The 144,179-nt window shown below is 36.1% G+C and overlaps 3 protein-coding genes across 7 annotated transcripts; 1 reads left to right on the plus strand and 2 right to left on the minus strand.

The window, feature by feature from the left end:
* Nucleotides 1–7,800: 7,800 nt before the first annotated feature.
* LOC142539167 (chitinase 2-like) lies at nucleotides 7,801–9,164 on the minus strand. The gene is made up of 2 exons (XM_075644445.1): nucleotides 8,661–9,164; nucleotides 7,801–8,395 (listed from the first exon to the last, which is right to left on the minus strand). The coding sequence occupies exons 1-2, from the start codon at nucleotides 9,088–9,090 to the stop codon at nucleotides 7,923–7,925; spliced, it is 903 nt and encodes a 300-aa protein (XP_075500560.1). The 5' UTR covers nucleotides 9,091–9,164; the 3' UTR covers nucleotides 7,801–7,922.
* A 15,610-nt stretch (nucleotides 9,165–24,774) lies between these two features.
* Nucleotides 24,775–87,418, minus strand: LOC142541161 (uncharacterized). 5 transcript variants are annotated; one of them, XM_075647793.1, is made up of 2 exons: nucleotides 86,861–87,415; nucleotides 24,775–24,971 (listed from the first exon to the last, which is right to left on the minus strand). In XM_075647793.1, the coding sequence occupies exons 1-2, from the start codon at nucleotides 87,389–87,391 to the stop codon at nucleotides 24,945–24,947; spliced, it is 558 nt and encodes a 185-aa protein (XP_075503908.1). In that variant the 5' UTR covers nucleotides 87,392–87,415; the 3' UTR covers nucleotides 24,775–24,944. The 5 variants fall into 5 exon arrangements, with proteins under 5 accessions (XP_075503908.1, XP_075503905.1, XP_075503909.1 ...); XM_075647790.1 differs by lacking the exon at nucleotides 24,775–24,971 and adding an exon at nucleotides 25,612–25,906 and having other exon boundaries at nucleotides 86,861–87,418; XM_075647794.1 differs by lacking the exon at nucleotides 24,775–24,971 and adding an exon at nucleotides 39,764–40,025.
* Nucleotides 87,419–137,690: 50,272 nt separating this feature from the next.
* Nucleotides 137,691–140,256, plus strand: LOC142541162 (putative late blight resistance protein homolog R1A-3). The gene is made up of 2 exons (XM_075647796.1): nucleotides 137,691–139,480; nucleotides 139,684–140,256. The coding sequence occupies exon 1, from the start codon at nucleotides 137,754–137,756 to the stop codon at nucleotides 138,867–138,869; it is 1,116 nt and encodes a 371-aa protein (XP_075503911.1). The 5' UTR covers nucleotides 137,691–137,753; the 3' UTR covers nucleotides 138,870–139,480; nucleotides 139,684–140,256.
* The last annotated feature ends 3,923 nt before the right edge of the window (nucleotides 140,257–144,179 follow it).

The raw sequence follows: 144,179 nt of genomic DNA on the forward strand, positions 1-144,179 counted from the left end.
CATGCTCTGCTGCTTCCACTCCAATGAGCTCATCTATCAAACTTGATAAAGATGAAAGTGGAATTCCAGTAGAGGTAACTCAGTATCGTGGTCTTATTGGCTCATTGTTATATCTTACTGCCAGTAGAACAGATATTATGTTTGCTGTTTGTGTTAGTGCGAGATTTCAATCAAACCCTAAACAATCTCATTATATTGCCGCTAAACGTATTTTGAAGTACTTGAAAGGAACTCAAAATATCGGTTTATGGTATCCTAATGATTCATCGTTCAATCTTATTGGATATTCAGATGCTGATTATGCAGGTTGCAAATTAGACAGGAAAAGCACAAGTGGTTTCTGTCAATTCCTTGGTGATAGGCTGATATCCTGGTTTAGTAAAAAGCAGACTTCTATAGCCACATCTACTGCAGAAGCAGAATATCTGGCTGCTGGAAGCTACTATTCTCAAATACTATGGATGCAACAACAATTAAAAGATTACGGAATTCAGGCCTCCGAATCACCTATCTTCGGTGACAATACCAGTGCTATTGCAATTACACAAAATCCAGTACTTCATTCCAGAATGAAGCACATAGATATCAGACATCATTTCATCAGAGATCACGTGCAGAAGAAGGACATTCGTCTGTAATATTTCCCTACTAATCAACAAACAGCAGATATCTTTACGAAACCTTTGCCTGAGAATAAGTTTTCTTATTTTCGAAATACACTTGGATTGATAGACTTAAATTAATTGTCTGTTATCTTCATTCCATTGATATATTGTGACTTAATCTTCTCTTGTAATTGTTCAGTTTTAGTTTGTAGAAAATAAAAGCTGAGCGAAAGAGACAATCAATAAACAAAATATAAAAACTTCATTAATAATAGAAGCGGGGGCGTACATTCTTTATTTCATTTTTAACGTACTCTCTCCAGATTGCCAACCAGGTGGTCAGCTCTCCGGTGGAGGTACGCAGAAACTCCTCTGAAAAAGCAATCTATTTCAGAATCCTCTGCTCCTTTAAGAGCATGAGGAGGTAGACGCCATCTTCAGAGAAGACGTCTGCGCTGTCAGCACTATGGAGACGTCGATAATACTTCTCCATTGCTATCAGCTCCCTGGTAGAAGATACCAGCCCACCTTCAAAGGAGGACTGAAGCTCCTGGACCTTAGTCCAAGTAGCAAGTGCCTTCTCCAGCACCTTGCCCTCTATTGCCTCCTTCCTTGCAGCTATCACTTCCTTCATGAACTCCTCGGCCAAATCAGAACTATTCTTTCCTGCCATATTCTTTTTGTTTAAAAGTGACTATATGGCTAACCTCTATGCCTGTATTTATAGATGACAAACCAGGTACCAAAGATCGAGGTAATTATGACTGCATTAAAGAATGTGAAGCGTTCTGTGTCAAGCTATCGACGGCTCAATTACCAAGAATTATTATTTAATTATTGCATTAATCTAGGGGGAACTTTACTCTGACTATACTTGATTTCATGTCAGATACAGAAGGCAATTTGTCTTTTTGATAAAACAAGGCACTCTTTATCTTCCAGTAGAAGCTATCACAAGACGACAAACTCCCTTCTGGATTTCTTTTTATCATTTATCAGTTATTCAGTTGACATTGAGTTATTTGCAGAAAAATAAAGAGACACCATGTACTTCAACTGAAATTTTATTAAGAACCATTTTAGTACATTAAACGATGAAGAAGTGAAAAGTCTCAAGTCAACCGAAACGTCTTCTGATTTACCAGACTAAGATTTTCTTACTCAAACTATTTTATTATTCAATGAAAGAAGTAGATAAGCAATGTCAAAATTTTCTTTAACTAGAAGCTTTACATCGAGTTTATCTACTACATTTGTTGATATCAGCAGCTTGAAGTACTTTTCTTGTTGCAAAGTACTTCAGCAAGAAAAGGATGGTTTTCTTCGAAAAGATTCCAGCAAGCTTGGGTCTTGTAAGACTCTGGCAAGCTTGGGTCTTGTCAGCACTAATGTATTGGAAAAATATGTCTTCAAACATCTACTTACTAGAGACTGAAAATTGTCTTTGGAATTCCTCTGCTGATTCTGACTCTGGAGAAGACTCCGAGATATCATTTGCACCTATCATGTGTATTGGTTTGATAAAAGAACTCTTGAATGAATTAGTCTCTAAACTTGCAGGCACTTATATAGAGTCTTAGGAAGCTGAAAAGACGGCAATTTGGTTACACGAATACCAAGATTCATCCCTCTTGTCCTCAGATATCACATCTCAGCATTTATTGGTTGCATTTATCGAGGGGGAACAGTCTTTTAGTCAGACTAAGATTTTCATATCTTTTTCCGAAAACAGATAGAATATCTGTCCTTTTGATAAAACAACAAGTCTACTGGTTTTATCAAAGTGCTCAATTATTTCAGTACTTTAAAACTTCCAGTAGACGTTATCATAAAACGACAACTTCTCTTCTGATTATTTCAAAAGTAACCGCTTGGACAGCCCGCTCTTATCACTAAATTTCAAAATTTGAAATCATTAGTCTATCTGACACGCTCTAAATTTTATTTTTTTAAAAAAAATTTAATAACTCAACCATAAACATATTGACACGTGTCCTTGTGTTTACAATGACGGCTGTAAATTTTCTTTTAATATTAACTGCCTTTTTCTCTTCTATTCATTTTTACGTTTCCAGAACCTTATTCTCTAACTACTGCTTTCTTTTGAGATCGTGATTACTCACTCTTTGAAGTTACTTTCTTTAAAGAAAACAAATGGCCGGAGCTTACACCCTGAATGCTTACCAGGTTAACTTCTCCTCTGTCCTTACCATCAAGGATGAGAATCTTCTACAGATGTTTCGAGCCCTAGAAAAATCAGGACTCCGAAAATTCTTGGAAGCACCTGCTACGATATACAAAACTGCTCTTCTGGATTTCTATGCTAGGGCAACTATTCAAGAAGGAAAGATCATTCACTCTCAAGGAGACGCATCCATCTCCATTGATGCAGCACTATTGGGATCAACCTTCTTCCTCCCATGCTCAGGTACTTCTGAACTCTCCGATATTTCTAAGCAAAAGATGTCTACTGCTCTCAGCACCTTCTCAGCTTCTGGAGAAGAATTGTCTCCATCTTGCTTCAAGAAAGCTTCTCAAAATAGAGTATCAAGTGCTTGTTGACATTGTGGCAAAGGCCTTATTGGTCAAAGCTGGCACATTTAATAAGCTGACTAAGGAGAAAGTCCAAGTGATGGTTGCCATCACTTCAGAAATTAAAATGGATTGGAGTCATTTCTTGTTTCGAATGATGAAAGACATGATTTCAAGGAAAAGCACTGGATTTGCTGTTCAGATCAGCACAATGCTAAAAGATGCTGGTTTTGCCCTCACTTCTGAATCGGACGCATCATATGTCACTATGATAGACGCTACCAACGTGCTTGCTCTTCGACCTAAGCCAACTGTGGCTGAGTTTATTTCTATGAAAAAGGAAGAAGGCGATGATCAAACTAAGGCTGTGGCACTTCAGAAGAAAGATAAAAGAAAGAGAGTGGTCATCTCTACTGATTCTGACAAAACAGTATCAGAGGAGTCTGCTGCTCCTACCAAACCCTCTCTTCCATTCCACTCCCCTCAAAAAGAAGGCTCGAACTGTTCTTCGGATCAAGAAGACAGCAGCAATCTCTGAATTGGAAACTGTTCCTTTGAGGCAAGTGTTCCCAAAAGCTGTTTCCTCTACTCGACCAACTGTCTCTGCCTCTACACCAAACACTACTGTTGTTATTCCAACAACATCTACTGGGTCAACTTTGAGACCCGTGTCTGGAATTGTCTTTCGAGAATCTACTGCAGGATCTTCTGCGTTTCGACCGGTGCCGACTGTATCTGTTTCAGAAAAAAGGAAAAGAGAAACTTGTGGAACAAAAAAATTTTCAGACTACCCAATCATCTGTCTTGACTGGTGTTGATCTTCATCTCGAAGAAATCGAAAATTTTGCAAATGAGGAAATGGAGTTCTTTGATGAATGGCACAAGGTCAGGGTATTTCATCCCCTCACCTTTTTCAAAACTAAGGGTTCATTTGGACGACTAGTAAGGCATGAGTTAAAAGTCTTTGATCTTGCAAAGACAGAGAATGTGATTGAAGCGATGCGCCTGTCGGAGCTTCATTGTTGAGCAGATTAAACGAAACAAACTGGACTCAATCTTAAAGACTCTTCAGTCCAATTTTGATGCATTAATCCCAACTGCTGCTCACGATCAAGAAGTGATCCTTGTACTGACAGAACGTCTGAGAATGATGGATGAGCAACTCAGTGCTCTAGAACAAAAGTTTAGAGAGACTGAACCGTATTCAATAAGCCTTATTCCGGATCTTGCTCAGATTCAATCAGTTGAGGAACAATCTATAGCTATTCAAGAAGCTATAGTTTCCAGTACTCCTGCATTTTCCAAGGTGCCTATTCCGTCCTCTTCACTTGTATCTGTTCGTGAATTGGCTTTCAGTAGAGGAAGTCATTCAATCTATCACTCGGGACTCCCCTGCGGTATCGGATACCAGTTCCAGCTGATGATTCCGGCAACCCAACTGTCCAACCAGCAGAACCAACTCAGGAAGAATCGCATACTGACCAGTCTTCTTCCTTGCCGAAATTGGCGATTTTCTCTACTGAACATCAAGAGGAGATGGTCCTGATTTTGAATGATTCAATTCAACCTGATCAACAATCGAACGCCATGGCAGTAGCTCAACCAGCAGAAAGCACACTTCCTACACCTTCTACTATTTTTGAACCTGCTGCTGTTGAACTCGTGGCTGCTGAACAATCTGCTGGTCAGGAAGGCCTCACTACTGCATTATCTACTGCTCTCGTTCCTACTTCTTCTGCTCAAGCAGAAGCTCAACCCTCTACTGCATTGGCATTATCCACAATTGCCCGAACTGCTCGTGATGATCAAATTGAAGAAATGAAGCGTCGTATGCGTGAAAGAACTCCGTCACCAGAACCATTCGATATCGAACATGAGATAAATATTTTACTGAATAATCTCAACAATCTCTCTGATATAGTTCGGAAGCTATCTCATGAACATGCTGCAGAAGTCATTGGTTCTAAGTTCTTTCAAGACCGCATTACAAGGGAAATATTCAACACGGCAGAATCTGTGAACAGGATGCATGCTGAATCCATTGCCTTCAGACAAACAATTTCCAAAGGATACGGTACCTTAGTGCTTGGTCAGAATGATATTTTGTAACATCTCACTGATCATGATGCACTTATCCGCTCATTCTCTAACACCATGGAATCTTTGGATGCCAAGATTGACTCCCAATCTCAATCTCTCACTATTCCTCATGACCGAGTTTTTACTCAGGCCCCTTATCTGGAAATGGTTACGAATGGGATTCAAAACTTGTCCGGACGCATGGATGACTTAATTGCTCGGGTAATTGCCAATGATGCCAAAAAGGGGGAAGAAGAAGAATAAAGAGAAAGAGTTCTAACAGAAGAAGAACAAAGGAGAAACAGAGATAACGCAGAATCCTCAGTCAGACAAAGAGACCAAGATGACCAGAATGAAGAAATCATTTACAGGGATATTGAAACCAATAATTAAAATTCGTGCTAAAACTCTTACTGCTTTCTTATATTTATGTTTTGCATTTATCTTATCTTTATTATCGTTCTAACATTATCTAGGTTTTGGCATCACCACAAAGGGGGAAATTGTTAGATCTAAATTGATTGTGGCGATGAAAATCAAAACCAGTAGATCATTCGTTAAAACAACAGATAACTAAAAAGCAGAATCCGTAGCGGAGAAAAGCAGAAGAAGTACCTAAACGGATATAGAATCAGAAGCAGAAGAAAGGACTTTATTAGACTCGACATCTTAACGTTATCAGCTTTAAATGTTACCGTTACCTTTTTCTAGTACAAGTATTAACTGCAGCATTAATCACCGTACGAAGACATTTAATTCACTTTGCCGATTTTAGTATAAGACATGACTGATTGTTTTATAGCTTTTCTGCAGGAACCTATTTCGGTAATAAAGCTGATTATATCAGAAGTCAGAAGACAGTTTCTGATTAAAGACATTGAACTCAGTCACCTATATATATGGAACAAACCCATATAGAAGATAGTGCGAAATATCTCTAAAAATCAATCTGTATTTCACGAAACGAGAATCCTTGATATCTTCGAGTTCAACATAAAGAAAAGTAGCACACGCTTCATAGCAGATATCTGATCTATTGAGATCATTCTGTGCTACTGTTTCTTACACTCTTCACAATTATTCACTGGCACTCATATTTTATCAAGAAGAGTTTGTAATCTGAAAAGAGTCTTTTCAGAACTTTGTTGTATCGTATTTATACTGCGTTGAGTAACTAAGAGTTTCAGTAGGCAAAGGGTAAGCCCTGCTGAAGTGGGTGTATACAAGAGTTGTACTGTAAAATCCAAAGTCTTTTAGTGATACCTTCTGGAAACAGAAGAAGAGGAGACGTAGAAGACTTTACCTTCGAACTTCCATAAACAACTACTATCTACTGATATTACTATTTTCATTCACTTCATCAGATTGTTTCCGCACTTAATATTGTAATCTGTTGGAAGTATTCACGACAAGATAAGCTACTATCTCTAACAGGATTTTAGCACCTTCTTTATCTAAGAAAGAAAAGAAGAAATTGGAGAAGAGTTCATTCACCTCCCTCTCTAAACTCTTCCTCGATCCCCAACAGGGAATAAAAAAACATATTAGATTAGTTATCCTGACATTTTTAATTGATGTCATTTTTTATATGGAGGGAAACAATTATTTTCCATCCCCTAATATTTATCCAACCCAAATATTCCCCATTTATTTATAGTGACAAATATTATTTTTTAATAATTTTTTACGATGTGGGAAAAAAATTGTTTCAGTCCATATAAAAAATGATATCAATTAAAAATATCAGGATAACTAATCTAATATGTTTTTTTATTTTACACATTATTAATTTTTTACAAGTGTCATTATTAAGTATTTGTAACAACATTTAATTAAAAATGTCTACAAAAAAGTGTCACAATAGCCATTTATTGTTGTAGTGAGGAGTGTAGATCCCAAGAACATAGAGGCAATCTCAAACTGTTCAAGACCAAGGACAGTAAATGAAATTCAAACTATCCAAGACCAAGGATAGTAAAAAAAATTCGTCAAAGATTTTTCCTTACAAAAATTAGATGAAAGATCTCTAACTTCAACTGGAGCAAAGAATTTGAGAAGATATTTGGAACCTTGAAGAAGAAACAGGCAACTATACAATGTTATTGATACCTGATGAAGACCAAGATTTTTCCATATATAACGATGTGTCAAAGCAAGGTCTAGGATGTTTGATCATGAAATAAGGAAGAAGAATTTATTATGGAGCAATACAATTGAAATCGTATGAGCAAAATTACCCAACCCATGACCTCGAGTTAGCCGCAATATTTTTTGCATTAAAAATTTGGAGGTATTATCTTTATGGTGTCAAGTGTGAAATATTCACAGATCGTCAAAATCTCAAGTATCTATTCACACAAAAAGAGCTAAAAATGAGGTATAGGCGATGGATTTAACTCTTGAACATCGTGTATTTTATCTAAAAAAGTTTGGCTTGTTCTTATGTTTATTTGATTGAAATATTGTTCATTATTATTTGATAGATGTGCTGCATATCTTAACGAAATTTACTTGTTTCGTCACTGTTTGTAACATATTTAATTGTTCATTCATCCCATATGATTTAAAGTTTACCGATAAGGAAAAAATCACCATAAAAAATTAATTAGATACACACGATACATATCACAGGACAATCATTTAAAACGTACAAACAATCACACACACATTTAAAACATAACAAAACGCAAACTATTGTCTAGCTGGCTAGTGAGAAATTTGAATAAGTGCTTGTGATTGCTTTTCATATTTAAACCCCAAAGCCTTGGAATCATCTGCGCACCAAACAAAAATCCCGTGAAGTTTTCCTTCACTCTTGAGCCTAGTGCAAGCCGTGAAGAACCCATTTTGAGGGGACAACCCCCCACTCTCATCACTAATAAAACTTGCTAGAACCTTCCCACCTTCATAATTTGAGCTCTGAGTATCAAAATATTCCAAGAATTGCGAAACCGTTGTCCCCCGATCATAAGCGTAAAACTGAAAATTTACGTAGTCGATCACGTGTCCGTATCTTCTCCACAGTTCCATGTAATGGCTCTGAACTTGATCATCATCGAATGGGGCTATTGACGCCAAGGAAATCACCCCGTTTCGTTTTAAGGTAGTAATAAGCTCTCCAACGCAATGTGCAAACGTTTGAGGATCGGTTTTGAAATGCTCGTAATCTATGTCTATACCTGTTAATTATTACATATATTAAAAACAAATAAATATTTGTGATCCATAAATTTCCACTCGTATATTTCACCGAATCTTAACACCTCTTGGAACGATATTTGACTGCTTTAATATCTCATGATGGCTAAAACGCACATTAATATTATATATCTTACTTTAAACTTTTCGGAAATATTTGTAAGATGTAAAATCCAACTCTAGCTTCTCCAAGTAGAACTGTACCAGATCTGTAATACTGAGTTTACTAATAATTTGAATTCGTACCGTCTAAATTGTATTGTTGTAGAATGTTTGTGAGAGAGGATACAGCGTTTGAAATCCAAGAACTGGGAGAAGAAGGGTTGAAATAAGCGTAGCCATCTCCTACGCTGTCTCCTCCTAAACTGACAGCAACTTTGACATTGGAATGCTTGCTTTTTATGGCTGAAACCTGTGAAGGGCTGAGGTTTTCTGTGTCCCAGAATATGTTGAACTCGCCATTGGTGGGAGATGATGAGGTTGTGTAGTCAATGGCAAATGAGAGAATGAAGTGGAATTCGACGCCCGAGTTTATGGGAAGATCGGAGAATCTGACGTTCTTGAATTCTGCTCCGATGTACTCCCGGAAAAGATTCGAGGCCGACTGCGATGGTCGGGAAAGGAGGAGGATCTGAAGGAGGATGAGAAGTGTCAGAGGAAGTTTAGAGAACTCCATTTTGTGCTATGGAAGGGATTAGGGGGGGATGCTCTTTTATATAGGAGCTTTACTAGAAAAGTTAATTTTTGGTTAAAGAAAATAGTATTTGTACATCTTTTTAAAATCATAATAATAAGCCAAATTAGATATCATATATCAATATATTTAAATATGGCATCTCAAGTTTTGTTTTTGTTTTTTTTTAAACTCTTACTTCACTCGTAGTAATTAGGTCTCTTGTGAAACGGTCTCACGAATTTTTATCTGTGAAACAGGTCAACCCTACTGATATTCACAATAAAAAGTAATACTTTTAGTATAAAAAATAATATTTTTTTATGGATGACCCAAATAAGAAATTCGTCTCACAAAATACGATCCGTGAGACCGTCTCACACAAATTTTTGTCTAATTTTATATGTTCGAAAAAATCAATCGCAATTAGATTATATCTTGAGTTCGACCATAGGTATCAATCATTTTTGAAAAAAAAATATTATTTTTAGTTTGTTTGATATTCCATATGGAGGGACCAAAAATATGCCCCTTATTTGAGTGAAGGGAGGGGCTCGAGACAATGAACAAATAAAGAATATTTTATAATTTTAAAACAAGAACAACAAAATTGAAAAATAAAAAATGAATGTTTAGTATTTAAAAAGAAAACGAAAAACTAATATCACATGAGTTACTCACTAGTTTGACGTGCCTTTGAAGGTACGACGTGATTAGCCTAATGTAAATTCATTCATCTCCAATTTGGAATTTATGTGTGTCAGTGTGTGTATTTTGGACTCAGTCCAAAAAAAATATGAATTTCACTGGTCGAGTTATACAAGAGTATCAATGTCAAATAAGAATTATGTATTGGCTTTCGATGAAAAAATACATAAACAAAAAAATCCAAATTAATAGATAAAAACCAAACTTTAACAAAAAGTGGGACTAAAATTTAAAATAAGCTAATATAAAAGACTAAAATTTTAACTTTCTCAATTTGTTCAAACTTTCTCAATTTGTTCATGAGAATAATCAGTGTCAGCAATAATGTCCTAGCTCCCAGTTTTTAGTTCAAAGTGCATGTTAACTTAATATTTAATTGTCACACGTCCATTCAATAAGTTGTTTTATAATTTAATATATTTACAGATAATATCGGACTGGTAAGTTGGAAAAATGTTACAGAGTATTGTGCCACAGTTTTGTCCATTTATTTCCACGAATGACTTTGCATTTAAATCATTTGAGATAATATATAATTAGAAGAAGCTAAAATTTTTTGTCTTACATTAGTCATTAATAGAAATATATTTTTTAGAATGTCCATAATTAAAGGTAGCAGTGGACTAGAACAACTGTTTCATCACAAAAAAATTAACGTAAAACGATCACATAAATAAATTTTATGAAATAAATAGTTTATTTGGTTATTCTTGAAAAAATATTATTTTTATATAATAAGTATTATTTTTTATTTTAAATATAGACAAGGTTGTTCAGTCTCACGAATAAAGATCTGTGAAACTGTTTCACAAAAACTTACTTTATTATTTCATATTAGGCTATCTTCAATTGTATATGTCTCTGATTTACATCTACATATACATCTATATATATATATGTGCACATGATTTTTTTTTAGTTTGAGAAATTTATAGAGCTATCAAAATATTTTAGATTTGTTCTGTCCTATTTAATTGTGGATTGTGACGGATAATAGGCCAGCTTGCTCTCGATCTGCTTAATATAATTAAAAACTAACGAGTTGTTGTTCGAACCATTCTTAACAACTTTAAAAACTTACTATAATTAGGGTTTCAAACTTAATGTATCGATATCAATGGGTACAAACCATCCAACTTCAAAAAGTACACATAGGGGTGGTGTGCGTGCGCATGCCCTTCGTTTTTTTTTTTTTGGGTGTAAAAAATTAATACTAGTATGATAAAGATAATTTCAAAATAATATTTTTCTGAAGATGGACGACTATGGTATATGCCCTACGGTTGCATTTTATGTGAAAGAGACACGTCTGGTATAAGGTAGTATCGTTTTTAAACAAATTATTTTTTAATATATATATATATATATATGTGTGTATACACATTTATGAGTAGGTCTCTCGTGAGACGGTCTCATGAATCTTTATCTGTGAGATGGGTCAACCCTATCGATATTCACAATAAAAAGTAATACTTTTTCATGGATGACCTAAATAAGATATCTGTTGGGGATCGATGTAGAATTTAGGAGGGGGTTAATAAACTCTTCTCCTTCGATGATAGTTTATGCAAAGGGTGCTAAAATCCTGTTAGAGATTGTAGCTGTTCTTGTTCAATAGTACGTCCAGCAGATCACAATTAAAAGTGCGGAAACAATCCAATGGAGTAGGGTGAAAAACAGTAATAGCAGTAGATAGTAACAAAGTAGTTGTTTCTGGAAGTTCGAAGATAAAATCTTCTACGTCTCCCCTTCTTCTGTTTTCAGAAGGTATCACTAAAAGACTTTGGTTTTACAGTACACACTTGTACACACCCACTTCAGCAGAGTTTATCTATTGCCTACTGAAACTCTTAGCAACTCAATACAATAGTTCAATATAGCAATGTTCTGGAAAAGACTCTTTCCAGTTTACAAACTCTTCTACACGATATTATAAAATTTTGCTTGAAGAGATGAAGAAACAGCAGTACAAAATGATCTCCAAAAATCAGATGTATAATATGATGCGTGTACTGCTTTTCTGCAAGTTTGAGCTTTTGAAGATAATGGAAATTTCGCGGTTGCTCAATGTATCGTTGGATAGATAAGAATGATCAGCGTTGTTATCTAAATGGTTTTGATTCATATATATAGATAACTGAATCCAACGTCTATAGTCAAAAACGGCTCTTTTGACTCTTGATAGAAGCAGCTTTATTTCCTAAAGAGGATCCTGCAAAAAGTTTTCAATCAATCAGTTTTGTTACTTACTAAAATTAGCAGGATGAATTAAATGTTTTCGTACAGCAATTAATGTCGCAATAAATGTTTGGTACTAAATAAAGTAGCGGTAACAATTAAGATCAGAAACAATCCGTTAAGTGGTGATCCAGTAGGACTAAGTTCTGCTTCTGTTATACTAAGCCGCTGAGTACTGACTAAAGTAATGATCTGATAGAGCAACTCAAAAGCTACTGTTTTGCATAATCTTCTGGTTGGTATTATTACTACTGGTTTTGATACTCATCACCACAATAAAATTAAGTCTAACAATATCCCCCTTTGCGGTGATGCCAAAACCTGGAAGTTAGTAATCATGAATAATGAAACAGATATCAACTAAAACCAGATGATTAGAAAGTAAATAAATAGTTCAAACAGAGTTTTGAGAAAAATCAAGAAATTTAGTTATCTGTTCCAATATATCGGAACAGAGTATCTTCATCCTGAGAATCTTGATTTCTGTTGGATGGTTCAACTTGAGCTTCCATCATGCCTTCTGTTTCCCCTTTTTTGGCATTAGCAGCGTGAACTCGAGCAAGTAATTGATCCATTCGGCCACTGAGTGAAATAATCCCATCATGCAGAATATCCAGTGTTGGTGTGTGACGGGATACTTGATCATTCAAGGTTTGGATTGTTTGAGATTGAGACGCAATCTCAGCATTGATAGTATCAAGTCGGGAGTCTAGATTGTCAACCTTTGTGGAAACAGTTTGGAGATCCGTAGCATGAGCAGAAAGAGTTCGGCGAGCGTCGAGTTGTCCAAGAACAAGATCAACATGGCTTTTGAGAACATTTTGTCGGAATAGATCAGCTTCGTTCTCAATTTTGGCCAATGATTCTGCGGTCTTGTGGACATATGTCATGACATTTTTTCTAAAATTTGTGGAAGCAAAGACTTCACCAGAATAATCATAGGATAAGTTCTTTACGGTCTGAGAAAGAGTGTCAACAGTCCTCTTAAGATCATCAATCTCAGATTCAAGATTGAATGGAGCTTCGTCTGGGGATTGGCTGTCGTTACGCATTCGTTCTCGGATTTCAGCAATACATGCAACGCGATCAATTTGAGTTGGTGAGTCAGTAGGAACAACAACTATCGCAGTAGAAGAAACAGGAGCAGAAGAAATAGTAACGAGAGCAGTAGACGGTGTAGTAGGGAGGCCTTCCTTAACAAAAAATTGCTCAGTGGCAATGGGTTCAACAGCAGTATGTTCAAAAACAGCAGAAGGTGCAGCAAGTGTGCTTTCTTCTAATTGACCGACTTCCGTGGCTTCCAACTATTCAATGGGTTGAATCGGATCATTCAAGATCACGACCATCTCCTGTTGATGTTCAGTAGAGAAAATCTCCAAATTTGGCAAGGAGGGAGACGGGGCAGCATCCGATTCTTTCTGAGCTTGTTCTGCTGGTTGGACTGTTGGGTGAACGGATTCATCAGCTGTAACGATGTCTGATACCTCATAGGTGTCCCGAGTGATGGATTGAATGACTTCATCTACTGAAGCCAATTCTCGAACAGATACAAGAGAAGAAAAATGAGTAGACATCGTGTGAAATGCAGGAGTACTGGAAACCATAGCGTTTGTAGGTGCTATAGATTGTTCCTCAACTGGCTGAATCTGATCAAGATCTGGAATAAGGCCTACTGAATATAGTTCAGTCTTTCCAAAATTCTGTTCTTGAGCACTAAGTTGCTCATCCATTATTTTCAGACGTTCCGTTAATACAAGAATCACTTCTTGATCGTGAGCAGCAGTGGGAATCAGTGCATCAAAATTAGACTTAAGAGTCTTTAAAATTGATTCCAGCTTCTGACGTTTAATCTGCTCGAAAATGAAGCTGCGACGGCGCATCGCTTCAATCACATTTTCTGTCTTTGCAAATTCAAAGACCTTTCTCTCATATTTTACCAGCCTTCCAAAAGAACCTTGTGTTCTGAAGAACGTGAGGGGGTAGAAAACCCGAACCTTGTGCCATTCATTAAAGAAATCCATTTCTTTATTTGCAAAGTTCTCAATTTCTTCTAGATGGAGATCAATACCAGTAGAGACAGATGATTTGGAAGCTTGAAAATTTGGTTCTTCAATAAGTTTTCCCTTTCTTTTCCTGATGAAGAGACAGTCTTCACCGAATGAAAAGCAGAAGACCCGACAGTTGATTAACTAATAACAATTCCAGACACGGGTCTGAAAGTTGAAGCAATAGATGTTGTTGGAACAGAAGCAGTAGTTGGTAGTGAGACAGAGACAGTTGGTTGTGCAGAAGGAACGGCTTCTGGAAATACTTACCTTATCGGAACAGTTTCCAGCTCAGAAAGGGCTGCTGTCTTCTTGATCCGAAGAACTGTGCGAGCTTTCTTTTTGTGGATAGTGGATGGCAGAAATGGTTGAGCAACACACTCCTCGGATATTTTTTTTTCAGAATCAGTAGAGATTACCACTCTCTTTCTTTTGATTTTCTTCTAAGGTGCTAGGTCCTCAACTTGAGCATCTCCCACTTCCCTTTTCAGAGCAATAAATTCAGCCACAGTTGGCTTTGGTCTTAACACAAGAACATTATCAGCATCCGCCATGGTGACGTACGATGCGTCCGAATCAGAAGTAAGAGCAAAACCAGCATCCTTAAGCATTTGGCTGATCTGCACAGCAAAACCAGAACTCCTTCTAACCACCATTTCCTTCATTATCTTGAACAGAAAACGACTCTAATCCACCTGGTATCCAGAAGTGATGGCGACCATCACTTGAACCTTTTCTTTCGTTAGACGATCAAAAGTACCGGCTTTCACAGGAAGTGCCTTAGCCACAATATCAGCAAGTACTTGGTATTCCATTTTCAGAAGCTTCTTGAAACAGGATGGAGACAATTCTTCTCCAGAAGCTGAGAAGTTCAGTAAGGCAGTGGACATTTCCTCTTTGGAAATTCCAGAAAGTTCATTGAGTCCTGAACAAGGGAGAAAATATGTCGATCCGAGCACAGCAGCATCGATAGAGATAGATGCGTCACCCTGGGAATACACAATTTTCCCTTCTTCCACAGTTGCCTTATTATAAAATTCCAGAATGACAATTTTATATATTATAGTAGGTGCTTCTAAGAATTTTTGGAGTCCCGATTTTTCAATGGTTTGAAACATCTTTAGGAGATTTTCATCCTTGATAGTAAGGACAGATGTGAAGTTAACCTGGTAAGAATTCAGGATGTAAGCTCCGGCCATTTTCGTTTCCTGTAAAGAAAGTAGTTTCGAAGTAGATTGTGTGAGCACGATTTCAAAAGGAAGCAGTAGTTAGAGAGTAAGATTCTGGAAACGTAAAAAAGTGAAAAGAGATGAAAAAGGCGGTTAAGAAAATGTACAGCCGTCAATGTAAACACAATGACACATGTCAATATGTTTACGGTTGAGTATTTGAAAAGCTATGCAGAGTGTGTCAGAGAGACACTAATTATTTCAAAATTTGAAAAGTAATAAAAAGAGCGGGCTGTCCAATCGGTTATTAAGAAACACCAGAAGGAGGTTTGTCGTTTTATGATAACTTCTGCTGGAAGTTTCAAAGTACTGAACTATGTGAGCACTTTGATAAACCAGTAGACTCGTTGTTTTATCGAAAAGACAAACCATCCTTTCTTGTTCTGACAGGGTAAAAATGTCAGTATGAAAAACGATACTGTTCCCCCTCGATCAATGCAACTAATAAATGCAAAGATATGATATCTGAGGATAGAAGGGATGAATCTTGGTATTCGAGTAACCAGATCGCCGTCTCTTCAGCTTCCCGAGACTCTATATAAGTGCCTGCATGTTCACAAACTAAGTCATTCAATCTTTTCATCAAATCAATACTAATGATAGGTGCAAGTGATCTCTCGGAGTCTTCTCCAGAGTCAGAATCAGCAGAGGAATTCCAAAGACTACTTCCAGCCTCTCGTAAGCAGATGTTTGAAGACATCCTTTTCCAATACAATAGTGCTGACAAGACCCAAGCTTGCTAGATTTTTTTCGAAGAAGATCATCCTATTACTACTGAAATACTTTGCAACAAGAAAAGTACTTCAAGCTGCTGATATTCAACAAATGTAGTAGATAAACTCAATGTAATGCTTGTGGTTTTATGAATGAAAAAGAATCTTATTTTGGCATTTTTTTATCTACTGCTTTCATTGAATGAATGATGAAATAGTTTGAGTAAGAAAAACTCAGTCAGGTGAATTAGTAGACGCTTCGGCTGACTTGAGATTCTTCAATTTCTTCACCATAAATGTAACCTGTGTATAAATAAGACAACAACAAACGACAAGCTAACATGATTTCAAAATGTCAGATTCAAGTAATTCCGATGCTTGCAGTAGGACGCATGTCTTTTTATCCTTCTGCAAAGAGAACAGAGTTAACACAATTGATAAAATAAACCAGATGATATCATAAAATCAAGTTAAGTCAATTAAACCCAATATATTTCGAAAGTAAGAAAACTTATTCTCAGGCAGAGGTTTAGTAAAGATATCTACTGCTTGTAAATCAGTAGAAATATATTTCAGACGAATGTCCTTCTTCTGCACATCTCTTATAAAATGATGTCTGATGTCTATGTGCTTCGTTCTGGAATGAAGTACTGGATTTTGCGTGATTGCAATGGAACTGGTATTGTCACAGAAAATAGGTGATTCAGAGGCCTGAATTCCATAGTCTTTAAGTTGTTGTTGCATCCATAGTATTTGAGAGCAGCAACATCTAGCAGCAAGGTATTCTGCTTCTGCAGTAGACGTAGCTATGGAAGTCTGTTTTTTACTAAACAAGGAGATCAGCCTATCACCAAGGAAATGACAAAAACCACTTGTGCTTTTTCTATCTAGTTTGCAACCTGCATAATCAGCATCGAATATCCAATAAGATTGAAAGATGAATCAATGGGATACCATAAGCCGACATTTTGAGTTCCCTTTAAGTACTTCAGAATGCGTTTAGCAGCAATATAATGAGATTGCTTAGGGTTAGATTGAAATCTTGCCCAAATGAAAACAGCAAATAATATATCAGGTCTACTAGCAGTAAGATATAACAGTGAGCCAATAAGACCACGATGTTGAGTTACCTCTACTGGAATTCCACTTTCATCTTTATCAAGCTTGGTAGATGAGCTCATTGGAGTAGAAGCAGCAGAGCATGCTTCCATACCAAACTTTTTCAGAAGCTCCTTAGTATACTTAACTTGATTTATGAAAATTTCAGTATCAAGTTGTTTAATTTGTAATCCTAGGAAGAATGTTAATTCTCCCATCATGCTCATTTCGAATTGATCCTGCATCAATTTAGCAAACTTTGCACATAATTTGGGGTTAGTTGACCCAAAAATAATATCATCAACGTAGATCTGTACCAATAGAATATGTTTATTCTTGACTAAAGTAAACAAAGTTTTGTCTACTGTCCCAATTGTAAAATCATGATTGACAAGAAATTGTGAAAGAGTGGCATACCACGCTTTAGGTGCCTGTTTTAGACCATACAAGGCTTTGTGTAATTTGAATACATGATGAGGTGAAAAATGATCAATGAAACCTGGAGGTTGTTCGACGTAGACTTCTTATTGAAGTAGACCATTTAGGAAAGCACTCTTCACATCCATTTGATAAACTTTGAAATTCTTGAAAGCAGCAAAAGCTAAGAATATTCTGATAGCTTCGAGCCTTGCTACTGGTGCGTAGGTTTCATCACAGTCGATTCCTTCTTCTTGTCTAAAACCTTGAGCCACCAGTCTTGCTTTATTTCTGATCACTGTGTCTTCTTCATTTAGTTTGTTTCTGAATACCCACCGGGTTCCAATGACAGCTTGGTGAGATGGTCTAGGTACTAGAAACCAAACTTCATTTCTTTTGAATTGATTCAGCTCTTCTTTCATAGCTTCAATCCAACTAGGATGCATAAGGGCTTCTTCAATTTTCTTTGGTTCATCCTGAGAAATGAAGGCAGCATGCATATATTCATTAATCATTTGCCTTCTGGTTCTCAAAGCCGCTGCTGGATTTCCAATGACCAAAGAAAGAGGATGATATTTTCTCCAAATAAAAGGGTTTGAAGGGATTTCTTCCTGATTTGATATATTTGGATTGATCTCATCTGAACCAGTAGCAGGTTCTTGAGTATCTTCTGCTGGTACTGGTAAGTCTAATGTTTGTACTTCTGGTTCCACTATTGGAATGTCTGGTTCTGGATTTTGAACATCTTTAATGCTTGGTTCTGTATCTTCTTCACTATCTGGTTCCAGATGAATCCTGTCTATCCTGTTACTCAAATTTGACAAATTAGATATTTCAGGAGTACTGTTATCTTCATCAAAGATAACATGAACCGATTCTTCAACATTGAGAATTCTATTGTTGAAGATTCTGAAAGCTTTGCTCACAGCAGAGTAACCAAGAAATATTCCAGTATCTGATCTTGAATCAAATGCAGTTAAATAGTTTTTGCCATTGTTGAGCACAAAGCACTTGCAACCAAACACATGAAAATAGGATACATTAGGCTTACTCCCTTTCCATATCTCATAAGGAGTCTGATTATGCCTTTTGTTGACCATTGTTCTATTTTACGTATAACATGCAGTGTTGATTTCTTCTGCCCAGAAGCGCTGAGAGATGTCTGCATCTGCTAACATTGTTCTAGCAGCTTCTTTAAGAGTTCTGTTTCTCCTCTCAGCTACTCCGTTTTGTTGAGGCGTTCTGGCAGCTGAAATATTCATGATGAATTCCCTTCTCATCTAAATACAACTCAAGTAATTTGTTAGTGAACTCAGTACCCCGATCACTTCTGATTTTAACAATAGAAGAAGATTTTTCATTTTAAATCTTTTTGAGAAGCTTGATCAGGAGGTTATTGGTTTGATCCTTTCCAGAAAGAAATATTACCCAAGTAAATCTAGAGAAATCATCAATAACAACAAGGGTGTATTTCATTCCCCCTAAGCTCATGATAGGGATTGGACCAAATAAGTCCATATTCAGTAATTCCAAACACCTTGAAGTTGATTTACTACCTTTGTTCTTGAACCTGGATCTTATCTGTTTTCCAAGCTGACATGCAGAACAAACATGATTCTTAACAAAATTAATATCAGGCAAACCATCAACTATGTTCTGCTTCTTGAGATTGTTGATTGATTTGAAATTCAAATGATTCAATCTTTTGTGCCAGAGCCAATGCTTATCACTAAGAGAGGCAACTAAACATGTAGGAGCATTAACATGATCTAAGTTCCAAGAAACTCTGTAGGTGTTCTTTTCTCTTTCAAGTTAATACGGTGGACTCAGCAGAATCTTTAACTGTACATATGTGCTTCTGAAAAGCTACAGAATAACCATTATCACACAGTTGACTTATGCTAATTAGATTGTAACAAAGATTCTCAACAAGTAGTACGTCATTGATAGTTATGTTACCATGAATAATCTTACCTTTACCCACGGTTTTACCTATTGAGTTGTCCCCAAACGTTATCTTTGGTCCAGTACAACTCATTACTTCTGATAGTAGATTTTTCTGTCCAGTCATGTGTCTGGAACATCCGCTGTCCAGATACCATGTGGAGCTGCTTACTTTAGCTTTCTTTACCTGTTCCTGCAAACACAAATTTTAGTATCTGGTACCCAATCTACTTGGGTCCAAGCCTTATTAGTTCCTTAGGAACCCACATTTGTACAATTTTTGGTGATTTTGTACTTCGGGTATCCATAGAGGTGTGTGCAGCAGAGGGTCTGTTATTTCTAACAGTATGCATCTCAGAATGTTGTTCTTCCCTTCTGTTCATGTTGTCTGGCCTGTATCTCTCCTGAACAGGTCTAGAATTATAGTATTGGTAGTTTTTAACCTTCATAGGGTTGTCTTCCTGAGTTGAATCTTCTACTGGATCCATAACTCTGGTCAACTCTTCCCTTAGGTTCAACATAACCCAGACCATAATGCTTCCTTCTGTGATTTACATTTCTTTCAACTTGAACAGTCGGTACTTCCGGTTCATATGCCACACTGGATTTGACGAAGTGAATGAATTTCCCTTTGCCTTTCTCCAGTTCTGGTTCAGTACTGGTTTCAGAAGTGCTTTCATTATTGCTGAATCCGAGACCACTTCTGTCACCGGATTGCTTCTGCAATTCTTGCATCTTTTCTATGAAACAGAAGACTTATTCCACGCATTTACCAGAACAGACAACTTCTGATTCTCAGTTCTTATTGTCTGGTAATCTGCATTTACTCTTTCATTCTCAGTTCTCAATTTACTTATCTCAACTTTTAAATCATTACAGCTATTCTCTTGTAAACAAGTGAACTTAATGACTTGATCTCTTAAGTTTTGATTTTCAGTATTAACTTCCTCAAATGATTGAGAAAGTTTCGAGTACTCTTTCACCATGTCATGCAGTGCTTTAATTAAATCAGTTCGAGTAAATTCATCAGAGTCAAAGTCGAATACCTCTTCAGATGTCGAGTTTGGTTCAACATCTGCCATAAGACATTTGATCTCTTCTGCATCACTTTCACTGGAATGACTTTCCGAGTCAGATGACTCAGTACTGGAGTCCGCTCATTTTGATTTGCTTTCATCAGCAATCATCGCTTTGCATTCTCTTCTGAACTTCTTGTCATTCCTTCTGTACTCTTTCTTCTAGTGATCATCCTTCTTGGGCTTTGGGCAGTCAGCAATAAAGTGACCAATCTTTCCACAGTTGAAACACGTCATATCATCAGATGGTGAATTTTTTTTGAAGTTTCGATTAGGATTTTGGTAAGCTCGGTGATTCTTCTTCATGAACCTGGAGAACTTTTTCACAAATAGAGACATAGCATCATTGCTGATCTTTTCAGCAGTCTTCTCAGAAGTACTCTCAATAGATGCTGCTTGAGGGATAGTTGCAGAAGCAATAGGAGTAGTATCAGCAATAGAAGTAGTAGCAGTAGTAACTGTAGCAGCAAGAGCCTTGGTTGGCAGATTTGTTGAAGGTTCTTCTCCGCTTCTCACTTTTAGTACAAACTCATAGGCCTTTAAATCAGCAAACAAGTCGTGTAACTCCAACTTGTTCAAGTCTTTAGAGACTCTCATGGCCATAGTCTTTACATCCCATTCTCTGGGTAAAGCTCTCATCACTTTGAGTGCTATTTCTCTGTTGCCATGCTCTTTACCCAGAGCCGTTAGCTCATTGACCAAGCTGCTGAAACGTTCATCAAACTCATTTAGAGTTTCTCCAGCTTTCATTTTAAGATTTTCAAACTTCTGAATTGCTACAGACAGTTTATTTTCCTTTGTCTGCTCATTTTCTTCACATATCTGAATGAGCTTTTCCCAGATTTCTTTTGCAGTGTAACACATCTTGATTTTACTAAAGGTGTTTTTATCAAGAGTCTTATAAAGAATATCCTTCGCAACATTGTCAAGATTAGCTTTCTTTTTATCTTCGCCAGTCCATTTGTTTCTTGGTTTTTCAACCATTTGTGGCGCACCATCAGTAACAGCAACAACTGTGTTAGGCTTTAATATCTTCATAGGACCATCTGTGATGACATACCACATGTCATCATCCTGCGCTGCAAGGTGAGCTTGCATTCTAATCTTCCAGTCGTCAAATTCTTCTTTAGAAAACATAGGAACCTTGCAGAAATGTGCCATTTTTTGTAAATTTTCACGAACAAGACTATCCTGCTCTGATACCACTTGTTGGGGATCGATGTCGATGATAGTTTATGCAAAGGGTGCTAAAATCCTGTTAGAGATTGTAGCTGTTCTTGTTCAATAGTACGTCCAGCAGATCACAATTAAAAGTGCGGAAACAATCCAATGGAGTAGGGTGAAAAATAGTAATAGCAGTAGCTAGTAACACAGTAGTTGTTTCTGGAAGTTCGAAGATAAAATCTTCTACGTCTCCCATTCTTCTGTTTTCAGAAGGTATCACTAAAAGACTTTGATTTTACAGTACACACTTGTACACACCCACTTCAGCATGGCTTATCTATTTCCTACTGAAACTCTTAGCAACTCAATACAATAGTTCAATATAGCAATGTTCTGGAAAAGACTCTTTCCAGTTTACAAACTCTTCTACACGATATTATAAAGTTTTGCTTGAAGAGATGAAGAAACAGCAGTATAAAATGATCTCCAAAGATCAGATGTATAATATGATGTGTGTACTGCTTTTCTGCAAGTTTGAGCTTTTGAAGATAATGGAAATTCCGCGGTTGCTCAATGTATCGTTGGATAGATAAGAATGATCAGCGTTGTTATCTAAATGGTTTTGATTCATATATATAGATAACTGAATCCAACGTCTATAATAAAAAATGGCTCTTTTGACTCTTGATAGAAGCAGCTTTATTTCCTAAAGAGGATCCTGCAAGAAGCTTTCAATCAATCAGTTTTGTTTCTTACTAAAATTAGCAGGATGAATTAAATGTTTTCGTACAACAATTAATGTCGCAATAAATGCTTGGTACTAAATAAAGTAACGGTAACAATTAAGATCAGAAACAATCCGTTAAGTGCTGATCCAGTAGGACTAAGTTCTGCTTCTGTTATACTAAGCCGCTGAGTACTGACTAAAGTACTGATCTGATAGAGAAACTCAAAAGCTACTGTTTTGCATAATCTTCTGGTTGGTATTATTACTACTGGTTTTGATACTCATCACCACAATAAAATTAAGTCTAACAATATCCGTCTCACAAAATACGACCCATGAAACCGTCTCACACAAGTTTTTGTTCACGTATATAATATCAAATGAGAGACAATATGTAAAGAATTTGAGATTTATTTTAAACATAATCCAATTTCGTAATAAAAATATGCACAATTGAAAAAGAATTGGAAAGTTGTTCCGATTAAACAAGGTTGTTAACTAATATTCGAATAATAAAATATTTTGGATTTGAAATAAATTCAATTCATTACGGGTAAACGATGGATACTAGGCGTTGTACGTATCGACTTACGCAATGTTGTAGCTAACACATTAATTCAAAAAATAACTAGTTAAAAATTTTTTGTGATGAAACAATTGCCTGATTTATGGACATACCTATCTTACTGCTACGAATACCTACTTAATAGCCGATTATTTTTTGCTAATAAAATTTTTATCATTAATCCACGTAACATGAGAGAAGAAACCGCTCACCTTAGGATGAGACCCCAAAAGAATGGAGAAAAAAATACTATATATTGAACTTATTCATGTAATTATAAAAAATAAATGTCAGAAAAATATTTGCAATTATTAAAATTGTGGGATGAGACCCCAAAAGAAAGGCGAAAAAAATACTATTGAACTTACTCATGTAATTATAAAAATTAACTGTCAGAAAAATATTTGCAATAACTAAAATTGTGACTTTAAACTAAAATCCTCTCAACCATAAATTTAATTCAAAACCTGGCCAAATTTTAATTTCCAAAAATTGTATCTAACAATTCTAAGGTATTGCAACTACCAAACTTGAATTAACTGACACTAAAATTCAAAAATCCCTAAATATTATTGGCTGAAATTAGGGATGTCAATGGGTCCGGTTTTTACCCAAACCTGCAATGGATCCGCGCCCAAATGGGGCGGGTTTGGGCATATTAAATCGGTCATAGGGCGGGTCTCGAGTCCAATTTTTAAGACCCGTCCAGGTATAGGACGGGTCATGGGTCCTATAATACCTCCTCATACCCGCCCTATATATGTGGATATAAATTATTGGATGCAATAATTGTCCATGCTTGATAGAGCGATCGAACCGTGGTGCTTGAGCTGCTGTGCGGTTTAATAGATTTTAGTTGCACCATTACCACTAGCTATAGGTTTTGGTAAAGCGATAAGCACTCTGTCCTACAATTGGTATCAGAGCCAAGGTCACGAGTTCGATTCTCATTGATTGCAAGGAGTGAAATTATTGGGAGGGAGATTGTTGGGTGCAATAATTTTCCCTGCTTGGTAGAGCGATCGAACCGTAGTGCTTGAGCTGATGTGCGATTTAAAATATTTGAGTCGCACCATTACCACTAGCTATAGCTTTTGATAAAGTGGTAAGCACTCGGTCCTATATAAATGCTCTAAAGTTTTAGTTTTATTAATTTTAATTTTTTTAATAGTCCAGCTCAACCATAACGACCTTAGCTATTCTTATGTCAACTGTTACATTTGAATCTACTTTAAATAATAGTGGAAGAATAGTTGGTTCTCATCTTAGTATGCTTAATTTAACAACTTTGGAGGTATTGATGTGGTTGTGGGGTGAGGTGAAAAGTAAACAAATCACAGTTTTATTTTGTTATTGTACTTTCATTTTAATTTTGTTACTGTACTTTCTCTCTTTAAATTACATTTTTTTACAGTTTTAAATTACATTTTTATTTTTTCAATGTATTTCTCTATTTTATTTTTTAATTAATTCTTCAAGTAGTTTACCAACTTGTCCTACCATTCTTGGTGAAGATGAAGATGATCTCGAAGAATGTGTCTGAAATATTGCCTACTCGCTGATTTTATATTGATATGTTTAAGTTATGTTATGACTTATTTTTGGGGATGTCTTTTTCTTGGAGAGCTAGTAACTCTTTTTTTTATGTAATTCATTATGTCGTGAAAATATTTTGTTTGTTATTATTAAATGTGTTCGAAGATATGAATTAGTTTTCTATTGTGTTGTATTTTGAGGTTTGTCTGTTTCATAATTCAGTAATGTGAGAAGAAATATTTTTATTTTTATTTTAAAAAATTCGGGTCTCACGGGTCTACCCGACCCCGTTTCGTATTCGAGGTGGGGCGGGTCCGAAGAATATTTGACCTGGGTGGGGCAGGTAATGGTCAAAGTTTTCTTCATGGAATGAGTCTTGGGTTTAGCCATACCCGCCTTATACCCGTCTCCTTGACATCTCTAGCTAAAATTTCAAAAATAACCAATATTTCTTAAATTTCAATTGATATTTCCAATCGTATTCAAAATTTGTACTTACAACCATTAATGCAACAAACATCAATTAATTGAACCAAAATCACATAAATCAAACCAAAATATAGCTTGAGACAAGGGATTTTAAATATGTGGTCGATTACAAATTTTGACTGATCAAAGTGACGACAAAGGTTTGGACAAATAGCTGGGAAAAAATCATGGAGAGAGAGGAATGATGAGGAGAGAGATTGTTGAAATTTGACCCGATATATTTTATACCAACATAATCTTTATTTTTATAACTATAAAGATTAACTTATAATTAAAAATAATTGTCATGATATACTTATCAATGTTCCCCTTCAAGCTAGAGTAACAAATTGTACAGTCCTAGCTTGTCTTCAAACATTTCCAACAATGTTCATAATAGGCCATTTGTTAATATCTCAGTTTTTTGCTCTGATGCATGGACATAGGCTATGCTGATTATTCGTTCGTCAATATTTTCTTTTATAAAATGTCGATCTACTTTGTCAGTGTGAAAATGCTTTATGTTTTAATGATAACAAACAACATCAACTTGTTTCAGTGTCCGACTGCTATTTATTTACATATTTCTAGATGGATACTATAAGTCAAGACAAACAACTTTCTCTTCAAGATTCAAGTTGAACATACTAGTCTGAATATCCTAAAGTCAAGCTACACTTTTCTCTATTTCAGTTCAAGCTGCTTTCAAGATTCTAACCAGACCACATCAGAAGCTAAAGCTGCATATTGATTTATAGCTGGTAATGCTCATGCAATCAAGTCTATTCGTCTTCATATAACCTCAACTTTATAAAGTACTGTTGACAAATCAATGCACATTACTCGATATCTCCAGTTGGCAAGAATGTCTCCTAAAAAGACAAGGATATGCTGCAGAGTATTTCTTTCATGAATTAACTTATAAGAAGCCGTTAATTACAGTATTTAGATACATGCAAGATGCATTAAATACGACGTACTATAAAGATAAAGGAGACAAAAAATATCTTTCTTTCATTTTAGACGCCATTACATATGATTGTTGATGATCTTTTTAGCATTGAAAGATTTTATATATATATTCAAGATTGAAGAAAAGAAACCCAATTTCACTGATTCTATCAAAGAAACTACTATCTGCAAGATTTCGAGCACTCTACATCTCTCAATCTCATGCCGCTCACTTTAGTATGCTCTGATTCTCAATATCATATCATCAAAGATCAATCAGTGCCACCTCTCTAGCTCTAGACACTCAAGCTACTTGTTAAAAGTTTTGAAGTTTTATTTTTCTGAACCGAAAGTTCCATAGACAGCTAGATATTTGTACTTTTATTGTGGTGATACTAATAGGTTCAATTTAGGTAGTGATAAGTCATAACCAAAGTGGGTTTGTACAAAGAATTGTTTAAATCGAAATCTTTTAGTGAAATCTTTCTTAAATGGAAGAAAGGGAAACGTAGAAGGATGTTACATTTGAACTTCCATACAAATTTCGTTTTATTTATTTTAAGCTTTATCTTTTTTGTTTGTCTTAATTTTTTTATTTTTTTATTTAGTCGTTGTGTTGAAAGATTGCTCAACATTGAATATGTATCATTATTAATCGATTCGGACCATTTTTGCACTTGAAAAACAATATTCAGTGGTCTGCCTATCTATAGCCATTCAAGAAACAAGAATTAACAGCAAGCAGATGTTAAGACCAGCTCAAGTATGAAAATAAATTTTAAAGGGTTTGTTCCCCATTCTCTAAACACATTTTCGATTCTAACAAGTGGTATAAGAGAGGGTTTTCTTGAACTCTGATATCTACATATATTCAAATGTCAACATTTAACTAGATTCCAATATTTTCTAAAGAGGAATATGATGACTAGAAAATCCATATATAGCCACATCTAGCTGCAAATGATTATGATATGTGATATGTAATCACTTATGGTCCAATGAAGATTTACAAAGCCAACTTTGATATAGCTATATTTGAGTGTGTATCTCAATTGGAGGAATAACACTAGTCTGTGTGGACCACTGACGACAAGAAAAAGACTTGATATTCTTCTTTAATTCGGGAGTAAATTAAAATTTCATCCATGAACACTATTAAAAATTGATCTAAGAAAGTTTTAAAAATGTTATTCTTTAATCCATAAATGCAGCTGGTGCATTGGTAATCCCAATCGAAGTTACCAAGAATTCATAAATGACATATCGGTGCAAAAAGGCATTTTCATAACATCTTGCTCCCTAATTTTGAATAGGTTGTAGTTCGGTAAATCAATCTTGGAAAATATTGATGCTACTTGCAGTATATCAAATAAGTCATATATTCTAGTGATGGGGTATTTTTTTATATATAGTCACCTAGTTCAATTCTCTTTAATCAATACAGAAACAACGAGTACCATCTTTTTATTCACGAACAAAAACGATGCACCACGTGGAGAAACATTGGGTCGTACAAACCCCTTTTCAAGTAATTCTTTTAACTACTCCTTCAATTCTTTCATTTCTGTGGGTTCCATTTTATAAAGAGCTTTAGAGATAAGGTTGGTTTACGGCAAGACATCAATTACAAACTATATATCTCTATCATGGGTAAACTTATTATATCATCGAGAAACACTTCTGAGTATTCACAAACAATATCAGTGTCCCCTAACGTCATTACTAGAAGATCTCTCACCACAATCGCATCCAAATACCCCTTACACCCTTTCTGAATCAACTTACGTTCTTTCATGACATATATAATAGGAAGAGGTGAAGAAATACCTACACTTGCAATTGTAAATGTGTTGGAAACTAAATTCCGGCGTTTTACAAAATATGAATCAACTGAAAAAACGAACCAACTGATCGAGTAAACTGAACTCAGCAACTGGACTTAATAACTGAAATCAACTGACTGATCAGTTGGAAACCGATCAGTTGATATATTCAGCCGTATGCTAAGCACCCTTCAACTGAACATGTTTCGGGAAAGAACAATCAACCGTCAAGAGACATAGAAGATTGCAACGCCGCACTTCAATCAATACAGCTTAAAAAAACGCATTTCGGCGAAAGCAATTAAGACGCCGCATCACAATAAATGAAGCAAACAATGTCCAAGGAATAATCAAGTAGAAATCAACGGATACAAAGATTCAAATTCATCTCAAGTTACCGTTGGAGAAAAGAAGCTTATAAATATGATAGAAGAACAGCTGAAGGAAGAGGAGAGTTGATTCTATTAAAAAGCTTGCTGTCACTCTGTCAAAATCTCAGCTCACTCTTACTTGATATATTCGTAGCAGTTAAGGCTACAATTTGAGCTCACTAGCAAGTTGTAATAATCGTTGAAATTCGATAGTGCTAAGATCAGTTACGCACTGAGAACATTCTGTAATACTAAGAGTTTCAGTTTTTGGCAGTGTTAAGTCCAAACTGAAGTGGGTCAGTACAATTCTTGTATTTGATCAAAGTCTTTTAGTGGATATCCTATCCTTGAGATAGAAGGGGTGACGTAGGAGTAATTAAATTCTCCGAACATCCAGAAACAACCCTTGCCTATTTTATTTCAGTTTCGTATTATATCTTTCGGTCAGTTATTTTCCGCAACTACTTTAGTTTAACTGATTGTCATTGACCAACAAGATTCCGAGAATCAGTTTGTCACCAAACTGAACTCAAAATTCGAAAAGATCAGTTTTAATTGTTAGTGTTTATTCAACCCCCTCTTCTAAACACTCTTGATACGTTAATCGATCCTATCAAGTGGTATCAGAGCGGTTGAATCTTGTTCTTGAATACTTTTGATCTAAAAACTTGCCAGCATGACTTCATTCAACAAAATTCCCATGTTCTCCAGAGAAGAATTTGATGATTGGAAAATCAAAATGCAGGCTCATTTGGCTGCACAAGATGATGACATGTGGTATGTCATAACTGATGGACCCATGAAGATTCTAAAAGCAAATATAGCAGTTGCCATAACAGAAGGGGCAACACAAAGAATAGAAAGACCCAGAGATGAATGGACAACTGAAGACAAAAGAAAAGCCAATCTTGACAATGTGGCTAAAGACATTCTGTACAAAACGTTGGACAAAGTAACTTTCAGCAAAATAAAGATGTGTAAAACAGCCAAAGAAATTTGGGAAAAGCTGATCCAGCTGTGTGAAGGAAATGATCAAACCAAAGAAAATAAACTTTCTGTTGCTGTTCAAAAGTTTGATAACATCAAAATGAAAGCAGGAGAATCAATGCACGAGTATGATGAAAGAGTGAGCAGTATCATCAATGAGTTAAATGCACTTGAAAAAGTGTATACCAATAAATAAATTGCACTAAAAGTAATGAGAGGTCTTTCCAAGGAATGGGATGTCAAGACCATGGCAATGAGGGAGTCCAAAGATCTGAACCAAATCGAACTTCGTGATCTGTTTGCTGATTTAAAGGCCTATGAATTTGAGCTGCAGACCAGAGAAGGAGAACCATCTACCTCTGCAGCCACAACTGCTCTAGCTGCTGTCAGAACTGAACTAATCAGTTCAGTCGATAAATCTGCTAATCAGTTGAGTAATGATGCTATGCCATTGTTCATCAAAAAATTTGGAAGATTCATGAGAAAGAATCAAGGGAACTTCCAGAAGCCATACCAAAGGAACAATTCCAAAGATGAACCAAATGCCTGCTATAACTGTGGCAAATCAGGTCACTTTATTGCTGATTGTCCTAAACCCAAGAAGGACAGTCAAGGCTCAACTGATAGAAGAAAGAAATCATATGAACACAAAAGAAGACCCAAGGAAGATAAGAAGGTCTTCAGAAAGAAACATGAGGTACTCTTAGCTGAAGAAAACAAATTTAAATGGGCAGAAACTGACAGTGAAGAGTCGGAACCAGAAAGCTCATTCAGTTCTAGTGATGATGAGGAAGTAAAGTGCTTGATGGCTAATGATGCAGCAGAAGAATCATCTAGCCAACAGGTATTTGATTTCAGCTCAACTGATTTCACACGAGAAGAACTCATTCTAACATTACATGACATGGTAAATGAGTATCAAAAGCTTGCATCATCATTTGAAAAATTCAAAGCAAAGCGAAATGATCCCACAGACAATAAAACCAAAACTGATGAATCAGTCGATGGGTTGAGTCTAAAAAGGGAAATTTCTAAGTTAAAAGCAGAAAGAAACAAAAATCAGTCATTAATACAGAAGTTGATGCTTGAAAACTCAAAACAGACTGAGCTTATTCAGTCTTGGAACAAATCATCTACTGCACTAAATGAGATGCAGATTTCACAAAAATCAGTTTTTGATAAAACTGATTTAGGGTTCAACACTCAAGGAGAAATGTATCCAAATGATACTCAACCAAAGCTAACAATAGACAAAGGGAAATACATTCACTTTGTCAAATCAGCAGTGGTACAAGAACAAATTGAGCCCAGTAAACTGATTGAGCAACCTACTGAGAATATGAACAAGGCTAGAAGATATGGAATTGGTTATAGTCAAAAATTCTCAACTGATTCACAAAGTCAGTCATCAAAGAGATTTTACAAAAACTATTCGAATGGCTATTCCTATTACTATAACTGCAAGCCAGTTCAGAAGAGATATAGACTGAACAATCAGTTGAATAAAGTTAAAACACATATTGTATCATCCGTACGCTACACAAGCACACAAAAGCCGAGAAAAATCATTTGGAATACAGCTACTGGAAAGTCTGTTAGACTAATCCAAGTATGGGTTCCTAAGGGACTAATCAGTTCAGGACCCAAATAGATATGGGTACCAAATTATATTATGTGTGTGACAGCAGGTAACAGGTGCAAACAAGAACTCAATATGGTATTTGGACAGTGGGTGTTCGCGACACATGACAGGAGATGCAAGTGTGCTATCTCAGCTGATCAAATACAGTGGCCCAAATATCAGTTTTGGGGACAATTTCAAAGGTAGAACTGTGGGTAAGGGTAAGCTTATCCATGGTAACTTTACTTTTAAAGATGTTCTATTAGTAGAAAACCTGAAGTATAACTTGATTAGCATCAGTCAGTTATGCGACAGTGGATTCTCAGGACATTTTGACAAAAACTCATGTTCAGTCAAAACTTCAACTGATGAAATCATACTAACTGGAAAACGTTGTGGAAACACATATAAAGTCAGTTGGAATGATCAAACTTATGCACCAGTTTTATTGCTTTCAAATCATCTAAAAACTGGTTGTGGTATAAGAGACTAAACCATTTAAACTTTAAAACTATTGCCTATCTGAGTAAACATGAACTTGTAACTGGTTTGCCCAAAATAGATTTTCAAAAGAAAAACTTTGCTCAGCATGTCAGTATGGTAAACAAGTACGATCTTCCTTTAAAAACAAGGGTTGTAAATCTTCATCCCGATGCTTAGAACTGTTGAACATGGATCTCTTTGGTCCTATACCAGTCATGAGCTTAGGGGGAATGAAATACACCTTGGTAGTCGTAGATGATTTTTCAAGATTTACTTGGGTTATTTTTCTCAAATCTAAAGACCATACTGCTTCACAACTGATAAAGCTCTTCAAAAGACTTTTAAATGAAAAATCAGTTGGAATTGATCGAATCAGATCAGATCGAGGAACTGAATTCATCAATCAAACTCTTTCAAATTTTCTAGAGAATGCTGGAATTAAGCATGAGCTCTCAGCAGCCAGAACTCCTCAGCAAAATGGTGTAGCTGAGAGAAGAAATCGGACCCTTAAAGAAGCTGCTAGAACAATGCTTGCTGATTCTGGTATTTCTCAAAGGTTTTGGGCAGAGGTAGTAAACACTGCATGTTATACTCAGAACAGATCAATGATTAATAAGAATCATATTAAAACACCAAATGAGATCTGGCATTGAAGAAAAAGTATAATTACTTATTTCAAAATATTCGGCTGCAGATGTTTTATCCTTGATAATGGTAAAAATTATCTAAAAGCGTTTGATGCTAAATCTGCAAAGGGAATATTTCTTGGATACTCATCAGTTAGTATAGCTTATAGAGTCTTCAACAAGAAAACCCTAAATGTTGAAGAATCAGCTCATGTTGATTTCGATGAAACTGAACTAACTAATAAGCCAACTGATCAAGTTGAGCTAGTTGATCGATTTACAGATATCAGTTTGGAAGATGATGACAAAAATGAATATCATAATAATCAAAACATATTTCAAACACCTGAACCAGAAGTACTGGATAAATCAGATGCACAGGAAGTCGTTAGTGATGATCAGTTGATAGAGCATAATGATAACACTCAAATACCAGTTGACGAAGCACCAACTGAGACTGAAAATTGTGTTCAGTTACCAACTGAAGGAATTGCTGATACAACAAATACTGAGTACAGATGGAAAAAATCACATCCATCTGAACTGGTAATAGGAAATCCATCAGATCCAGTAAGAACTCAAAATCAAATGCTAAACTTATTTATCCATTCAGCTTTTGTTTCACAACTAGAACCAAAGAAAACTGATGAAGCTCTTGCTGATCCTAACTGGGTAAATGCAATGCAAGAAGAGCTAAATCAGTTTACTCATAACAATGTCTGGAACTTAGTTCCAAGACCGATTTCAAAAACTGTCATAGGTACAAAATGGGTTTTCAGGAACAAACTGAACGAAGATGGTTCAGTTGGACGCAACAAAGCAAGATTAGTAGCACAAGGATACAGACAAGAAAAAGGAATTGACTATGATGAGACATATGCTCCAGTTGCAAGACTGGAAGCAATCAGAATGTTTCTTGCTTGTGCATCATACAAGAATTTCAAGATCTTTCAGATGATGTAAAGAGTGCATTCCTGAACGGTCAACTACAAGAGGAAGTATATGTTGAACAACCCCCAGGTTTTGTAAATCACAACTTTCCTGATCATGTATATCATTTGAACAAAGCCTTATATGGTCTTAAACAAGCCCCAGAGCTTGGTACGAAACTCTTTCAAAATTCCTAACTGATCATGATTTTTATGTTGGATCAGTTGATAAGACCTTGTTCAAATTTACTATTAGTTCAAATTTATGTTGATGATATCATATTTGGGTCAACTAACCCCAAATTATGCTAGAAATTTGCTAAGCTAATGCAGGATAAGTTCGAAATGAGCATGATGGGTGAACTGACATTCTTTCTTGGACTACAAGTGAAGCAACTGGAGACTGGTACATTCATCAGTCAGACTAAATATACAAAGGAGCTGCTGAAGATATTTGGCATGGAATCATGTTTAGCTGCAAATACTCCCATGAGCTCATCGGTAAAATTGGACACTGATCAAGGGGGAATATCAGTTGAGGCGACATTATATCGAGGTTTAATAGGGTCATTGTTGTACCTAACTGCCAGTCGCCCTGATATTGTATTTGCTGTCTGTATGTGTGCTAGATTTCAAGCAAATCCTAAGCAATCACATTTCTCAACTGCTAAAAGAATTTTGAAATATCTTAAGGGTACACAAAATGTTGGGTTATGGTATTCTAAAGACTCTACTTTCAATTTAGTTGGATATTCAGATGCAGATTATGCAGGATGTAAGCTTGATCGTAAAAGTACAAGTGGATCTTGTCAGTTTCTAGGAGACAGGTTGATCTCTTGATTCAGCAAGAAGCAGACATCTATAGCTACCTCAACAACTGAAGCAGAATACCTTGCTGCTGGTAGTTGCTGTGCACAACTGATCTGGATCCAGCAACAACTGAGAGATTATGGAGTAATTACAAATAATTCGCCAATATTTTGTGACAATACGAGTACAATTGTCATCACCTATAATCCAGTTCTTCACTCAAGGACAAAGCATATAGATGTCAGACACCACTTCATTAGAGATCATGCTTTGAAGAAGGACATTAGACTGGAGTATATATCAACTGAGCAACAAGCAGCTGACATCTTCACCAAACCATTACCCGAGACTAAGTTTTCTTACTTTCGCAATATTCTTGGTTTAATTGATCTGTCTTAAAATTATTACTAATGTTGCTTTACTAATAGAATTATCTGCAGAAAATAAGAACACAACAAATTGAAAATAATACTTTATTAAGAATACCATCGATCCCAGTTTACAGAAGATATCATAGAACCAATTGAATCCTGCCATTCTCTAATCCAATTATTCAACTCATAAATTTGGATTCTAGAAAATGACTTAGTTGTAGAAAACTTCTCAACCACATGCCATTCCTTCCATAACATTGCTTCTAACAGACATTTGTCATCAATCAGATCTGTAACATGCCTAACTTCAAAACGATCAATGTATTTTCTTGCTGTTGCTGCTTGAGCACGAGTAGGAACAGCACCACTACTACTTACCCTCTGCAAATCATGAATCTTGAACCATGTTGACATCACTTCATCAAGACATATTCTTCCATTGTCTTCTTCAATTCTTCTAAATAAGGACTTAATTGCTCATTAACTTGAATATGCGAACTACTGCATGCATCAGAGTTACTTGAATCCGACATATTGAACTGTTATTATCTCACAATCTATCATCTTATTTATAGATAGATGAAATTTAAATGTTGAAGAATCTGAAGAGACTCAAATCAACCGAAGCGTTTTTCTCATTTACCAAGGCTTCTTAACTATCAGTTGTTCATTATCAACTGATATCAGTTTGACATTTATTACTTAACGCTTAACCAGTCATCAGTTCATCTGTTTATGATCATAATTCATATATAATAACTAATGAAACTTATTATTTGCAGGAAAAAGAAAAACAAAGTTAAGCCAAAATAAATGTTTCATTCAACCATAAATATTTGCTTGGATTACATCATTATATTTCTCTTCTACAACAATTATCCACATCTTCAACCAAGCAGATAAAGGTCCAGTAGATGTCTTGAGAAAGCTGTGGGAAGAAGCTATGCGATTAAGGATCTCCAGCTCCTTTCGAAGCATCAGCTGATAGATATGACCATCCTTGAAAATGTCCACCCACACAGCTATATTCAAGTGCTCCCGCACTTCTCTCAACTCTGCCAACAGTTCGGGAGTGGTAGCCTCTCCAGAATTATACAGGAACGCAAGCTCCTGTAACTTTTCCCAGTAGGGAAGACTCTTGTAGAAGACTTCGTCTTCTATAACAGCCTTCCCAGCTTCCAAAGAAAATGGCGAAGCACTCGAGCTACTCGCATCAGCCATTCTTTCGTCTTGAATATTTTCACCAATATGACTGAAACTAACCGTGTTACTTCTATTTATAGCAGAATATCAAGGAAGCTGAAGGGTTGTCAACGTTTCAGCAAACGATAATCTTTCTGACCTTTAAATTTATTCGCTTTAATTATTTTATGCACTAATTAAGGGGGAATAATGGTTTTAAGAGGTTAACTGAGAAGACAAATGTTAGTAAACTCTCAACTGAAAGGACACAGTCTTACAACTGATCGTTCAGTTGGGTATTTCACTAATCTTCTCATATAAGTTAACTAATTAAAACATATTATATTCCAAATCAATTGACGTGACTGTCTATTATCTAATGATGAATCTCATTTTGAAAACGTGGAAGCATTTGAACCGTTTAAATTGTACACACGCTTATAGCACACGTACACACGTTTTTATTCAAAATTTTGATGGACTGACACGTGTCCAGAATTTAAACAGTCACATACATATAAATAATTTTCCGCTTCAGTTCAGCTTTCTTTCTTACGCGTACATCATCTCTCAGAGCAAACTCATACACTCAGAGCTTGTATTTCGCAAAATTTCAGGTTTCTTTACTCTCAGCAATGGCGAATCAAATCCCAGCTCACATGTTGAACGCTATGGCCATTGATTTTGACTCAGTTTTATCAGTTCACGAAGCTGAAATTAAGAACGTCTTTCTGAAGATTGAATCTGCTGGTCTCAGAATGTTTTTGGGACAATACTCGCAGGAGATTTACCCAAAAGAACTCCAAGACCTCTACTCAAATGGATATATCAACTCTGATGGAAACATCATTGCCACTATTAATGGTCAGTCGGTGACCATTTTTGAAGATTCTTTCGGAGAATTCTTTTCATTACCCTCTGATGGATTAGTACACCTTGCTGATGTTAAAGCATCAGATATTGAAGAAATGCAAACTGCACTCTCTGCTGATGGACGGAAAATTAAAGTTTCCGATCCTAAGAAGGAACTGAAGCATGAGGTTCAGTTGCTGGCTGATATCGTAGCCAAAGGTCTATTGGCAAAGGCAGGATCGTATGCTGCCCTGACTTTGGAGAAGTTTCAAGCTATTACGGTTATTATGGCTGGAAGAAAATTCAACTGGAAGCAACTTATTTTTAGTATCTTGAAGAATATGTTTTCCTCCACCAAGCAATCCAAAGGACTTGCAATGCCGCTAAGCTATTTGATGAAAGTCAAAGGGTTGGTGGCTAATGATTCGGAGCGATCATCTAAATTCAAAATTTTCAATGGGAAGAATGTTCTGCCACCCAAGACTAAATTAGATATCTCTCCTGATCAGTTCGTGAAGATCAAGAAGGAGATTGGGACACAACTGGCTGCTCCCAAATCAGTTAAACAAGGGAAGACATTGGCTCAACTGAAGACAGTTAAAAGAAAACTGATTATTAGCGAATCTGATTCTGAGAAGACGCCCTCTCCAAAAATTGCCAAGAAACCAAGAACACAAAGGACAAAATTACCAACCACAGTAGAATCAATTCCTACTAAAAGACTGATATCTTCAGATGTCTAACAGCCTATCAAAGCAGTTCCTCTGAAGATTATTCCACCAGAAATCTCAGCTGGTGCAACAAAAAAATAGTTAGAATCAAAGCTCCTCTAATCCACATCAATCGTCCTACCGTTCTAGCACCTGCCAGACCCAAAGGTATAAAGATTATAGAACTGGTGGATACTACTCGTACTGGATTGGAAATTCCACACATCCTCAGTACTGAAAAAGGCAAAGGCAAATTGATTGAAAAGCCCAGACCATCCAATTCAATTCAAACTCATATTGACCTTGTTTGGGAACAGGTTAATAATTTTGCAGCATCAAAACTTAAAATCTATGATGACTGGACCGCCTACAGAACTCAAATTTTTGCTAAGCAGCTGAAAAAGAAATCCCAGCTGAACAAATTTATCAAACTGGAAGCAATTGTCCTCAAGATGGTCAAAGCTGCTACAATTGTTCAGGCTTTGGAGAGAAAAACATATTTTTTTGATCAAATTCGAGCTAAGAAGCTATCTCAACTGCTTGAGAAATTAAAAGGCAAACTACATTCCCACCAATCCAACTGCCTATAATGATCGAGCTGTGATCACTCAGCTAGATACAGATCTTACTAGCTTGCAAGCTCAGATAAAAATGTGGGAAATGGATCAGGAGTTAGTTCTTCCTGAGGAAGCCTCTGAAGAAGAAGAAGAAGACCCCTCCTCTCAGCAGAAAGAGCCATCCTCAGAACAAACTATTGTTACAACTGAAGAACCAGTTCAGGATGTGCCACAATCATCTGCTGTGGAACATCAGCTGTACTCTGAAGCCGAGTTGAATTTTGCCAACATTGATGAAATAATTCAAGCAGTAATGACAGAATCTATGAATAATGAACCCATTTCTGAAGAAGTTGATCACTCAACTGATCAAATCACTCAAGAGGTTTCTATCTCAACAGAAGCACCAGTTCAGCCTGCTGTTTCTGAACTAAAGGAGCAAACAGTGGTGCCTACTCAATCACCAAATCAACATATTGCTGAAAATATGGAGGCAGTTCATGACCCTTTCACTGAAAATCTTATTCAGCAGGAAAGCCCAATTGTTGATCAACATCAATCTTCATCTCCTCCAGTCCAAGTAGCAGTAACTGAAACAGATGTTCCAGCACAGACTGTCTCTGAAACGATATTATCTGATAGGACCATGGTGGTCTTTGATCAAATCTCACATGAAGAAAGAACATCTAATCAGTCACCTCCTCTTCAATCCACAGAAATGGATCTTGTTCTTGAAGAAATCCAGAATATGCAGCAGATGATTACTGAAATCAAGAAAATTCAATCCACACAATTATCTCATACTGTCGAACTGGATTCTTCAATTGAATCTAATTCAGCAAAACTGAAAGACATTCAAGCAAACATGGATTCTCTTACCCGAACTGTACTTGAGATGAAGAATAACAGAGGTCTAGCTCAAAGTCTCTATACAACTCAGGATATAATCAGTCAACGAGTTGAGCGATTGGAAACTTCCGTTTCTAATAAAATGGAATTGCTGCAGACTTGTTTACAAACTGCTGTCTCAAGTATCTACGCAGATGTCAAAATTCTTTCCACTGACGTTCGAAAATTATTTGAGAAGATGGATTTGTTTGACAAAAAAGGGGAAGAAATCAAAGATCAAAGAGCATCTTGAAAAACAGCAGAAGCAGTTAATCAGATTATTAGATTCAGCTGTTATTAAATCAAGATCTATTTCAGTTCAAGAAATTCAATCTCTTATTTTATCTACAATGAGCTCAGATCTTCAGTTATTATTTACTTAGTTTTGTCAAACACCATAAAGGGGGAAATTGTTGGAAACTAAATTCCGGCGTTTGACAAAATATCAATCAACTGAAAATACGAACCAACTGATCGAGTAAACTGAACTCAGCAACTGGACTTAATAACTGAAATCAACTGACTGATCAGTTGGAACCGATCAATTGATATATTCAGCCGTATGCTAAGCACCCTTCAACTGAACATGTCTCGGGAAAGAACAATCAACCGTCAAGAGACATAGAAGATTACAACGCCGCACTTCAATCAATACAGCTTAGAAAAACGCATTTCGGCGAAAGCAATTAAGACGCCGCATCACAATAAATGAAGCAAACAATGTCCAAAGAATAATCAAGTAGAAATCAACGGATACAAAGATTCAAATTCATCTCAAGTTACCGTTGGAGAAAAGAAGCTTATAAATATGATAGAAGAACAGCCGAAAGAAGAGGAGAGTTGATTCTATTAAAAAGCTTGATGTCAATCTGTCAAAATCTCAGCTCACTCTTACTTGATATATTCGTAGCAGTTAAGGCTACAATTTGAGCTCACTAGCAAGTTGTAATAATCGTTGAAATTCGATAGTGCTAAGATCAGTTACGCACTGAGAACATTCTGTAATACTAAGAGTTTCAGTTTTTGGCAGTGTTAAGTCCAAACTGAAGTGGGTCAGTACAATTCTTGTATTTAATCAAAGTCTTTTAGTGGATATCCTATCCTTGAGATAGAAGGAGTGACGTAGGAGTAATTAAATTCTCCGAACATCCAGAAACAACCCTTGCCTATTTTATTTCAGTTTCATATTCTATCTTTCAGTCAGTTATTTTCCGCAACTACTTTAGTTTAACAGATTGTTGTCATTGACCAACAAGATTCCGAGAATCAGTTTGTCACCAAACTGAACTCAAAATTCGAAAAGATCAGTTTTAATTGTGAGTGTTTATTCAACCCCCCCTTCTAAACACTCTTGATACGTTAATCGATCCTATCAAAATGGATGGTTCCCATTCTACAATCTATGGTAGCTAGATACTTGGAGGGCCAACCCATCCCCAAAATAACATTGAAGTCCGACATTCCCATAACTATCAAATAAGTTTACATTTCTTGGCCTTGAACATGAATTGAAAATTATCGAAAAATCTTGTCACTGTGATCTCCAGCCCATAAGGTAATTCTATTTGAATTTTGTTTCTGTTATGCTAGAGGTAATGCCAAGTTTTCGTACAAATTACTCGGAAGTAAAAGAATGTATAGCTCTCGAGTCAACTAATACAGTTGCTTTCATGCCAAAACTAAAAAACATACATGTGATAATATAGGTACCGGGTCCGCCTCCTCAGTGGTCATCGAGTACAATCTACCTTGAACCCTGTTAGTGCGAGGATCTGAGTTTCCTAGGATGTTCTTGGCCATATGTCATGTTATCTTGCAGTGATAACACTTTTTTGTTCTATGGAAACTGTAAGGTCCAAAATGCGATAATGTAACCTAACTGCATTTGAATATAGGTAAAATGGAAAATTACTAATTAAATGGTTTTAATTGCATGAATTAAATATAGGGTGCATGCTTACATATTTAAAATGCACTTTTCTACATGAATACATGAAACTGCGTTTTAAAGCTTATTCGAGACGCGATAGAGATACGAAGATCGGGGACCATATGAGGGAAAATATTTTTATTAAATAATTATTTTTAATTGTCTAATATATGGTATATGTTGTGTGGTATTTTTGAAAATGGGGTGTTTTGAGGTGATTTTATACGCCGAGACGTATTTTTAAACGATATTCGATTTTCGACGAAAATATGAACTTTTTGATAACTTGTTTTCACAATCTTTTCTAAATAAAATATTTTAATATTAACTAATGGGCCTAATGTGCCTAGTATACCATGTTAATGAGCCTAAGATTGCACACATGATTTAATTAACAAATAAAAAGACCTGAAACCTACCCCAAAACCCTTAAACTCACGCACACCACACACAACACACACAAGAACTCCTCTTAGCAGCAAACACACACACACACACACACACATAAGAATTGCAGAAGGGAGGGCCACAGTTTTGAGGAGAATTAAGTCTAGGGTTTTCTACGCCGTCGTTCTTCGCATCTCAACTTGTTTCTTAACTTTTTGCAAACATCTTTCACACCATATTATGTATATTTGATTATTTTTGCACGAGGAATATGATGCACAAGTTTTATTTTCGCTTCTGTGGGGATACATGCATATAACTCATGTCTTGATAATATAAAACTCATGTTAATGATGCACAAAGGGGCTGTCATGGTGGGATACCTTGGAGGGACATTTTTCCAACAAGTTAAGGGTCCATAGATGCCAAGACAAAAGCTGCACATGTATGGAAGAAGGCTTGAACGAAAATTGCATGTTTTGTGCACTAGGTTTTGGCGAGGAGGAAGCAAGGCGTGCGGCTTGACCAGGGACCAGGGCTCGGGCTAGACATGGTTAGGTGTGAGGATGGTGCATCTGCTAGGGAAGAGTCAATGCGAGATAGGACTCTTCCCATGCAACCCGAGGGCAGCTGCTGTGCGGAAGAAGTCACGGCTTGTCCAGCGGGTCCAGGCTAAGTCTGAGGATGGTCCAGCAAGGTTCATGAGGGTTCGGGCTCGGGTGGTGGCTCGGGTGAAGAGTCCTCGTCGAGTTGGGGTCCTAGTTGCAAGTCTAGGTAGCGGCTCACGCTAGAACTTGTGGCGTGGGCTAGGGGATGGTTAAATGGGTCAGGGCTGGTCAGTATGGTCCGTAGGTGGTCTGGTCAGGGGATGGTTCGAGGTGGCTCGGGTGTGGTTCGAGTAAAACGAGAATGGCTCGAAGGAAACTAGCTTAGGTTCGAACTAGGGCTAGGGAAAAGAAATGTCAAACCATGGTCCACGGGGGTCGATTCATGGTTCAGGAGGGTGGTTTAGGTATAAAAAGTCTATATTTAAAATTTTGGGAAGAAAATATTAAAGTTTGAATTAATTCGGGAATTAAACGCTTTACGAATTAGTAAATAGGAAATTAAATCTAAAGCCTCGAATTTAAGCTAAATAAAAATATTAAAATTAAATTTAAGCTTAAATAATTATTTGTGCTGCTCTAGAGCCAATGAAAGTAAGAAAAAATCAAAATAAAGATATTCTAAGTCAAAGGGTAAAACGATCATTTTACACCTGAAAAATGTATGACGTCCTGGCAGTGCCCTGAATGCTGTAAATAATGTTACTATGTTTATTTTAAATATATGTTGAAACGTTAATGCTAAAAGACATGTTGCATGCTTGGTTTAAAAGAAAAATTATTTATATATGCATGAATTTTTATAAATGATGAAAATATGAAAAGTTGAAGGAGGTTGTGATTGAAACGATGATATGATGATTATGATGATACGATGATATGTAAGGGCAATGTTCATCTGACGGGTGATAGTGTCGCTGATGTCCCCGCCGCCCAATACTGTGGTTACATGTAGATAGATCTATCGACTCTCAGCTGATACGAAAGTCACAATTAACGATCTAAATTCAATAAAAGGAAAACGTATACGTATATGATATGATATGATGAAAGGAAAAAAATTTTACGTTTATGCATATTCATGAAATGCTATTTGAAGTAAAAATATTTTCACTGTTGCATGTGGATGTATATGTATTACTTGTTATCATGGTTATGGTTTGCTAAGTCAATAGACTCACTAGGTGTGATCTATGTAGGTGAGCATGATGTTGATGTAATTGGAGGTCTTGATGGTTGAACTAGCTGGGCTGAAGGTGCACAAAACCCGAGGACTGTCGCTAGTTTTTCGCAAATAAAACTATATTTATGATTACTTAAAGATTTATTTGAGAGGTTTTTGAGAGGATATTAGAGTTAAGTTATTTTTGAAACAATGCCAGGTTAGATTGGTCGACATTTTACGATTTTATGCTTTGAATTACTTTCTTTTGGATTTTCAAATAACGGTTGGTTGGTTTATTTTTAAATTTCCAATCTAGTTATATTTTAAAAGCTTATTGTTTCGGCCAAATGAATTAGAAAGTAGTATAGAGTGGGAAAAAAATTTCTAGTATATTTTAAAGAAAAAGGAGTAGTGGACGTTTCAGTTAAAATCAGAGCAATATTCCTGCAAAGGGTTGTGTCACCGTCGATCCAGAAACTCAGTCGTCAAGCCTCAAATTTGTAAATTTAAATGTTTTATATGATTTTATTGTTAGCACATACATGATCGCATGATTCATATGTTTAAATTGCATGCTTATTGAAACTTAATGATATTTATGTTTAAGTTGAACAATAAATGAAATTTACATGTTGCATGATTAGAAACCTTAGATTTATATGCATGTTGGTTACATCTAAAATTTGGAAAACGTTCAGATATAATGTCTCCTAGACGCGCACCTAGTACTGATAGGCAAGTTGAGAATACTGAGGATCGTCAAGGGAATGTAACTCTACCTCCTAATGGGGATGCTGCTATTCGTGCACTGGAAGACATGACATGCTTCTTTGAACAGCAGTTTCAGCAGGCTCCGAGGCCACATCTTGACGTTTAAGATCAGTTCCGGAGGCTAGGTCTGAAAGAATTTTTTGGCACCACCAACCCATTTGCTGCTGAGGGTTGGATTCGAACACTTGAGGTGCACTTCCATTATCTGAATATGGGAGACGCGGACCGAGTTAGGTTTGCTACTTATATGCTTAGAGATGATGCTTCTCTTTTGTGGGAAGGGCGGAACATGGGATTGATTTGGCTACACTTACCTGGGTACGATTCAAGAAAATATTCTATGAGAAATACTTCACTGCCGACGTCCAAAGGCGCCTGAAGAGGGAGTTCATGAGTCTCCGTCAGGGGGACAAGACTGTGGCTGAGTTTGTGAGGAAGTTTGATAGAGGTTTTCACTTTGTGCCCCTCATTGCTAGAGGCACTACTGAAAAATTGAGGCATTTTATGGATGGTCTTCGACCTACTATAAGCCATGATGTGATGATGATGCGACTAGCGGACTATGCAGCTGCTACTGCTTGCGCTTTCCATGCAGAGCAAGCCATGAAGGACATTGATTTTGTGATGCAGCACAAGAAACAGCAGAATCACGGACGATGCTCCACGTAGTCATTGTCCGTGCTTCGTAAGCACGAATTGAAATATTTTTGAAATTTTTTAAAATTATTTTTGAATTATTTTTTTATAAATTAAATTAATTATAAAAAAACCCGCTTTGTTGTTCAACATAACGGTAAACACTACTTTATGATATTTAATAAAGTCTAGGGGTCAAAAATAAAAAAGTATATAAAATAAAAATGTCATAGAAGTACAAAGATTATAAATATCCACGTATCTCCAATATAAATATATTCGTTTTCCTAATACTTTTATCATATATAAATTAAACTTTATAACACCTGTTTTTTTTAAAAAAACTTATATTTTTTGTCGGTTTTTTCCATGAAAAACACTATGAAGGATCATTTGCTGGGCACCTTGAGGTGCTTCAAGCACAATATTCTCCAAGAGCTGCAATAGCTCGTGTTCAAAAAAATTTTACACCGATGAATCAAATCGAGTTTAATATTAAATCAAGCGAAAAACACTTGAAGTAATCATTCGTTAAGAAACACTTATATATTTTATATCTTGTGTAACTGAATAACTAAAAATAAAAGAAATCAGTTGTGACATGTATCAGTTCAATTATGATGAAAACTGAACTAACGGATGCACTAACTGATCAAATCAGTTTGAAAACAGTAGTTAAACAATTAAATATACAAGATATTTTTATGGATGTTTGGAGACTTCAACTGCTCCTACGTCACCCCTTCTATCATCTCGGTAGGATCCACTAGAAAACTTTGATTTATACAATTGATTTGTACAAACCCACTCAGCTTAGGACTTACCCAACTACCTAACTGAACTCCTAGACTAGACTGAAGGCATCACCTTCCAGTCAACACTTGTTTAACATCTGTGTGTCAAAGATTACATACACAAGTTTACTGTCTTTGTGCAAGACTATATTTCAGTGGTGGTGTGTGTGTGTGTGAGAACTGATCTATGATTACAACATGAAAGTGTTCTCACATACTGAGGAAATTGTGCTTCTAATCTAAGCTGATAACACGATGAAGTGTTCCATCAGGGATGATTACTTCTTGTAAGCTTATATAAAATATTCGTGCCCCTTTTTCTCTGTATCTTCACACACTTGTTGTATATTTGTCTTCATTGATCTTCTATTTATAGGCGAAAACTTATCGTACAGTGAAACTCAATATTGTATCTGTTACAGCTTGAATGCGTTCCTTGAGATTCGTGTCTCGACTTTTCCGACATCTATGCTGGAAATTTTGTCTTTAAGTCTGCAACGTCCATTATTGTATCTTGATCGTGCAATAGCTTTTGTATCGTTGTGCGTAGCTGGAATCCACTTAGGTAAGCTTGTCTTAATCTGCAACTGATTGAATCCTAACTGATGTACCTAACTGGTCATCTGAACTGATATTCAATTGGACTGATTTCACTCTTTCAGTTGAACTGGTCAGCTGGACTCTTCATCAGTTGAGCACTTCATCAGCTGGCCGGGCTTTTGAAGGTCTTCTGCTGAACTGCCTACCAGCTGGACAATCAGTTGAACTATTCTTTGATACATCAGTTGAGCTGATTCACTTTGGGCAATCAGCTGGCACTTTCAGTTCGCATATGTTATCTCCAGTTTAAGCTCGTTTAACTGATCAGTTCGAAGCCTGATCAGTTCCAGCTTCCTGTGCACTTAGGTAAATCATTAGAAACAAAACAACAAGTTTTGTTATCATCAAAATCAAGATTGCGAACATGAAATGTTCCAACACACTACAATATATTTTCAAGACAAAAAATTATTTAACTTTTTGAAAACGCACATTTATTTATAATTTTTCCAAATTTGTGAATTTTCAACAGATGTATACAAAACAACAAACGTAAAAATGCTAAAATTTATATTTCTGTATTATATTAATCTTTTTTTTCCCCAGAACATTGAATTTTTAACTAAAATATTATTATGATTGAAATGAACCGGATAAAGCTGGTAGAGCTTAATGGGTGAATATACTGGGTCAGGTGGATTTCTTCTCGGGTACACCGGAGATCAGGTGGAGAGTACACGGAATGTAGAGTTTGCACATTTAAAGAGTAAAGAACGTTGGTGGGGCATCAGAAGTTTTCTGATGTGACCACTCCGACGCTCAAGTCAATCAAGTGTTTGTTCGTAAAGGAAGATATAATACAGAAAATTTATATTGATCATTTATGGGAAAATAGTAAGTGGATTGAATGCTTTGCAATTAATAAAATCTGGGTATTTATAGAGATATCAGTAATGATGAGCTTGTTTTAAGTATTATTTATGGCGAGATGGTTGTCCGTGCTCTGCCTTATGACATTGTCATATCCGACAATCCACACTACCTCTAGATTATTCACATAATCTCAACGTGTGCTGAATGACAGGCCAATTATTCCTAATTATGGTACCCCATATATGTGGACCGGGAAGCGATACCTGTACTGAGGTGTCTGGAAAGATGATCATGGTGCGATAATGAGGACATGACCCTCAATCTCCTAAATCCTGTTACATTGCCCGGCTAGACTGAGAGCCCGGTCTCACTGCAACGTATACTGGTATGTTTATCTACCCTGGTTTTGGCAGTTCAGATAATAGTACCCGAACTAGGTCTTATCCCAGCTTTTAGTTATGGGATGACCTGGGTTTTGACCCCTCCCCAGCCCGAGTTATAGGATGACTCGGGCACTTCCCAAGGTATCACCACTCCCTCCTTAAATATTCGGGCTAGAGTTTTACTCGTTGTTACGAGTGGTGGAATTCGATCTGTGCGGGAAATTACTTTGCGTAATGAGTTCTGAGCATGCTAAGGTTGATGATTACATGGCGCAAGACCTAGCAGCCAAAAAGAAAGGTGTAAAATAAGCATCACTTCGTACTCCAAACCCGTCTTTTCGACTACTCGGCACAACTTCCGAGTCGTATCTCATCCGTCCATTTACTCTTGAGATCAACGGTTGAGATTATATTCTTTTCATACAAATATCGAGTGCTTCACCCTATTTCAAACTTTTGTGTTTTTGCATTTTGTTATTCTATTCCACACTTCCGATGTCCCATGCTTCTCTTTCTGCGAATTCACACCTTTTCCCCGATCAGTCTCATCGCCGCTTCACCAGTAAGTTATCTTTCTTTCATTCATCACGTCAAACAAAACTTCTTCTACCTCCGGAGCAAATGCATGTGGCTCATCTGAGTATGAGTCTGTAGCGTTGCATTCTGATTTTGTCCCGCCTTCCCCTCCTATTCACTCCTCTGCATATCCCAAGAAACCTTCTCTTGCCCCCACCAAATCTAAAAAACCCACAGCTACCCGCCAGTCTGTTGTTACTTCCCGAGCCCAAGAGAAGGGTAAGGGAAAAGCCCGAGCCTCAAAAAAATCTGGTAAGGTGGAAGGCCCGAGTGCTCCTTGGTTCTCTACCATGGTGAGCACTCTTCGCCCGGGGGCCGACGAAGACCTTAGAATCCTCGGGTCTATCCCCTCCTCCCACTCCATTCTTATCCATGGTCCCTCGGACCGGGATGACCGTCCTCCTGAGGGCTTTACACTTTTTTCAGGACCAGGTTTTTTAGTAGGCTATGCTTCACCATCCCTCCTTCCTATACCGAGGTGGCCCAATTTCTCGGGGTACCTATAAACAAGCTACACCCCAACTCCTTTTGCATCATGACCTCGGCCTACGTGTTCTTCAAATTAAACAATCTCCTTATCAACCCTCTTATCCTCAAGTACTATTTTCTTTGTCAGTTTAATGAGAGTGCCTTCTCTCTCACTGCCCGGATTGATAAAAGTTTCCTTGATAATATTCCTTCTTCCCTGAAAGGATGACATGATGGTTCTTTTTATCAATCTCTCTTCCCCTCCCAAATGTCCAATAGGAATTCTGTCTAGTTTCCTGCTCAACCTGAGCTCCCCAGGGCATACAAGTATGAAAAATCCTACATCCGGAGCCAACGACTTGTGGAGAAGCAGAAATTTTCTTTGTGGGAAGAAATGCAACAACAATTTCTCAAAAAGTTTTTCTCTTCCCATAGAACAAACACTTTTAAATGACAAATTACAAATTTTTCTCAAAAACAAGGAGAAACATTTTATCAATGTTGAGATAGATATAAAGAATTACTTAATACATGTCCACATCATGGTTTTGAAAAATGGAGAATAGTTTCTCACTTTTATGAAGGTCTAATATCTAAAGATAGGCAAACGATAGAATTCATATGTAATGGAACTTTTGAAGATAAAAACACAAATGAAGCTATGGAGTATTTGGATTTATTAGTAGAAAATGCTCAAAATTGGGATAATATAGGCACAATAGAACCACCAACAACTAAAATCAATAATTCAACAAATGGGGTGTTATCTATAATCTTAAAGATGATATAATTATTCAAGTTAAACTTGCATCTTTAGCAAGAAAAATTGAGTCATTATAAATGAAAAAGAGTAGTCAATTAAAAAGTATTCAAGAAATTATTTGTCATACATGTGATACACATGACCATTCTAAAAAAAATTGTCCAACATTACCTTCATTAAAGAATGTCTCCATGAACAAGAAAATTATGTTAACAATTATATAAAACCAATATTAAATCATTTTTTCACAATCATATAATCCTGGATGGAAAAATTATCCCAATTTTAGATTGAGAAATGATAATAATGCACAACCTTCACAACAAAATTTTCAAAATAACCAAAATCATCAAGGTTATATTCCCTATGTTACACCTCCAAGAAAAAACTTTGAAGACATAATTAATGCATTTATCCAAAAACAAGAGTCTATCAATATTCAAAACAGTCAATATATGAGTGATTTGAAAGAAACTCTTGTAAAATTTGCATCTGCACTTAATATTCACGAAAAAGGAAAATTTTCATCTCAACCTCAACCTAATCCTAAAAATCAAAATCAAGAGTTAAATAATAATAAAATTGATCAAATCAAATATGTTATTACCCTTAGAAATGGTAAAATAGTTAATGATACATATAGCAATAAAAACAAGGATCATTTAAATTCAAACAGTAAGAATGATTGATCTTGATACTTTCGAGAATGATGATTGATAAACACGAATTATATAGCATTTTAGGAAATTTATTTTGTCGTATTCGTGCTTATCTGACATTTTTATTCCGAGTTTTGCTCTTAATTCATCTATTTGCAGGTTTGACCAAAAGATGATAAAAGCCAACGAAAAAGAAAGAAAGTCACGTGTCTTAGAAGCCCGAAGAAGACAAATACAATGCCTACACGGACCCCATGCCGGGCCTATACCCAGGGTCCGTGTCATTTATCCTCCGAGAATGAGAAATCCAGTGTCTACACGGACCCCGAGACGGACCTCTACACGGGGTCCGTGTCCAGTGTTTCCCAGAATGAATTTTGGACAGAATATACACGGAACCCTTCCCTGATGCATGCACGGGGTCCGTGCCCTTGAGATCAGACTCAGATCTGGCGAAGATTTTTTAGAGATTTGGGAAAGATATAAAAAGAGAAAACCTAGACCATGATCGGGACTCTTAAATGTTTTGATACTGGAGAAAATTGGAGAGAAGACGACGACGGCTTGGGAGAAAAGAGAGAGAACCGCACTTCACACGCAAGATTCGCGCACCATCGCTGAGATTTTCTCCTATCTTGTTTTCTTATTTTTATTCATGAATTCGAATATTAGATTTTTTTCTAGTTTTGAATTTATGGAGTAGTTTTTCTTGTTATCGGGACCACAATAGGGACAAACTTTTGATCTTGTTCCTTCATTGGATTAGTTGATTTATGAATTACTTTTATATTATTGATTAATGTTTGCGTAATTTCGGTGCTTTTAATTTGGAAAATTATTTGCATGTCTGTTGTTCGATCTTGACTCGAAAGAGAATAGGAATTTATCTTCAAAAATATTAATCCACACATGGTTAAACCGATTAGAAATAGTATTTGGTTTCAAGGTGCGATTTTAGGCGACAGCTGTGATTCCATCGTTGAATAATGCGTTTTTGTTTAATTAAAATCAATTAAAAATAATTGGACTGTTAAATGAAAATAGGATTATAAACTCTAGAAATAGATTTATAGTTAAATTAGAGAATTTCATCGTGATATCAATAATATGTGGTTAAATAATTCCAATGCGTGACAATAATCAAAGTTTGGACCATTGTGTGTTCCCGGTCATTTTGTTGAATTTGAAATTTCCCAAGTTCCAACCTGCAAATTCGATCTTAGTTATTAATTTAGCATAATTTCATTTAATTTAACTAGTTTAAATTATCATCAAATCACTTGTTATTGTTTGCCTAGATTAAATTGAATAATTTAAATCTTAGTACTTAAATAATAGTCTCTGTGGGATCGATACTTGGACTTGTCGTCTATTTACTATAACTTGACCTAGTCCGCTTGCTAGATTTACTCCCAACCGAAATCGTCGGTCAAGTTTTTGGCGCCGTTGCCGGGGACTATTTGTTCAGTATTAGGATAAATTATTTATTTGAGACAAGGCATTTATTCTTAGTTCTTATTTTATTTTATTTTAAAATTTTTAGCATTTTAATTAATTTTGTTTTAAATTTTTACACTCTTTAAGAGCTTGAATTGTGCACTTGAATTTCATTTGCAGGAATCTAGCTCGTGTTATATGAGCCGTGCTCAAGGCTTCAAAAATCTAGTGCCACTTGATCTAGAGATTGAAAGCACTCTCCGCCGCATCCGTAGAGCTCGAAGGAACAATAACTTGGCTCTTGAATTCGAATCTGAAGAGGAATCTAAAATAGAACTTAAACTATAATTTAAAGACATGGCCGGAGAAGAGGATGAGCGTACTTTAATGGAGCTTCATAGACCAGCGTTTGGAGGTTATGGTTCTAGTATTGTCCGCCCTACAATTCAAGCGAATACATTCGAACTGAAGTTGGCCATCATCCAGATGATTCAAATCCAAGTCAAATTTGGAGGATCACCTTCTGAAGATCCCAATGCACATCTGGAGAATTTTCTATCGATGTGTGATACAATCAAGTACAATGGGGTGAGTACTGATGCCATTCGTCTCAGACTATTCCCATTCTCCCTACAAGGAGAGGCTATGGAGTCGCTTCGAGACCTTCCAGCTGGTTCTATTACTACATGGGATGGATTAGTGGAGGTCCTCATGCACATGTATTTTCACCCAACTAAGATTACACAATTGCGGAATGAAATCACATCGTTCCGACAGAGAGATGGGGAATCATTGAATTCAGCATGGGCAAGGTTTAAGAAGATGTTGAGAATGTGCCCGAGACATGGTTTTTCGTTAGGCTAGCAGGTTGAGACGTTCTACTACGGGGTGGATCCTTCTGTGAGATCTATGCTTGATGCAGCAGCAAACGGTAGCCTATACAGGAAAACACCAAACGCAACGCTTGAAATCATATCTAATATGGCAGAAAGCAATGTAGGCTGGCAGGACAACCGAAGGGAGAAGAAAGTCGGATTCCTTGAGATGGATGCTTTGACAGCGATCACAGCAAAGCTTGATGGATTGACACATCAGATGGCACAGTTACAAGTAAATAGATCAATACCAGTCAAGCCAGTAAATCAAATTCAAGGGAACACTGAGATAGTTGGTGGATCATCTAGTGACATGCAATTCATGACAGATAGTTCTTGTGAGGGACTACAGTGCTTTGGAGGGGACTCAGTGAGCTATGTGGGAAGCCAAGGTCGACAACAATATAATCCATACAGTTTCTCATATAACCCAGGGTGGAGGAATCATCCGAATTTTGGGTGGAGGCAATCAGAAAATTCTGTTGAGCAACCATATTTCAATCCTCCACAACATCCTACAAAACAAAAGCCTCCTCAGCAACCACCTAAATCTCCGCAAGGTACTGGACCTTCTATGCCACCCGATTTCAAGCCACAAGATAGCAAGTCGAATCTTGAGGATATGTTAGCCAAGTACATAGCCGGGAATGAGACGAGATAGCAAAATCATGATGACATGATGCAAAAGGTAGAGACTTGACTAGGGCAGTTGGCGATACAAATGGCTACACGAGCTCCGGGTTCACTACCTAGTGACACGGAAAAGAATCCGAAGGGTGTCAATGCAGTCACCGTGACATCTCTCATAAAGCAAGAAGTAGTTGATGTGGAAGGAGATGTGAAAGAAAAGGAGTCATCTAAACAAAGGTTTGAGGACGCAAAGGATAAAGGTAACTCTCTAAACTCAAATCCCACTATTGATATTAATTCACTCCCATTTCGCCAAAGAGCAAAGCAACTGCCGCTGGATACTCAATTTTCAAAATTCCTTGGGATTTTCAAAAAGCTGCACATAAATATCCCGTTTGCAGAGGCTTTAGCTCAAATGCCCTCCTACACAAAATTTCTTGAAGAGATTTTATCAAACAATAGGAAATTAGTAGACTTTGAGACGGTTAAACTTTCGGAGGAATGTTATCCAATCTTACAAAATAAATTACCTCTGAAGTTTAAGGATCCAGGTAGCTTCTCTATTCTTTGTACCATTGGAAGTTCATTTTTTGGTAAAGCCTTATGTGACTTAGGTGCAAGCATTAACTTGATGCCGTACTCATGCTTTGAGAAGCTGAAAATAGGTGAAATGAGGCCAACTACAATTTCCCTACAATTAGCTGATAGATCTATTAAATACCCTAGGGGAGTTGTAGAGGATGTGTTAGTAAAAGTTGACAAATTCATTTTTTCGGTTGATTTTGTTGTGTTAGACATGGAAGAGGATCGAGAGATTCCACTTATTTTAGGGAGACCATTCTTAGCCACCGGAAGGGTTTTGATAGTTGTGCATAAGGGTGAGCTAGTTTTAAGACTGAATGATGAGAGTGTGATATTCAATGTTTTTCAGTCCATCCATCAAATACCCCAATGATACATCTGATTGTTTTAGAATTGATGTTGCTGACGAGTTTGTTGAGTATGGTTTGCAGGGATTAATTTGTGAGGATCATTGGCGGTTTGTTTGACTCATTCATGCCCGCACGAATTGGGAAGTCAAGAGCTTGACGAATGTATTCATTACTTGAAAGCAGGCAGACCGATTTCAAAAACGATAAACTCTAGGATTGTGGAGCTTGGGCATGTCCCAAGACCCTTAAAATCATCCATTGAAGAAGCCCCAATCCTAGAGATGAAACCTCTTCTTCCTTCTCACTTGAAATATCTATTTTTGCTTAATAACGATAACTGCCAATGATAGTTTCCTCTACTTTGTCAGGGACGGAAGAAGAAAAGCTGTTGCGAGTTCAGAGGAAACATATCAAAGCCATAGGTTGGAGCATTGCAGACTATCAAGGGGATCGGTTCCTCCATGTGCATGCACAAAATTCTGATGGAGGCTGACCACAAGACATCTACCCAACCTCAAAGACGTCTAAACCCGGCTATGCAAGAGTTGGTCAAGAAAGAGGTGATAAAGCTACTGGACTCAGGTATTATTTACCCGATTTCTGATAGTAGGTGGGTAAGTCCTGTGCAAGTTGTTCCGAAAAAGTGTGGGATCACTGTCGTAAAGAATGAGAACAATGAATTAATTCCTACCAGAACTGTTACAGGGTGGTGTGTTTGCATTGATTATAGAAAACTTAATGACGCCACACATAAAGACCATTTCCCCCTCCCTTTTATTGATCAAATGTTGGAAAGGTTAGCTGGACATTCTTTCTACTGCTCCTTGGATGGTTATTCGGGTTATATGCAAATTCCCATTGACCCTGAAGATCAGGAGAAAACCACATTTACCTGTCCATACGACACATTTGCATATAAATGAATGTAATTCGGTCTATGTAATGCACCAACAACTTTCCAACGATGCATGATGGCAATATTTCATGACATGATTGAGGACTTTATTGAAATATTCATGGACTGATTTTTCTGTCTTTGGCTCTTCATTTGATACGTGTTTGATTAACCTGTCTAAAGTCTTGGAGAGATGTGAGGAGTCAAATTTGGTTTTAAACTAGGAAAAATGTCATTTCATGGCGAGAGAGGGAATTGTGTTGGGGCACAAAATTTCATAAACTGGGATTGAAGTTGATAAGGAAAAAATTGAAGTAATTGAAAAACTCCCAGCCCCAACAAAAATCAGAGGAGTGCGTAGTTTTCTAGGCCATGCAGGGTTTTATAGACGCGTTATAAAAGATTTTTCTTGCATTGCTAAGCCACTAACCAATTTACTGATAAAAGATATGCGCTTTGATTTTTCTGATAAGTGTGTGCAGGCATTTCAGGTTTTGAAGGAGAAATTGATCATTGCACCTGTGATGATAGCACCTGATTGGGGGTCACCATTTGAGGTGATGTGTGATGTAGGCGACACAACTCTAGGGGCAGTGTTGTGACTAAAGAAGGAGAAATGTATCCATGTCATCTACTATGCTAGTATGACACTGTCAGCTGCCCAACTGAACTATGCCACCACAGAGAAGGAGCTTCTTGTTGTGGTTTTGCTCTGGATAAATTTATATCATATCTGATAGGGAGCAATGTTGTAGTGCACACCGACCATTCCGCCTTGAAATAACTGATGGCCAAAAGAGATGCAAAACCAAGGATAATTCGCTGGATTCTTCTGTTGCAGGAATTTGACTTGGAGATAATCGATAGAAAGGGGACATAGAACCAAGTTGCAGACCATCTCTCGCGTTTGGAGAATCCAAGTCAAGGTAATGAAATTATTCGCGATGATTTCCTAGATAAACAACTTTTTGAGGTCAACAGTTTACCATGGTACGCCGATTTTGTTAATTATATATCCAGTAAGTTCATTCCTCCCCATTTCACTTATCAGCAAAAGAAGAAATTTTTCTCAGTTTTCAAATATTATTTGTGGGAGGATCCTTATTTGTTTAGAATATGTGCAGACGGTATAGTCCGGAGATGTATTCCCCAGGAAGAGGTAAGTGAGATTTTGTTTCATTGTCATGCTGGTCCAGCTGGAAGCCATTTTGGGTCAACTAGAACTGCGTTAAAATTCCGACAGTCTTGTTTTTATTGGCTTACTCTGTTTAAGGATGCGCATGAATATGTTACAAAATGTCCAAACTGTTAGCAAACGGGTAATATTTCTAGGAGACATGGATTACCTCTCAATAGTATTTTAGTATGTGAAATATTTGATGTATGGGGTATAGATTTCATGGGTTCGTTCCCGGTTTCTTTTAGGAACAAGTATATTTTGGTGGCTGTAGATTACGTGTCTAAGTGGGTGGAGGCACTTGCATGCAAAACTAATGATTCCCGGTTTCTTTTGTCGTTCAATTTCTCATGAAAAATATTTTCTCACGTTTTGGCACACCTAGAGCCATTATTAACAATGGGGGTACTCATTTTTTTAATCGTCAATTTGACAGTCTGTTGGCTAAGCATGGGGTCCGACATAAGTTGGCCACACCTTATCATCCTCAAACTAGTGGCCAAGTCGAGGTATCGAACAGAGAACTTAAACGAATTCTTGAGAAGACTGTCGGGGCTTCAAGGAAAGAATGGTCTAGAAAACTCGACGATGCACTTTGGGCTTACCGCAGCGCTTTTAAAACTCCCATTGGCATGTCTTCTTTTAAATTATTGTATGGGAAGTCGTGTCACCTACCCGTAGAACTTGAACATAAGGCTTATTGGGCTACTAAATTTTTGAATTTTGATGCTAAAGCCACAGGTGACGAGAGAGTGCTGCAACTGAATGAATTGGATGAGTTTAGGTTGAATGCTTATGAGAACGCCAAGCTTTACAAGGAGAAAACCAAACGTTGACATGATCAGAACATCGTCCATCGAGAATTTGTGGTGGGACAACTGGTACTGTTATACAATTCTCGACTGAAGTTGATGCCAGGTAAGTTGCATTCACGGTGGTCAGGACAATACACCATCACACAAGTTTTCTCTTATAGGACAGTGGAGATCACTAGTGAATTAACTGGCAGCATTCAAGGTGAATGGGCATAGGCTGAAGGTTTATCATGGTGGTACCATGCCCGATGAGCCGACCACTATGGATCTACAGGATCCAAATTGAATAAAGGGAGTACAGTCAGGCTATCGACTATAAATTTAGTGCTTTCTGGGAGGCAACCCAGTGTTTAGTTTTATTTTTCTTCCATCTTTTATTTTAGTTTTCTTTCTTTTTGTTTTATGCATACCTCGTGAGATAATCTCAGTTAATGGTGGTGCAGGTAGTTTATTCACTAGCGGTGGGATTTCTAAAGTATGGGGGATTCTATTAGGACCAGCGGACTGAGAACGTCAAATAGGCCAGGGAAGTTTCTGTATAATTCTTGCATCTTGTGTGCTTGATCGAGTTTAAATTTTGATGTGTAGATTTATAGAATTGTACATTCCTGGCTTCGTATTTGTGTTTGGTTCGTAGTATGTGTCGAAAAAAAAATTAATTAAAATTATTTCGATTCCAGAGTCGACACAGACCCATTCTCGGACCCATACACAGGGTCCGTGTCTCATTTTTACCAAAGTGCCGATTTACAGAGTCTACACGGACCCCTACCCGGACCTTTAGATGGGGTCCGTGTATACACTTTCAGATTTTGCCCCTTTCGCGATCTTACACGGACATGTACATGGACCCCTACACGGGGTCCGTGCCTTCTATTTTTGACGGTTCTCAGAATCAAACATCAGACTTCCGCCCCCAAGTCCCTAAATACCCAAATCGCTAAATCCCTAAAATCGACTCCTCAGCCTCCTCCGCTGCCTTGCGCCGCCTCACGCCGTCCCATGTCGTCACAGCACCACCACCGTACATCCCGCTTTCCACCGCACACCTCCACTGCACACTGTGTCCCCACTACACAACTCACAGTCCCTCCTCCACCATCAAACCGACTCTAGTCGCCTCCCACCGGACCACCCTCCACCACGGTGCAATCACCTCCCTTTTTCTTTCCGGTAAGCACGGCTGTACCTTTACTCCCATAGGATTGTTGCCTATAAGTTAGTTTATTGATTGGTTGTTATTTTCGGTTGTTGGGTGTTGGAATTTGATTCTTCTCGGGTCTTTGATTGCTATTTTTGGGATAAATTGTGGTTGCTAACAATTGTCCGGCGATTGATTCACATTGGCCTTTAATTTCTTATCGTTGCGTTGGGATAGGCTCGTAATTTGGTTCCGTCTGATTGTGCTTATTTGTTGGGTTGTTGTGCTTGAGTTGTTGGGGGTGTTGGATATAATTGCTTGAATCGAAATGCCTCCTCGCAAACAGAATAGTAAGCGCTCACGGGGCGGTGCCTCCTCTTCTTCGAGTTCCGCTAGGTTGGAAATTAATGCTTTTAAGTTCACCAGTCGCGAAAATTTTGAGTGGTAATCGACGCTTCATGAAAACTCCGTGATTGTTGAACGTTGCATTCATCCCCGGATCGATCACGAAGTGCCACTCAGGGCAGAGTTCGATAAATTTGGTTGGGGACCTCTCCTGGACATCGCCGGCCCCTATTACCCCGAGTTGGTCTGGCAATTCTATGCAAATTTTGAGAAAAAAAGACAAGACCGGGATGCAGCATATACGTATTTATGTCAAAGGGGTTACTATTGACTTAACTAGTGCATCTCTGGCCGCTATTCTGAATGTCCCCAATGAAGGGCCTCAGGTAGTCTTCAATAAGTTGGATCTTTTCATGTCCGACATCACTTTCCGGATCCCTCAAGCGCGAAGCCGTCTCAACTATTTCACATCCCAAACCGGCTCCCGCACCAGCGTCCTTCCGACGTCCCTCCCGTTGCTTGATCGCCTTATATGTTACTTCACGGGAGCGAACATAATTCCCGGGAACAATGAGGTCCGCCATATGGATCTATATATCATATACAAGATGTTGAATGGATTGGGGGCCATTTCTGCTATTTCGGTGGCGTCGATCAGGATTTTTCATATGCGTTTAGTCGCCCATATTGATCCCACAAAGAATAGGACGCCATATGCCCCCTTTCTTATCGTCATCTCCCGGATTTTGGCGGCCCATGGTGTCGATCTCACTGGTGAGACTTCCTTCCTGCCTACCTCTACACAGATGCTCACAACCCAGGCCATGCAGGGCATGTACTTCATTTTCCGACTGGGTGCTTGGTACCATAACCCCGGGAGTCGACATATCAGTCCCCATCCCCGTGACCCACCGGTGCCTCCCCCTACAGCCGATGAGTGAGCCTGGGAAGATCGAGTGGAGGAAGAGGCAGCATTGGATGCCTGAGCAGGACGTCAAGTTGGTTTGCCCCCACGACAGCGCGTCCCGAGAGGTACTCGTCAGGTATTCTCGGCCATATTTGACTGCATGGACGACTTGCGCACCCAATTGGCTCGACTCGAGCACCATGACATAATGCAGTCATTTTCTGATGATATCTATGCGCCACCTTTCGACAGATTGATACTCGATGGCCTAGAGGATTTGTACGTAGGATCCGACGACGAGTAGTTATTATTTTTGGACTTGTGGAGGATATTATCAGTTTTCTCATTTTGTGCATTTCGTTCAGATGTTGATGTTCATTTTATGGCACTTATTATTTATGATTATCATCTTTTGGGTTTATTCGTTTGCTTGTGTGCATTCCTTATTTCTTTTTATGGTTCTTTGTGTATTCGATGTCGTTCTTTTCAGGAGTTGATGATTGCTACCACATTTTCACCACCTACTCGACATTTTTTTCCAGGGAAGTGTTTTTGCTTTACTTTTCTTGCTAGTTCATTTTTCATCGCTTTACACTGAGGGCAGTGTCGATTTCAAGAGTGGGGGTTGATCAGTTTTGTTACACATCGTTGCACAGCACTTAACAACACTTTTCACGTAGGATGAGACTATATCTAGAGAAAGAAATCTTGTTTTACTTGATAAACGGATTAATTTGTTAGATTTTAGATCATCCGGGAAACCGTTTCATGACTAGTATTGAATGAGAGGAGTCGTAGTTTCAAGGAGAGAGTCAGACATGAACAAGTTTTGTATTGACATTTCATTCCATACACATGGTCAGATTTTTGCTGATTGAAGGTGAATTGGTGCAGGGTAAATTTATGTAAAAAAAAACTGAAAATGGAAACAACCTAGAACTTGTCTGATTAGCCCTCGAAGTGAAAATACGAACGATTGTTACTTAGGGATGATTTAGGCGAGCTTTGGACCGTTTGAGCCTACCCGATACATCATTTATTGTCTCTAGTAACCCTTCTTGAGCCTGTAAAAATCGAATGGCTGTGTCAATGACACACAATTAGACCTCATTCGTAATTTATTCAATGTCCCACATCAACCACCTAAATTTTAGCCTATACACTTATGTCCTACCCGAACTTTGAGAAAAATAAACCCTTCGAGCGCTTTGAAATGTTCCAAATCATCAAATGTGTGGAAAAGACATATTTGAAGGAGTTGTTGAATTATCTGTGAATGAAAAGAAGTGGATTTATGAAGGAAAAAAAAGTTGTGAAGTGTATGGTATTGAAAACACCCGAAAAATTTGTGGGTGAAAGTTGAAGGTCAATGAAAAAAAAAGGAGATGATAGAGCTCTAAAGATGATAAAAAATACAATAAATTGGTGGCGATTTAAAGGTTGAATGAATGCGCTGCAGGAGTATGTTTATTTTCTCTCACTTTTGATTCTCATGCCGTTTATTGTAGCCGTGGACCTTGGCCTTACGTTATAAGTTTAAAGTACCTATTAACCAAGTCATGATCTTTCAACATTTAGTAGAGAGGGATATTAAAGTCGAGCATATGGGGCGTTTCGAGAAAAAAAATTAATGATGATGAATATAAATGATCCTGAAACCAAGTAGCTGTTGATGAGTATGAGTTCTGACTTGCACACTACACACATCTCATTCTGTTGATCTTTACTGGATAATGTTTGAATCTTAAATTGCGATGAACACGAATCTTGTGATATTCGAAGCATGATCTTTTGACCGGGGGGTGATAAAAATTGATAAATTGAAAAGTTTTGATTGTATTACTTGAGTTCTGAATCTAGGATATGTCTTATGTTTATTTCATGTCTGATTTGTTCGAGGACGAACAAAGGTTTAGTGTGAGGGAGTTGATAAGCACGAATTATATAGCATTTTAGGATCTTTATTTTGTCGTATTCGTGCTTATCTGACGTTTTTATTCCGAGTTTTGCGCTTAATTCATTTTATTATTGCTATTTGCAGGTTTGACCAAAAGATGATAAAAGCCAACGAAAGGGAAAGAAAGTCAAGCTTCGTAATGACATGTCAGAAATACCCGGAAAATAGGAAAATAGCACAAAGACCTTCTTCAGACCCTTACACAGACCCCGTGTAAGGGTCCGTGTCTTAGAATCCCGAAGAAGACAAATACTGTGCCTACACGGATCCCATGCTGGACCTATACCCGGGGTCTATGTCATTTATCCTCCTAGAATGAGAAATCCAGTGTCTACACGGACCTCGAGACAGACCTCTACACAGGGTCCGTGTCTAGTGTTTCCCGGAATGAATTTTGGACAGAATATACACGGAACCCTTCCCTGATGCATGCACGGGGTCCGTGCCCTTGAGATCAGACTCAGATTTGGCGAAGATTTTTTAGAGATTTTGGAGAGATATAAAAAGAGAAAACCTAGACCATGATCGGGACTTTTAAACGTTTTGATATTGGAGAAAATTGGAGAGAAGACGGCGACGGCTTGGGAGAAAAGAGAGAGAACCGCACTTCACATGCAAGATTCACGCACCATCGCTGAGATTTTCTCCTCTCTTGTTTTCTTATTTTTATTCATGAATTTGAATATTAGATTTTCTTCTAGTTTTGAATTTATGGAGTAGTTTTTCTTGTGATCGGGACCATGAAAGGGACAAACTTTTGATCTTGTTCATTCATTGGATTAGTTGATTTATGAATTACTTTTATGTTATTGATTAATGTTTGCGTAATTTTCGTCCTTTTAATTTGGCCAATTATTTGCATGTCTGTTGTTCGATCTTGACTCAAAAGAGAATAAATTGAATTTAGCTTCAAAAATATTAATCAGCACATGGTTAAACCGACTAGAAATAGTATTCTGTTTCAAGGTGTGATTTTAGGCGACAGCTGTTATTCCATCGTTGAATAATGTGTTTTTGTTTAATTAAATTCAATTAAAAATAATTGGACTGTTAAATGAAAATATGATTATAAACTCTAGAAATAGATTTATAGTTAAATTAGAGAATTTCATCGTGACATCAATAATCTATGGTTAAATAATTTCAATGCATGACAATAATCAAAGTTTGGACCGTTGTGTGTTCCCGGTCATTTTGTTGAATTTGAAAATTTCCCAAGTTCCAACATGTTTTGCAAATTCGATCTTAGTTATTAATTTAGCATAATTTCATTTAATTTAACTAGTTTAAATTATCATCAAATCACTTGTTATTGTTTGCCTAGATTAAATCGAATAATTTAAATCTTAGTACTTAAATAATAGTCTCTGTGGGATCGATACTTGGACTTGTCGTCCATTTACTATAACTTGACCTAGTCCGATTGCTAGATCTATTCCCAATCGAAATCTTCGGTCAATGATACCTTAAATTCTAAGAATAAGATGGTGAATGATAAATCATCTGAAATAGTAAATGAGTCAAATAAACATTCCTCGTTTCCTCATGCATTAACAAATTATAAAAAACAAAAGAATGATTTTGATATCTATGAAGTTTTTAAACAAGTAAAGACAAATATAACATTATTAGATGCTATTGAACAAGTATCTTCCTATGCAAAAAATTTTATGTACTCTGAAAAGATAATTGCATGTGAAAAAGAAAGCATTATTGGGTGAACAAGTAAGTTATATTCTTCAAAATAATTCTAGTTTCAAATATAAAGATCCTGGTTGTCCAACAATTTCATGTATTACTGGAGAAAATAAAATTAAAAATCTTTGTTAGATTTGGGAGCAAGTGTTAATTTAATTCCTTATTCAGTTTATGAAAAAATAAATTTAGGAGAATTAAAACCCACTTCAGTTACTCTTTTACTGGCGAATATGTGAATCAATACCTAGAGGTATTTAGAATATGTGTTGGTTCAAGTCGATAAATTCATATATCCTGTAGATTTTATCGTTTTGGATATTCAACCAATAAAAGTACATAATGAAATTCCAGTAATATTGGGACGACCATTTCTAGAAACTTCAAATGCTTTAAATAATTGTCGAAATGGAATAATGAAATTATCTTTTGGAAACATGACTCTAGAACTTAATGTGTTCAATTTATGCAAACAACAAAATATTAATGAAAATGAATATGATAATGAAATAGAAACAATTGTGGAAAAAAATATACAAGAACAAAACTTAAATCAACAATCTGAAGTTTTTTTTATGGAAAGTTTTGAGTTTGAAAATAATTTTAAAGAATATGATATTACAAAACTTGAATTAAAATTTTACCATTAGAATTGAAAGTATGTATTTCTTGGTGAAAACAAAACATTCTCTTTTTTAATTTCTTCCACTCTTCTACCAAATCAAGAAGAAGATCTAATTAAATTACTTAAAAAAATATAAAAATGCAATTGGATGGACTTTGAAAGATATAAAAGGTATAAATCTTTTAATTTGCACACGTGAAATTCACCTGGAATAAAATGCTAAAACATATCAACAACCACAAAGAAGGTTATATCCACATATGAAGAAAGTTGTTAAGAATGAAGTATTATATTAGATGCTGGAATAATCTATCCAACCCCAGATAGTAAATGGGTAAGTCCAACACAAGTAGTACCTAAAAATTCAGACATTACTGTTTTAAAAAATGAAAATGGAGAGTTATTACAAGCTAGGATTCAATCTAGTTGGCGTATGTGTACAAAACATTAAATGATGCAACTAAAAAAGATCATTTTCCACAACCATTTTTAGATCAAATTCTAGAAAAAGTAGCAGGCAATTCTTAGTACTGTTTTCTTGATGGATATTCGGGATATTATCAAATACCTATATCATTAGAAGATCAAGAACAAACTACTTTCACTTGCCCTTTTGGAACTTTTGCATTTAAAAGAATGTCATTTGGTTTATGTAATGTTCCGGCTACTTTTCAAAGATGCATGTTAAGTATTTTCAATAATATGATTGAATAATTAATAAAAGTTTTTATGGCTGATATAACTGTTTTTGAAAGCTCCTTTGAAGATTGTCTTAAAAACCTAGAAGAAGTATTGAAAAGATGTGAAGGAAAAAAATCTTGTTTTAAATTGGGAAAAATTTCATTATATGGTTAAATCTGGGATAGTTAGGACATGTGATATCTGAAAAAGGAATTGAAGTTGATAAAACCAAAATTGATGTTATTACTAAACTAACATCATAAAAAACAGCCAAAGAAGTTCGATCATTCTTGGGTCATGCAAGATTTTATATAAGGTTTATAAAAAAATTCAGCATAATATCTAAATCAGTTTCAAATCTTTTAACAAAAGATAGACAATTTGAATGGACTCAGAAATGTGAAAATGCTTTTAAAAAATAATTATCTTTTAATTAAATCACCTATTTTACAACCTCCAGATTGGTCATTACTATTTGAATTAATGTGTGATGCAAGTGATTATATTATAGGAGCTGTGCTAGGACAAAGAAAAGAAGTAAAACCTTATGCAATCTATTATGTTAGTTGAACATTAAATAATGCCAAAATAAATTATTCAACTACTGAAAAAGAATTACTTTTAGTAGTATTTGTATTAGATAAGTTTCGATCATTATTTAATTGGTTCTATAATATTGTTTAAGTTGGAACATTTCATGTTCGCAATCTTGATTTTGATGTTAACAAAACTTGTCTAAAGAGTTTACCTAAGTGCAAAGAAATCTGAAACTGATCAGACTTCGAACTGATCAGTTACCTAGCCAAAACTGAAGCTATCAAGAACCAAACTGTAAGTACCAACTGATTACCCAAACTGAACCAGTCAAACTGGAATATCAAAGACCGGTTCAGTTGATAGGTAATTCAGCAGAAGACCTTCAGAAGTCCGGCCATCTGATGAAGAGACCAACTGATCAGCTCAACTGAATTAGTGAAATCAGTTCAGCTGACGAGCCAAGTGATTTCACCGCACCAGGTCAAGACCAGTATAGAGCATCAGTTAGGAGCTGACCGGTTTGCAGAACAAGACAAGCTTATCTAAGTGGAATCCAGTTGTGGGCATTAAGGAAATCAATTGTCCAATCAAAGGATAATAATGAACGTTGTAGCAGAGTTTAAAGTCAAGATGTTCTAGAATGGATGTGAGAAAAGACAAGACACAAATTTTGAGAAACAGATTCAAACTGCAACGAACACATTAGATGAGTTTTGATGTACGGTCACATTGCTTCTATAAATACAAGATCAAGATCATCAACAAAAAGTGTGTGAACAACTGAGAGAGGAAGATAGGGCACACTCAATTCATACAAGCTTACAAGAAGCAACCAGCCCGGATTTGAGGGAACACTTCATTGTGTTATCAGCTTAAATTAAAAGCACAATTCCCTCATTGTCTGAGAACACTTTCGTGTTGTATTAATAGATCAGTTCTCACACACGCACACACCATCAATCACATATACACAAAGAATCGAGCGTATTGAAATGTTGAGTGAGTCTTGCACAAAGACATTAAACTTGTGCATGTAGTCTTTGACACATAGACATTAAACAAGTGTTGGCTGGAAAGGTGCTGTCCTTCAGTCTAGATTAGGAGTTCAGTTAGACAGTAGCGTAAGTTCTAAGCTGAGTTGGTTTGTACAAGGTGTTGTATAAATAAAATTCTTTTAGTGGATCCTACCCGAGGTGGTAGAAGGGGTAACCCAGGAGCAGTTGAAGTCTCCGAACATCCATAAACATATCTTGTGTATTTAAATGTTTAAATTTTGTTTTTAAACTGATTTGATCAATTCAAGCTGATATCAGTTTAGTTTTTGCCACAACTGAACTGATACAAGCAAGAACTGATCCCTCTTATTTCAGTTACTCACTTGACACAAGCTAAAAGCTTTAAACTGATCAACTTTCTTAACGAATGATTATTTCGAGTATTTTCCGCTTTTTTTAAAACCAAACTCGATTTAATTAATCGGTGTTTACTGTTGAAACTTTTCAAGTTCGCTATCTTGATTTTGATGTTAACAAAACTTGTTAATTTGTGTTACTAATATTCTACCTTAGTGAGTAGAAGCTAGAATCAGTCACGAGCTGTTTACATTAAAAACTGAGTACTCAACTGATCGCACAAACCGAATCAGTCTAACTGTTACGTCAATTGAGTAGTCCAGCTGATTGTCCATTTGATAGGTGGTTCAGCAGAGAACCTCTGAAGCCTGAACAGCCGAAGGAGTGTTCAACTGATGAAGAAACCCAGCTGATCAGTTCAACTGAACGAAAGTGAAATCAGTTCAGTTGACCAGTCAACTGATTTCACCAGCCCAACTGAAGATCAGTTCAGCTGAATAGTTCGAAGCATCAGTCGGTATCTTTCAGTTGTAGATGAAGACAAACTCTTTATGAGGAATCCAGCTATACACAAAAGTACAAAATAATTGTCTAGTCAAAGGACAATAATGGACGTTGCATCAGAGCATTAAAGACAAAACGTTTCAGAAGGGCAGTCGGAAAGTCGAGACATAAAGTCCAAGAAACAAATTCAAGATGCAACGGATACAATAATTGAGTCTCACTGTACGATCAGTTTTTCCGCCTATATAAAGAGAAGATCGGTGAAGACTCAATATACAGAAAAACAAGAAGCTTCAACGCAAATACGAGAGAAAAGAAAGGGCACGCACATTGCACATCAGCTTTCAGAAGCAATCAGCCTAGAGGAAACTCTTCACAGTCATATCAGCTTAAATTAGAATCTTATTTCCCTCAGTGTGTGAGAACATATTTGTTCAGTTATCACACACACAAACACTCTCACCACCACTCAAATACAATCTTGCACAAAGACATTAAACTTGTGTATGTAGTCTTTCTCACATAGACGTAAAAGAAGTGTTGGCTGGAAGGTGCTTCCTTCAGTCTAGACTAGGAGTTTAGTTAGGCAGTAGGTAAGTCCTAAGCTGGGTGGGTTATTACACTTGCTGTAATTAATCAAAGTCTCCTAGTGGATCCTACCCGAGGTGGTAGAAGGGATGACGTATGAGCAGTTGAAGTCTCCGAACATCCATAAACATATCTTGTATATTTAACTGATTAACTGCTGTTTTCAAACTGTTTGGATCAGTTAGAGTATCCGTCAATTCAGTTGTCACCATAAGTGAACTGATAAATGCAAAAACTAATCTACTATTTTTCAGTTATTCAATTTACATAAGTTAAAATGTTTTCTAATATAACAGTCTTCTTCACGAAGGATTACTTCGAGTTTCTTCCGCTTGGGTTTAAAACCAAACTCGATTTAATTCATCGGTGTTAACATTCTTAGAACACGAGCTATTGCAGCTTATTGGAGAATGTAGTGTTTGAAATGCCTTCAAATGCACTAGCACACTTGATCCTTCATTTATATTCTTAGAACACGAGCTATTGCAGCTCGTTGAGAATATTGTGTTTGAATCACTCTCGTAGGAGCCTAGAACCGATCCCATCAGTTTACGTTGATCATTCTGTTATAAAATATTTATCAAATAAACAAGATGCTAAGACAAGATTAATACGGTGGATCTTATTGTTACAAGAATTTGATATTATAATAAAGATAAAAAGAAAAAGAAAATGTCGTAGCTGATCATTTATCTAGAATAATGACTTAATCATCTCATAATAAAATACCAAAAAATGAAAATTTTCCAGATGAACAGTTGTTTTATGCTACTATTATGTCATGGTTTGCTAACATTGTAAATTTTCTTGTGACAAATAAAATGTCTTCTCATTGGAATTCACATGATAAGAATAAATTCTTGAAAGAGATAAAAAAATGTATTGGGACGATCCTTACTTGTTTAAATATTGTTCTGACCAAATTTTTCGACGATGCATACCCAACAATGAAGTAAGTAACGCCATTAAATTTTATCCGTCTGAGGCATGTGGAGGTCATTTTTCATCCAATAAAACAGCTACAAAAATCTTATAATGTAGATTTTATTGGTCGTATTTATTCCAAGATACGCATTTAATTTGCTAATCTTGTAAAAACTGTCAGAAGATGGGATAAATTTCAAATCAAAATATGATGCCTTTAAATCCAATCATAATTATTGAAATATTTGGTAGTTAGGGGATAGATTTATGGGTCTATTTCCATTATATTTTGTATTTACCTACATTTTAGTCATTATTGATTATGTTTCAAAATGGATTGAAGCAATTGCATATAGACTAATGATCATAAAGTTGTTATAAAATTTTTAAAATAAAATATTTTACCTGATTTGGAATACCTAGAGCAATAATTAGTGATGGAGGAAGTCATTTTATAAATAAATTGTAACGTCCGAAAAATCAACCTACGTAAACCACATGTATGCAAAATATTTTAATTGTTTAATTGTTCTATTTATTGATTTTAAATGCTTGCATGATATTTATTATAAGATTAAAGGTATTATTGCATGATTAAATTATAATATGACATAATTACATGAAATTTAAAGATTTTACCCGAATATTCGATAATAGGCAGGGAAAGGAGACCGTGGATGACCAATACAAGAATATTTATTTTTTTCTTTAATTAATGGCAAGGCTTCCTAATATGATTTAAAAATAATTTAATTTTTTTAAAAATGTTGGAGTTCGTTGTATTTTTCGAGTTGATCTCGATTTTTTCCCGGGAAGCCGGTTTTGGGCAAACAAGGAATTTTAAAAGATCAAAATATTATATTTGAGAAAATAATTTTATAAACTTTTATTATTTAATTAATTAAGTGTTATTGAGTTCAATTTAATTATTTAAATAAGGCCAATTACCCTTAAGCTTGCAAGCCCAAAACCAAAGCCCATTAGCATGTTGTTTAAATCTATAAATATGTTACCTAAGCTTTCAAAACCCCATAATTTTACTTTCAATCAGCCGAAATACACCTCACGCACACTACAATAATTTCGAGATTTTTGGGGAAGAAGAAGGCTCGTGTTCTTCGTCGTCCGGTCGTCCAACATCGCACCATCGCCAACGATCGTATATTCGAGCGTTATAAACGCAAATGCACGTTTTCTAAACTATTTTAAACATCATACAAATAATTTTATGCATGATTTAATTGTCGATGCATGAAAAAATAGGTGTTTGATTATCTTTACAGTAGAATGTCTATTCAAAAAAATACGATGTTTTTACGCAATTACGAAACACGTTATGATTCCCAACGAGTACACTGCTTATACATGATAAAATATGGTTAAAACCTGACAATTTTCAAAGGAGTAACAAGCTGGAAAACCGAGGGAATCAAGAGGAGTGGACCGAGGGTTTGTTTGGGGTTTCACTTGAGTCATGGGGTTGGCTAGGGTGCATGATCACTTGGGGCTCGGCCAGAGCTGGTTGGAGCTTGGCTAGGGTCATGTATGAGGGCCTGGTAGAGTCCTAGTAAGGACTCAGTGGGTAGAAATTGGAGTAGAGTCCAAAAGGGGTGGGATTCTTCCCCAAGCACGCAGATGGAGGTCAGGGGCTAGGGAGGATCGCAGCTGAGTTGGTGCGGGCCAAGTTGGTCCAATAGAGTCCTAGGAAGGTTAGGGCAGGCTGGCTCGAAGGAAGAGGGGCTGCGAACTCTACAGCGCTGCTGCGCATGCACAAGAGCGCAGGGGCAGTTCGCGAGGATTCAGCGGGGATTAATAGGGTTTTGGGCGAGGGTCAGGCTAGCTAGGCTGGTCTTATAGGTTCTAAGGAAGAGGGTAAAGGGCTGGGCTAGGGGTTGGTGCGGCTAGGTTGGCTGCTGGCTCGAGAAAACGTGAGGTAATCCATAGGGAGAGTGCAGGCTGCCGTCTTTATTGTAGGTGGCTCGTGGGTGGGTTCAAGGGTCTTGGCTGGGCTTGGTTGGGTCGGGGCTTAGTTTAGGGTCGGTTAGGGTCAGGTGGGCTCAGTGGTGGCTCGGCTGGAAGTGTCCTAGTTGGCTAGGAGTCTTGGGCAAGGGTAGGATTCATGCATAGATTCTGTAGCCCGGTTCCAGGAGTGTTTGATTGCCTTAGGAGCTAGTTCTATGGGTTGGGCTTGGTCAGGAGGGTGCCTAGTTGGGTTCGCTCGGGTTTGGCTCAAGGTGGCTCGACCATGGCTAGAGTAATTCTGAAGATGGCTCGGGTTGTTCACTTAAGTGTCAAAAACGAGATTAATAAGAATAAAATTGAACCATGGGTCCACGAGTGTGGTTCATGGCTCACAAGAGTAGTTTAGGTAATAAAAAGGCTATGTTTAGAATTTGGGATCAAAATAATGAGTTTTGAATTTATCCGGTATTTAATCGCCTGACGAATAAATAATTAAAGAATTAATTGAAACCCATAGATTTTAGCCGAATAAAAAAATAAAAAATTATATTTAATCTTAAATAATTATTTGAAATATGCCCATGTCATTTAAAGTTAGAAAAAGATAAAATAAAAAAATTTTACATCTAGAGGCAAAACGATAATTTTACACCTATGAAAATACGAAATAGCTTGACAGCGTTCGAAGGATCATAACACATGTTAAATGATATTTTATGATTTAAAATGATTATTTTTATGAAAATATGATATTTTATGATTTATGGTAAAGCTGTGCAATTTTTACTGTCTAAAATGCTATTTTTGGAAAGCTGTGTTATTTTATGATTTTTAAAGAAAAGAAAAATATTTTGAGGGTTGTGAATTGACTGTGAAAAATGATATATGATTTTTTGGGGATGTCGTGAAGGGAAACAACCATAGAGGAAGCCAATTTATGAGAAAAGGCTCAGAGGAGCCTGTCTATGGGAGAAGGCCCCCGAGGGAGCCTGTCTATGGGAGAATGCCCCCGAGGGAGCCCCGAAGATCGTATTTTCACGGTGGAGCCTAGTGCCAACCCCCATGGACCATGTGGGGCTGAAGACTGATCAGTCGACCAGAGAATAAAAGCTAGTCATTTTCAAGGATCAAATTTCACCCAAAATGATATATGATTGAAAGCTTATGATTAAAATGATTTTATGATATATGATTTATGCTTAAAGCTTTTTAAATGATTTAATTATGCTTAAATGATTTTAAATGATTTATTATTGTTCAAAATCTAGTTTAAATAAAAGTATGAATTTTAAATGAACGTGATTGTATATGTATTATTTACTACTTGTGTTTAGAACATGTTGAGTCATTAGACTCACTAAGTTTGTATGATGCAGGATTTTATGATTTTATGGGAGGCGCTGACGATTGAGTGGATCGAGTGCAGCAGTACACTCCGAGGGACCTTTATGTTTCCGCACTAGATAGTTAGATATAAGATTTAAAAGATTTATGCTAATGATTTTATTAGAGATATTTTTATGCTTTAATTTTATGTTAAATGATTTTTTTAAAGGTCGACGTCGGATTTTTTGTTAATCGATGATTTAGGGAAATTTTGATATACTTTAGGTTTAAATTTTAAATTATTATGATTTATGAAAATGTTAATTTATTAAATTAGTATTTTCGAGTAGATGATTTTTTTAAAAAAAAATTCGAGGTAATTTCATAAATCATTTTCTTTTTTGTTAAGAAAATATGGCATTACACACAAAATTTCTACCCCATATCATCCTCAAAGTAATGGTCAAGTTGAACTTGCAAATAGAGAAATTAAATAAATTTTAAAAAAACAGTTAATCCAAATCGAAAAGATTGATCTTTAAGATTAACTGATGCATTATAGGCATATATAACTGCATTTAAAATATTATTAGGGATGTCACCATATATGTTAGTTTTTAGTAAGTATTGTCTTTTACTGGTTGAACTTGAACATAAAGCTTATTCGGTAATTAAAGCATTTAATATTAATTTAGATGATGCATCTAAATTAAGAAAATTGCAATTAAATGAACTTGAAGAATTAAGAAATGATGCATATGAAAATTCAAAGATTTATAAATATAAAACTAAAGATTCATGATAAAAAATATTATGAGAAAGTCATTTGAAATTGGACAAAAAATTTTACTTTATAATTCTCGTTTGCATTTATTTCTAGGAAAACTAAGATCGAGATGGTTAGGACCATTTATAGTTAAATTTTTTTATCGTTATGATGCTGCTTCTTAAAAATAATGATGTGTTTAAAGTTAATGAACTTAAGCCTTTTATAGAAAATGAAATTCTTAAGGATGAATTTATGCCTTTATATGATCCACAATAGTTGTTTGATATTTTCATTTTGCTGATGCAGATTCTAGTTCATTTCCCAGTTAAGTAGCGGATAACGGTACTCCGTGACTGTCTAAGTCTATTTCTCCAGTTTCTCCAAAATAATTGAAATATCAATAATAATAATAATAATAATATGGATGCTTGTATTGTGAATCTTCGTAAATATTTTTCTTGTTTACCTGATAATACGTTGAAATTTTTTTATAAAGCTAGATGTTAGCTGTCACGCCTCGAGACCGGGGTTAGTCGACACCGAAATTGTTTTAAAGCCACACAATTGAAAACAACAAGCCTCGTAGTATAGTATAAACCAAAACCAGTTTATTACTCATAATCAATCATAAGATTTTCTTTACAACAAAGATTCTTAAAATGATAACAATATGGGGAAGCGTTTACAAATTACTAAGCAAAAACTAAAATAAATTTGTCGATTCTTCTTAATATCAGCCTCAAAATTAGCCTTGTTCGTAGTTTCTCGATTTTCTCTTCTGATTTATCTGGGGAGGTTAGAGTAAGGGGTGAGTGATATGGTCATCACTCAGTAAGAGGGAGCCGTTCGAGCACATACATGAAAAATACAAATGAATTTCAAAAATCACATATCATATCATGTATAACATGTCATCATCATAACCATAAACATAATTTTGGTCAAGGCACTGAGATTCCTCTACTTTCCATGGTTTATTGATATCAGGCCCTAATTTTTACTCATCTAAGGGAGCGAGGCCATATAACGTGTTGGAACTTTTCAAGTTCGCAATCTTGATTTTGATGATAACAAAACTTGTTAATTATGTTATTAATAATCTACCTTAGTGTGCAGCATCTAGGATCACTCACGAGATGTTTACATCACAAACTGAAAAACCAACTGATCGCACAAAATGAATTAGTCTAACTGATTACGTCAATTGAGCAGTCCAGCTAATTGTCCAGTTGATAGGTGGTTCAGCAGTAGAATCTCAGAAGCCTAGTCAGCCGAATGAGTGTTCAACTGATTAAGAAACCCAGCTGATCAGTCCAACTGCACAAGAGTGAAATCAGTTCCACTGATGAGTCAACTGATTTCACCATCCCAACTGAAGATCAGTTCAACTGACCAGTTCGAAGCATCAGTCAGAAGCTTTCAGTTATGGATAAAGACAAACTCTTTTAGTGAAATCCAGCTGTACGTAAAGGTACAAAGCCATTATCCAGTGAAAGGACAATAATGGATGTTGCATCAGAGCATTAAAGACAAAACGTTTCAGAAGGGCAGTCGAAAATTCGAGACACAAAATCCAAGAAACGAATTCAAAATGCAACAGATACAATTATTGAGTCTCACTGTACGATCAGTTTTCCCGCCTATATAAAGAGAAGATCAGTGAAGACTCAACAACCACAACCACAACAAGAACAAGAATAAGAAGTGAAAAAACTTTTAAGCATATACGAGAGAAAAGAAAGGGCACGCTCATTGCACATCACCTTTCAGAAGCAATCAGCCCAGAGGGAACTCTTCACAGTTATATCAGCTTAGATTAGAAGCTTATTTCCTTCAATGTGTGAGAACATCTTTGTTCAGTTCTCACATGTACAAACTCTCTCATTCACTCAAATACAGTCTTGCACAAAGACGTTAAACTTGTGTATGTAGTCTTTCTCACATAGACATTAAAGAAGTGTTGGCTTGAAGGTGCTGGCTTCAGTCTAGTCTAGGAGTTCAGTTTAGACAGTGGTGTAAGTCCTAGCTGAGTGGGTTTGTACAAAGAGTTGTATAAATCAAAGTCTTCTAGTGGATCCTACCCGAGACGGTAGAAGGGGTGACGTAGAAACAGTTGAAGTCTCCGAACATCAATAAACATATCTTGTGTATTTAACTGTTTAACTGTTGTTTTCAAACTGTTTGGATCAGTTAGAGTATCTGTCAGTTCAGTTTTCACCATAACTGAACTGATGAATGCAAAAACTAATATGTCCCTTTTGGTTATTCAGTTTACATAAGATAAAATGTTTTCTAATATAACAGTATTTTTCAAGAAGGATTACTTCGAGTTTTTTCCGCTTGCTTTTTAACCAAACTCGAATTAATTCATCGCTGTTAATATTCTTAGAACACGAGCTATTGCATCTCATTGGAGAATATTTTGTTTGAAGCATCCTAAAGATGCTCAGAAAACAATCCTTCAGTTGGTATCAGAGCGGGTTGTTCTAAGAAGAACATTCGAAGAAAACTTTGTTTTAAAACTTTACTTTTAAAAATATTGTTAAAAGCTATTTAAAAGTATTTCATACTCTTTTCAAAACTATTTGAAAATATTTATATGTTGCTCTTTGGTAAAGAGTTGAGAGGATTGGCTCTTCAACTGATATTATAACCACTTCTTTAGACTCTTTACTTAGGGGTTTTAATCAGCCTGCAGGGGACTGAGAATCATCTGCAAAGATGCACATCTAAATTGCTCCTTGAACAAGTCTTTAGTTGCAAGCCTACCAGGTCAGCTGTTCTTCAGACGAAACTCATCCACTCTGGGACGTTGGATGATTAAATCATCAGCTGCATTCCAGTTGAGCCTAGTCAGAGTCTGCTCGACCAGTTAGTCTACGAAGAAGTCAAATTCAAGCAGTTTAACTCGTTTCTCTAGCAAAATGAACTCAAAACCGATGCAGCAGTCAAGCAACTATTTGATGGCATATCCAGTTCTGTCGCATAAACCAACTGATATTTGATGTTGTTTAATATATGCTACTGTTGTATTAATTTTTCTTATCCAACTGATATATATACTCAGATGTAAGTAGAAGGAAATTTATTTAAATAAACATCATATTTTTTCATCTATTTTTATTGTGACTGAATGGATATTTTCAAATTTCTTGTCTACATTGCTTGAATGATTATAAACTCTGAATGAATGACTATATAAATATCTTTCAGATACGGGTTTTATTCAGTTTTTAAGGAGGAGTTTTTCGTTTTTCTCTCAAAATAAAATGATTGTCAATCATTTTTAAAAATTCAGTTATTGAGAAAAATTCTTTCCTTTTCATCAACTGAAAAGTAGTTTCTTAATTTTGTCCATCTCTTTTAAGATTTTTTTTTCAGTTTTGAAGAGGGAGTTTTTTTTTTGTTCGTTTTCAAAATTTCCTTAAATTAAGTTATGAAGGCGGAGATTTCTTTGTTTGAATATACTAACCCTTGAACTGAATATATTGCACTTAACTGCTCAGGTTTTGTAATCATCAAAAAGGGGAGATTGTTGGAACTTTTCAAGTTCTCAATCTTGATTTTGATGATAACAAAACTTGTTAACTGTGTTACTAATGATCTACCTTAGTGTGCAGCATCTAGGATCACTCACGAGATGTTTACATCGCAAACTGAAGACCCAACTGATCGCACAAAATGAATCAGTCTAACTGATTATGTCAATTGAGCAGTCCAGCTGATTGTCCAGTTGATAGGTGGTTCAGCAGGAGAACCTCAGAATCCTGGCAAGCTGAAGGAGTGTTTAACTGATGAAGAAACCCAGCTGATAAGTCCAACTAAACAAGAGTGAAATCAGTTCAACTGACGAGTCAACTGATTTCACCAGCCCAATTGAAGATCAGTTCAACTTACCAGTTCGAATCATCAGTCACAATCTTTCAATTATGGATGAAGACAAACTCTTTCAGTAGAATCCAGCTGTATGTAAAGGTACAAAGCCATTATTCAGTCAAAGGACGATAATGGAAGTTGCATCAGAGCATTAAAGACAAAACGTTTCAGAAGGGTAGTCGAAAAGTCGAGACACAAAGTCCAAGAAACGAATTCAAAATGAAACGGATACATTTATTGAGTCTCACTGTACGATCAGTTTTCCCGCCTATATAATGAGAAGATCAGTGAAGACTCAACAACCAAAACCACAACAAGAACAAGAATAATAAGTGAAAAATCTTTTAAGCATATACGAGAGAAAAGAAAGGACACGCTTATTGCACATCAACTTTCAGAACAAAATCAGCCCAGAGGAACTCTTCATAGTTATATCAGCTTAGATTAGAAGCTTATCTGCCTCTGTGTGTGAGAGCATCCTTGTTCAGTTCTCAAACACAAACTCTCTCATTCACTCAAATACAGTCTTGCACAAAGACGTTAAACTTGTGTTTGTAGTCTTTCTCACATAAACATTAAAGAAATGTTGGCTGGAAGGTGTTGCCTTCATTCTAGTCTAGGAGTTCAGTTTAGACAGTGGTGTAAGTCCTAGCTGAGTGGGTTTGTACAAAAAGTTGTATAAATCAAAGTCTTCTAGTGGATCCTACCCGAGACGGTACAAGGGGTGACATAGGAGCAGTTGAAGTCTCCGAACATCCATAAACATATCTTTTGTATTTAACTATTTAACTATTGTTGTCAACCTGTTTGCTTCAGTTAGAGTATCAGTCAGTTATGGTGTGTTCAGTTGTCACCATAACTGAACTGATGAATGCAAAAACTAATATGTCCCTTTTTGGTTATTCAGTTAAATAAGATAAAATGTTTTCTAATATAACAGTCTTTTTCACGAAGGATTACTTCGAGTTTCTTCCGCTTGGTTTTTAACCAAACTCGATTTAACTCATCGGTGTTAATATTCTTAGAACACGAGCTATTGCAGCTCATTGGAGAATATTTTGTTTGAAGCATCCTAAAGATGCTCAGCAAACGATCCTTCATAACGTTTACAATCCCACCGTGTAAGTATAACTGTTACAATCACAACCTCGCTCTGTTAAGTCATATTATGGTTACAACCACAACTACGCTATATATGTGTTTTAATTTTATGTAATTTTTATTTTTTTTTAATAATAATAACTTCATGTTCAAATATTGACTTTTAGCATGTTACGCTTATAAATTCATATGATGTGATCTAACAATTACAAAAAACATGTTTCTCAAGAAGTCAACATCCATGGTAAGTAAAATAAAAAATATTTTAGTATTTTGTGGATCTAGTGCAGGAAAAGATTTAATTTATGAATAAGTAGCAGAAAAGCTTGGAATAACATTTGTTAAAAAAAAGATTCATTTGGTATATGGTGGTGATGAAGTTGGTCTCATGGAAAAAGTTGCAAAAGCTATGCATACATGTGGAAGTGAAGTTTTAAGCATTATTCCGATTACTTTAGCCAATCTTACTGGACCAACAATATGAGAAGAAATGAAAGTTGAAAACGTGTATGAACGAATTGCTCAAATGATTGAACATTCAGATGCTTTCATTGCTTTGCCAGGAGGTTTCAGTACTTTGGAGAAAATATTTCATATTGTTTGCTGGGTACAATTAAATATCAATCATAAGCATATTAGTTTGTTAAATGTTAATAACTATTATGATATACTGTTGGAACATTTCATGTACACAATCTTGATTTTGATGTTAACAAAATTTGTTATTGTGTTTCTAACATATTTACTCAAGTGTGAGGTTATTAACACAATAAGGAAACTGAAACTGAGTTTAGCCAAACTGAAATTCTGGTGAGCTTCGGTGTGTTGATAATATCTCTCAATCGGATGATTCAAATGACAATCCACCATCTTTTCCGATTAGAAAACTCAATTTTGAACAAGTCTTATTTCACGTCAGTTGGGCAAAATCGAATAGTATCTAGGTCAAACCGGTTGCTGAATGACAAAACAGATTACACGAAAACAACAATCAGTTGGGTATGAGCAGTTGTGGTATGTTGGTCGTATCCCTCAGCTCGGTAATTGAAATGAAGCGATTCAGTATACATTGGAAATATAAGACGATGATTTACAAATCATCATCAAAAGTCAAAGTCTGAATCGAAGCCTAAGATGCTGATAAATAACGATGAATCTACTGATTCTGCAAAAACTGAAATCAGCAAGGATGATTTCAGCACAACAGATTGAGCCGCTGACCAGTTCAGTTTCAACCGCTGACCAGTTTCAACTGCTGATCTGTTTTCAACCGTCGACCAGTTTCAACCACTTAACGACCAGTTCAATATCGGGAAAATGTCCAGCAAGGCGAATTTGACTGTTGCAATTTCAGAAATAGTACAAAAAATTTCCAAACTGTCATATTCTTGTGTCTAATATATATATCATTGTTGGATCCTATAAATATATCATCTTGAAGATTAAAAAAAAAGAGCTTTTGAAGGGGATTCAAAGCATGAAGAAATCTGCTTTTTGAGAGCATAAGCCCTTGTGTGAGGATACATTTGAGATGTACACTTGAAAGGATAAATTCATCACACACAATCACTCACACTTATACAAGAGAATTGAACTTCAACTTTTAGTTGAGTGAGTCTTCACACAAAGACATTAAATATTATGTTTGTAGTCTTGGCATAAGAGACGTTAAACATTATACTAATTGTGAGGTTGCGGCCTACAATCTAGAGTATGCTAGGATTTTCAATTCGGCGAGAGATAAGTCCTAAGTTGAAATGGGTTTGTACAAGGTGTTGTATGAATCAAAGTCCTCTAGTGGATCCTTCCCAAGAGGAAGAAGAGGTGAAGTAGGAGTTGTTAATCTTCGAACATCCATAAAAAAATTCGTGTCTATTTATTTATTGTATTTACTATTATTTCTGTTGTTTTTAAAGATGCATTGTTGAAACATTTTATGTTTTTTCAAACACCAAAATATTGCATACAAAGTGTTTGACAAAATGCTTCAACCAAATTTTTTTTTACTCATTCAACTTGCATATATCTGAAATGCTTTAAGAAAATTTTTAATCGATTTGTACGAAAGATTAATTTGAGTGACTTCTTCTTGGATTGAAAACCACATCGATTTAATTCATCGGTGTTCAATATTTCAAGAATCGAGCTATCGTAGCTCAACGATGATCCCCCTAATCGATTCTAACAAATGGTATAAGAGCGGGTTGGTTTTGAAAGAACTTTGAAAATGATTTTGATGTTTAAAATTCGAAAATTTCAGATTTTTTAGACATATATATGTGCTGGAAATTGAATTTCGGACGTTTGACAAACCGAGCATCTAACTGATTTAAAAAGAATGATAACTGATCTAAAACATGTTGCTGTTAACCGAAGAAAAACACGCAGATTTTTGAAGGCAACTGAATCAGCAACTGAAATACGCAGACAACTGACTGATCAGTTGAGAATTGATCAGTTCTACAAACAGTTGTGAGCTTCTCAACTACATTCTATCAGATGATCCCTCAACTAAACACGTCATCAGTTAATACATTCAACCGACAAAAGCTGACTGCAACAAGTAGTGGGATCACCGCATTTCAAAAAAGCTGCAGTGTACGACTATCTATCATTCAGTTTATTTCCGCACTTTCATTAGTTAACTGATTGACATCGACAACAAGATTCCTGAATTCAGTTTATCACTAAACTGATTCATTATTCGAAAAGGTTGTGAAAATTGTCGAGTTTTTATTCAACCACTCTTCTAAATACTTTTTCACTCCCAACCGATCCTAACAAGTGGTATCAGAGCAGTTGAATCTTGTTCCTAAATATTCCTATCTACAAAACTGATTATCATGTCTTCCTTCAAAAAAATTCCAATTTTTCTAGAGAGAAATTTTGACGATTGGAAGATTAGAATGCAGGCTCATCTAGCTGCACAAGATGATGATATGTGGTACGTTATCACTGACGGACCCATGAAAATACTAAAAGCAAACATTGATGTTTCTATAACTGATGGTGCACCACACCGCATTGAAAAGCCCAGAGAAGAATGGACAGCAGAAGACAAAAGAAAATCCAATTTGGACAATGTGGCTAAAGACATCTCGTACAAAATGCTTAATAAAATTACTTTCAGCTCGGCGAAGGCAATGAGCAAACCAAAGAAAATAAACTCTCAGTTGCTGTACAGAAGTTCGATAATATCAAAATGAAGTCTGGAGAATCTATGAACGAATATGATGAGAGAATCAGCAGCATCATAAATGAACTGAATGCACTTGAAAAGTGTATTCAAACAAAGAAGTCGCGCTAAAGGTGGTCCGAGGTCTTCCCAAGGGGTGGGATGTTAAGACCATGTCCATGAGAGAATCAAAGGACCTAAATAAGGTCGAACTACACGATTTATTTGTTGATCTAAAGGCCTATGAGTTTCAGTTGAAAACAAGAGAAGGAGAACCTTCTACACCATTAACTACAACTGCTCTAATTGCTGTCAAACTGGAACAAACTGGCTCAGCTGAGAAAATTGCAAATCAGTTAAGTAATGACGGGATGTCATTATTTGTGAAGAAATTTGGGAAATTTATTAGAAGAAACCAAGGTTCCTTCCAGAGGCAAAATCAGATAAACAACTCCAAGGAAAACCAAACTCCTGTTATAATTGTGGCAAGCCAGGACACTTTATTGCTGACTGTCATAAACGAAAAAAGGACAATAAACATTCAACTGAGAAAGGGAATAAATCAGTTGAATACAAAATAAGAGACAAGAATGATAAGAGATCATTCAAGAAGAAACATGAAGTCCTGCAAGCTGAAGAGATCAAATCAAAATGGGCAGAGACTGATAGTGAAAATTCTGAATCAGAGAGCTCAAGCAGCTCCAGTGATAATGATGAAGAAATTAAGTGCTTAATGGCAAACGATGCAGAATTTGAGTCAACAAGTGAACATGTATTTGACTTCAGCTCTATTGACTTTACACAAGAAGAACTCATTACCACTCCGCATAACATGGTGAATCGGTATCACAAACTTGCTCGCTCATTTGAAAAAGCCAAAGCTGAGCAAACTGATCCCAAGGACAAAACATAAACTGATTAGTCAGTTGAACTGTTGAGTCTACAAAGGGAGATTGTAAAGCAAAAATCTGAGATGATCGAGAACCAATCCTTGATTCATCAGTTGAGAAATGAGATTTCAAAACAAAGTAAGTTGATTTAGGCTTGGAATAAATCATCAGTCACTCTAACTGAAATGCAGAGTTTGCAAAAATCAGTTACTGAAAAAACTGGTTTAGGTTTTAATAGCATTGAAGAAACCTCTGCAAGTGATACAATGCCCAAGTTGACTGAGCACAAAGGAAAGTACATTACTTTTGTGAAATCAACTGTGGCACATGAAATCTTTGAACCAAGTAAACCCATTGTTCAATCGACTGAACATAAGAACAAGGCTAAACGGTTTGGAATTGGATATAGCCCTGAGAGTCCAATTGATTCACGAAGCTGGTTATCTAAACGGTCCAGCTACAAAAGTCAGCACTCAAGGATTGGTTATTACAACTACTACAACTGTAAGCAAGTTCAACAGATATATCAGGTGAACAAGAAGTTGAAGAAGGTTAACAATCATACTGTTTCATCCATGCATCACACACCTAAACACACAAGCCGGGAAATATAATTTGGAACACATCAACTGGTAAGTCAATTAGACTGATCCAAGTCTGGGTTCCTAAAAGACTAATAATTTTAAGACCCAAATAAATATGGGTACCAAAATTATATATTGTGTGTGATTGTAGATGACATGTACAACAAAAGAATCAATTTGGTACTTGGATAGTGGTTGCTCGAGACATATGACAGGGGATGCAAATTTGCTATCCCAACTGATCAAATACATTGTTCCAGACATCAGTTTTGGAGACAACTTTAAAGGTAGAACTGTGGGTAAGGATAAGCTTATCCATGGAAACTTTATTATCAAAGATGTTTTACTAGTTGAAAATTTGAAGCCCATTAACATGTTAATTAAAAATTATATATAAGAACCTAGGGCTTCTTCCACCCCATAATTCACTTCATAGCAGCCAAAAATCACACAATACACACACCATATTTTCGAGAACAACCAAGGAAGGAGAAGCTAGGGTTCTTCGTCTTCCGGTCGTCCAACTTCGCACCCTCGTCGAAGATTGAATATTTGAGTGTTTTAAACGCAAATCACATTTTATAAACTCTTTTAAGCATCATTCAAATCATAATATGCATGTTTTAATTTTTTATGCATGAAAATACGTCTGTACGATTGGTTCGTCGTCTGTCAAAAAATTTCAAAAGTTTTCAACGTTTTACGTATATATGAACGTGGTATGATTTTCAATGAGTATGCTGCCATTGCAGCATGAAATATGGCTAAAACATGATTAATTTTAAAGGAAAACAAGTCTGGAATCATCGCATGGCAAGCGAAGAGGGACCAAGGGTTTCTAGGTGCAATTTTCGTGCATAGCATTCAAGTGGCACGATAGTTTGCATGGGGACTCACGGCTTGGCCAGGGCTTGGGTCTGGGCCTGGTCTGTAAGTGGGTCAGGTTTAGGAAGAGTTCTAACATGACTAGGACTCCTTGGTCGCAGCCTAGGAGGAGTCCCTTAGAGCAAGGACTCCTAGCGCGGCTGTGGAGGGAAGTAGCGGCCAAGGGGGCTCCCTGCTAGGGCTGGGCAGCTCGTGTCAGTCCTTTAGGGTCTAAGGAAGATGTTCTAGGGTTAGGACATAGGCTGGTGTGGCTTAGTTCAGGGAAGACTCGAGCAAAACATGGAGAAGACCATAGGGAGCGTGCGGTTGCTGTTGGTCTTCAGGTGGTTCAGAGAGCCGGTCAGGGGTCTGGGCTGGGCTTGGTTGGGTCTGGGCATGGTCCAGGGTTGGTGAGGGCCCGAAGTGATCGCTGGTTAAGTGCCTAGAGGAGTCCTAGTTATCCAAGAGTCCTAGCGAAGGAGGAAGCATCCGCACAGCTCATGTGCCTTCGGTACAGGGCTATGTACGTGAGATAGGGGCTAGGTACAGGTGTCAAGGCTTGTCAGTAGGGTGCCTAGGTGGGTTGGCTAGGGTCTGGCTCGAGGTGGCTCGGCCGTGACTCGATGGAATCAAGAGATGGCTCGATTGTCTTGGTTAAGTGTCATTATTTCGAAATTGAAGAATAAAATTGGAACCATGGGTCCACGGGGGTGGTTCATGGCTCACAAGGGTAGGTTAGGAAATAAAAAGGTTATACTTAAAATTTGGGATCAAAATATTAAATTTTGAATTTATTCGAGAATTAAACGCCTCACGAATTATTAAATAGAGAATTAAATGAAAAGTCTCAAATTAAGCTGAATAAAATTATGAAAAATTAGATTTAAACTTAAATAATTATTTGGGATAAGCCCATGTCATTAAAAGTAAGAAAAAGGTAAAATCGAGAATTTTTACGTCTAGGGGCAAATCAGTTATTTTACACTTTTGAATTTCGTAAAAGATTGGTAGCGTCCCGAAGAATCATAATGCATGTTAAATGATTTAAAATGATGATTTTGATTAAAATATGATATTTTATGATTTATGTTAAAGTTGTGCAGTTTTTACTGTTTAAAATGTTATTTTTGGAAAGTTATGATATTTTATGATTTTAAAAGAGAAGGAAAAATATTTTGAGGGATGTGAATTAATTGTGAAAAATGGTATATGATATGTGGGGGATCCGTTTTAAGAAGGAACGATGAACTTACAATTTTGTGGGGATGTCGTGAGGGACAAGGCCCTAGAGGGACCCCGTTTACGGGAAACGACCCCAGAGGGACCCCGACGATCGTATTTCCACGACGGAGCCTAGTGTCCGCCCCCATGGGCCATGTGGAGCTGAAGACTGATCAGTCGACCAAAGGATAAAAGCTAGTTACTTTCGATGATCAAACTTCACCCAAAATGATAAAGGATTGAAAGTTTTATGATTAAAATGATTTTATGATATATGATTTATTTATGCTTAAAAGCTATTTTAAATAAAAGTATGATTTTTAATGCATGTAATTGTATATGCATCATTTGCTATTCATGTTTAGAAAGGGTCCTACAATATCCAACCCTATTGATCAAATTGGCAAGATGCTTGGATATACTTCATGACTGAGAAATGATTATGACAGAAATTTCCATGTTGACATCATTCGCATGATCGAATTAATTGAAGAGCATCTAAGTTCATATTAGGACACCAGAACCAGGTAAGTAATGCTTTCTGAGTTCGTGCTACAGTCCCAAGATGGTTCCCACAACACGAATTTCTCTTAGTACATACTTTGCTTCCTCCCTGGACAAACACTTGAGAATTGGGCCCTGAAATGATCGTCAATACAACGCCCCATTGATAAAATAAATAAATGAGTATACTGTTTCTTAATCTTCCGAACTTGTTTGAGGTCATTGGGTAATTGATATGTCAAAATGTATTTGAGTAGGGGTGTTATCCATGTGTCCTCTTAGGGGCCACCAGATCAATTTCTATCACAGATACCAGCTTGATTTGGTTAATAACACCCTTCTCATTTACCCTGGATAAAGAAGGTATCATTTTAGCAAGTGTATCGGCCTCTGTATTATCTTCTCTCAGAATATGTTCCACACTCCAACTAGTAAAGATTTCTAAAAACTCTTGAATGACTCTCAAATCTCATCAATCTCTCTTCTCGATTTCATAAGAATCCTTCATCTATTGAGTAACTAATTATGAATCTGAGTAGATGTTGATCCCAATGGATCCCGCTTCCCGAGTTGATTTCATTCCGACCACAACAGATTCATACTCAGCCTTATTATTTGAAGTCCGAAATTTCAATCTGGACCTTTTTCAATATTTGAAAAAAAGAAGGATATCTCCGATGTGTCGATCTCGATATGAAACGGAACAGGGCAGCAATCCTGCCTGTGAGCTTCTGCACTTCTTTGACAGACTTGGGGAAATTTCCAAGATGACCTCCACTTTTTCCTGGTTAACCTCAATTCCTCTCTCGGTGAACATGAAGTCGATAAACTTTCCACTCTTGACCATAAATATGTACTTGGGTGAGTTTAATTTGACTCCGTACTTTTTGAGAGTTGAGAAGTTTTCTTCGAGATTTGAGATAAAACAAGACTTCTCCTTAGATTTAACAAGGATATCATCCACGTACACTTCGACATTCTTCTCAGCATGCTTCTCAAAAATCTTATCCATCAGATGCACATAAGTGGCCCGTGAATTCTTTAAGCCGAATGACATGACAGTATAACATAATGTACCACCTGAGGTAGTGAAACTGACCTTATCTTGATCGTCTCGAGCCAAAGGGATTTGATGGTATCTGTAAGGCCCGAGATTTAATTACTGAAATCAGAAGTGATTAATTGACATGATTGAGGTTATACGAACTTGAATGGAGAAGCCGGGCGTCGTTGCATTGTGAGCCAAGAGTTTGGACATAATCTCTGGCGCCCGAGCGGTAGCAAATAACCGCCCGAGCGCCAGTGTCACACAAGAGTAGGGTTTGGACAGAACCTGTTGCGCCCGAGCGGTAAAGAGTTACCGCCCAAGCGCCAATGGACAATAGCTAAGTATTCGGGCAGAGTGTTCCGCGCCCGAGCGGTACATTTTAACCGCTCGAGCGCCACTGAATTTTTGTGGAAAATCAGCCACGTTTCAATTTCATGCAAAGTGATATATATATATAGGAAGTGCACGTCATTCCTCTTCAGAATTCTGAGAAAAGGGTTGAGAGGATTATGAAATAATCCTTACGCCTTTTGTGAGAAATTCGTCCGTCCGATTTTAAATCCGACTTCAGTACTGTGTTCCTATCGACGTAGGCTACAACTGGACGTAAGTTTTACTATGTTTTGAAATTATGATGTTGTCAGAATTGAATGGAATTCATATATGATGTTCTTGACATGTTAGACATCAGAGAATCGAAGTCAGATTAAGAAACAGATTGATTATGGAATTGTTATGATTTTCAGAGTTGAATTGATTGAGATTTGATATCAGAATTGAGTTATTACTGATCTTAAGTGTACCGATATAGAGATTAGGAATTGTATTGGTACTGATTATGAATTCTGGTAGTATCTCTGTGATGTTGAGATTGACGGGGTTATCGAGACTGTATCTTTATGCCGTCGAAACATCAGTTGATTTAAATTGATCAGATTCAGTAATGATTTCGATTGTATCGTGATATCATTGATATGAATTAGATTGTACCTTGTTCAGATATGGATCAGATATATCTACTGATTTGAGTATTGATCAGAACAGGTTTTGAATTGAGTTATATACTGATATTGTATTTATACGATTGTCATTGCCAGACTGGGTATGGACAGATTGGAATACGAGACTTCGTCTTCATCAGATCGTGAAGATAAAGGTATAAATAAATGTTGATTCGGGATTGCACAACTCGAGTTAGGTTTGACTTGAGTTTCCCAAAATCACATACTTTACTTTATTGCATTGATATTTGCAGCTTATCAGATTGATATGTTTAGCCTATTGAATTATAGCAGAGCCAGAGCTTGAGTCTAGGGCAGATCAGCCTAGCTAGGGCAGAACCGCCGAGTCTTTGTCAGAACCGCGTAGACTCTAGACTTACGGTGTATCGATGAGCTTAGATGTAGATCGACGTCTATTGTAGACATTCGATACAGCATACCAAAGTCTAAATTAGATCGGGATCCCTAGATTAGAATGAGAGATGAGTCGAGTCTTAGATATCGAGACTAGAACTTGATGTACAGATCCGTATTGATTTATGTTTCGTAGATGACGATGCATGCTTTATTTACAGACTGGTATTGATACATGTTGTTTGATTATGCTACATGTGATAAGATATAATTCATGCTTTTATGTTAATTTTCAGTTAACTGAATGTATACATTGTTTATACTGGGATTTAGTCTCACCGGAGTTATCCGGCTGTTGTCTTGTTTTGTATGTGTGCATGACAACAGGTGGGGCAGGATCGGGGTCAAGAAGATGATGAGAGAAGACGAGTTTAGAGTGGTGATTCCGGACTTATTGTAGACCTGGTTTAATACTTGAATTTAGTAGTTGAACCTTAGACTAGTTGACTAATTGTTGTACAAGATTTGTATTATTATACCGATTGTATAATAGATTGATTCCATTACCTTTCGCACTTGCATTTTAAAAAGAAAAATTTTTAGACCCTGTTTATCTTAATTGATAATTAAATCCCAAAGATGATTAAGATGATGATTAGCGTCCGGGTCCCCACAGTATCCTTGATATACATCCATAAAACATAGCAATTCATACCCCGAAGTGGATTCCACAAATTGATTAATTAGGGGCAAGGATAAGGGAGAGAGCTCAAAAATTTCAAACTTCTACACCTTTCATTAATTGTGCCTTAGTTCTTGAAATGAAAAAGTTTAAAAAACTAAAAAACTTTACAAGATGATTGCATTTTTGGTTCTGTATATTAGTTTTTCACAATTTTTGTCATAGAAGTCTCAGTACTGTATCTTTTATTTTTTAGTAAGTTTCCATCTTGAGTACTGATATAGCACTACACATGTCAGTGTCACATCAATATCAAGTCGAAAAAAGATTAAAATCACCAAAAAAAAGCAAAAGTAACGGGATTAAGGCGAAATCGCAAAAAAACAAACACATAGAACTAAAAATACAATTTCTCTTTTTTTCCCATCGGTTGTTTTTGCCGCTACACATACTAAGTGCTAAATGCATTAACCCAACAAAAGCACATGAATCAAGTACTGATATAATTCTACAGAGTAACCATCGGGTTGAGTTCATATATGCTAGCATAAAGATAGTACTTTAATATAAAATCTAAGGGCCTAAAATTAATTTGTATTGTGGGTTATTAAAAAATATATGAATCTCACATAATCAAATTTTATATAATGTGGTTATACTGCCTATATGCTAAAATTTAGGTATATATGAACCCATGTGGCACTATCGATTGCATCGAACAGCTGAAACACACATTAATATAATAATGTTCGTGTACCCGAACAAGCTGTGTCCAAGCCAAGGCCTCGTCTTCGCAAGAACGAACATTCAAGAACTGATTCACATCAAGCTCCATAGTAAAGAAACCAAAAGTTATATATATATTATCAGAAGGCGGCAGATCAACACTTATCTCATCGACGTCAAACCAGAGGAACACAAATCTTTGCACCTGAATCCCATCCAAATCTTTTATAGAACCAAGACTGAGATTCCCAGTAATCTTTTCCTCGAAATAAAACAAGTATTCGAACTGCACATAACAGGGTTTCTTTAGGGTGACCTCAAATCTCCCGTCTCCAGCGAGGGAGTAACTTGTGACGGAATCCGGCAAGAGCCCACCGGGAAGGCCGTGCTGGAGGAGGATTTCGTACACTGTGGGCTCTGGAGCTGGTGGGTTTTCAGGTGATAAGACAGTAGAAGATGAAGAAGAGAGAGTTAGGAGGGAGAAAATGAGGAGAAAATGGTGGGATTCGAAGTTCAAAGCCATGGATGATCTTCTTGGTTGTGCGTCACTCATGGAAGTCATCTACATAAATACATATACATGCTCGGTAAATTATTATACTATATCATTTAAAGTTTAAAGGTTTAAAGAGACTAATATAAATAATATTTATCTTAATATATTACTATACATATAGTGTTTTTAGTTTAAATAATTTTTTTATATATAATAGTGAAAATTATGTTTTTATTTTCATAATTTGCATTTTTTTATTTTTTGGTCCGACTAGTCTTAGTCTATAAATTAAATTTTTTTAAAATAATTTTTCATTAAATATTGACGTGACATCAGACATACCAATAATATATATTATCATGTCATCATTGGTTTATGTAACATCAATATTGTGATGAAAATTGACAAAGATCGAAAATAAAAAAATGTAAGTCGGGACCGTAAATTGACTTATGATATGATAAAAGGTGAAAAACTTGAAAATTATATTACCAAAAAGTGTAATTGTTTTTGGAACGTAACAATGTAATTTTCTCATATATTTATATGGATGATTTTGTTCTTATTTTTAAATGAAATCTTAACAATACCCCTTTTAGCGTTCTCGATGATTTCAAATCCTAAGAAATTAATAATTTTTCTCTCAATTTCATGAAATATTTCTTCAATTATGATCTATAATATTATAAAACTTTACAATTCTTTATGTATTAAAGTTACTATTCACTTATTGTTGTACAATATCTAAAGTTTGGTCATGTGCTCATATCATAATACACGAGGACTGTCGGAGTAATATTTGTCGTTGGTAGACGAGGAAATTGCTTGGAAATTGGGGATGATGGTGACCCTTTCTATTCTCTCTCCATATATATATATACACACAAAAACTGATGTTTTATAATTTAATTTTATTAAATAAATATTTTATTTGAGTCACTCAAAAAAATATTATTTTTATATCAAAATATTATTTTTTATTATAAATATGAAAATGAATTACAAATAAAGATATGTGATATATCATATTGCAATCACAAAAACACTAAATTTTTATTAAATTTAATAAAACTGACTATATTTTAGTAAATTTATAATTTATATGTCACCAACATATCTTAAGACCTTAAAAAAGTTCAAAATTTTATTTATTTATATTTATCTATATCTTTAATTTTTTAGATAATTACATCACTCATAATTCAAAAATATGAAGAATTATTTCAATATATTTTAGATATTTTTAGAATTTAATTGTTTTTTATATTTAAAATCTTAAACTTTATTTTTCGTTATACATATATATATATTTATTATATTTGAGTATCTGAGTATTTTTAAGACATTTGAGTATTTGGATTTTAAATTTTGTTAAAAATATTATTTTATTAGTATTAGAGCTTATTTTATTTGTAATTTTTTGTTTAAAATATATACATAATTACATTTGATATTTTATTTATATATATGTTGTTTCTTAGATTTTAAATTTTGGAAAATATTTTTTTTATTATTTATTTATAAATTTAAGATTTTTATAATTTAAAATATATTATTTACTATATTATATTATTTTTTATATAATATAACAGCGTTCTTGGATCGTCATTTTAAAGTAGATCGGTTCGATCACTGATCTGGTTATAAAAATATTGGTATAAACACGTAATATGTGCAAAAATTCACTAATTGTGTATTATTATTATATTGTTAAAGTTAAGAGAATATAGCAACTAACTGTGATATCATGATATGTTTTTTGATAAACAAAAAATACGTATATTTCAAATTACAAAAATATTGTATTTTTATATAATAAAAAATCATAAATCTTATTTTAGTAAATTTGTATCTTTCTTATATTTATTATATCTTAATAAAATATTTATTTATCTATATTTTTTAATATTTAAATAATCATATCACTCATGACATAAAAAAATATTGTAAAACCATTTTAAAAGTTTTTAGTTAATTTTAATATAATATATAATTTCTTCTCACATTATTTAACACGAAATTTTTAATATGTATAAAAGCCTCATGTACCAAGGGTGTTAGAATATTTCTTTTATCATTTACTCTAATTTTTTGTGGTTGACAAATAATAGCATCGAAATGTTTCAAGAATCAACCACTTTTCTTTTGTATTTACAGGTTTTTCGAGTGATGGAATCAAGTCTGACCGCTCCAGGAATATTATCAACTCAAGCTATCATCTTTCTTCTGATCGAACCAAATCAGAAATGTAATTCATGAATACAACTGTAAAACTCCCACTGTACTTCGGCCAGTAAGATATGAGCAAATCAGGTAAGATACGTTGAACTCAAGTCTGTTTCTGTTAAAGAATTATGGCATAGTATCCTACCAATCCCGAATGACATAATGTTTTCCAATATGTCCAAAGTCAATCAACTTTTCAGAAATTACAAGAGCTAATGCAGAAAATCTAACCGAAATTAAATGACGTTTATTACAGTGTACAATGATGAAAGTGACAAGGCCGTTATGTAGGGAGTTAGTACAGATGATCGTTGAAAAGCAATATCCGACCGTTGGAACTTTTTAACTATAAATATATAGATTCAAGACTGCATAATCTAAACAACGATTACATAATGGCATACATCTTTAAAATCTGCATACTCAAGATATTTCAGCATACTTAAGCGATCATACTTCAAGTTGTTCAATTTAGCACATGCATATCAGATTCGATTTCATCTTCAAGGATCATATTGTGTTACCCTACCAACTCAAGCAGTGCAAGCTAATCGTTGGTTACTTCGTTGTTTTCTGGTGAACTGAGAGTTCTTAAATAACCAGAAATTTTAAAATGATCATTAAATGTTTCAACTTAGGCAGTGATAAATCATATTCGAAGTAGGTTGTTACAAGAAATTGTAAAACCAAAGTCTTTTCGTGGATTCTTTCCTAATTGGAAGAAATGGTGACGTATGAGTATTTATATCTGAACATCCATAAATATTTTTCTTCTTTACATTATGCACATTATCTTCTTGAACATCTAGTCGTATATTGTTAACTAATTTCTGCATCAAATATATATTTTATAACTAGTCAAATCGGACAGTTTCTGTGCCTGTTTATATTTCAGTGGTCCAGTGAAGTTAGTCATTCAAGAATTTATCTTAACATTCTAAAAAATGTAAAGGACTGTTTGATTTTAAGAAAATATCATTAGAGTTTATTCATCCTTTTTAAACTCTAATTCAATCCAAAAAATTGATTTAGAGTGGGTTTTTCTTGAAATACATGTCATAATGGACCACATAAGGCAAAAAGAAAACAAATTTAAATAATGTGGCCAAAAACATCCTATTCAAAGCCCATGACAAGAACACGTTCAGCAAAATCAATACATATTCAACTGCCAAAGAGAACTAGGAGAAGCTAACCCAACTCTGCGAGAGCAACTATCAAACCAAATAAAACAAACTAACAATAGCAATCCATAAGTTCAACAATGCTGAAATAGTCCGAATGGACTATCAATGAGTTTGATGAACGATTTAGAAGTATTGTTATTGAACTTGCATCACTTGGTAAATAATATTCTAACCATGAACTTGAATTGAAAGTTGTGATAGCACGGCCCAGAAAATGGGATATAAAGATGATGGCTATGAGGGAGTTCAGTGACCTAAAAAACCCCAGCTACATGACTTTTCTTTTTTCTTTTTTTTATCTTAAAGTCTATGAGTTTGAGCTTGAGATTTAGAATAATAGCAATCCATTCCACAACCTATCAAATCTCTATTCGCCAAAACTTCGACTCTAAATGACAATGAAAAAGCTTCTACCAGAAAATCCTTTGACCAGATAAGCAACAAAGCAATGTCATTATTCATTAAAAAGTTTGGAAAATTTATGAGAAAGAATCAGTCGAAATTTAATTCTTACCATAAAAATATCAAGTTGATGATAATAAATCTTGTTTTAACTATGGAAAGAAAAGTAAGTTAATTGCAAATTGTAACAGGTTAAAGAAAGATGATAAGAGGCCATTTGAGAAGAGACAATCAAAATATTAGAAAAGATCATACAAGAAGAAGAAGGATCAGGAGGTTCTAGTTGTTATCAGATCAATCAAGCTCAGAGACCTGAACTAGCGAGAGTGATGATGAGAAGGTCTAGTTTCTTATGGCAGATGTTGGGCAAGAAACAACATATATTAAGCTAGAGATTGTCGATGACGATCTGGTATTTGATTTTGATTCTGAATAATTTACATGAAGAGATCTTATCACGACAATGCATAACATGGTAATTGAGTACAAGAAATTTTGCAATCATCCAAGGAAGCCAAAGCAAAAAATAAAAGCCTAACAGATAATTCAAGCAACTCTAGCTGCTCTCAGCATAAGGAAATTGACGGTCTAAGGGTGAAACTCAATTTTTAGCAGTTGAGAATGATGATGTGTGAAGAGTAATACAAGTAACTAATAATGAGAATAAACAATTGACGCTTCTAGTAAATTTTTGTAACAAATTTTCTACTTCCATTGAAAAAATGCACGAGTTGCAAAAATCAGCTGGAGACAAAATTGGCTCAGGGTTTGGCAACAATGAATGTAGCTCTTTTAAGGCATGTACTCTATCGCATCTGGATAATATCAAACCTAAAATGATAAATTTTGTTCGATCTAGCACGATATATGAACATGATCAGTTAGAAGCCAACCCAAACAAACTATAAATTTTGAAAATAAGGTCAAATAAATGGTTTAGGCTATGTTGAACTGGAGAGTTCTAAGTCCGACCAGACATGGCTTAAACGTAGAAAAAGTCATGTTGGTTCCACCGACTCAAATTGGTCATGCAGAAAACAATGTCCAATCGGTAATTACTCTATGAAGAAAAAACCTAGACATTACCACAATTTTAGACCTAATCAAAATATTACAGACTAAATATGAAAGATGAATTACCTAAACGACATTTGGCAAAAGAAAGAACACATCACAGAACTTCGCCAAGTTATGCACAAAATCGCATATTTTGTATATACACACGAGAAATAATGTTAGGATAATTCAAGTATGGGTCTTGAAAAGGTTAATCCGTTTAGGACTCGAATAGTTTTGGGTAAAAATGTTTGTTTGCTTGATTGTTGGCTTCAAAGAGAAAAATCATCAAATAATCAATTTGGTTTCTGGATAGTGGTTGCTCTAAACACATGATTGGTAATATCAAGTTGTTATCCAAATTTATTGATTATAAAAGACTAAGAATCACATTCGGTGATAACTTCAAGGGTAAGGTTGTGGGTAAAGGTAAGACTATCCATGTCAAGGTAATTATTAAGGATGTGTTATTAGTTTAAAAAATCTTTGCTACAATTTGATTAGCAATGTCAACTATGTGATAATGGTTATTCTGTTGAGTTTCACAAACACACATGCACGTCTAAATCTTCAAATGGTGATGTTATTCTAACCGGACTAAGAGAACAAAACACCTATAAAATAAGCTGGAATGATGACAATCTTGATGCTCCCACATGTTTTGTTGCTTTGCACAATCACTTAAATTTCAAATATATTGATATCTTGAGTAAACATAAATTGTTCTCACATTTTCCCAACATTGATTTCACCAAAGATAAGGTTTTTTCTTTATGTCAGTTAACAGGTCATATCAATATTCAAGAACAAAGGAAGCAACTCAACGACTCGATGTTATAATTTCTTCATATGGATCTTTTCGATCTAATATCCATAGATCCTGGGGGAAAGAAATACACCTTGGTGATTATTGATTAATTTTCAACGTTACATGGATAATCTTTCTGAGTTATAAAGATCAGATTGTTGCACAACTCATCAAGATTCTTAAAAAAATTGCAAAATGAGATAATTTCAGTGGTAGATATGATAAAGAATGACAGAGGAACATAATTTACCAAAAATGTCCTATCAACCTATCTAGATGATAATGGAATCAAACATGATTTTTCAGTTGTAAGATCACATCAGCAAAATGAAGTTGCTGAAATAAGGTACAGAACACTCAAAGAAGAGACTCGAACCATGCCAACTGAATCTGTTATCTCTCAAAAGTTTTTGACAAAGTTGTGAACAATCCATGCTATACACTGAACAAATCAATGATTAGCTTGAATCATGGGAAGACCCCCTATGATATCTGGAATGGAAAAAAACCCGATATCTCATATTTCTATATATTTTGTTGTAAGTGTTTCGTTCACAACAATATTAAAACAAATTTAACTGTTTTCGATGCTAAGTCTAACAATGGCCTTTTTCTAGGCTATTCTTCTGTTAGTAAAGCATATGTAGTTTATAATCATAGAACTCTAACTATTGAAGAATTTGTGTGTACTATGTTCGATGAATCCTCCATTTGTCATGACAATAATAGCAGTAATATACATGATTTAAGGAATAGACTGGATACTACTAACCTTGAGTCTAGTAATGATCATGGAATAGATTTAAGAAGAACGATTAGAATCATTTCTGAAGCAAGTTCAGATGTCCATAATAAAACTGCACGAAATCAAGCTGTTGAAGAAGTTGAGCCGGTGATTGACCATCAGCCACAAATATCTCAAGAGAACGTTGTCGTAGATACAAATGAAGAACCAGAGATCGAACAACAAGATACAAATCCATTTGGACCAAGTCTCCATTGGAATAAAAATCATCCACTCGAGTTGGTCATCGGTAACTCTACCGCTCCTCTTAAAACTAAAAATCAAATAATAGATGAGCTCATGCATACTGCATTTTTTCCCTCAATTTTAACCTAAGAAGACTGTTGGAACATTTCATGTTCGCAATCTTACTTTGATGTTCACAAAATTTGTTATTTTGTTTTTAATGATTTTATCTAAGTGCGCAGAAAGTGGAACTGATCAGTTATCGAGCCAAAACTGAAGCTATCGAGACACAAACTGAAACCGCCAACTGATCGTCCAAACTAAATGAGTTCAATTGATATATCAAAGATCAGTTCAACTGATTGTCCAGCTGATAGGCAGTTCAGCAGAAGACGTTCAGAAGCCCGGCCAGATGATGAAGAGCTCAATTGATAAAGAATCTAGCTGACCAGTTCAACTAAAGTAGCGAAATCAGTTCAGCTGACGAGCCAACTGATTTCATCAAACTAGTTCAAGATCAGTTCAACTGACCAGTTCAGAACATCAGTTATGAATCAATCAGTTTGCAGAACACGACAAGCTTATTCAATAGAATCCAGTTGTGCGCACTGGGGAAAAGATTTTGTCCAGTCAAAAGACAATAATAGATGTTGCAGCAGTGCTTAAAGTAAAAAAATTCCAGAATGGCTATCGAGAAGTACAAGACAAATATCGAAGAACATATTCAAACTGCAACGTTCAAATTTGATAAGTCTTGGTGTACGGTCTCATTACCTCTATAAATACCAGACCAAGATCATCAATTTACAAGTGTGGAAAACACACAAGTGTGTGAAGATCGAAAAGAAGAGAAATAGGGCATGCCAACTGCTTAGTCTAGAAGAAAAATTCTCAGTGTGTGAGAACACTTTCGTGTTGTATTCATAGATCAGTTCTCACACACGCACACACACAATCACTCACATATACAGAGAGTTGATCGTATTGAATAGCTGAGTGAGTCTTGTACAAAGACGTAAAACTTGTGTATGTAGTCTTTGATACATAGATGTTAAACTAAGTGTTGGCTGGAAGGTGTTGCCTTCAGACTAGGCTAGGAGTTTAGTTAGGCAGTAAGGTAAGTCCTTGGCTGAGTTGGTTTGTACAAGGCATTGTATAAATCAAAGTCTTCTAGTGGAGCTTACACGAGGTGGTAGAAGGGGTGACGTATGAGCAGTTGAAGTTTCCGAACATCCATAAACATATATTGTGTATTTAACTACTTAACTTTCGTTTTAAAACTGATTTGATCAGTTCAAGCTGTTATCACTTCAGTTTTCATCATAATTGAACTGATATATTCATGAACCGTCCCCCCTTATTTCAGTTATTCAGTTTACACAAGTTAAAAGCTTTAAACTGATTAACTTTCTTAACGAAGGATTATTTCGAGTATTTTCCGCTTACTTTAAAAACAAACTTGATCTAATTCATCGGTGTTTACATTCTTAGAACACGAGTTATTGCAGCTCATTGAGAATATTTTATTTGAAGCGCATTCAAAGGTGCTCGAACCAATCAATCAAAGATTGATGAAACATTAGGAGATTCAAACATGATAGATGCAACACATGAAGAAATCAACCATTTTGAGATAAATAATGTTTGGCACCTAGTTCCCAGACCATCTAATCATTTTATTGGAATAAGATGGGGATGTAGGAATAAAATGTATGAATGTGGATCAGTAGTGAAAAAAAATAAAGCTAGACTTTAAGCTCAAGGATGTAGACATGACGAATACGTAGATTTTGATGAATCATTTGTAGCTAGAATTGAGGCCATCAGAATATTTTTTGCAGTTTTTGCATACAAGGACTTTAAAGTTTATCAGATGGATGTTAAGTTATCATTTATTAATGGCCTACTTAATGAACAAGTGTATGTTGAACAACCTCCCAATTTTGTCGGCCACATGCTTCTTATTTATATTTCTAAATTTGATAAAGCATTGCATGATTTAAAACAAGATCCTCATACATGATATGAGACATTATCTAAGTTTATGCTTGAGTATAACTTCGTAATTAGAACCGTTGACATAACATTGTTTAAATTTATTAAGTATGATCATACATTACTTTTGAAAATCTATGTTGATGACATGATTTTTTGTTCCACAAAGCCAAAGCTTTGTGAGAAATTATCAAAGTTAGTGCAAGAAAAGTTTGAAATGAGCATTATGGGAGAAATCACATTCTTTCTTGGTTTGCAGTTCAAGCAGCTATAAACAGGCGTTTTCATCAACTAGGCAAAATAAACCAAGGATTTATTAAAGAAGTTTGAAATGGAAAATTGCAGTTTTACGACTATCTCTATGAGTTCATCAATCAAGATAGATAAAGATGCATAGGTGTTAGAATTAAAGGTTTTGAAGTTTGACAAATAGAGTATTGAAGTTTGCAGAACTGATTACCTTAACCGAAACCACTGAACTGAAACTAACTAAATTGAAGCTATTCAAATGAAGCTATTCAAACTGAAGTAATCATAACTGAAGATTAATGAGTTAAATGATCGGATGTAATTGAACTAAACAAAGTCAAATGAACTATCAGTTTGAACTTAACATGACGCCTTAAGTCAGTTTAACTGATTAATCATATATAGTCGAACTGCTGATCAGTTTGACACGTCATCAATTAGTTCAGCTATCAATCAACAAATCATATACAGCAGACTGAAACTAATAGAAAGAGCACCGCATTAGCAGACCGCAACATCGTACTATTGTCAGAAGAATGTTGACACATTCAGAAAGGACAAAGTAACTGATAAATATTAATTAATGCATTCAATGTTACCGTTGGAAGAAAAACCTATAAACAGTTGAGATTTTCAGTGAGAAACAAGTTGTTTATTTCAAGATTTGAGAACATTTGAAAGATTCAGTTATACATGATCAGTTGCGATATTCGTATAGAAAATCTCACACTTCATAGATATATTCATAGCATTCAGGCTATCATTCGAGCTAAAATACTAGCACATTAATTTATTGTATTCGATATTTTTAGATCAGTTGTGCTACGAAAGAAAATCAGTTTGTGTACTGATAAATTTTAAGAAACTAAGAGTTTCAGTTTGACGGTGTTTAAGTCCAAACTGAAGTAGGTTATTATAGCTTCTGTAATCAATCAAAGTCTTTTAGCGATAACCTATCCTTGTGATAGAAGGGGTGACGTAGGAGCGATTGAAATCTCTAAACGTACATAAAAATTTTTGTGTTCAACATTTTATTTATTCTTAAAGTATTCAATCTATCTGTTAATTTATTTACGCATTACAGTTAACTGACCGATATCGACAACAAGATTCTTGAATTTAGTTTATCAGTAAACTGATACATCATTTCGAAAAGAGTAAAAAAAATCAATAAGTTTTTATTCAACCCCCCTTCTAAACACTTTGACCCATCAAACCAATCCTAACAAGTGGTATCAGAGCGGTTTCAATCTTGTCTTTGAATAATTTCTGATATATTATGCCTACACACCTGTTCATCATGTGTTTCATTCAATAAAAGCCCTATGTTCTCTAGAGAGGAATTTGATGAATGGAAAATCAGAATGCAGGCTCATTTAGCTGCACAAGATGATGATATGTGATACGTCATAACTGATGAACCTATGAAGATCATGAAAGCTAACACGAATGTTTCTATAACTGATGGAGCACCTCACTAGTATTGAAAAACCACGAGAAGAATGTACAACTTAAGACAAAAGGAAAACAAATTTGGACAATATAGCGAAAGATATTCTGTACAAAACACTTGAAAAAATTAAATTCAGCAAAATCAAGATGTGCAAAAGAGCAAAGAAATTTTGGGAAAACTGATTCAGTTGTGCTAGGGCAACGAACAAACAAAGTAAAACAAACTCTCAGTTGCAGTACAAAATTTTGATAATATCAAGATGAAGACTAGAGAATGAATGAATGAGTTTGATGAACGAGTGTGCAGCATTATCAATGAATTGAATGCAATGGGAAAGTGTAAACAAATAAGGAAATTGCTTTGAAGGTTGTTTGTGGTCTTCCCAGAGAATGAGAAGTTAAGACAATGGTAATGCGAGAATCCAAATAACTGAAAAAAGTAGAACTACATGATTTATTTCCCGATCTTAAAGCTTACGAGTTTGAACTACAGAAGAGAGAACGAGAACCATCAACTCCAACAGTTACAACTGCTCTCAACGCCTTAAAACTTGAACCAATTGTTTCAGCTAAAAATCTGTAGAACAGTTGAGCAATAATGCCATGTCATTGTTCATCAAAAAATTTGGAAAATTTATGAGAAATAACCAAGGATCCTTCCAAAGACACTCTCATAAGAATATCTCCAAGGTAGAACCAAATTCTTGCTACAACTGTGACAATACTAGACACTATATTGCTAACTGTCCTAAGCAAAAGAAGGACAGTCGACGTTCAACTGAAAAAAAGAAAAGAAATCATTTGAACGAAGAAGAAGAGATAAGGATGATAAGAGATCATTCAAAAAGAAGCATGAAGCTCTATTAGCCGAAGAAAGCAAGCCCAAGTGAGAAGAAACTGATAGTGATGAATCAGAATCTGAAAGTTTGAGCAGCTTCAACGATGAAGAATAAAGTGCCTAAAGGCTGATAATACAGAACTGGAATCAAGCAGCGAGCATGTATTTGATTTCAGTTCAACTGACTTTACACGAGAAGAACTCATTTCCACTTTACATGACATGGTTAATGAGTATCACAAACTTGCTCTCTCATTTGATAAAGCCAAAGCAAAGCAAACATATCCCCAAGATAATAAAACTGAAACTGATGAATCAATTAAACTGTTGAGTCTAAAAAGGGAGATTGTTGAGCTAAAACCTGGAATGAGTGAGAACCAATCTGTGATTCAGCAGCTGAAACTTGAAAATTCAAGACAAACTGATCTGATTCAAGATTGGAATAAATCATCAGTCACTGACTGAAATGCAAGGTTTTAAAAAATCAGTTACTGACAAAACTGGTTTAGGCTTTAATAGCCAAGATGAATCTTCAATCAGTGGTACCAAGCCAGAACGAAACATGTGCAAAGAGAAGTATATCCACATTGTAAAATCAGTTATGGTACATAAACAATCATAGCCAAGTAAACTAATTGAACAAACGATTGACAATAAGAACAAGGCTAAGAGATATGAAATCAGATATAGTCACTTGAGTTCAAATGATTCACGAAGCTGGTCACCTAAACAATTCAGCTATGAAAATCAGAACTCTAGGAATGCTCAGTATAATAGTAAGCCTATTTAGAAAAGATATCGGATGAACAACCAGGTGAACAAGGCTAAAACACATATCGTCTCATCTGCACACAACACATCAATCACACATAAACCGAGAAAAACTATCTGGAACACATCAACTGGAAAGTTAGTTATACTGGTCCAAGTCTGGGTTCTTAAGGACTAATCAGTTTACGACCAAAATAGATGCGAGTACAAAAATTATTCATTTTGTGTGACTGTAGGTGATAGGTACATCAACTAAAGATTCAATCTGGTACCTGGACAGCGGATGCTCAAGACACAAGACAGGGGATGCTGATTTGTTATCCCTACTGGTCAAATATTATGGTCCATAAATCAGTTTTGGAGATGATTCAAAAGGTAGAACCGTGGGTAAGGGTAAGCTTATCTATGGTAACTGAAGGATCGTGTGTGCTAGTGCCTTCGAAGGCATTTCGTACACAACAGTTTCCAATGAGCTTCAATAGCTCGTGTTCTAAGAATATTAACACCGATGAATTAAATCGAGTTTTGTTTTAAAACCAAGCGGAAGAAACTCGAAGTAATCCTTCGTGAAGAATACTGATATATATAGAAAACATTTTAACTTATGTAAATTGACTAACTGAAATAAGATACAGTTCAGTTATGGTGACAAATGAACTGACGAATACTCCATGTAGAACCCGTAAATCAGTAGACGTATAAGCCATGCATAATTCTAGATTTTTAAATTTTAGTTGACTTCATTGCATGATTATTTTAAATGCATTTGTTTGAAGTTAATTATTTTATTATTTCAGTTCAGTAGCTTGATTTTTAGCATTTCAGTTAATTCATTGAGGCCGGACTGGAGTTGGAGTTTTGAGATAGAATTTAAGATTTGAGAAATATTTCCAGAAGTTAATTTAGCTAGCAAGTAAGTTCATTTAAGTTAAAAAGAAGTTTAAGGAATTATTTAAGTTAGTTGAGGATTTAATTTAATTATTTGAGGTGATTAAGAAATGAGCTCATTTAAGTTACTTAATTAGGGTTTTATCAATTAATTATTTGAGAGATTAGTGAGGCTTTTAAGAGTTATTAATATTCAACTAGATAGCAATATTTTCCCTTCATTTTATTTGTAGATTTTCGGCCACACCCCTAGAAGAACAAACTAGGACTTGCCAACTCACCTTTGACCCATTCTTGGTTGATTAGCATGATAATTCTTTTAGCTATTTTTCCACCTTAATTAATTAATACTAGACCACTATCCTAACCCTTGATTGGCATGATAAAATCGGCCACTATACTCTAGAATCACCCAAGAGATCATTTGATAGCAATTCAAATTCAAAATTCAAATGCATGAAGACTTGGTCTTGATATGATCCTTATATCTTGCACCATCCTCCTCACCCCTCATAACCACTCCATCACACTCCCTCCCCACCGAAATCAGACCCCTTTTCAGTAGAAAAAACGTGAGTAATAGCTAGGGAGAAAGGGAGAAAAATTGAGAACTAGAAAGAACAAGAGAAGCGCTCCACCTCCTCCGTGCCGCGTCGTTGTGGTTTCGCTCGTTTCTATTTCAAACGATAACCAGGCATGTCTAGATCTCTTTCAAACCTCAATCAAGTCATATTATTAATTATTTTTCAGTACATGATCAGATTTTATCATTTCAAAAACCGAAATTTTCAGCAAAACAAGAAAGAAAATTCTGCACAGATTTTATCGACTTTCATGCTTCACGTTTGGGTATATTCCTTTTGATTTCAGGGATGGATCGTTCCAGGGGCTCGAGGCTACATATATACATGTACTAGGACATGTTAGGGCCATGATAGATTGTGACTTTCAGTTCCATACATGCTGGAACGAGCACATGACAGCAACCTCCCCATTAGTGCAGAATCTTGTTCGAAAAAAATTCAGTTTGTTGTCATGGAGGAAGGATCTGATCTTGGCTGCCCCAAGGGCCTATAGCCATGGTTGGATCACTCCCCTGGCAATCTAAGACGTGACTAAGTCGCCCTTTTGGTGGCTTGGTCCATGGCTCCTCGGTTTTAAATAAAAACATCACAACAGCCCCCATGTCCCTTCGGCCCCTTCAAATTTCAGCATATGCATTTCGGTTTTGGGTTGCTTGGTATGGATCTTGGTTGGCCTATGGCACATAGCCACGGTTCATACCATGCTCTTAGATGTCTAGATCGTGCCATGGTCAATCAAATGGCCACTGGAATGACGCAAGACATCGATCAAAGCAAAACACTACACACGCATGCACGTTGGTTCTCGGTTGGAGTTTCGGTTGAGTTATGGTGTGACGCGGATTGTGGCTGGCCTAGGGCCCTTAGCCATGGTTCAAATCACTCCTTGGAATGTTGGTAAGAGTCTCTGGTCGGTGGTTCACACCTCCAATGGCCGGTAGTCTCGAAAACAACACAAGTTACGCAATGGTACAGTTGCTGGAATTTTACAGCAAGTTGTTGTGTCGGTTCGGTGGCTCGTTCGAGTTCTCGGTTGGCTTTTAGCCTATGGACTTGGACTTGACAGTGTCCCTTTGAGTTGGGAAGGTCATTTTTTTGACCGTTTGTGATTCGGATAATTTTTGAGGTCGTACGAGAATTTACGGTGCGATGTGCCAAATTGACTCTCGAAAGAGCGTTTCGTGTTTTGGCCTCCATTCCACCTAGATTTCGACCCTATCATTTTAGGAGCATTATTTTATGATTTTTCAGCGTATTTTAATCATGAATATACGTCAGTTCGGTGTCGGTTCAGGTTGGCTCGGAGTCATGATTAAATGCGAAGTCATTAGGCGTCATAGTCGCATCTTTTGAACTAAATTGCATAGTTGGTCAAGTTTAAGCTATTGCATATTTTTCATGGCACAGTTAGGTTGCAGCGAGCCTGGGGACGATCCAAACCAATCCATTTGGTAAAAATTACGGGACATTTTCATTATGCCAGTTAATTATTTTACGTGCATTAAATAGAAAATGATTATTTTTGAGATTTATGCAATATGGCTTGTGGTTCATTCACTATGTGGGAGTGTTATTTTATACGGTCGCCAGTGAACGCTCAGTTCAGTTTGGTACCACCCGGTCGCCAGTGACCGGCCAGCTCAGTTCAGTTTCAGACTCCCCGGTAGCCAGTTACCGATCAGTTCAGCTTAGTGCAGGGGTCACAGGCGTAGACCATAATCTCAACAGAAAATTTTACAAGTTATTTCAGTACAGGCTCCAAGGAGCAAACATTTTTTTTTACTATGATTATCAGTTCAGTTATGCACGTATTATAATTGCTCAGTACAGATTATTTTCAGCATGCCTCAGGACAGGATATGTTAACTCATGCATATTTTAATTCAGATTTTTACTCGTTACCGGCGATATATGCATGCTGAGTCTTTAGGCTCACTAGACTTGATTGTTGTAGGTACTGATGAGGCCAGGGCCGAGGGCGGGGACCAGTGAGCCAGCTTGGGTCGGCAGTAGTGGCACCCGAGGACCTCAGAGCAGCAGTTGTTATTTTATTCCGCAAACATTTTATCAGTCGTTGGATATTTTTAAATTGTGATTTTTGGCAAACTTTATTTTCTTCCGCTGCAATATTTTGAAATATTGAACTTGATTCACCAGTGATTTTATGAATGAGGCCATTTAAGTTCTTTTAAAAAGAAAATTTTTAATTTTCCGCAAATTTTCAAGCAAGAAGTTCTAGGGCCTTTACATTTGGTATCAGAGCGGTGGTTCTGTATAGGGTTTCACTACTACTGACCGCGAGAAGCTCACGAAGCCACGTCTTCGGTCTGTAAGTTTTTCAGTTCAGCATTTTGTTCAGCATTTTAGTTAAAGCATGAATTATTTTGTCAGCATGCTTCCAGATTTTCAGTACTTCAGTGTTCATTTAAAATAAATTATGGAATTATGCATGTTAGTTACGTATGGGTTATGTTGGAACAGTATGCCCCCTAGACGCATTTTAGAGCGCAACAGAGAGGAGGAGCCTCGCCGAGAGGACAGGGAGGAGCGTAGACCGGAGGGAGATCTACCACCTCCTCCACCGCCCCCACCTGACATGAGTGCCCAGATGCTAGCTGGGATGGCACAGTTCTTCGCACAGTTTGCGGGGGCACAATGCCGCGGCTACGGGCCAGCACGGCCCGAGGCTGTTTATGAGCGATTCATGAAGATGCGCCCGAAGGAATTCTCTGGGACATCTGACCCCATGGTTGCCGAGGGATGGATCAAATCCCTCGAGGTTATCTTCGAGTTCATGGAGCTGGGGGACGCAGACCGAGTCCGATGTGCCACCTACTTGTTCACTGGAGACGCCCGCTTATGGTGGGAAGGAGCTTCGGTAGCCTTGACTTTGGCTACACTTTCATGGACCCGCTTTACGGAATTTTTCTACTCCAAGTATTTTGCTGAGGAGGTTCGCACCAGGCTGACCACCGAGTTCATGAGTCTGAGACAGGGGGATATGACGGTTACGGAGTTTATCCGTAAGTTCGAGAGGGGCTGTCACTTTGTGCCCCTGATCGCGAATGATGCCAGAGCCAAGTTGATGCGCTTCCTAGTGGGTTTACGGCCGATCTTGCGCCGGGATGTTAGGGTGTCTGACCCTGCTACTTATGAGATTGCCGTCTCCAAGGCCCTAGCCGCAGAGCAGGATCTGCGGGACATCGAGAGGGATCGCCAGGGCAAGCGCCCAGTCCAGGCACCACACCGCGCTCCTCCTCATCAACATCAGCAGCAGAACAAGAGGCCTTTTCATGGACCGCCTAGAAACAGAGGCCAGCAGCAGCAGCAGCGGGGACGCCCAGCCCCGAGGACTTATGAGAACCCAGTCTGTCCCAAGTGCTCACGTCGCCATCCTGGAGCATGTATGGCTGGCTCAAGAAAGTGTTTTAAGTGTGGCAGTCCAGACCACATGTTGCTGCAGTGCCCTCAGAGGAATCTGCCTACCCAAGGCAGAGTCTTTGCTCTCCATGCCGCGGAAACAAACCCGGAGACTATGTTGTTGACAGGTACCTTTAAACTTTAAGTTATTATTTGAACTTCCGTGTTTTGGGAATAAGGATTAAGATTGAACTTAGAACTGTGATAGGATTGCATGCTCTACTCAGTATTAGTTTGGGGATTTAAGTTAGAAGAACTTTGACTTTAGCATGTCTATAAGTTTAGTTCTTGTAGCTACTGGATTCAACTTAGAGCTCCGCTCTTTTAGGGAGAATTTTTATATCTGGTTCCGCTACCAAGGCCTTGATAGATTCAGGGGCCACTCACTCGTTTATTTCGGAGGTCTTTGCAAACTTTCTCAAGATCAAGACCATTGGGCTAGACATAGCCTTTTCAGTAATGTTGCCGTCAGGCGAGGAGATGGCAGCCACCAATGTTATCCGAGATATAGACCTTGAGCTGCACGGTAATCTTGTTTATGCGGATCTGATTGTGCTACTGATGCCAGAATTTGACATCATCCTAGGGATGGACTGGCTATTGAGGAACAGAGTGTTGATAGACTTCCAGCGGAGATCTGTTCTTGTCCGACCGCCTGGAATGGCGCAGTTCTTATTCGAGCCGGACAGGTACTTTCCTTTACCGCGCATTATTCCATATGTTCAGGCTAGGAAGCTCATGCATAGAGGGTGTCGGGCATTTCTAGCGACCTTTTTATCTTTCCCCGAGGAACCCAGCCAGTCAGCCTCAGATGTTCCGATTGTCAGAGATTTCTTAGACGTTTTTCCCGAAGACGTCTCTGGTATGCCACCCGAGAGAGAGGTGGAGTTTTCCATTGAGCTTATGCCAGGTACGGCTCCGATATCCAAAGCGCCGTACCGATTAGCACCGACAGAGATTGCAGAGCTTAAGAAGCAGATTCAGGAACTTCTCGACAAGGAGTTCATTCGCCCGAGCTTTTCACCATGGGGCGCGCCAGTCTTATTTGTGAAAAAGAAGGATGGCACGATGAGGCTTTGCATTGACTATCGGGAGTTGAACAGGGTTACAGTGAAGAATAAATACCCATTGCCGAGGATTGAGGATCTGTTTGACCAGTTGCAGGGAGCTTCGATTTTCTCCAAGATAGATCTGCGTTCCGGTTATCACCAGTTGAGGGTGAGAGATGCTGATGTCTCGAAGACAGCTTTCAGGACTCGTTATGGTCACTACGAGTTCCTAGTGATGCCGTTCGGACTGACGAATGCGCCAGCGATCTTCATGGATCTCATGAATCGCGTATTTCAGCCATACCTCGATCAGTTTGTGATAGTGTTCATAGATGACATTCTCGTCTACTCCAAGAGTCGGGAGGAGCACAGGAGACATCTGACCACAGTGTTGCAGACATTGCAGAAGCACAAATTATTCGCAAAGTTTAGTAAATGCGAATTCTGGTTAGAAAAGGTGGCGTTCTTAGGCCACATCGTTTCTAGCAGTGGTATTGAGGTAGACCCAGCAAAAGTTGCAGCAGTCAGAGATTGGGTTGTGCCTCAGAATGCATCAGAGATCCGCAGTTTTCTTGGCTTAGCAGGATATTATCGAAAGTTCATTAAGGGGTTCTCTTCGATTGCAGTTCCACTCACAGCACTGACAAAGAAGAATGTGAAGTTTGTGTGGAGCGATGAGTGCCAGAAGAGCTTCGATACTTTGAAGCAAGCTCTTATTTCAGCACCAGTTTTGGCCGTGCCGTCAAGGTCCGGTGAGTTTGTTCTGTATACCGATGATTCGAAGCTCGGTTTAGGTGCAGTTTTGATGCAGCATGGGAGAGTGATAGCTTATGCTTCTCGACAGCTGAAAATCCACGAGAAGAACTACCCCACCCATGATCTGGAGTTAGCGGCCGTAGTTTTTGCCTTGAAGATTTGGAGGCACTATCTATATGGAGAGAAGTGCCAGATCTTTACCGACCACAAGAGCCTCATGTATTTCTTTACGCAGAAGGAGCTGAACATGCGTCAGAGGCGTTGGTTGGAGCTTGTGAAAGATTACGATTGTGACATTAACTACCACCCGGGTAAAGCTAATGTAGTTGCGGATGCTTTGAGCAGGAAAGTCGCAGTGATGGCTCATTTGACGATTCAGAAACCTCTTCAGATTGAGATGCAGAAGTTCGATCTTGAGACTTATCCTCGAGGTAGAGTTCCTCGTTTATCTACCTTGACTATCCAGTCCTCTCTTATTGACCGTATTCGCAGTGGTCAGGCAGCAGATGAGCAGTTAGCACAGTGGAAGAAGAGAGATGAAGCCAAGGGCAGTGTCTTGTATACAGTCAGCGACGGTATTGTGAGATACCGAGATAGGATATGGGTTCCTAGCAGTGATTCTATCCGAGCAGACATCTTATCAGAGGCCCATACGTCCCCGTACTCCATTCACCCTGGGAGTACGAAGATGTACAAAGATCTGCAGCTATTGTATTGGTGGCCAAGGATGAAGAAGGACATCAGGCGTTTTGTATCCGAGTGCCTGACTTGCCAATTAGTGAAGGCCGAGCATCAGAGACCAGCAGGTTTGCTCAAGCCTCTCCCTATTCCCGAGTGGAATTGGGAGAATGTTACCATGGACTTTGTGACCGGATTGCCGAGGTCAGCCAGAGGATCGAATGCTATCTGGGTGATTGTAGATCGTCTTACCAAATCAGCGCACTTCTTGCCTATTAAGACGACTTTCACCATGGTTCAGTACGCAGAGCTGTATATCCGAGAGATAGTCCAACTCCATGGTATTCCAGTTTCTATCGTATCTGACAGAGATCCCAGATTTACTTCCTCGTTTTGGAAGAGTTTGCATTCGACTATGGGTACGAAGTTGCTGTTTAGCACAGCTTTCCATCCGCAGACTGATGGGCAGTCGGAGCGAGTTATTCAGATTTTGGAGGATCTTCTTCGCGCTTGCATCATTGATTTCTCAGGGAGTTGGGAGTCGAACTTACCATTGGTTGAGTTCACCTATAACAACAGCTTCCAGTCTTCTCTTGGTATGGCTCCGTATGAAGCACTGTATGGCCGCAAGTGCAGATCTCCTGTTCATTGGGATGAAGTAGGAGAGAGAGCAGAGTTGGGTCCAGAAATTGTTCAGCAGGCGGCAGATGTAGTAGTCAAGATCCGTGATAGGATGAGGACTGCTCAGAGTCGACAGAAGAGTTATGCCGATCAGCGGAGGAGAGAGTTAGAGTTTGCATTGGGCGATCATGTCTTTGTGAAAGTGGCACCTATGAAGGGTGTCATGAGATTTGGGAAGAAAGGGAAGCTCAGTCCGAGATTCATTGGACCGTTTGAGATCCTTGACAGAGTTGGGACGCTAGCTTATCGTGTGGCTCTTCCGTCGAATCTGGCCGTAGTACACAATGTCTTTCACGTCTCCATGCTGAGGAAGTATATGGAGAATCCTTCGCATGTGCTGAATTTTGAGCCGTTGCAGCTTACTCCGAACTTATCTTATGAGGAGAGACCCGTGCAGATCCTAGACCGGCAGGAGAAGAAACTTCGGAACAAGTTGGTTAAGCGAGTCAAAGTCAAATGGCTCAACCATTCTGAGGAGGAAGCTACGTGGGAGTCTGAGCCGGAGATGAGAGAGCGTTACCCCGAGTTTTTCGGTGAGTTCTAATTTCGAGGACGAAATTTATTTTAAGGGGGGAAGGATTGTAGAACCCGTAAATCAGTAGACGTATAAGCCATGCATAATTCTAGATTTTTAAAATTTAGTTGACTTCATTGCATGATTATTTTAAATGCATTTGTTTGAAGTTAATTATTTTATTATTTCAGTTCAGTAGCTTGATTTTTAGCATTTCAGTTATTTCATTGAGGCCGGACTGGAGTTGGAGTTTTGAGATAGAATTTAAGATTTGAGAAATATTTCCAGAAGTTAATTTAGCTAGCAAGTAAGTTCATTTAAGTTAAAAGGAAGTTTAAGGAATTATTTAAGTTAGTTGAGGATTTAATTTAATTATTTGAGGTGATTAAGAAATGAGCTCATTTAAGTTACTTAATTAGGGGTTTTATCCAATTAATTATTTGAGAGATTAGTGAGGCTTTTAAGAGTTATTAATATTCAACTAGATAGCAATATTTTCCCTTCATTTTATTTGTAGATTTTCGGCCACACCCCTAGAAGAACAAACTAGGACTTGCCAACTCACCTTTGACCCATTCTTGGTTGATTAGCATGATAATTCTTTTAGCTATTTTTCCACCTTAATTAATTAATACTAGACCACTATCCTAACCCTTGATTGGCATGATAAAATCGGCCACTATACTCTAGAATCACCCAAGAGATCATTTGATAGCAATTCAAATTCAAAATTCAAATGCATGAAGACTTGGTCTTGATATGATCCTTATATCTTGCACCATCCTCCTCACTCCTCATAACCACTCCATCACACTCCATCCCCACCGAAATCAGACCCCTTTTCAGTAGAAAAAACGTGAGTAATAGCTAGGGAGAAAGGGAGAAAAATCGAGAACTAGAAAGAACAAGAGAAGCGCTCCACCACCTCCGTGCCGCGTCGTTGTGGTTTCGCTCGTTTCTATTTCAAACGATAACCAAGCATGTCTAGATCTCTTTCAAACCTCAATCAAGTCATATTATTAATTATTTTTCAGTACATGATCAGATTTTATCATTTCAAAAACCGAAATTTTCAGCAAAACAAGAAAGAAAATTCTGCACAGATTTTATCGACTTTCATGCTTCACGTTTGGGTATGTTCCTTTTGATTTCAGGGATGGATCGTTCCAGGGGCTCGAGGCTACATATAGACATGTACTAGGACATGTTAGGGCCATGATAGATCATGAGTTTCAGTTCCATACATGCTGGAACGAGCACATGACATCAACCTCCCCATTAGTGCAGAATCTTGTTCCAAAAAAATTCAGTTTGTTGTCATGGAGGAAGGATCTGATCTTGGCTGCCCCAAGGGCCTATAGCCATGGTTGGATCACTCCCCTAGAAATTCTAAGACGTGACTAAGTCGCCCTTTTGGTGGCTTGGTCCATGGCTCCTCGGTTTTAAATAAAAACATCACAACAGCCCCCATGTCCCTTCGGCCCCTTCAAATTTCAGCATATGCATTTCGGTTTTGGGTTGCTTGGTATGGATCTTGGTTGGCCTATGGCCCATAGCCACGGTTCATACCATGATCTTAGATGTCTAGATCGTGCCATGGTCAATCAAATGGCCACTGGAACGACGCAAGACATCGATCAAAGCAAAACACTACACAGCGCATGCACGTTGGTTCTCGGTTGGAGTTTCGGTTGAGTTATGGTGTTTCGCGGATTGTGGCTGGCCTAGGGCCCTTAGCCATGGTTCAAATCACTCCTTGGGATGTTGGTAAGAGTCTCTGGTCGATGGTTCATGCCTCCAATGGCCGGTAGTCTCGAAAACAACACAAGTTACGCAATGGTACAGTTGCTGGAATTTTACAGCAAGTTGCTGTGTCGGTTCGGTGGCTCGTTCGAGTTCTCGGTTGGCTTTTAGCCTATGGCCTTGGACTAGACAGTGCCCCTTTGAGTTGGAAAGGTCATGTTTTTGACCGTTCGTGATTCGGATCATTTTTTGAGGTCGTACGAGAATTTACGGTGCGATGTGCCAAATTGACTCTCGAAAGAGCGTTTCGTGTTTTGACCTCCATTACACCTAGATTTTGACCCTATCATTTTAGGAGCATTATTTTATGATTTTTCAGCGTATTTTAATCATGACTATACGTCGGTTCGGTGTCGGTTCAGGTTGGCTCGGAGTCATGATTAAATGCGAAGTCATTAGGCGTCATAGTCGCATCTTTTGAACTAAATTGCATAGTTGGTCAAGTTTAAGCTATTGCATATTTTTCATGGCACAGTTAGGTTGCAGCGAGCCTGGGGACGATCCAATCCAATCCATTTGGTAAAAATTACGGGACATTTTCATTATGCCAGTTAATTATTTTACGTGCATTAAATAGAAAATGATTATTTTTGAGATTTATGCGATATGGCTTGTGGTTCATTCACTATGTGGGAGTGTTATTTTATACGGTCGCCAGTGACCGCTCAGTTCAGTTTGGTACCACCCGGTCGCCAGTGACCGGCCAGCTCAGTTCAGTTTCAGACTCCCCGGTAGCCAGTTACCGATCAGTTCAGCTTAGTGTAGGGGACACAGGCGTAGACCATAATCTCAACAGAAAATTTTACCAGTTATTTCAGTACAGGCTCCAAGGAGCAAACATTTTTTTTTACTGTGATTATCAGTTCAGTTATGCACGTATTATAATTGCTCAGTACAGATTATTTTCAGCATGCCTCAGGACAGGATATGTTAAATCATGCATATTTTAATTCAGATTTTTACTCGTTACCGGCGATATATGCATGCTGAGTCTTTAGGCTCACTAGACTTGATTGTTGTAGGTACTGATGAGGCCAGGGCCGAGGGCGGGGACCAGTGAGCCAGCTTGGGTCGGCAGTAGTGGCACCCGAAGACCTCAGAGCAGCAGTTGTTATTTTATTCCGCAAACATTTTATCAGTCGTTGGATATTTTTAAATTGTGATTTTTGGCAAACTTTATTTTCTTCCGCTGCAATATTTTAAAATATTGAACTTGATTCACCAGTGATTTTATGAATGAGGCCATTTAAGTTCTTTTAAAAAGAAAATTTTTAATTTTCCGCAAATTTTCAAGCAAGAAGTTCTAGGGCCTTTACACTCCAACTGATCAAAACAGTTTGAAAACAATAGTTAATCAGTTAAATACACAAGATATGTTTATGGATGTTCAAAAACTTCAACTGCTCCTACATCACCCCTTCTATCTCCACGGATAGGATCCACTAGAAGACTTTGATTTATACAACTACTTGTACAAACCCACTCAGCTAGGACTTACACCACTTCATAAACTGAACTCCTAGCTACGACTGAAGGCAGCACCTTCCAGCCAACACTTCTTTAACGTCTATGTGTCAAAGACTACATACACAAGTTTTATGTCAATGTGCAAGACGGAATTTGAGTGGTGGTGTGTGCGTGTGTGAGAACTGATATCAGTGAACTACCTGAAAGTGTTCTCAAACACTGAGGGAAATATGCTTCTAATCTAAGCTGATAACACGTTGAAGTGTTTCCTCAGAAACTGGGCTGATTGCTTCTTCAAAGCTGATTTGCAATAAGCGTACCCTCTCTGTATTTTCCATCAACTCTCATCATCGTCTTCACTGAACTTCGGCTTCTATTTATAGGCGTTTGGCTGAACGTACAGTGAGACTCATTGAATGAATCCGTTGCAGTTTGAATTTGTTCCCCCAAATAGATATCCGGAACATTTGGCTTTAAGTGCTGCTGCAACGTCTCTTATTGTATTATGATCGTACAATAGCTTTTGTACCTTTGTGCACAGCTGGATTAAGCTTGTCGTATCTGCAAACTGGTTTGTTCCTAACTGATGTTCTGAACTGGTCAGTTGAACTGGTCTTGAATTGGTGAGGTGAAATCAACTGGCTCGTCAGCTGAACTAATTTCACTGATTCTGTTGAACTGGTCAGTTGGGCTCTTCATCAGTTGAACACTTCATCAGCTGGCTGGGCTTTTGAAGGTCTTCTTCTGAATCACCTATCAACTAGACAATCAGTTGAACTGCTCTTGATACTTCAGTTGTACTGGTTTTGTTCGATCAATCAGTTGGCACTTTTCAGTTTACATCTTTGATAGCTTCAGTTTAGGCTTGGTAACTGATCAGTTCGATCAGTTACAACATCTGCACACGGTAAATCATTAGAAACATAATAACAAGTTTTTTAACATCAAAAACAAGATTGCGAACATGAAATGTTCCAACAAGGTAACATTATTATTGATGATGTTCTACTCGTTGATAATTTAAAATATAATCTGATTAGCATCAGTCAGTTGTGTGATAATAATTTTTCAGTTCAGTTTAACAAGCAGTCTTGCACAGTCAAGAACTCAACTGATAATATCATCATGAAAGGAAATCGGTGTGGTAATACCTACGAAGTAAGTTAGCCTGATCAAATGTTGAACCTCTTGAATTTCAAATCCATCGCTCATCTGATTAGTCATGATCTTGAAACTGTTCTGCCTAAGATTGTATTTTCAAAAGATAAAATATGTTCAGCACGTAAGTTTGGTAAACAAGTAAGATCTTCTTTTAAAAACAAGGGAATTAAATCTTCCTCAAAATGCTTAGAGCTAATGCACATGGATCTATTTGGTCTTATATCAGTAATGAGTTTAGGAGGAATGAAATACACTCTCGTGATTGTCGATGATTTTTCAATATTTATTTGGGTTATTTTTCTCAAATCAAAAGACCAAACTGCTGCACAGCTGATTAAACTTTTCAAAAGACTTTTAAATGAAAAATCAGTTGGGATTGACAAAATAAGGTCTGATCGAGGGACTGGATTTGTCAATCAAAAGCTTTCTCTATTCTTAGAAATTTCTGGAATCAAGCATGACTTCTCAACTAAAAGAACACCTCAGCAAAATAGTGTAGATGAAAGAAGGAACTGAACTCTTAAAGAAGCAGCTAGAACAATGCTTGGTGATTCTGGTATTTCTCAAAGATTTTGGGCAGAAGCATTAAACATTTCATGTTATACTCAGAACAGATAAATGATTAATAAAAATCATTTGAAAACGCCGTACGAGATCTGGCATGGAAAGAAAAGCGTGGTGTCTTACTTCAAAATATTTGGTTGCAGATGCTTTATTCATAACAATGAAAAAATCATTTAACAACATTTGATGCTAAATCAGATGAGGAATTTTTCTTGGATATTCATCAGTTAACAAGGCTTAGAGAGTTTTCTAATTAGCGTACTTTAAATGTATAACAATCAATGCATGTTGTATTTGATGAATATGCTCTAACTGATAATCCAACTGATCCAGTTGAGCTGACTGGTTGCTTAATAGAAATCAGCTTGGAGGATGATAGTGAAAAGAAGAATTTCACATCAATCGAAACATCCTTCAAACACTAGAACCTGAAGCGGTGGATAAAACAGTTGAACAGAAAGTTGTTTCTAACAATCAGTTTGTGGAACAATACGATGATGCTCAAATACTAACTGAACCTGTTGCAACTGATGCTGAAGGAGATGTTCAGTTACAAACTGAAACGCGACGCAAACTGATCCAACCAGTTCAAACTACATATGGAGTAAATCACATCCATAGGATTTGGATATAGATAATTGTAATATCCAAAAGTCAACCCATGTAAATCACATGAGTGCAAATGTGCTAGATTGCTTAATTGTTTTATTTAATTGATTCTAATTATTTAGTACTTGATGTATATTATATGATTGAATGTCTAATTGCATGATTAAATAATTAGATTGCATTATTTCATGAGAATTGAAGATTTTATCCAAATATTCGATAATAGGATGGGAAAAGGAGACAGGAGACGACCAAGATAAAAAAATTTCATTAAATATTTTCAAGGCTTATTAATATGAATAAATATGATTTAATTTTTATAAAAATAGTAGAATCCAAATTATTTTACGAGACGAGTACGATTTTTTTCGGAAGACTGTTTTGGGCAAACGAGGGACTTTTACAGGACCAAAAGTATTATTTTTGAAAATTAATTTTTATAAAATTTTATTTTTCAATTAAATAGGTATTATTGGCATAATTTATCTAAGATTAATAGGCCTAATTGCTCTTAAACTCAAAGGCCCAAAACCCAAGCCCATTAACATGCAAATATTAAATATATAAAATAGAAATATAGGGTCTTCATTAAGCTCATTCAGCCGAAAGCGCACACACGAACACAACACACTCCATATTTTCGAAATATTTGAGGAGGAAAAACAAGGAGTCTTCGTCGCCCGTTCGTCTCCCTTCGCAACCCACGCCGACGATCGCATATTCGAGCATTCTAAAACGCAAGGCACGCCTCTAAAATTCTTTGACACACAATTCAAATCATATTATGCTTTCTTTAATTATTTTTTCATGAAAATATTGAAGCATGAACCGTTTAACAATAGAACAAATATTTTTAATGTTTTGATGATTTTACGCTTGTTTAAAAAAGTTATGATTCCTAAGGACACGATGCCAATAGGAGGTGTTTAAGGGACGAGAAAAGAGTCGTTAGGGGACAAAATACATGTTGGAACCAATGCTTGGCAAGGGAGGAACCAACCTAGGGTTTTTTAGGGCTTCTCATGGGAGGAAGGCTACGGCTAGGTGGATTGGCTGCATGTAGCTCGGCCAGGGCTGGGACAGGGGCTTCCACAAGGGGTGGGACTCTTCCACATGCACGTGTACGGTGCGATTTTCTGAGGAAAGGGCTCGTGGCTCGGCTAGGGCTGGCTAGGCTGGTCCAGTAGGGTCTAGAGGATGTTCCAAGGATGGTTAAGTGCGAGTGGGGTCGTTGGCTGGAGGATTAGGAGAGTCCTTCCATGGCTAGAACTGTAGGAAGGGCGTGGCTCGGGTCTATGCGGAAGGATGGGCTTCGAGCATGTGCTGGGGCTTATGCGTTCGTCCAGGTGGAAGTCCAAGAGGGTTAAGGTCAGGTCTGGTCAAGGGTGGCTCGGTCATGGCTTGAGGGAATGGGGTCGTGGCTTGGTATAGGGCTTAGGGTTCGACTTTTTGGGTTTATATTGGTAGGGGCTCGAACCATGGGTCCACGGGGGTGGCTCATGGCTCACGGGGGTTTTTTAGGAAGGAAAAGCTCATGTTTAAAGTTTGGAAAGAAAATATTAAGTTTTGAATTAATTTGGAAATTAAACACTTCGTGGTTTAGAAAATAAGGAATTAAATCAAAAAACTTGATTTTACATTAAATGAAAATATTAAAAGTCACATTTAAGCTTAAATAATTATTTGGGATAGTCTCGAGTCATCAAAAGTGAGAAAAAGTCAAAATCGAGAATTTTTTAGTCCAAGGGCAAAACAATCATTTTACACCTAGGTAGTACAAAAAGGGTTGGCAGTGTCCCGAATAATCATAACGCATGCTAAATGTTATTTTAAAACGTTTATGATGAAAAAATGTGATTTTATGATTTATTATAAAGTTGTGCAATTTTTACTGTTAAAATACTATTTTTCGAATGTGGAAATGACACGATATTTTATGATTAAAAAGAAAATGAATAATATTTTGAAGGATATGAATTGACTGTGATAAAAAAGATATGATATATGATTATTGGAAATATCGTGAGGGAGGGAGCCCAACGATAGTATTTCCATATTACGTCGGTGCCTAGTGCCCGTCCCCATGCGAAGGTAAGACCAATCAGTCGACCACATGATACTGCTAGTCACTTTCAAATATCAAACTTCACCCAAAATTATAAATGATGGAAATCTTTATGATTTGACGATTTATGATTAAATTATGCTTACAAATTTATGCTAGCTTATGCATTTGCTTGTATATGTATTATTTTTTACTCATGTTTAGAATGTGCTGAGTCATTAGACTCACTAGGTTTGAATGTTGCAGGTGAGGATGAGATTGAGGGAGGCGCTCTGACGCTTGAGTTGATCATGTCCGGCAGTACACTCCTGAGGGACATTATTTTTCGCATTAGTTTGATAGTTAAAGTTTTAAAGATTTTTTTAATGATTTAGTTAGAGAATTTCATGCTTTATTTTGGATTAGTTTGATCTTGTTATAGGTCGATGTAGGGTTTTTGGTTAATTAATGAGTTATAGATTTTTATGCACTTGAGATTTCAAATATTAAATTATTTTAGATGACAGAAATGTAAAGTTATTTTAAATATGAATTTTAAATTTTATGTTTCAAAAAAAAATTTAGTAGGATTTTAAACTTTAAAAGTAGTGGACGCTTCAGTAATCCATCTGATCTGGTAAGAACTAGAAATCAAATGTTTAATTTATTTGTACACTCCGTATTTTTTCTCAATTTGAACAGAAGAAAATTGATGAAGCTCTAACTGATCCAAACTGGATAAATGTTATGCAAGAGGACCTAAATCAGTTTACCCATAACAACATCTGGACTTTAGTTCCAAGATCACTTTCAAAATCAATTATAGGTACAAAATGGGTTTACAGAAAAAAAACTGAACGAAGATGGTTCAGTTGTGCGCAACAAAGCTAGGTTGGTTGCACAAGGGTACAGACAAGAGGAAGGAATTGATTATGATGAAACTTATGCACAAGTTGCTCGACTGGAAGCAATAAGAATATTCCTAACCTACACCTCCTTCAAAAACTTCAAAGTTTACCAGATGGATGTCAAAAGCGCATTTCTCAATGGTCAGTAACAGGAAGAGGTTTATATTAAACAACCATCAGGTTTTATAAGTCATTCACTTTCTGATCATGTTTATCATCTCAACAAAGCATTATATGGCCTCAAACAAGCTCCCCGAGCTTGGTATGAGACATTATCAAAAATTTTGACTGATCATGATTGTACTGTTGGAACAGTTTATAAAACACTGTTCAAATTTTCAAAGATAGATCATACTTTACTCGTGCAAATTTATGTTGATGACATTATTTTTTGGTCAACTAACCCATAATTATGCGAGAAATTTGCTAAGTTGATGCAAGATAAATTCGAGATGAGTATGATGGGTTAAATTACATTATTTCTTGGTCTAGTAAGTGAAGCAAATAGAAATTGGTACATTTATCAGTCAAATAAATATACAAAGAAACTGCTTAAGAAGTTTGGCATGAAAACATGTTCAGCTGCATAAAGATGAAGGGAGAATATCAGTCGAGATGACACTCTACAGAGGTTTAATAGATTTTTTGCTTTACCTAACTGTTAGCTGTCCTGATATTGTGTTTGATGTCTGCATGTGTGCTAGATTTCAAGCAAATCCTAAACAATCAGATTTTTCAGCGTATATTGAAATATCTTAAAAACACACAAAATGTGGGCTTATGGTATGCTAAAGACTCATCTTTCAATCTAGTTGGTTATTCAGATGCAGATTATGCAGGATGTAAACATGATCTAAAAAGTACTAGTGTATCATGTCATTTTCTGGGAGACAGACTGATTTCCTGGTTCATCAACAAGCAAACATCCATAGCAACTTCCACAACTTAAGCAGAATATCTAGCTACTGGAAGCTCTTGCGCTCAATTGCTCTGGATTCAGCAACAACTAAGAGATTATTGTGTCATCGCAGAGGATTCACCAATCTTTTGTGACAACACTAGCATAATTGCGATTACATATAATCGAGTTCTTCACTCCAGGACAGAGCATATAGATGTCTGACATCACTACATTAGAGATCATGCTCTCAAGAAGGACATCAGACTTGAATACATTTCAACTTAACAACAAGCAGCGGATATATTCACAAAGCCACTACCACAGACTAAGTTTTCTTACTTTAGAAATATTTTATGGCTTGATTTATCTTAATAATTAATTTAGGGGAACATCGAATTATAGATATTAACTGATAAGAAAATTATCAATTAGTCCGAAACTGAATTGACTAAGTTTCCAACTGATCAGTCAGTTCTCGGTCAAACTGATCTTATTATGTATTTTAAATTATTATCGATTCAATTAAGATTCCACAATAAATTTTGTGACTTTTAATATTACTTCACTAATCATATCATTCATTGAATATCACTGGAAATTTGCTTACAAGTACTTCAATGGATTTACTTTCTATATTTACATGTGAAATATATGCCATTTATTCGAATTAATCTTGGACTGCTACGTGTCCAAATTTGAAAACTGACAAACATATATATTCGTGCCGCCTGTCTTCAGTTCATTTCATTCAAGTTCTAAACTCTCAAGCACTCAAAACTCAAAGAAATCTTTTTCGCAGAAAATCTAAGCAAATGGCAAGCCAAACCCCAGCTTTCATTCTCAATTCTATGGCAATTGATATCGACTACATTATATCTGTTTTTGGATGAATCTGTTCGAAGCGTATTTCTGAATATAGAAGTTGTTGGTCTGAAGAAATTCTTGGGAATGGCAACCCAAGTTATTTATTCAAAGAAAATTCAAGAAGTTTATGCTAACAACACAGTTTCCAATGATGGCATAATCTCCATGACTGTCAACAACCAGACACTGACTATCGATGAAGGATTCTTCAAAAATATTTTTCAACTTCCAACTGAGGTTCTATCTCAATTCTATGAAGTCACGATAACTGACACTGAAGAAATACAGACTGCGCTATCTGCTGATGGGAAGAAGATCAAAGTATCTGACCTAAAGAAGAAACTGAAGCCATAAATCCATTTGTTGGCTGATATTCGTGCCGCCTGTCTTCAGTTCATTTCATTCAAGTTCTAAACTCTCAAGCACTCAAAACTCAAAGAAATCTTTTTCGCAGAAAATCTAAGCAAATGGCAAGCCAAACCCCAGCTTTCATTCTCAATTCTATGGCAATTGATATCGACTACATTATATCTGTTTTTGGATGAATCTGTTCGAAGCGTATTTCTGAATATAGAAGTTGTTGGTCTGAAGAAATTCTTGGGAATGGCAACCAAAGTTATTTATTCAAAGAAAATTCAAGAATTTTATGCTAACAACACAGTTTCCAATGACGGCATAATCTCCATGACTGTCAACAACCAGACACTGACTATCGATGAAGGATTCTTCAAAAATATTTTTCAACTTCCAACTGAGGTTCTATCTCAATTCTATGAAGTCACGATAACTGACACTGAAGAAATACAGACTGCGCTATCTGCTGATGGGAAGAAGATCAAAGTATTTGACCTAAAGAAGAAACTGAAGCCATAAATCCATTTGTTGGCTGATATTGTTGCCAATATAGATGTCAGACATCACTACATTAGAGATCATGCTCTCAAGAATGACATCAGACTGGAATACATTTCAACTTAACAACAAGCAGCGGATATATTCACAAAGCCACTACCACAGACTAAGTTTTCTTACTTTAGAAATATATTATGGCTTGATTTATCTTAATACTTAATTTAGGGGAACATCGAATTATAGTTAGTTAACTGATAAGAAAATTATCAGTTAGTCTTGAACTGAATCGACTATGCTTCCAACAGATCAGTCAGTTCTCGGTCAAACTGATCTTATTATATATGTTAACTGATTATCGATTCAGTTAAGATTCCACAATAAATTTTGTGACTTTTAAGATTACTTCACTAATTATATCATTCATTGAATATCAATGGAAATTTGCTTACTAGTATTTCAATGGATTTACTTTCTATATTTACATGTGAAGTATATGCCATTTATTCGAATTAATCTCTGACTGCCACGTGTCCAAATTTGAAAATTCACAAACATATATATTTGTGCCGCCTGTCTTCAGTTCATTTCATTCAAGTCCTAAACTCTCAAGCACTCAAAATCATTGAAATCTTTTTCGCAGAAAATCTAAGCAAATGGAAAGCCAAACCCCAGCTTTCATTCTCAATTCTATGGCAACTGATTTCGACTACATTCTATCTGTTTTGGATGAATCTGTTCGAAACGTATTTCTGAATATAGAAGCTGCTGTTCTGAAGAAATTCTTGCGAATGGCAACCCAAGTTATTTATTTGAAAAAAATTCAAGAAGTTTATGTTAATAGCACAGTTTCCAATGACGGCATAATCTCCATGACTGTCAACAACCAGACGGTGACTTTCGATGAAGGATTCTTCAGAAATATTTTTCAACTTCCAACTGAGGGTCTATCTCAATTATCTGAAGTCACGATAGCTGACACTGAAGAAATACAGACTGCGCTATCTGCTGATGGGAAGAAGATCAAGGTATTTGACCCAAAGAAAAAACTGAAGCCAGAAATCCAGTTGTTGGCTGATATTGTTGCCAATGGCGTTCTAGCAAAGGCATGTTCTTTTGCTGCCCTTACTCTGAAAAAATTTCAAATCATGACTGCAATCATGAAGGGCACAAGCTTGAACAGGTAAACAATCATTTTCAACATTCTGAAGAATATGGTTCTATCTTCAAATCAGTCGAACGGCTTAGCTCTTCAGTTCAGTTACTTGCTGAAATGCTCTGGTCTCATCAGTGATTCTGCAGAAAAGATGTCCAAATTCAAGGTGTTCAATGCCAAGAATATATAACCAGCCAGAACGAAGCTGGACATCTCTACAGCTAAATTCGTGAAAATCAAGACATAAATTGGGACGATGGCAGCCTCGAAGTCTGTAAAGCTTGCCAAGGCCAAGGCTGTGGCTTGCCAACTGACACCCAAGAGGAAACTGGTTGTCCATTATGGTGATTCAGAGAAAATACCATCTCCGTAAATCATGCAGAAACCAAGGTCTTAGAAGACCGAACCAGATGTTCCTGAAGCCATTCTAGCTGTCAGACTGATGTCTACTGGAGCTGAGGCACCCAAAGCTGCTGAACCAATTCAGTCAATTCCAGTTGCACAATCAGTTGAATTACCTCAACTGAAGAAGTTAGTTGTTCACTCTTCCAAGATCATCACTAAATCTGGTGAAACATTGAAGCTTGTAAGTCTCCACGCACCTCCCACAACAGTGATTCGACCTACTGTTCTTCCGATTGCAAGACCCGAAGGCATGGTGATTCGTGAACAAATAGACTCAACTATTTTAGGGCTAAGTGTATCTCATTCTCTGACTGATCCAAAAGGCAAGGGCAAGTTGATTGAAGAGACCAGGCCAACTAACTCAGTTCAGACTCACATAGATCTCATCTGGAGTGACATTAATGAGTTTACTGAATCAAAGTTAGAGAATTTTGATAAATGGGTGAGATTCAGAACCGTAGTCTTCGCCAAACGCCTGAAGAAGAAGTCAGTTCTGAAGGAATATATTGGCTTGGAATCTATGGTTCTAAAGGCAGTCAAAGCTATCACAATTGCAAATTCCTTGGAATGAATGGATTATTTCTTTTATTTAATGAGGATGAAGAGGCAAGCTGAAGTGACTACAGAATTGAAGCTGAATTACAATCCAACTGGTCCAACTGCCTATGCTGATAGACCATTATTTCAGCAACTGGATTCAGATCTCATCTCACTTCAAATGAAGATAAAACTATGGGAGATGGATCAACAATTGTATACCAGTTGAGACCTACAGTCCAAAATCAATTGATCAGGTTAAGCCAACTGAAGCTCAGGTTGAACTAGTTAAGGAGCAAGCTGCTGAACAAAATTCTGAGCAAGTGATTGATTCTGTTCCTGAGATGATTCAACCATCCACCTCTTTTGCACCTCCAAGATCTTCACCAGCTGTACAACCTCTGTACACAGATGTTGAGTTGTCATTGTCCAACGTTGACGAAGTGGTCAGATCACTTGCCACTGACATTCAACTGAGTTTCGAACTTGCTCAACTAGCTGAGAAGGATGCATATTCAAGTACATCAGAACAAATAGCCTTGGGAGGCTATGTTGAAAAGTATTGAAGATGAATTTCAGTCAGTTGTCATGATTGAACAACGATCTGACGCAGCTCAGTTGCATTCAGAACCAATACTTGATATGCAAAAGCCAACTGATGCGACATCCAGTTTAACTGATCCTCAACACTTTACTTCAATTCCCGACTTACAAAAGGATGCAATTGAAGATGTCATTGCTGAATTAGAAAAACAAACTGAGACTGGATCAAAAGCCTTAGCAATAGTGACTTTCATTGAGAAGGACAAAGGCAAAGCTCTAGCAAAAACTGAAACCTTGTCTCCTGAGGTACCAATTGCTACTGACATCATGATCGAAAATATTCAGTTCGGTTTGCACTATCTGATATCAAAAGTTTTGGAAGTCAAATCTACTCAACTTATGCATACACTGAGGTTTGATTCCATCAAGGAACATACCCTAAAGGATCTAAAGAAGATCAACAAAGACATCATTGATCTATTCTTTTCCGTTGACAAACTGAATAAAGACAGAGTCATGGTATCAGCTTTATTCCAAACCCAAGATATGCTCATCAACATAATCAACTTTGTGCATACAAGCCTCTCCAAGAGAATGTACCATAATGCAAGCACAAATGCTTGATGCAATATCCCAAGTCATCACAGAAGTCCGCCATCTTTCTCACACGGCAGGTGTAGACAAAAAAGGGGAAGAGGAACAACAGAAGCAAGGTCAAGGTGGTACTTCAAATAAAAGAACTGAACATCCAACTGTGAAATTTTGGTCCTGGTAGCACCCTGAGGACATTTTATCATGTTTTAAACGTTTATGCATCATGTTTACGATTTTTATGAAATTATTTTAAATACGGTGCATGCTTGGTTTGAAGGAAAAAATTACGTATATGCATGTTTTTATTAAGTGGTGTATATGAGGATGTTTTTGAAGGATGTGAATTGGTTGTGACAGACGATGTATATGTATACGATGACATGAGATATGATGAGCCGAGGCCAAGGCTCAGTGGACGGGTAATGATGTCGCTGATGTCCCCTCCGCCCAGTACCGTGGTTATACGTAGATGGATCTATCGATAGAGCTGATACGATAGAGCTGATACGAAAGTCACAACTAATGAACTGAATTCAATTAAATGAAAATGTATACGTATATGATGACACAAGATGACATCATATGATTTTACACGACACGTTTATTCTATGCTTTGAAGTTCATGAAAGATATGTTGAGTATGATATTTTTCACTACTGTGTGCCATTTATATGTACTTGTTATTCCTGGTACAGGTGTGTTGAGTCTTTATACTCACTAGGCGTGTGTGATGCAGGTGAGCCTGAGGATGAGGGGACCTGGAGGTGTCGAAGTCTGAGTAGGCAGACTTAGTGCGGTGACACGACCCGAGGACAGCATGTTTTTCCGCATTATGATTTACGAATTTTGAGAGGAATTGAACATTTTCATACGTTGATGATTTTAAGATTTTTGCTCATTTATGTTTACATACGATTTTGGACGAGTTTGGTTAATTTAAACTGCACTATTTTTACTGTCAAATATTTAAGATTATTTTTAAATGTTATATTTTTCTGTAGAGCGCATGCATGCGAAACGTTTAAATGTTATTTCGAAAATGTGAGCTTTTATTTAAAAAAAAATATTTTCGCACTTTTAAATGAGTAGACGTTTCATTCTATGTATCACATCGATGAACAGTCAGCTCAGACATACTCTGGGATCGACACTGGTCCTTGGAATCGCCATCTCACAGCTCACACTGAATAATAAATTATCCAAATCAACGAACAATATAATAACCTGTGAATGTTAAATATTGTTGTAAAAAATACATTATAAAACGACATTAATTCAATAATAATAAAATAAATTAATACATGACAATTTTCGATAATAAAAAACTTATGAACACAACGTCCGATCGAGAATAAATTTAACTAACAGAAACTATCGTCGAAAAATCGAAATAAAAAAAATAATGACTCTGAAAAAATTCGAAAGACTTGCGCTGAAAATATGCGAAGAGGTGTTGTTCCAATTGTAAGTGAGAATGGTAAATGATCGGTGCTTTAAAAAAGGAGGAGGACTCACTGATTCTAAAATGTCGCGGATTCTTAGAATATGTGACCGACTGCCTTCGTTAACGTATTTTTTTAAAAAAAAATTGAATCCGCAGTTTAAAACTCTGGATTGTTATATTTTTACAACTACTCCACTTTTGCAATATTTTAGTATATACTTTTTAAAATTATATTATTATTTTTAAAATGGTAAATGATCGGTGCTTTAAAAAAGGAGGAGGACTCACTGATTCTAAACTGTCGCGGATTCTTAGAATATGTGACCGACTGCCTTCATTAACGTATTTTAAAAAAAAAAATTGAATCCGCAGTTTAAAACTCTGGATTGTTATATTTTTACAACTACTCCACTTTTGCAATATTTTAGTATATACTTTTTAAAATTATATTATTTTTTTTAAAAAAAAAACCAATATAAAGGTGTAGGGTTTTGGGCTTAATTGTTTGATAAATAATAAGTGTGCTAGCTTGGGTCCATTAGAAAGCTATACTAGGCCCAATAAGCCCAATAGTGTATTTAAAAATTATTTCGTTTAGGAAAGTTCGTGAAATTATTAGCCGAGTTGTCAAAACAATCGTATTTTTGCAGAAAATCGAATACCGATAAAAATTACGTCTCGACATATAAAATCACCTCAAAACTCCTTATTTTCAAAAATAACAAAAAGCATCAAGCTTATTTTAAATAATTAAAACAATTATTTAATAAAAATATTTTTCGTTTTTTAGCCATCGGCCTCCGTTCCTCGATCGCATTTCGAATAACCTTTAAAAATACATTTTAATACATTCAACTAGAAAACTACTACAAAACCATATAATCATATCAAACATAATCAATTTAACAATTAAAACAATTTAATTAAAATACGTAAGAAATTTGACAACTCGCATATATGTGGTTCACGTGGACCTTCAATTTTCGGGACGTTACACTAGTAATCTATGATATTGAATGCTTTCGGATTGATTGGGTTCGACTCGATTATGCAAGAACATTCCAACTCGTTTACAATACTATTTTTCTCCTAAATCAACTCCAAAAACAAAATTATGAACATAATTTGGAATGAGTTGTAATGCTAGATCAAATAAAATAATGTCTTTGTACCATATAAATGTTTATCTTCCTGTGATTAATGGCCGATGCATTGAGCATTAAATTACAACAGCTCCAAAATAATCGAAATCAATGTGATTATTAAAGACATGGTGTCACGCCCCGAAACTCGGGATTGACACCGGCGTTGTTTAACAATCACACAATCGAAACAACAAGCCTTTCGTAGCACAGTATAAACCGAACCAGTTTATATATCATAATTTCCACGAAATAAACATTGTCTTTACAATAACGAAATCCAACGAAACTAGTAAATAATGCGGAAGCGTCTTACAATTATTAAATCGTAAATTCGAACATAACTACTACTGGTCTCGTGAATCACCATCCCCAGAACTGTTCAGACTCCTCTTCCTCAACCTGTTCTTCGGACTTATCTGGGAAGGGTTGTAAGGGGGGTGATTATTTTGAGAATACTCAGTAAATTGGGGACTTTGAACACAACATAACCAATTTAATAACATTTTCAAAACATATCATAAACGTACATCATGCTTTTCATAAACGTAACGTAAATTTCATAACATAATAACACTGTGATTTTTCACCTTTAACGGTTTACTGACGTCAGTCCTTAAGTTTTAATCCTCTAAGGGGGCGAGGCCATAAAACAGTTCTATCCCACTGTTAAGGGCCATATGTTGGAATTCCACCCATTTTCAGGGAATCCTCACAGTGTCAAACATAAACGTAATAACTTTCGTAAAAACGTATAGACAAAACGACGGTACTCGACCGTATTTTTAAACCACAAAACTGAAATTTTCATGTGCATAAAACAAAATTTAAAACAGCCCACTTACAGTGTTTGGATGTACTTAAAAAAACGTGGAGTGAACGGCTTGGTTTGGATCACTTCGCGCTCCTCGTCCGGGTAGCGCTCTGGCTCGATTTCTTTGACGATTTTCGGGACGATTTTTGTGCAGTATTTTGGCTAGGGAGAGTTGCTGAATTTTTGAGTTTTTTCAGCTTCTAGGATTTCGAAATTATGTGTGTTGAATGAGTGGGGTTGATGCACTATTTATAGGGGAGGAGGGTGGAGCTAAATTTGGCACTAAAATCATACCAAAAATTCATGTCAAATCTCCTAATATTGACTCCAAATATCCTTGCCATTGCTGATGATTTCTCTTCCTAATTCGTGAGATATAAATCCTTGATTTATATGAATATCCGAGATTTTCTTTATCTTGTTTCCTTGCATCTTGTATGATATACTAATTTGTAATATTTCCAACCCCAAAATTCGAAATTTGCTTGGCAATAAAGATTTCAACATGGCCATCTTATTCTAATACAATAAAAATAATCTTATGCTAATAAAATTTTCTTCCAAATTTTAATTACATTATTGCAAGATTTTTGGTTCTCACATCCCTCCCTCCTTATGAGAAGTTTCGTCCTCGAAACTGGAGTTGGCCTGGTCTCCAAATAGGTAGGGATATTCCTTTCCATTACAATCTACTACCGCATTGTTTCTTGCTAACCAATCCATTCCTAAGATGATATCGAAATCGACCAGGATCAACTGTATCAGGTTGGCTCTAAAAATCTAATTACCAATACTGATTTTTCAATCTTTGTAAATTTCGTCAGTTTCAATGGCTCTACTAGTAGGCGTGGCTAGTTGGAAAGTTTCGGTTAGCTTATCGGGCTTACGTCCTAACTTCTTACCAAATCTCTTAGATATACAAGAATGTGTAGCGCCATAGTCAAATAACACATAAGCAGGCACTTGCTGAAAAATATGGTACGTGACACAACATCACTTGCATCATCTGCCTCCTCCTGCATCATGGCAAACACCCTGGCATTCGGTTTGTTCTCCCGTGGTTTATTGGTATTCGCCCCTGAGCTTGACCCGTCTCCTTTACCTGGTCCAGTTGTTTTGTTGCTGGCGGCTGGACAATCTGCCATACGGTGTCCTGGTTTTCCGCATCCAAAGCAGACGCCGCTGGCTCTACGACATTCTCCCAGGTGTCGTAAGTGGCAAGTTGGGCAAGGCTTAATGGCTTGGTAGTTGGTGGCGGGTGAAGGCCCCTTAAGTGGTTCGCCGGAGTGGTTCGGTTTCTTGAACGACTGACTGCCATGAGAGGACTGATCATTCATAGGCCTTTTGTTCCTAATCTCCTTCTCTCTGCGCTGGATATCAGTTTCAGCTCGGATGGCTATGCCCATCAAGTCTGAGAAGTTCGCAGGTTGGTAGACTGCCATAGCCGACTGTATTCTGCTGTTCAAACCCTTTTTGAAGCGGTGTAATTTTAGAACTTCATCTGCCATGATTGCCGGAGCATAAGATCCTAAGGCGTTGAACTGGGAGGTGTATTCTACAACTGACATATCCGGAGTTTGAGTGAAGTTTTCAAACTCACTCAGTTTCTGCAGTCTGACCTCGGCTGGATAATACTGTTTCAGAAAGGCTTCTCGAAATCGCTGCCAAGTCATTGGTCCTGCAGCTGTCATGGCTGGCGAGATTGCTTCCCACCATTTTCCTGCTTTATCTTCCAGGAACGGCACAGTCACGTCCACTTTCAGTGCCTCGGGAACTTCCAATAGGCGATGTTGAGTCTCTACACCTTTCAGCCAACTCTGGCTAACTTCAGGGTCAGCGGCTCCACTGAAGGTTGGACACCTATTCTTGCGGAGTGACTCATAGTGGAACTTGATTCCATTTGGTGGTGGAGGTGGTGGTGGCTGATTGGCGTTCGGGTTTCCCAACCCTTGCAGTGTTGTCGCCACAATAGTGGCTATGGCCATAAGATCAGCTTGGCTTAAGTTGACTGCCGGCGGGGGTCCATTTCCTTGCTCGTTCTCCTGTCCGCCTTCACGGTTGATATTAGCATAACGCGGATTGCGGTTCTGTCTTGGGGGTCTGCCGGGCATTTCCTACAGATTGCAAGTTCTAAGAATTTGTTGTACGAGTAAAGTTCATACAATAAGTTGTGCTGAAATAAATTGAAATCAATGAACCAAATAGAACAAATTTTTATTGATTTCTAAAAGAAAGAACATGACCAATCTAAAGGAAATAAAAGTCGTACCGAATAAAATAGCAACAACAGAAAAAGAAAGGTAAAATAAAACTCCTAGAACAAAATCACTAAGACAGAATAAAATATCAGGATAGAGTAAGATACTGAAAATTAAAATTTTTTTGAAAATTTCGAAAAATGGAAAGTTTTGAGATAGGCATATGGATTCGAAGAGTATGTCGAGAGGATTTCAGATCAGTTGACGAAACCGAATTCGGAGTTTCCTACGAAAAATCGAAGGACACATGCTGGCGGGTTGACTCGTTGACTCGGCCGAGTTGACTCGCCGGGTTGACTCACTGGAGTATGGTCGGAGGAAAGGCGTGCGTCGGCGAAGAGGTCAGCATCACGGAACCGGTGGTGGCACGGCCAGAATCGGTCGGAAAACTACCTAATTGGCCGGAACTCGCTCAAACTCGGTTAACTCACTTGAAATTGGGCGTTTTCGATTAGCTGATCCGATCTCAAAATTGATTGTTGGGAAACGTTACCCATGGATAGTATAATGTTTGGATAAAAGGAATTGAAAATCGGAGTAGGATTGATAGGGTAATTGGACGAAATAAGATTCGGCGTTAGGGTTCGTACGCCAAATCCGTAGATCCGAAATTTCGGTTGCACCCGAGCACGAAATCTGAAATTGTTTGAGGGCTTTTGTTCGTCTCGTTGAGGCGGTCCTAGATCTGGTCTCCGATCAAAGAAATACTACCGGAAGCGGCCGGAATCGGTGAAAAATGCGGCGGATCGCGCTAAGGGACTGTTTGGCCGGAATTCCCGATTTTTTTTTTTTTTTTTTGAAAATCGATTTTTTCCCACTCGGATTATGAACCTGGTAGCTCTGATACCACTTAAATGTCACGCACCGAAACTCGGGGTTGACACCGGCGTTGTTTAACAATCACACAATCGAAACAACAAGCCTTTCGTAGCACAGTATAAACCGAACCAGTTTATATATCATAATTTCCACGAAATAAACATTGTCTTTACAATAACGAAATCCAACGAAATAGTAAATAATACGGAAGCGTCTTACAATTATTAAATCATAAATTCGAACATAACTACTACTGGTCTCGCGAATCACCATCCCCAGAACTGTTCGGACTCCTCTTCCTCAACCTGTTCTTCGGACTTATCTGGGAAGGGTTGTAAGGGGGGTGAGTATTTTGGGAATACTCAGTAAATGGGGGACTTTGAACACAACATAACCAATTTAATAACATTTTCAAAACATATCATAAACGTACATCATGCTTTTCATAAACGTAACGTAAATTTCATAACATAATAACACTGTGATTTTTCACCTTTAACGGTTTACTGACGTCAGTCCCTAAGTTTTAATCCTCTAAGGGGGTGAGGCCATAAAACAGTTCTATCCCACTGTTAAGGGCCATATGTTGGAATTCCACCCATTTTCAGGGAATCCTCACAGTGTCAAACATAAACGTAATAACTTTCGTAAAAACGTATAGACAAAACGACGGTATTCGACCGTATTTTTAAACCACAAAACCGAAATTTTCATGTGCATAAAACAAAATTTAAAACAGTCCACTTACAGTGTTTGGATGTACTTAAAAAAACGTGCAGTGAACGGCTTGGTTTGGATCACTTCGCGCTCCTCGTCCGGGTAGCGCTCCGGCTCGATTTCTTTGACGATTATTGGGACGATTTTTGTGCAGTATTTTGGCTAGGGAGAGTTGCTGAATTTTCGAGTTTTTTTCAGCTCTACGATTTCGAAATTATGTGTGTTGAATGAGTGGGGTTGATGCACTATTTATAGGGGAGGAGGGTGGAGCTAAATTTGGCACTAAAATCATACCAAAAATTCATGTCAAATATCCTAATATTGACTCCAAATATCCTTGCCATTGCTGATGATTTCTCTTCCTAATTCGTGAGATATAAATCCTTGATTTATATGAATATCCGAGATTTTCTTTATCTTGTTTCCTTGCATCTTGTATGATATACTAATTTGTAATATTTCCAACCCCAAAATTCGAAATTTGCTTGGCAATAAAGATTTCAACATGGCCATCTTATTCTAATAAAAAGAATCTTATGCTAATAAAATTTCCTTCCAAATTTTAATTACATTATTGCAAGATTTTCGGTTCTCATACATGGACCACAGTTTCTGTTTGCTACAAAAAACAAAAAAACAAAAAAAAAAATAGTTCAAAATTGATAAGCCAAGTATTTGAGTGGACATATAAGATAAAGGAGCCCTAAGGAATTCAAAAATATTTTGAATAATTCAAAATGCGTGCAGGTAAAGAGAAAGTCTTGGAATGATGGAAGAATAGAAAAAGCAGAAGGAAAGCAATGACATAAGTAAAAAACACACAACTCAACTCAAAAATCAATTAATTAATGATGTTAATTTCTACATTTATAAATTATTACCAATAATTGCTTTGTTTAAATTTTTGTATCGTATGTTGACGTTGAAATTAAAAATAAATGTTATGAGAATATTATATGGAATGCAATGAGTCGGAGATAATTTTGTTGTAACATTGATGTAGTGTAAAATGTGATGCAATGAATTGAAGATATATATATATATACAAAATGCCATTATTCTAAAATGATATTTTTACAAAACATAACAAATAAAAAAATGTTATTTTTGTAGTAAAAGTAACATTTTAGACATAAAAAATTATTCTTTTCATGGATTAAATATTTTTCACTCAAATCAACATAACATAAGTAACAAAAAATTATATTTTGAACATAAAAAATGAGAATTTTCATGATGTTTAATCGAAAATTTGTTTCACGAAATTAACTTATAAATCGGAAGACAAATATCATAATGTTGAAAAATATATTTAAAATGTGTGTATTGAATATTTGAATGTTGAATATTTGAATGTTGAAAATAAGAGTTGTAAATATTGAAAATTAGTGTGTGATGATGTAGGTAATGATGTATTTTATTTTTGGATTATTTGTAAAGATTTCCTATAAATAGATCTCTCATTTGTGAAGAAAATCACAATTGAGTAGAGAGAAAAATATTATAAAGTGTGTAGGTTTGGTAAATTTTGAGAGTTTGAGATTTTTACTTTTTACCATAAATTTTTACTTTTTCACAACACGTTATCATAACGAAGCTCTAAAAGTCCTCCATCCTTTTCCAAGCTCCAAACAGAAGAAAAAAGGTAACAAAAGTAATAATATTTATTTTACTGTTATTTATTTATTGTGTATATATTTAATATATAATATAATGTTATTATTAATAATAAAAATAAATTTTTCAAAAACTTGTTATAAATCTTAGGAGGATGTTAAGACGACATCCCACACTCCCGGTAAGGGATACGACAAGTATAAAAGCCTGTAAGATTTTTAAATAAAATATCTTATGACACATCATTATAATAATATGATATGATATACATAATTATTTAAATATGTCTAATATTATATACACCATATTATTACCATAAAATTATACAAATACATACCTTTATTTTTTTATACACCAACGGTCATAAACGGTAACAAAACGGCTAATTTTTGCCCTATAAATATGATCTCATAAACACATTCAATCACTCCAACTTTCTCTTCTTCTCTAAAAATTATTCTTCACTAAATTTTCGAAGAAAAAAGAAGATGGCTTTCTCAAGGTTATTTTTAATTATTTTGGTTATCATACTCACGAGTCTTTTATTTATCGGAGAATATCCTCCTCGTGTGTTTTCTTTATTTTTACAAATGTTTGTACTTGTTGTTTATCCATTACTTTGTATTGCAATATTCATTAACTAATAAAATGCATCGTAATTTTTTGTAGTACCACCATGTCAAATTTGACAAAGCTCGAATTTGTTGCGCTCGACATCACGGGAAAAAATTATATGCCATGGACTCTCGATGTAGAAATGCATCTTGAGTCATTGGGTCTAAGTGAGACAATAAAAGAAAATGCATATCGACATCACAAGAAAAGGCAAAAGCCATTATATTTTTGCGTCGACATCTCGACGAGGGATTGAAATGTGAATATTTAATTGAAAAAGATCCCATGGCTTTGTGGAAAGGATTGAAAGAAAGATTTGAACATATAAGGGAAGTTATACTTCCGACCGTCCGTGATGAATGGAATATGTTAAGATTCCAAGATTTTAAGAAAGTCAGCGATTATAATTCAGCGATGTATCGAATAATCTCGCAGCTAAAATTTTGTGGACATGAGGTCACAGAATCGGAAATGCTTGAAAAAACATTTTCCACGTTTCATGCATCAAATATTACTCTACAGCAACAATATAGAGTACGTGGATTTGCGAGATATTCTGAACTCATCGCCTGTCTTCTTGTGGCGGAAAAAAACAACGAGCTATTAATGAGAAATCATCAGTCCCGACCCACTGGATCAACAGCATTTCCAGAAGTAAATGCTGTAAGTAAAAATGAATTTAAACCTGGAAACCAAAATCAAATTCAAAGACAAGGTTTTGGTCGAGGTCGAGGTCGAGGTCGTGGACGTGGATGTGGACGTGGAATTGGCCGTGGTCGTGGTCGAGGACGTGGTTTTGAAAACAATAGAGATAGTTATTTTTATAATTCATCTCAAAAGAGCGTCCCAAACCATCCACAGAAAAGGCATCATGAGAATACAAGTGTTAATGAGAATCACTCAAAAAGATATGAAAGTTCTTGTTTCGGATGTGGTACTCCAGGACATTGGTCCAAAATTTGTCGAGCCCCTGAACACCTTTGTAAACTTTATAAAGAATCATTAAAGGGGAAAGAAAAGGAGACCAACTTCACTGAACGCAGTGACCATTTGAGTGATTCAACTAATTTTGATGCTGGTGATTTTATGAATGATTTCTCTGGAAATGATCAATATGTTGGTGGGATAGAAATGAACAATATTAATGCTGCAGATTTTCTCAATGATTTCTCTGAAAATGAACAATATAGTGGTAGAATATAAATGTACAATAATTTATTTTTCATGTATCCATATAATGTTTTATTGTATAATTATGATATGTGTTATATTTAAATATATATTGCCAGTAATTTTATTTCATTGCATATTTTTTTGAAGTTCAAAAAATGGAAAATGCTATGAGCAAAGCTGAAGTTTGCATATCCGATAGTGGTACAACGCACACTATCCTCCGAGATAAAAGATATTTCTTGGAACTAAAACCAACAAAAACAACGGTGAATACAATATCAGGTCCTGTAGACTTGATTAAAGGATGTGGTAAAGCACAATTTTTGTTACCTAATGGTACAAAATTTTTGATCAATGATGCTTTATATTCACCACAATCGAAAAAAAATTTATTGAGTTTTAATGATATATATTCCCATGGGTATGATACTCAAACAATGAATGAAGGGAATAAGAAATATATGTGTCTTATCACATATAAATCAGGAAAGAAATATGTGACTGAAAAACTACCAATGCTCCCTACTGGATTGCATTATACACATATAAGTCCGATTGAATCAAACATGGTAGTTGATAATTCTTCAATATTAACCAATTGGCATGATCGATTGGGACATCCTGGTTCAACAATGATGCGAAGAATTATAGAAAATACACATGGTCATCCGCTGAAAGACCAGAAGATCTTTCAGAATAATAAATTTCAATGTAAAGCATGTTCTCTTGGAAAACTTATTATAAGACCATCACCAGCCAAAATCCAAACTGAATCACCAATGTTTCTTGAACGTATTCAGGGTGATATTTGTAGATCAATCCATCCACCATGTGGACCATTCAGATACTTTATGGTATTGATTGATGCCTCCAGCAGATGGTCACATGTATGTTTATTGTCAACTCGAAATGTTGCATTTGCAAGATTACTTGCTCAAATAATAAAATTGAGGAATCAATTTTCCGATTATACAATCAAGAAAATTAGACTTGATAATGCTGGTGAATTTACTTACCAAACTTTCAATGATTATTGTATGTCTATGGGAATCATTGTTGAGCATCCTGTTGCTCATGTACATACACAGAATGGATTGGCTGAATCATTGATTAAACGTCTGCAAATGATTGCTAGACCAATAATTATGAAAACAAAGCTCCCTATTTCTATATGGGGACATGCAATTTTACACGCTGCTTCATTAATTCGCATCAGACCAAGTGCATATCATAAATACTCCCCATTGCAGCTTGCATTTGGTAAAGAACCAGACATTTCTCATCTGAGAATTTTTGGATGTATGGTGTATGTGCCTATTGCACCACCGCAATGAAAGAAAATGGGACCTCAAAGAAAGGTTGGAATTTATATCGGTTATGATAGTCCATCAATCATTCGATATCTTGAACCTCAGACAGACGACGTGTTCACAGCACACTTTGCTGATTGTCATTTTAATGAGGAAATCTTCCCAATGTTAGGGGGAGAACAGAAACATATCGAAAAGGAAATTACATGGCATGTATCATCATTGTTACATCTGGATCCAAGAACAAAACAATGTGAAAAAGATGTACAACAAATTGTACACTTGCAAAGAAAAGCCAATCAAATACCAGATTCATTTGCTGACACAAAAGGGGTAACTAAATCATATATACATGCTGCAAATGCCCCTGCTCGAATTGAAATTCCAAAGAAACAAATTGAAGATACTCATGATGTCATTAAACGCCTGAAGCGTGGAAGGCCAGTTGGTTCCAATGATAAAAATCCTCGAAAAAGAAAATTATAGAGAAACACGATGATCACAAAATAAAGAATGATGTTCCTGAAGAAACACATGATGATCACAAAATAGAGAATGGTGTTCCTGAAGAAACACATGATGATGAAAATATTCTGTCAGAACCACAAACTGACGAGAATCATGAAATCTCTATCAATTACATTAATACTGGAAAAATATGGAACCGAAAAGATATAGAAGAAATTGATGATATATTTTTTTATAATGTGGCAATCGACATCATAAATGATAATGAAGATCATGAACCAAAATCTTTTGGTGAATGTAAAAATCGGCAGGATTGGATAAAATGGAAAGAAGCCATCCAGGTTGAATTGGATTCGCTAAATAAACGTAATGTTTTTGGACCTATAGTCCTTACACCTGAAGGTGTAAAACCTGTTGGATACAAATGGGTTTTTATTCGAAAGCGAAATGAGAAAAATGAAATAGTGAGATATAAAGCTCGACTTGTTGCACAAGGTTTTTCTCAAAGGCCTGGAATTGATTATGAAGAAACGTATTCTCCCGTGATGGATGCAATTACGTTTCGGTATTTGATTAGCTTGGCGGTATCTGAAAATTTAGAAATGCGTCTTATGAATGTTGTTACAGCTTACTTATATGGATCACTTGATAGTAATATATATATGAAAATCCCTGAAGGATTTAAGATGTCTGAAGCACAAAGTTCAAAACCCAGAGAATGTTATTCTGTGAAATTACAAAGATCATTATATGGGTTAAAGCAATCTGGTCGAATGTGGTATAATCGACTAAGTGATCACTTGATGAAAAAGGGATATGTAAATAATTCAATATGCCATTGTGTTTTCATTAAGAAAACAACATCCGGATGCGTAATTATTGCTGTATATGTTGATGATTTAAACATCATTGGAACGAATAAGGAAATTCAAGAAGTTGTGTCATACTTGAAGGAAGAATTTGAAATGAAGGATCTTGGAAAAACCAAGTATTGTTTGAGTTTACAAATTGAACAAAAAGAATGTGGAATGTTTGTTCACCAGACAAATTATACAGAAAAGATCCTTAAACGTTTTAATATGGATAAATCAAATCCTTTAAGTACTCCAATGGTTGTTAGATCATTAAACATAGAAAAGGATCCATTCCGACCATGTGAAGAAGATGAAGATATTCTTGGTCCAGAAATACCATATCTAAGTGCTATCGGTGCCTTATGTATCTTACAAATTGTACAAGGCCTGATATATCTTTTGCCGTAAATTTGTTGGCAAGATTTAGCACATATCCAACAAAGAGACACTGGAACAGAATTAAACATATATTCCGTTATCTACGAGGAACGACAGACTTGAGACTTTTGTATTCAAAAGATGCTAATCCAAGTATAATTGGTTATGCCGATGCTGGATACTTATCTGATCCACACAAGGCACGTTCCCAAACTGGATATGTTTTTACTCGTGGAGGCACTGCAATTTCTTGGCGTTCACAGAAACAAACGCTCGTAACAACTTCATCAAATCATGCCGAGATTATTGCACTACATGAAGCAAGTCGTGAATGTGTGTGGTTAAAATCAATGACCCAACATATCCAAATCTCATGCGGATTATCATTCGACGAGAAGCCTGTAATACTATATGAAGATAATGCTGCATGTGTTGCTCAAATGAAAGAAGGATACATAAAAAGCGACAGAACTAAACATATTCCTCCTAAGTTCTTCGCATTCACCAAGGAGCTTGAGAAGAATAAATGTATTGATGTTCGTCACATTCAATCAAGTTAAAATTCATCAGATCTCTTCACAAAGGCGCTTCCTACGTCAATATTCAGAAAGCATATATATAATATTGGGATACGCAATCTACGAAATTTGTGAAGAATTGTTCGTGTCAACATGAGGGGGAGTTTACGTGACTGCACTCTTTTTCCCTTGCTATGGTTTTAATCCCACTGGGTTTTTCCTAGTAAGGTTTTTAACGAGGCAGTATAAAAACACGTAATGAAGACAATCATTATGATCATCATCACAAGGGGGAGTGTTGAAAAATATATTTAAAATGTGTGTATTGAATATTTGAATGTTGAATATTTGAATGTTGAAAATAAGAGTTGTAAATATTGAAAATTAGTGTGTGATGATGTAGGTAATGATGTATTTTATTTTTGGATTATTTGTAAAGATTTCCTATAAATAGATTTCTCATTTGTGAAGAAAATCACAATTGAGTAGAGAGAAAAATATTATAAAGTGTGTAGTGTGGTAAATTTTGAGAGTTTGAGATTTTTAATTTTTACCATAAATTTTTACTTTTTCACAACACATAATATTTTTTTGTCACCAACAGTTAACCAATCTTTATTTAGGCAATGCACAATTTGTAATTGAAAAAAAAATTGATCGTGATTGCCCGGTTGTCATATTTTCATTCCTACAGATGGGACCATTTGAATTTAATGGTCTTAATTTATTAGTCAAGTATCATTTTTTAAATAGCAGTTCAGAAAAAAGTTATAAACTTAAATAATAGTCTATCTTTTCACCAACTTTATTTTTAAAAAAAAATTATTTGTTAGCCAAAATATTTTGAGAAAATAATCTAGTCAAACTTCATTTTCGAAAAAATTTACTGTCTAAATATATTTTAATATTTTCAAATACATATGAAAAATGACATCTATATGCATTATGCTATTCGACGATGGAGAAAAGTTCTTGATTTTTTCGTGAACCTCACATATAAAAATGAATAATAAGCATTAAATACAACACTGACATTATGCTAAAATAACATATCAATATATACATTGTTTTACTTATAATACTTTAAAGAATATATGTATATGTATATGTATATGTATAATTAAAATTTAACAAGTATTAAAATTTGAGTCGACATTTACCAAACTCACTATACAACTTGTACAAATTATTTTAATAAATCATAATTTTCATAAATGAATATTTTATAGATACATTGAAATTAGAATGATTTATTATATTATAATAATTAATGAATGTTACCAGCTGTTTCCCACAAGCTAAATAATTATTTAACTAAACAATCAACTATCACATGAACTAGTTAGTACTTCCTCCATTTTTTTGTCCTCCCATGGCTGCTGCTTATTCTGCGCTTCTTGCTGTTGCTCGATCATTGCGAGAGATTTTGGATCTTGAGCAGTATATCGATCCTCTTCACAAAGAAAAAAATGTTTCTCTCAAGGAAAAAGTTGATTTCATCGTTACTTTCCTTGAAGATTTTTCAGATAAGTATCAAGAAACACTTGGTCGTGAGGGAAATGGGATTAGAAAAGCTGCATACGAAGCTCAAGATTTCATGAATTCGTATCAGCGTTCGGTGTCAACTATTGATGATGATGGGAGTACTGAAGAGGCTAATTTGAACTTGGATCGAGACTTAACCATGGCGTCTGAAAGGATTGGTTTTATTTGGGAAGAGACGATGAAGATGAACAACAGTGACACGGCAAAAGATCTCCGATCCGTATCTTATTCTTTTCCGGTTGATCGTTCATCAACTGTCCAAGCCACTGCCAAAAAAATAGTTGTGGGACTTGATGATGACATGATCGCAATCAAAGAACGGTTATACGAAGACTCTGCTAACCTCCAAACTATCTCAGTTGTTGGGATGGGGGGTATCAGGAAGACGACTCTGGCTAGAAAAGCGTACGACGATTCAATCTTTTCTCAATACTTCGACAAATGCGCATGGATCACAGTGTCACAAGAGTATCGAAGGAGAGATGTTCTTTCAGGGCTTTTGAAGTCCCTCAAGAATCAGCAATATAATAAGAACGAAGCAGAACTGGAAAAACTAGTGTATCAAAGTCTCATTGGCAGGCGATATCTCATTGTGATTGATGATATATGGAGTACCAAGGCATGGGATGATTTCAAGATGACATTCCCAGATGATGGTAGTGGAAGTCGAATCCTGTTAACCACCAGGCTGTTAGATGTGGCTTCTCATACGAGATCTTCAGATGCTCCTGTTCACCAAATGAACTGTTTAAATAATGATCAAAGTTGGAAATTACTTCAAGAAAGTGTTTTTGAACAACAATCTTGTCCTCTCAAACTGGTGGAAGTCGGGAAGAAGATTGTGGAAAATTGTGGGGGACTTCCCCTCACCATGGTGGTGGTTGCAGGACTACTCCTTTCTTCAGGCAACGTGATGAGAGAAGAAGTGTGGGAAAATGTTTAGGAAAATATAAGTTCTAAAGAGCCTACAATTGCCCTTCAGTGCTCAAAGATACTGTGTTTTAGTTATGATCGGTGACCTCTTCGACTAAAACCATGCTTCCTCTACATAGCAGCTTTTCCCGAAGATTCTGAAATTGATGTTTCTAAGCTAATCAAGTTGTGGGTCGCTGAGGGATTTTTGAAACCAAATCATCAGTCGAAGTGCTTGGAAGATGTAGGGGAACGTTATTTAGAGGATCTGGTGAACAGAAGTTTGCTCTTAGTGAGCAAGAAAGGGCCTGACAGGAAACTCAAAACTGTTGGAATCCATGACATGTTGAGGGAGATTTGCATAACAAAAGCTGAAGAAGAGGGGTTTCTTCATGATGTCTCGTCCAAAACCAATTCCGGAACAGAATATGTAGATAATCCATATCGCCGCCTAAGAATTCATTGCACGGAGAATTTTCAAGAATGGAAAATCCTAGATTCGAGCGTGCGTTCGGTTCTACTTTTCTCGAAATATCTGAGGCCAAGAATAGATCTAAGGTCTAGGCACGTCGGTGTCTTGGATGCACCCCAAGTAACTTGGCCGATATTGTCACATGAAATCTCTACATTCGTCAATTTAAGGTACTTTGCTTTCAAGTTAGATCATGCATGTCCCGATGGATTTCCAGTCTCAATATCGAAACATCCCAATCTCGAAACTATAGTTGTTTATCTGGATGTCATCACATTATGGCAACTACCATATGAAATTTTAAAGATGCCCAAGTTAAGGCATCTGATTTGGCACACCCGGTTTTTTCGTTTATCCTACTCATCTGACATAGGAATTGTTCATGAAAGTGATCTACAAACAATTGAGACAGTGGCCGATTTCATATTTACCGAAGAGATCATCAAAATACTTGCGAATCTGAAGAAATTGACTGTTGTATATTATATGAATAATCATGATTGTGATTATTATAATCTCGAAAATCTTTGCCATTTACAAAGCCTCGAGGACTTGCAAATCTCAATGCGCACCTGGCCTGCTATCTCAATGACATGGAACCATGCTTTTCCAATCGGTCTAAAGAAGTTATCTCTATACCAAGTCTGTTTTCCTTGGGAAAATATGACCCTAATTGGGTCGCTTCCAAATCTTCAAGTACTCGAGATGATATGGATGGCGGTCAATAAAGTTTCAAAGTGGGTGATGATGAAAGGTCAATTTCTTCAACTCAAGTACTTCCACTCTTCCTTGGATTCTCTGTTGACTTGGGAAATGGAAAAAGAGCATTTCCCATGTCTTGAAAGCTTGATTCTTGAGCGTGCCAAGCAGATTAATGAGATTCCTAGTGGTATAGGAGAAATAGATACTCTTCGATATATTGAGTTGAAGTACTGTAAAAAATCATTGGTAATCTCAGCCAAGCAGATACAAAAGCATCAACATGAAAATGGAAACGATGCTTTTCGTGTTCGTGTAATAGATTCCGGTAAATAAGATGTTTTGTTGTGAAGACACATTTGAGAGAGAGTATTGTCAGATTTTGTATTTGTTTCGATGAAAGATTTTTGTTTGACAATTATGCGAAGCAAATAATGGGACGAGGACATAAAAATTTTCAATTTAAGACCAATTACTTATTGTTTCAATAACAAGATTTCAAATTTGTGGCAATCTCAAGTTCGAGATCTAATTATAATAACTTATAAAAAAATCACTTTTATATCTGTATATGCATTTTTATTAATTGAAATCAAACTGAACCGATAGTATACGTAAAACAAGTATAATCAAGTAAAAAAATTTTAATATTCGATTTAAACCCCAAAATTTTCTTTATTTTCCTATTCTAAAAATAAAAAAATATAAATTAAAATCATAAACATCAAATATACAGTTTATGGCCAAGCAATTCTTGTTCTTTGAAATAGTATGAACGGACCAAATTGAATATAATATCTTTGTTTTTTTAAAATTAATTTTAAAAATAAGGTATATTGTGGAATTTTGCAAAATTAAAGCAAAACACTACCATCAATGACGGACTTACAATATATTTTGCAGCGTCCACCACTAATAGTATCTGATGTTGCAAAATTTCAGCGTCCAAGCTCCAAGGCATTAAACGTTGTTTTTTATTTTTTAAATTTTTTATTATCGTTATTATTATTTATTGAATTTGGACATATTTTTTATTAGTAAAATTAGAAAATTACATGCAAAAAATAGAGTAAAAACTCAAGTTCAATAATTTGAAAAATAAGTCACTTTAAATGGTTAGTTAGTCAACCAATTTTTTTAAAAAATTGTTTATTTGTAAAATATTAATTAATTTATCTTTCAAAAAATTTAACTTATTTTTGTTTTAAAAAAATTATTTACTTAAATATGTGCTGATTTTAGTTCTCGAAAAAAAATATTTACGTATCCATCCATTCATTTTTTATTTATTATTACTAGTATTATGATTAATAAAAAATAATAATAGTAGTTGGAATACGATCTTTTATTTATTTAAATATACGTTGATTTAGTTTTTTTTTTAAAAAAAGTAGTGTATATCTGTCGATCCACTTATTTTATTATTTTTTAAATTAATGAATTGGAGATCCAACTTCCATTTTTTTGTAAAAGGACTAATTTGAAAGATAAATAACTTTAAAATAGTGAACCAATCAGCAATTTAGAAAAATATTTATTTTAAAAATATTAAGAAATTTATCTTTCGAAATTTTTGCGCAGATTCAAAAATTTTTTCCTGTGAAAAAAATAAAAAAATGATTATCTTTCAAATTAGTCTACATACAAAAAATGTAAGTTGGAGCTCAAATCCATTATTTTTTAAAAAATATATAATAAGTGGATAGATACGCATATATATTTTTTTCGAAAACTAAACCAACATAAATTTAAATAAATAATTTTTTATAAAATAAAAATAAGCTCAAAATTTTTTTGAAGGATAAATTAATTAATATATTACAAATAAATAAAATTTTTTTAAAAAAAATTGGTTGACTAACTCATCATTTAAAGTGATATATTTTTAAAATTATTGAACTTGAGTTTCAACATTCATTTTTTTACATGTTGTCTTCATATTTTACTAATAAGATATGAGTCCAAATTCAATAAATAATAATAAAAATCTGTTTTTGCAAAACTCTACCATCTACCTTATTTTTGAAATTAGATATTTTAAAAAAAATTAATTTTATAAAACCCAATATCTTTACGTATGTTTCAGATAATTATTTTGGATATAATATCTTTACGTATAGTTTAGATAATTATTTTATAAAAGAGGCATATGACTCATTTTAACTCATATCAGTTGTACCAAAATTTCATCTAAAATAGTATGTAAAATGTCTTTATTGAATGGATTTATTCATATAGAGGTAATTTCAACTTTTTTCGATAAATAAGATTTCAACTAATTTAGAATTGATTTAATGGATCTAGCTTAATAAAAAAAATATCAACCAATAAATTATTAGCCAAGTAAATTGCACCCGAAAAAAGTGCAAAAACCTCATTGAAACAAATTTGACATTTAAACAATCAAATTGTGAAAAAGTTAAAAAGAAAAGAAAAATGTATAAATTTTCATTGAACTTGAAAATTTTTAAACAATAAACAGAAGTTGAAGCAGAAGTCCTAAAGATAATATTTTTTTATCTTTCAATCCTTGATTTTTTAAATAATATCAAACATGAATTGTAATAAAAAAAAAATGAGAACTACTTCTGAAAGACAAGTTAATATCTAGAGTGAAACATGAGTATTACCACTCTTGTCTTAAGGTTGGGCTCCAGCCCCACCTAATTTTTTTTAAAAAATTAATATGTTTTATTTTTAAAATTTTGTTGATTAGCTCCAATGTCCAATCTATTTTTTCTATGCGTCATCTCTATTTTTCTCTCTCAAATTATCACAATTTTCATTACTTCAAATGGCCGTAACTTCATCATCGATCGCCAGTTTTCAAAATCAATTGTAGATTCGGAAAGCCCACGGCATAAACTTTCTTTTAATACCAAATTTTTTAAGTTTCTTTGTCGTCTTGAAATCAGTCGTCGCCCATCGGTCGTCGTTTTCACCGAAAATCATGAGGAAACTGTTAGACTTTCTACAGCTCGTTCTTAGTTAAAATTCGAATTTTAAAGGTAATTTCATATTTTAGTGTTTCGAAATTTGGGTATTTTGGTTTTTTGAATTTCGATAATTGATATATATACTTTATTTGAGCCGATTGATGGTATTGATAATTTTTAAGAATTTATTTGAGCATTATTTCGAATTTCCAGATTTTATATTGGGGATTGTCGATTTTTAGTGTTGATTATTTATTATTTCGATGTTTAGGTGCTACAGGAAATATAAATGCAAATTTATGGAATTTTGTAGGAATTTTTAAAAAATTCAGAATTATGTAAATGAGATTTTCGAACTTATAAGACTGTAAAATTTTTATTTAAATATATTATGCCTTAAGATTTCAAATGTTAACTTTGGAATTGTTTTAAAATAATTATAATTGTTTGAGGTTTATTGGATTAAAGTAACAATTATTTAGTAATGATAATGTTGATTTGATTCAGTTAGCCATAATAAGTTAAACTAAAGTGATATTTTATGGTGTAGACGGCACCAAGGAGAAAAGAAACTCAAGAATGAAGAAAAAAAATTCATAGACTCATTTTTTAAACGAAAAGAGCATACATCAGCAAGTCAAGACCATTCTCTATCCAATATTGATGACTCAAATCCCATTGATCAACAACTTAACAAATCTCCTAGAATTGATGTTGATGTGAGTTTTCTTGAACCTGATCCGACATTACGTACTCTAATATGAAAATATCTTGTTAATCAAATGGATGAAATTAGACGAACTTCTATGTTTTCATGAAATCAATGTTTACATATTTTTTATTTTAAATTTTTTAGTTAATTATTTATTTTATTAAATACAGCATGGGACGGAGCCAGCCCCAGGTAATTTTGAATCCTGGCTCCGCCCCTGCCTGGCTTCGCCCAAGCCGCCTTCCTTGCCCCTCTTCTCGCATCATGCGGAGCTTATGCTAACAAAAATAGAGCCTACTTGTTTAGAAAATTTAATTTCTTTTGTTTGTACACTTTTAGGTTGTCCTAGTCTTTAGGAGTGTTAAATAAGTTTGTTTCTATTTACCCAGTCAATAGGAGTTTGTTTTTGAATGTTGGATAATGTCTATTTTCATGTTACTTTAAGGTTATGTATTTTGTTTATCAAATATTTATCCTCTGCTTATTATTGTTATTGTGAAAAACACGTCATTCAGTATTTTT

This window comes from Primulina tabacum, chromosome 3 (genome assembly GCF_025594145.1).
Source record: "Primulina tabacum isolate GXHZ01 chromosome 3, ASM2559414v2, whole genome shotgun sequence".
NCBI classification, from domain to species: Eukaryota; Viridiplantae; Streptophyta; class Magnoliopsida; order Lamiales; family Gesneriaceae; genus Primulina; species Primulina tabacum.

What these genes read in the sequence shown, in the direction of transcription:
- LOC142539167 (XM_075644445.1), bottom strand. Translation starts at nt 9,090, where the DNA reads ATGGAGTTCTCTAAACTTCCTCTGACACTTCTCATCCTCCTTCAGATC. An exon ending in ACAACAATACAATTTAGACG is followed by an intron (nt 8,396 to 8,660) that starts GTACGAATTCAA and finishes AATAATTAACAG; the next exon opens with GTATAGACATAGATTACGAG.
- LOC142541161 (XM_075647790.1), bottom strand. Translation starts at nt 87,391, where the DNA reads ATGACTTCCATGAGTGACGCACAACCAAGAAGATCATCCATGGCTTTG. An exon ending in CTTGGACACAGCTTGTTCGG is followed by an intron (nt 25,907 to 86,860) that starts GTACACGAACAT and finishes AATACTCTGCAG; the next exon opens with CATATCCTTGTCTTTTTAGG.
- LOC142541162 (XM_075647796.1), top strand. Translation starts at nt 137,754, where the DNA reads ATGGCTGCTGCTTATTCTGCGCTTCTTGCTGTTGCTCGATCATTGCGA.